At 32.6% G+C, this 144,179-nt stretch overlaps 1 long non-coding RNA gene and 1 pseudogene across 1 annotated transcript; both read left to right on the top strand.

Moving 5' to 3' along the window:
• Positions 1-79,224: 79,224 nt before the first annotated feature.
• On the top strand, positions 79,225-136,440 carry LOC139840693 (chaperone protein dnaJ 13-like; annotated as a pseudogene).
• A 2,600-nt stretch (positions 136,441-139,040) lies between these two features.
• On the top strand, positions 139,041-142,852 carry LOC139844902 (uncharacterized). Its single transcript, XR_011758120.1, has 5 exons — positions 139,041-139,315; positions 140,183-140,231; positions 140,389-140,476; positions 141,789-141,903; positions 142,507-142,852. It is a non-coding gene; the product is annotated as an uncharacterized lncRNA (long non-coding RNA).
• The last annotated feature ends 1,327 nt before the right edge of the window (positions 142,853-144,179 follow it).

Here is a 144,179-nt window from a genome sequence, read left to right as displayed (position 1 = left end):
ATAATACTTATGTTAATAATAATAATATTAATAATACTCCTAATACTTAATGATAATACTTAGTAATAATAATAATGATAATAATTTTTAGTTGTTAATGATGGTTACAATAATAACTAACTTATTCCTAATAACAATGATTAATAATAATAATAATATTAAGAGTAATAATGATAACTACCTCTCAAGAAAAAGTTCCAAAAATAAATGCTTATGCCCGGGCTTGAACCCGAGACCTCTCGCTTAACCAACTCCCTTCCAAACCCCTGAGCTATCCTTGATTCTCTGATTTGAATGCAATCTAATTATTTATAGCCCGTTTCTGTTTCCCGCCCGAATAGTTTAATCAAACTTGGCCCAACAGCGTTATACACGGCCCAATAACAAAGGCAATTTTCGGTCCACCCACAATTAAAAGCCCTCGGCCCAACAGCAGTTTTATAAGCCCAATTTTTCGTTGTAAATAAATAAAAAAAAAACCGACTAGGCCTAGTATCGAACCCGGATCCTCTGGGTTATCCTCACACCCTTAAACCATTCGTCCGTTCCATTTAATCTGATAATATCTCAGACTCAAATTCTTTTAACCCGTTTCTTCTGTTATCATGATCATTTTAAAATCACGAATCCTCTTCATCATTCATTATCAGAATTATTATTCATCGTCATCATCCTATTCTAATCTTAACGAAACATCATCATCATTTACGTTTTCCTTCCTCATCAAATCATCTCGTGATCATCGTCATATCATCGTGTAATCATCATCATCTTAATTAACATCTATACGTTTATCATTATCATCCTAGCATCATAATATCGTCGTCATCATATCAAAATCACTACCATTATCTCAATCATCTTCTGCGTACTTCATCGACTCATCACCTTCTATCAACTATTCACCATCTTCCTCCTCACCCATTACTGTAGCACCATCTGGGTTTTGAAACCGCAAGTAGTAGCAAAAAAAAAAACAATTCGTAGCAGGAGGTTTTTGTTCTTGGGTTATTAACAGAAAGAACGAGTACAATATGGTGGCTCTTCACCGTCGCTATTCATCATCATCTTCATAATTGTTTCACTGTTTCAGGTGATGAGAGAATGGTGGTTTCGAAAAAAAAAAACAAGAGAGAAGGAGAATAAAGAGAGATAGTTAGAGAGAGGGAGTTATCAATGGTGGTTTACAAGGAAAAGATGGAGGTTTGAGAGAGTATTGATCGTCAATTATAAACACGAAACAAAAAAAAAAAATTGGTGATGGTGGTGGTCTTTGGTAACAGGTGATGGTGGCGCGTGGTTGGTTTACGAAGATGGGAGGTGAAGAAGGTGGTTCATGGGTGGCGGTTATGGTGTTGAAAGGGTGGCGATTGGTGAGGCTAGGGTGACGACGATCATAGTTAGTGGTGGATGCGGCAATGAGGTGGTGAAGGGTGATTGAATTTAGGTGACCGGTGATGGACACGAAATAAAATAGGTGATGGTTTTCTTTCCATGAAGATGTCTTGTGTGGTTTTATGCAAAGAGCGAGATATATGAGAATATGTACAACTGTAAAGAAATTTCATTTCCTAAATATAATATTAATATAATAGTAATGGTGATGTCTTGAAATGAATTGAAATGTAACGGAGCAAGTACAATAATTATAAAGTTTTCAATATTTAAACAGTGGTTCACTTTAATAATATATTAGCGGCCAGTTTTAAACGGAATCAAATGGTACACAAGTGGGTGTTGTGGTCATAAAATAAAGAAATCAATTAATATATAATAATAATCATAATAATATAATAATAAATAAGAACGTGTAATGAGAATTTAAAACAGTTAAACAGCCTTTCATTTGGTTTATCCTACTGACACTATTACTAGCACTGGGTTTCGTGCTCCGTTGATATTTAGTAGCGGATAAAAGTCTTCGGAAATTTTTTTTTCATATATTTAAATTAACTATAAATATTTATTTTGGTCATTATGGTATAAAATTCGAGCATAAATTATTAAATAAATATTACATTAATTATTTACTCCCAACTCTTAAGTAAAATATAAAAATTTTTAAAATTAAACAAATAGTTCCTAATTATATTTTTAATAAGCCTATAGTTTATATAACTCATTTTCGGATCACCGTTTATTTTAAAATCATATAAGTTTGAATTCATCTTGTTTAATATCAATCGGAACATCAAACGAGTATTACAATCATTAAATATTTATTTTTAATATACTTTATATGTATTTATTTTAGTAATAATATTATAATTTATTTTTATTTTTCATAGTTAACTAAAGCATATAGTATTTTAAATTTAGACTTCAGATATATACATATCTATATATATTGAAATATATATTTATCTATTTACAATTAGTTGTTCGTGAATCATCGAGAACAGTCAAAGGTCAATTAAATATATGAAAACAGTTCAAAAATTTTGAAACTCAACATTACAGACTTTGTTTATCGTGTCGAAATCATATAAAGATTAAGTTTAAATTTGGTCGGAAATTCCCGGGCCGTCACAACGGACACTTTCCCATAAACGCTAAAGACAACGATGTCTACAACGGTGCTTAACACATGTGTCGTTTTCCCTTCTGTAAATACATAAAGCTACGTTAAATGTGAATACGCAGGCCGAAAGCCCCCGCCGCATCGCGCGGGCCGGATCCGGACTAGTTTGTATTTAATATTCATCAATCTAATTTTTTTTTTTTTTTCATTTTTATGCATGTATTAATTGCGAATTATGATATTTATAGAATTTACGAGTTAATTTAATACACGTTAATGTATGTCATGAGATATACGTTAGCAAAACCAAATTTTAATGTTACAACTCTTTTACTCTTCATGACTATGAGTGATTGAGTGTGATCCAAGTTCACATTATGTATTGATTTTTAGTGGGTACCCATTAGTTTATACATAACTTCACCCATGTTTATAGGACAATGAGGGCTGTTTATTTATTTATTTATTAATTTTTTTATATTAAATCATGTTTCTATTTGTTTCTGTTTCATAAGTGTTGTTTGATTTTATATCTCTTAGAAACATATCAGTTTTCAAATTAAATGACAGATTAAGTAACAAGGAATAATATTTTTACTTATTGAATTAAAAATTGTACAAAAGTTGATAATTAAGTGGAGAGTAAATAGACCTCGAGTATTGTTGGAAACTAGAAAAAAATTCGACCGCGCGTTGCTGCGGTTGTATTCAACGCGCGGTCGAATTTGGATATACGTTGTTTGGTACCTAATATATATATTAGGTTGGGTTGTTTGTTGAACGTGTATGTATATGTATGAAATATAGCCCGAAATATTTAGTGTTTTTCTAACGATTTTCGTTTCGCGTAAAGTTAGTCGCGTTGTGTCCGTAAAATAATTTCGAGTTGAACGGTGGTCTCGAAAAAAATTTAACTCGAACCGAGCGAGAATATAGGGCCCGTTATTTAGTGTTTTTTTAACGATGTCCGTTTCGCGTATAGTTAGTCCCGTTGGATCCGTCTGATATTTTCGAGTTGAACGGTGGTCTCGGAAAAATTTAACTCAGACCGAGCGAGAAGATAGGGCCCGTTAAAAATACGGGTGGAATTATTTTCTTTTATTTTAATAAAATTATATATTTACGCTTTCTACCCCTGAAAAAGTGAAAACTTGAGGGGTCGTTATGTAAATTAAGCCGAATTTGAGGGACCGTTTGTAGTGTGAACGCAAACTCAAAACGACAATCAAATAGAACTGAAACGACGATTTTGGCCGTGAGTTTTAGTATATAGACTAGAAAAGTGGTCCGCGCGATGCCGCGGTGCCTTTCGAGTTACATATTATGTATTTACGAAAATAAAAACGCTTTGCTACGGGTGTTTTTGGATACATGTCGTTACTACCTAATATACCTAATGGCATATGCATTTTTAACGTCAGGAAGATTGTGTAAAAAATGGAAACATCACCATCAATATGATGTAGGTAGTTTGGGTTGTTTATTATAAGTGTATGTATATGTATTGAAGATAGCCCGAGGTGTTTAGAGTTTTTTGAGAAGATCCGTTTCGCGTATAGTTAGTCCCGTTGGGTTCGTTAGATTTTTTCGAGTTGAACGGTGGTCTCGAAAAAATTTAACTCACACCGAGCGAGAAGATAGGGCCCGTTATAAATTCGGTGGATTTAATTTCTTTTATTTTAATAAAATTATATATTTACACTTTCTACCCTTGAAAAAGTGTAAACTTGAGGGACCGTTGTGTAATTGAGCGAAAGTTGAGGGGCCTATTGCAGTGTGAACGCAAACTCAAAACGACAATCCAAAACAACTGAAACGACAAAAATCCGGGTGCATTTTAGTATATAGGTATAACAAAAATCCGGGTGTGTTTTAGTATGTAGGTATAATAAATCAGCTATAATAAATCAGCTAGAATTGTTAACATGTCCCAAGTGTTGTTAACAGACTATGGGTATGTTTGGCAAAACTAGCTGCAAGCTGGTAGCTGGAAACTGTTAGCTGATAGCTGAAAGCTGATAGTTGAAAGCTGGAGTTTTTTAGAGATATTTAGGTGTTTGGCGAACTAGCTGGAACTGTATAAAAAGCAGTAAAATGACAAAAATGGACACGAGAAAAAATACTTAATGCTAAATACCGTCATTTGAATTTAATAAAACATTGTCATTAACAAACACTTGAACTCGATAGTTAAAAGTTGTGAGCACATGTTAGTCTCTAATAATAACAAATTAGAAAATATATAAATTTAACAAACAAATTCAAATGGACGCACATGTACTAAAATTATAATTATATTTAATTAATATAATAATATTTAATATTAATATTATACATAAAATAATATATAATAATTAATATATTAATATGACATGTAAAAAAGGAGTCGGTTGGATATCCATTAATCAGTTACGTAGTATTATATTGGATTGGATAAAATGTTAAAATGTGGGACGTACAAAATATGTTAATATTAATATATGAATATTATAGTAATATCAACAACAAAAAGCTCTAGTGAATCTTAAACGCTACATTCTTTAGCGTTTCAAAAATTAGCTTTTTCATCCTCCAAAAAGCTACAAGCTTATGTAGCCAAACAAAGCTATTTTTTTAGTTGAAGCTTTTTCTTAAAAACTAAAAGCTAGAAGCTCCTAAAAGCTCTTAAAAACTTCTTGCCAAACATAGCCTATATTAGACTGACTATATTATATTTAGCGTTAGGCCCATTTATTTTATATGTTTATGATTAAGCCCGTGTATTTGTCTGTGTTTTGGTCTATGTACTCTTCATTACATATATGGAAATATAAACCTATTCAACAAATGTAAGTAGAAAACTATTCATTCGATGGTTTTTCAAACAACCAAGATCAAGCATATTAATTATGAATTAACTTTATAATAATATGGAATAGTTCTGAGATTAAGTAATCATTCATTTTACAAATGATAAATATTTCATTCAAATCGATTTATTAAATCAACATAATATATACTCCATCCGTCCCATAAGTGTTCACTGTTGACTTTTCAAAGTCTTTCTTTGTCAACTTTGACTGTAAATATTTTTATTTGTGCTGTATAATATTTGATGGAACTTATATGAATGAATTGAGTTTTAAATGTGTTTTCATTCCATATAATTTTCATCAATGTTTATATACCACAAACAACAATATTTACGGTTAAAGTTGAAAAAGAAAGACTTTGAAAAGTCAACAGTGGACATTTAAGATGAGACAGAGAGATTACTACAAACACGTAACATGGTAGGCGTGCAAAACTACAACGACGAATACTATTATCCGATTGTTACTTGATCACTTCTCTAATGCTTCTAATATGTGGCCGATATCAGTGATGTAAGAGACGAATGTAAGGTGATGTGGCGCATTCGAAATTTCGAATCTCCTAAAATGGTAAAATATAAGAATGTAAAATATAAGAATGAACAAAACTTTTACAAAGTTGTTTACATGTTGCATTAGGTAATTAATTAACCTATGAAAGTTTTTCAATGCTTTTATTTATCACATGTTAAAAGTTAAGAATTTCTTCACGAAAATACTATACTAATTATATGTAAATGTACATTGTACAAGCTAGATATTAAATGTACTGATCTAGTTTACATAAATATATAGCCATTATTAACACTTAGCTCTAACAAACAACTTTTGACAACTTAATGGACTACCCTTTAGGAACTACTTAAAATTACCTTTTCAAGACTAAAACTTGTAACAAAACATACCTTAAATAGTTAAAGGGCCACCATTGAGAGAGTATGCAAGCTCTCTTCATCGTTAACCAAAACTATCGATCGTCCAACATCAGCCAGACTATTATGAACTAGTCGATGAAGGCGACCCCATATTCTTGCTCTTTCGCCATTTTCCCCAAACGAGATGATTCTGTTTAACTGAAAGAGGAACAATCTCAAATCATGAATCTTATTTTTGAGAGTGTCATGGATTGGTCTCAAACTCAATATAAATTTGAAAAAGAAAGGCCAGATCAAAGTGGTTAGAATTGGAGTAGTAGTAAATTTATGGCCCTTAGATAACAATAAAAGTTTTACGTTCGCTAAAACAAGAAAATGCATTTTATCAGTTTGGAAATGCAAAGAAATTTAAGATTCATCAAATTCTTTTTAAAAAAATGGTGTGTAGGTAAGATATAACAGAGAACACTACTATGAATACGATTAAATGGTGAATGGCCCACGCATGTAAGAACGTGAAATAACTCCATAGTTTTCAAAAGGGCAATTTCATAATTTCATACAGAAAAATGATATTTTAGCTCGACTAATGATTTATTAATTTATCATTTCAACTTAATAATAATCTTATCCAATAATTATGATTTAAAGAGAAACTTTATAAATAACAGATATCATAATTGTAAAATAATAAGTGAATTACTATCGTAAAATAGTAAGTGGATTATTATTATTCATGCATATATTTTCCGAGGGAAAACATATCCACAAACAACAATATAAGAGGAATTTTTTTAAGTGACAACGTCGTTAACCTCCGGTCAGGTTATCGTGATAACGCGTACCCGAGACAATGATCTCGGGAGGGTGGTCAAAGAATTGCCCGACGGTCGATAGTCAGAATCTATCGACGACAAGAGGAAGAAAACCATACAATATCTATAGGTAAAAACCTTAGTGTTGATGGAGATAACAAGAGCAAGAGCCGTATGCAAAGAAGAAGATGGAGTGAGTGTGAACTTGATGTAGGTTTTATCTCCATATTTATAGATGGAAATTATGGTTGATTGACTTGTCGCCTAAGTCAATTGTGTAGGCCCTAATTGGGTAAACACTACGTCATCAAGTCCCCCAAGTTCGGTATGATATTTTTGTCAAGTATCATATCGTAATTCTCATTATACTGTGGAAAACAAGTTCACAGGAAACTGCGCAAACAACTGTGCGTAAACTCGCGGACAATGTAGCGACCCCGACAAATCGTCAAGTGACGGCGTCGGCTACGTGGGTCCCATTACCTGATTATAAGTCTTTAAGATAACGTTTGACCAAAATATGTCGCCTTCATTTCAAAATAAAGATTGTTTCAAAGTTTACAAGAATTGTTCAACCAAAAGTTAAGTTACAACGTTATAGATACGATTGAAATCTAGGCGACATGGTTTAAAGTAAAGTCAAAAGACGCTCCATGAAATGCATGTATACTCGACATCGGATGCAAGTATCAAATAGTAAGCGGAAGCATGTTTCACATATCGTGCAAGACCTGAGAAAAACATAGAAATCTGTCAACGAAAACGTTGGTGAAATCATAGGTTTAAGTAAGTAAGTACAAGTGAACCACAAGATTTGCATCAATGAAATAATAGTAATACATTCCAAAAGTTTGTTTCACGAGCACCCAATTATCAAAGCTTAACATTCCTTCCATTGTATACCCCATCACTTAGTGCTAGAACAAACACTGATTCTCGAAAATATATTTCATCCGTAGACGGTAGCGAACCGTCAAGGATGAGGGTTGTCAACCCATATGGCCATATAACATAAGTTCTCGCTTACACCCGGCAAGTGTAACTAATGATAATCGAATTGAGGATTTTGTTCTAAACTCGTATGTAGAATGTTTGTTTTCCCGTTCTTGTGTTCACTTAGTTCAAAAGAATCGTTTATGTTTTCTCATCCCAAATATAAGTTCAAAAAGAGTAAAAGTGGGACTATGATCTCACCTTTGATTGCAAGTGTAAATAGGTACTTCAACAAGTAATGTGCGCAAAGGACAACGCTAGTCTCGACCTAAACAAAGGTTGTATCAATAACGATAGTCACGAAGGGTCAAAGTTGTTCAATTAGTCATATGGCTCGACACGACTCGATTATGTAGCATGTGAAGCAAATTGTCAAGTTTCATGCAAGATACAAGTATAAAAGCATGTTAGGAAGATTGCATAAAAGTTTGGTTAAGTTTGACTAAAAGTCAAACTTGGTCAAAGTCAACGAAAAAGTCAACACGTTCGGGTCGGGTCTCGGACAAATTTTCTATGCTAGTTATTCATATATAAGCATGTTAAAACAAGTTGCATGTGAATTGGAGGTCTAGAACATGGCAAACATTTTTGATAAAATGGAAAAGTTGGACAGAATCTGGACAAGGCAAATGTCGCGCCGCGGCAAGGGGTGTCGCGCCGCGACATAACACATGGTCTGGTGTCAGGTCGTTTTCAAGGTTCAAGTCTTGGTCAAAACTTCAAACAAACGCAAAACGCAAACCGCAAACCGCAAACAATTAGAAGACGTATCTTATACCGTTGGAAAGCTTTTTTGACAAGGATCACAACTAAACACAAATCCTCAAACAAAAACATCATTTACAACAATCGAATTCTCGTCATGTGATCAATAAACGTTCATTTCAAAGCCTCAAGTTCATCAATATGCATTTTAAGTTCCGGGAATCCAATTTACACATATGATATGCCGTTTTGAAGGTAATGAAGCATACATTACAACTAATCACTAACAATTAACATTCCATGACATTCAAGCATCCAAAAATTCATTTCAAGAACTAGCAAACCCTAGTCAAGCAACACCAAAATCAATAATCACGTTTTTGAAGTTTCTTTGATCAATCTATATATCAACATGAAGCTAATGATGCTAGTAACACTTTTAAAACATGAACTTTAACAATCTAACAACCTTTAATCATCCAAATCAAAGATTAAGCATACAATTTTCATTTTCAAGCTAGTTACACTAAAATCAACAAATCAAGCAAACAAATCATATATTCATGTTATACACGAGCCATAGTCACTAACTAACAACATTTCAAGTAATTAAAACGAATTTAGAGAAATTTAGTGTTTTAGAAATGTTACCCAAAATCAATGAGGTTGGTATCAAATCGAAGAGGATGAAACGAGGATTCCAAAAGTACAATTTGTTTTGATGTTTGATTCCTTGCTTGAATTTGGATGATGATTGAAGATGATGAAGAATTTAAGGTTTGAGTTTTTGGTTGAGAGAAAAGAAGAAAGAAAAGAAATTAAAAATGTGGGGAATGGTGGAGAAGTAGTTGACTTAGTCAACTACTAGTGATTAGTTTGGCCATATGGCAAAAATGGTCCCTCGAGTTTGTAGTCGGGTGCGGGAATTAACCAAACGAATATTTTAAAAACGCTCGAGTAAACGGGTGACGTTATATTTAAATAACGAGGATATTATGAACGTTAGTTAATGAAGATACAAATTTAAATCGCGAAAGATATTATTTAAAAAAAAAAGACGGTGTTAAAATAAATTTAACGGAAAAACGCGGGATGTTACATTATCCACACCTCAAAAGAAATTTCGTCCCGAAATTTAGTTGGAAGTAGTATTTGTTGAATCTTCCTCCAGATCTCGTGTTGCCAATTCTACGAATAAGTGAAGGTACGTCCTTGGACATTTCAGCGAACTTGACGGTCGGGATCATATGTTGTTTTAAGATTTGGTTTCACGATCCCTGGTTTTAACTGGTTTTCCCATGAAGAGAAGTTTGTCATCAATAGTTGGTGTATCTGGCAGGATTGCACGTTCCTGTTCCGCAGGACACGTTTCCAAATTTGTTACACGAAATGTAGGGTAAACGGAAACTTAATTGGGTCGAAAGTTCTAAGCGGTAGGAAGCGGTCCCAATACGCCCCAAGGTTTCAAAAGGTTCGATATTGCGGCTAGCCTTTCTCGATTTCCCCAAAATGAATTACACCTTTCCAAGGTGCGGTTTCTCAACATTATGCGGCTACACACTGGGATTTGTGAGGTTTTCATCTAAGTTTGGTATAACTCTTCTGGCGACCATGGGTTGTCTCGAGCCCTTCTCGGACTTGAAAGATCTCAATTGTTGTTTCTTGATGGAGTTCAGATTCGGTGATTTGCTTTGATTGAATGAACAGGGGTATGACGTTAGCAGTCATATGGGGTTTCGGAAAGTGCGTGCGAACACACGAGTGGTAACTACTGTTGTAAGAGTGATCTACTAAAGGTGACAATACGAGTTCGTGACATGTCTTTTCAAGACGTAAATCGTTCGTTTGCTTGGTTCATCGGTTTGTGGGTGGTACGCGGTACTCATGTCTAAGCGGGTCTCCAAGGTTTCTTGTAAAACTAGAAGTGAAACGAGTATTTCGATACGGGATAATTGACAAGGATACACCGTGTTGGAATAGAATCTCTTAAGATATGTTTGAACAAGTCAGTTAGGGTTCGAAAAATGTTCGTTAGGACTATTCACCCTCGTGGCGAATACTAATGTAATATGAGGAGTTTCTCTATCCATGGAGAAATGTTACAAGGAGTTTCCTTAAACAGAAATGTGAGCGATAAAGATAGGAGTGAAATGAGGACTTAGAATAGGATGAGCTTACATCTCGAGGTTGCCATATCGTGCCTCTAGTTGTCAAAAGTTGAAGTCTGAAAGAGAAACGAGATCGTACACGTAGTTGTATAGTTCGGGGTTGAATAATAGTTGGCCGATTATCAGGAACACAATGACATTAAGTCAAAGAAGAGTGAAGTATCGTTGGATTGTGTGTTATCTTAATTTCCAGTAATATCAGACGGTAACGGTGAAATAACAGAGGTATGTAGTGTGGTACGTGATGACAAGAATATTGATCGGATCCACAATTTAGTATTCGAATTCTTCGTGCAAAATAACGAATTTCCGTCCCGTTGATTTCGAGTCGAGGGAGTATGCCTTTCGGCGTCCAAGTAGAAATATTTCCATATTTGAGTCCCATCTGGTGTTGTACGAATTTAGCTAGAAATGTTGGTGTGAAGAATCACGCTCAAGGTTCGATCGCGGAGAGATTAAAGTCGTGTAATACGAGAAAAGTCAGAAATGAATCTTTGGTAACAACCGGTGAGATCTAAGATTTTTACGAATACAAGTCTGAGTTGGGAGAGTTTCCTGATTACATGTGGCTTGATTTCGAGATTGATTGTAACGCTTTGACCATTAACTTCATGGTCTAGAAAATTGGACTTCGTTCAACGGAAATTCTCACTCGGAGAATTTGGTATAAAGTTGCTCTTTTCTCAAAAGTTCGAGCGTAAGATGGTGATGTTGTTCGTTTTCCTTCTTTACTTGAATAAGTTAAGATGTCATCTATAAATGTGATAACATATTTGTCTAGATAGGTTGCATACGTGGTTTAGGAGGTTCATGAATACGGACGAGCCTTGGATAAATCGAATGGTACTAAGAGGGATTTACAACTAACGTTGTGAGTTCGGAAAAGACTCAGGAGACATCGTCTCACTTAACCCCCCAATTGATGATAACCGGAACGGAGGTCGATTTGGAACATACGGGATTCGTGCAAATAATCATGAGGTCATGGATGCGAGGGAGAGGGTATCGGTTTCCAACCGAAAATTACTCAGTTCACGATAATCTATACAAGATGATGGGGAAACTTTTTTTTTTTTTTTTTTTTTTTTTTTTTTTAACGAAAAGGTTCCGAGCTCCCTAGTTCTATAGGTGTCAAGTCAAAAGTCTTAACGTATATCCTCCAATAAAATTTATCGATACGCAATGGTTTTCCGTTGGTCACTTGAATGGCGTAAGTAATATCTAGGGGGAGGGGTGGAGTGCAAAGAGTAGGCTCCAAAGCCTTGGATACAAAACATTTATCGATACCCGAATCGGATAAACATGAAACATAAGAGTCGTTGAGAAGAAACGTACCCGTAACTAATTGTCGTTCCGGGAATCCTATGTGTTAAGGTTGAAAGCTCATTCGCGTACATTAGGGTGGGCGTTCTTCTTGGGACATGCATTCTTAAAATGACCCAGTTGTCCACATTCAAAACAAGCACCCCTTCTGCGTGCACTGGGCACCTTTTTAGCGACGGGGGCGACACCCTTACAACTATGGGCCACATGGCCACTTCTTTGACACTTGATGCAAAATGGTCCGCCACATTTTCCATAATGATGTTTGTGGCACGTGTTGCAAAAAGGTCGTGTTCCAGCATAATTTTTCCTGCCGCCGGGGGTGAAAGGCTTCTTGGTGGAGTCGTTGTGGTTGTGGTTGCTTGATGGAGAGGCTTCCTGTTTTCTTTTGTTGTTAACTGGTTGGGCCTCGGCCGTTGGTGCCAGCGCTTCAATTTCATCCACCGTTTTTATAAATCGGCGGGCTATCATCACAGCCTCTTGTAGGTCGGCGGGTCTTAATGGCATTACCCCGTGTGGAATGCTCTTAGGGAGGCCATCCATGTAAAACTCAACTCCTTGGGGCCCGGGAGCCCGGAGGTTTGGACAAATTGAGGTTAGTTCGGCAAACCGTTGATTATAAGCTTCGAGGTCATCTCGGGCTATTTTTAAATTTCTTGGCCCCTGTTCGAGCCTTCGAGTCTCTTCGCGCGGGAAGTATTCGGTGGTCATTCTTTCTCTTAATTCGGTCCAAGAGAGTGTAAGGGCTTCATCGATACCCACCGATTGTACATACGTGTTCCACCATGAGAGAGCAATACCGGTGAGAGTGGGGGTGGAAAACTTGACCTTATCTTGGTTCCGACAACCGCTTATGCTAAAAACGGCTTCTGTTTGTTCGAACCATCGGGTGAGAGCAACCGGTCCTTCGGTTCCATTGAAAGTGGGAGGATTGTACTTCATGAAGTTCTTGTAGGAGCAACCTTCGCTTGAATTACCGGCTCCATGATTGTTGTTGTTAGAAAAGTGATCGGCCACGGCCGTACCCACGGCGGTGGTTATCATTCGTTGAAGAGCTTGTTCAAGAGTTTCGAGAGGAGTGTTGTGTTGACCTTGGTGAGCCATTGTTCCTTCATGACACAAGAATATCGTTGGTTAGTATTTTCAACAATACTAACCACAGTATGGAATAAGGATAGAGAGAAAATTTTTCCTTGACTCGCCTTAAATTCTTTACGTCATAATGTCGGAACGTCCATGTGAATCACCGTAATATAATCCCGGAAATTATATTACCCTGATTCTCATGTGCATCTAACATTACTTCATAAAGTCAAGGTGGCGCATCAACAAAATTTATCAACGTAAGATCAAGATCGAATACGAGTTAGATATGATAGAAGAGTTCGAGTATAAATGCACAATTTGTCAAATAATTCCTACTTCAGTCTATATGCCGGTTGTAGTCTAGATTCACCTATGTACCCTATGACTCGGGGTGGACACAAATGAACTCTAAATCCCTACAACCAAGGCTCTGATACCAACTGTAGCGACCCCGACAAATCGTCAAGTGACGGCGTCGGCTACGTGGGTCCCATTACCTGATTATAAGTCTTTAAGATAACGTTTGACCAAAATATGTCGCCTTCATTTCAAAATAAAGATTGTTTCAAAGTTTACAAGAATTGTTCAACCAAAAGTTAAGTTACAACGTTATAGATACGATTGAAATCTAGGCGACATGGTTTAAAGTAAAGTCAAAAGACGCTCCATGAAATGCATGTATACTCGACATCGGATGCAAGTATCAAATAGTAAGCGGAAGCATGTTTCACATATCGTGAAAGACCTGAGAAAAACATAGAAATCTGTCAACGAAAACGTTGGTGAAATCATAGGTTTAAGTAAGTAAGTACAAGTGAACCACAAGATTTGCATCAATGAAATAATAGTAATACATTCCAAAAGTTTGTTTCACGAGCACCCAATTATCAAAGCTTAACATTCCTTCCATTGTATACCCCATCACTTAGTGCTAGAACAAACACTGATTCTCGAAAATATATTTCATCCGTAGACGGTAGCGAACCGTCAAGGATGAGGGTTGTCAACCCATATGGCCATATAACATAAGTTCTCGCTTACACCCGGCAAGTGTAACTAATGATAATCGAATTGAGGATTTTGTTCTAAACTCGTATGTAGAATGTTTGTTTTCCCGTTCTTGTGTTCACTTAGTTCAAAAGAATCGTTTATGTTTTCTCATCCCAAATATAAGTTCAAAAAGAGTAAAAGTGGGACTATGATCTCACCTTTGATTGCAAGTGTAAATAGGTACTTCAACAAGTAATGTGCGCAAAGGACAACGCTAGTCTCGACCTAAACAAAGGTTGTATCAATAACGATAGTCACGAAGGGTCAAAGTTGTTCAATTAGTCATATGGCTCGACACGACTCGATTATGTAGCATGTGAAGCAAATTGTCAAGTTTCATGCAAGATACAAGTATAAAAGCATGTTAGGAAGATTGCATAAAAGTTTGGTTAAGTTTGACTAAAAGTCAAACTTGGTCAAAGTCAACGAAAAAGTCAACACGTTCGGGTCGGGTCTCGGACAAATTTTCTATGCTAGTTATTCATATATAAGCATGTTAAAACAAGTTGCATGTGAATTGGAGGTCTAGAACATGGCAAACATTTTTGATAAAATGGAAAAGTTGGACAGAATCTGGACAAGGCAAATGTCGCGCCGCGGCAAGGGGTGTCGCGCCGCGACATAACACATGGTCTGGTGTCAGGTCGTTTTCAAGGTTCAAGTCTTGGTCAAAACTTCAAACAAACGCAAAACGCAAACCGCAAACAATTAGAAGACGTATCTTATACCGTTGGAAAGCTCTTTTGACAAGGATCACAACTAAACACAAATCCTCAAACAAAAACATCATTTACAACAATCGAATTCTCGTCATGTGATCAATAAACGTTCATTTCAAAGCCTCAAGTTCATCAATATGCATTTTAAGTTCCGGGAATCCAATTTACACATATGATATGCCGTTTTGAAGGTAATGAAGCATACATTACAACTAATCACTAACAATTAACATTCCATGGCATTCAAGCATCCAAAAATTCATTTCAAGAACTAGCAAACCCTAGTCAAGCAACACCAAAATCAATAATCACGTTTTTGAAGTTTCTTTGATCAATCTATATATCAACATGAAGCTAATGATGCTAGTAACACTTTTAAAACATGAACTTTAACAATCTAACAACCTTTAATCATCCAAATCAAAGATTAAGCATACAATTTTCATTTTCAAGCTAGTTACACTAAAATCAACAAATCAAGCAAACAAATCATATATTCATGTTATACACGAGCCATAGTCACTAACTAACAACATTTCAAGTAATTAAAACGAATTTAGAGAAATTTAGTGTTTTAGAAATGTTACCCAAAATCAATGAGGTTGGTATCAAATCGAAGAGGATGAAACGAGGATTCCAAAAGTACAATTTGTTTTGATGTTTGATTCCTTGCTTGAATTTGGATGATGATTGAAGATGATGAAGAATTTAAGGTTTGAGTTTTTGGTTGAGAGAAAAGAAGAAAGAAAAGAAATTAAAAATGTGGGGAATGGTGGAGAAGTAGTTGACTTAGTCAACTACTAGTGATTAGTTTGGCCATATGGCAAAAATGGTCCCTCGAGTTTGTAGTCGGGTGCGGGAATTAACCAAACGAATATTTTAAAAACGCTCGAGTAAACGGGTGACGTTATATTTAAATAACGAGGATATTATGAACGTTAGTTAATGAAGATACAAATTTAAATCGCGAAAGATATTATTTAAAAAAAAAGACGGTGTTAAAATAAATTTAACGGAAAAACGCGGGATGTTACAGACAAGTGCGCACAAACCGCATGCAAAGTGCGTGTAGAAACCGCGTGAAACTACGCCTAAAACTGCCGACAACTGTGAGAAAAGCGCGCGTGCGAATAGTTGCACAAGCGCGTATGAACATTTATGCGAAAAATATCCTGCACTTAAACCACCACATATAACGAATTAAAAGTTCAATAGGAAAAAACAAACCTTCTCAAACCGAACGTGTGATGGTAGGAACACGAGACATTATCTTCGTGTCTCACGGATGGCGGCAATTGTTCATGCATATATTTTCCGAGGGAAAACATATCCACAAACAACAATATGAGAGGGGATTTTTTTTAGGCGTCAACGTCGTTAACCTCCGGTTCGTTTACCGTGATAACCTGTACCTGAGATGATGATCTCAGGATTGTGGTCAACGAATTGCCCGCCGGTCGATAGTTGGATTCTATCGACGACAATAGGGAGAAAACCCTACAATATCTGTAGGTAAAAACCCTAATGTTGATAGAGATAGCAAGAGCAAGAGCCGTATGCAAAGAAGGAGATGGAGGGAGTGTGAACTTGGTGTAAGTTTTTAACCCCATAATTATAGATGAAAATTCGGGTTAATTGACTTGCCGCTCAAATCAATTCTGTAGGCCCTAATTGAGTAAACTCTAGGTCATCAATTATGATGAAATGATAAGAGATAAAATCACTCTTCTTTCACCACACTTTTTATAGACTATTACAAATAGGGTTAAAGAAAACAAATCAAGTGCATACTTTCAATTTTTACCGATGTAAACTATATATCTTAAAAATTCCCTACTTAAGATTAAAGTTGATATACAATATTAATATGTTTGAGATCACATTCACAAAATCTTGATATAATCAACTACGAGAGTGATACGTCATTATTATACTAATATATAAAATAAAAAAGTAAAAGTTATACCACACACACACATATATATATATATATATATATATATATATATATATATATATATATATATATATATATATATATATATATATATATATATATATATATATATATATAGGGGCACGATCCATGGATAAGCTTAAAAGGATTACAAACCGGATAAGTAAAATAAAATTTTTTTTTTGAATTTTTTTTACATTCATAAATCTGCATTAAAATGCACCTCTAATCAATTTTTTTCATAAAAAAAAAGTTCAAAATCTTTCAAAAATCGATGATGAATGGTAAAATTAACCATTCATCGGGTTAATTTATCATTAATCTTGTTTACGATTAATGATAAAATTAATCAATGCTAAAAAAACCAGATGAATGGTTAAATTAACCATTCATCTGTTTTTTTATCATTCATCATAAACAGATGAATGGTTAAATTAACCATTCATCTGTTTTTTTATCATTCATCATAAACAGATGAATGGTTAAATTAACCATTCATCTGCTTTTTTTAGCATTGATTAATTTTATCATTCATCGCGAACAAAAATGAATGATAAATTAACCAGATAAATGGTTAATTTTACCATTCATCATCAATTTTTACCATTCATCATCGATGTTTACCATTCATCATCGATTTTCGAACGATTTTGTTCAAAAACTTTTTTAAAATTTTTTCGTTTTCTTCTATTTGCATATTAAAGGATCGTTTTTTTTAAAAAAAAAAATTTGAAATTTTACTTATCCAGTTTGTGCCCCATTTAGTGCTTATCCATGGATTGGTCCACTATATATATATATATATATATATATATATATATATATATATATATATATATATATATATATATATATATATATATATATATATATATATATATATATATATATCGGGTGTGGTTATTCTACATAGATTGTTAAAGTAAAAAGTGTACGAAACATTTGTGATCGTCAGATCATTCACGTAATCAGATAGCATAAAATATGGAGCAGCAGTTATGCGATGGTATTTTTGTAGTATTTATGAACTTGAGTGGTATCCTTATTGTTTAATGGGAATTGAATGTATTACGTTTAAATAGCCGATAAAAATGCTTCATACTCTTTCATGTGTTTCTTTTTCTTCATTGCTGTGTACTGAGTTTACACACACCGATCAGGGCCGGCCCGATGATTTTAGTGGCCCTGTGCCAAATTAAACTATGGGCCCCAAACACAATATTTTTTTTTTTAAAAGCAACATACTAAATACAACATTTTTGCCATTAGATATCCGATATTCCAATATCAATAGAGTCCGGGATAAATAAATATTAACACTTTTTAAAGAAATTGGGCCCATACTCCTTTATAAGGATCCATTCGGCAACCTTTGCCTTAAATCACAAATGCTGTGTATATTGATTTCATATAAGAAACTTGGATATTTTGGGCCCCCTAAAAAGTTGGGCCCTGTGCTGTTGCACAGGTTGCACACCCAATGGGCCGGCCATGACACCGATACACACTTTAATCTCCCTGTTAATACTATCAAGGTCTATTATGGTTTAAATTTATAAACAACAAATCATTTGATGATACAAAAGCCATGGCTCAATTGATGTACAATGAATTATTTGATGATACACAACCATCGATGCAACGAATCATTTGATGATACAAAAGCCATGGCTCGATTTATGTACAGTGAATTATTTGATGAACACAACCATCGATGCAACGAATCATTTGATGATAATTCATAAACAACTATCGCTTGATTGATGCACCGGTAGCTTTTCAAGTTATTTATTCCAAGTTATTGATACATAAGTATTGATCCAAGATATTCTAGTTATTTTCTTCCAAGTTATTGGTACATAAGAGTGATGCACGCAGATTTCAGTGATACATGATGGTGTTTCATTCGCATTTATTATATGATAAACAATATTACAAACTTTTAAATTGATACACTAATATGCTTTTGATGTATACGAGTATTTTTGATACACATCTTCAAAGAATTGATTATTGGTTATATAGAGTAAAAGAAATAGTTCAGAGAAAAATTGGAAAACACTTATATAAACATGAACTGAAAATTAGAAAACTTGTTGGGGAAGACGCAAAATATCAATCGGAAACGAAGAGTGTTGGAAAGTTTTAGTTCGGGAAGATAAATGTAGGTACGTGTTTATGGATTAGTTTCGTAGAAAATAAAATTTTAAACTTGAAGAAAATTCATGAAATATAATACGACGTAGTAGATTTCAGAATTTCTAGGGGTTTATTGGATAAAACAAAATTACCAGTTACCCTTATGTCTTAAAGGACACATGTACCCTATGTATTTTAAGAGTGTTTGTAGATGAACCAATCCCAAGAAAGTCAAATTTTGCTAATCAACATTCAAAAATTTGAGATGGGAAAAAATAGACCATTGGATTAACTATCATCAATTAATAACAACCATTGATTCACTTGATCACTCAACATTTGTCTCTCTCCTCACTTTCATTTGTTTATTGACAAGATTACCCTCCACTACTTTACTCAAAAAATATACGGGGTCTTCCAGTATTCAATTAGGGTTCACACACTAAATACAATTGCATATGAAAATATCAGGTTCTGATTATCAGTTACAACTAGCGATGTTGCAGTACGTAAGATAACACAGATACTTCATCGATCAATTTGTATATGATTTGTAACTTTGTGTTTTGCAAATATCTTCTATGAGTTTTGATGTGATACGTAAAAGTTTAGGGTTCTTTCAAATTCATGTTATACGTTATCTATTCTATTCCCATTAACAACTAATTAGGGTTCTTGGTGTATTTGATAAACACAATATAGCTTTCTGATCATCGGATTGTATAAAAAACATTAACGAATCGTTCAAATATCAAATTAGGGTTGATAGATGTGTTAATCTTATTTCATTCGATTTGAAATTTACATGTTCGATCTATTGTGAAATTTACATCATTTATCAATCGCAAGGTTTGATTTTAATTTATTATTCCTTTTTTTAGTACCTATTCGATTGCAAATTTTAAGAATTTGTTTGTGTTCATTTTTTAATTAGGATGTTGTTTTAATTTACACAAGAACCATTAACAAGTTTTGATAAAATCAGGATTCTTGGTAGAAGCTATGTTGATAAACACAACATAGCTTTTATTTATAATTTATCATTCAATCTGATATGTGTTCCTTACCTAATTCATTTTGATGTTGAAACAGTAACCTGAACCCTCAAGGTGATTTGGCTTCTTCGTAGTCTGATATGTATTTGATTCAATTTGCATAATATAGATGTCAACAGTTCAATTCATGAACACGCACAAATGTTAGATTTCTTTAATTTTTGATTTAATGATTATTTGTTATTTACGTTGATTAACAATGTTCATATGGACTGAGTATCATCATCAACTCTTTTTTTTTTTCTTATCTAAGCAGGTAATGTATTCTTATCAGTCACACATAAATTAGAGTAGGAGGATTTCTTAGCACATGTACGAGCACTTAAAAAAACGTATGAAGGACTAATAAGAAGAGCAATATCGAGTAAGTAAATGATACCCAATATGTATTTTATATGTATTTGTTTTGGATTTGATGGAGTTTATATGTCAGAACTGCAATCAGCGGGTTCAAAATACATTTAGTTGCTCTTCTGCTGTTCGAAATACCATTTGTTATGAACTACAATCAGTGGGTATTTCAAAACTGATAATGTGAGTCATTCGCTTGTAATATATATATATATATATATATATATATATATATATATATATATATATATATATATATATATATATATATATATATATATATATATATGTATATATATAATGTTTGAACTATGGTTGATGTGGAAACCATACAAATTTGTTTTGATGGATAAGGGTACTGATGCTGTTGAAGGTTGAATATAATCTGCTAGAACTATGTTAGAATTAGTTGTAGTGTTTTGATTAATTAGAAGTGTTGATTAGTTTTAGCTTGAATGTTTTAATGTTTGTATGAGGGGTGTTTTAGAAAGTAGAATTGATGGAGAAGAGTTTTTAGAAACTTGATTTTATTACTCAAATGTGTTTATGGTTTTTTTGGTTACATCAAATGCATTACATGTTAGCCTATTTATAGGCTCAAATATAGGATAAATATCTAGATATTTTGTTAGAAATATCTAGATTTTTTGTTAATAATATCTAGATATTTTTATTAGAAATATCTAGATTTTTTTGTAAAAAATATCTATTACTTAAATATCTAACCATAATTAATTCTAGATTATTCTAGAAATACATTAATGTTTAACACTCCTCCTTAATGTATTTCGATGTTACTCCGAGCATGTTGCGTAAGAACTCGAACTTTGATCTTGGTAGTGCTTTGGTGAATATGTCTGCAATCTGCTCTTCGGTCTTGCAGTATTTTAATTCAATATCTTTCTTGGCGGAGACTTCTCGCAAAAAGTGATATTTGATGTCAATATGTTTTGTTCTGCCGTGAAACACAGGATTCTTCGCCATTGCAATTGCAGACTTGTTGTCGCAGAATATTTTTGTAGCTTCATCTTGTTTTTCGCCCATGTCTTCTAGAATTCTCTTTAGCCATATAGCTTGATTAGTTGAGTTTGCAGCTGCTACGTACTCGGCTTCGGCTGATGATTGTGCCACCATTTCTTGTTTCTTTGATGTCCATGAGAATACACCAGATCCAAGTGTGAATGCGTATCCGGAAGTACTTCTCATGTCATCTACCGATCCGGCCCAATCACTGTCTGTGTATCCATGAAGCTTCGAGTCTATAGTGGGCTTGTACCATATTCCATAGTCCATGGTACCTTGCAAGTATCTTAGTACTCTTTTAGAAGCTCCGTAATGTATTTGAGTAGGGTTTTGCATGTACCTGGATAGTAGACTTGTTGCGTACATGATGTCTGGTCTTGTTGCTGTTAGATATAGTAGACTTCTAATGAGACTTCTGAATCTTGAAGCGTCCGCTTTCTCTGATCCATCTTCTTGTCTCATCTTATCATTGGCAACTAGTGGCGTCGCGACGGTTTTACAACCGTATAGTTTAAACTTTTTCAGGAGATTTTATGTGTATTTCCTTTGGCATATGAAGATGCCTTCCTTTTCTTAACTGATGATGCCAAGAAAATAACGCATCAAACCAAGGTCGCTCATCTCGAACGTTTTCATCATGTCTTCTTTAAACTCTTGTATCATTCTCTCATTGTTTCCCGTATATATAAGATCATCAACATACAAGGAAATAATGAGAGTGTCGGAGTTACCTTGGGTTTTGATGTAGAGTGTAGGCTCACTTTGAGTCCTCCTGAATCCTGAACTTGTGAAATAGCTATCAATGCGGCTATACCAAGCACGTGGTGCTTGTTTAAGTCCATATAAGGCTTTCTTGAGCTTTAGGACTTTTTCTTCTTTTCCTTCCTGGATGAACCCTTGTGGTTGCTCTACATATATTTCTTCTTCGAGAAACCCATTTAGAAAGGCAGATTTCACATCTAGTTGATGAATCTTCCACCTTCGTTGAGCTGCTAATGCCACAAGAGCTCTTATAGTATCCAGTCGTGCTACGGGTGCGAAAGTTTCGTTGTAGTCGACTCCAAGCTGTTGTGAATAGCCTTTAGCTACTAGCCTTGCTTTATGTTTTTGTATAGAACTATCAGGATTGAGCTTTGTTTTGTAAACCCACTTTAGTCCAATGATTTCTTTATTTTCTGGAGGATCAACTAACTCCCATGTATTGTTTTTCTCGATCATTCTTATTTCTTCGTTCATAGCAGTCACCCATTTTTCATCTTTGGCTGCAACTTCACAGCTTTCAGGTTCTATGGTTGTAAAGTTACATGCCTCGTATACCTCTGCTAACGCTTTGACTCTTCCAGGTGTGGACTCTGGGCTTGACTCGTCTTGCGCCAAAGGTAATCTTGTCGACGGAGAAGTTGGTGTAGTAGGACTTGTTTCTCCGGTACTTTCCTGTTGTTGAGAATGCTCCATTTGTAGTGGTTGTTGAGCTGGAGTTTCCATAGATATCTGCGGCAGATATGTTTGTCTTTCAACTTTGTCTTTCTCCCAGTTCCAAGAAGTGTCTTCGTCAAACTCCACGTCTCGGCTGATCACAATGTTATTAGTCTTCAGGTTATAGACCAGGTAGCCTTTTGATTGTGTGCTATAGCCCAAGAATATTCCCTTCTCTGATTTTTCTTGGAGTTTGTGATGTTTCTCCTTAGAAACATGGATGTAGCAGATAGATCCAAATACTCGCAGATGTTTCGCCGACGGTTTCCTTCCACTCCATGCCTCTATCGGAGTCTTGTTTTCTACGGCTTTAGTGGGACATCGATTTAGTATATATACAGCCGTGTATACGGCTTCAGCCCAGAAACTGTTTGGAAGGCCTTTTTCATGTATCATTGTTTTGGCCATTTCCATTACAGTTCTATTCTTACGTTCAGAGACGCCATTTTGTTCAGAAGCGTAACCAACTGTGAGTTGGCGTTTTACTCCTTCATCTTCACAAAACTTATTGAATTGTGTAGAGTTTATTCTTTTCCTCTATCACTCCTTAGTGTTTTTATATAATGGCCACTACTTTTTTTCTACGAAATTCTTGAACTTATTGAATATCGCAAATACTTCAGATTTTTCACGCATGAAATAAACCCACGTCATTCTAGAATAATCATCGATGAAGAGAATAAAGTACCTGTTTTGGTTAAGAAACGGGGTCCTCATTGGTCCACAACGTCAGTGTGCACCAGCTCCAGTATACCTTTCGCTCTCCAGGCTTTGTCACGAGGGAAAGATTTTCGATGTTGCTTGCCCATCATACAACTTTCACACGTGTCAGTGATTTCTTCTATGCTTGGCAAGTCTCTCATCATATTTTTCTGTTGTAGGATTTTTAGTGCGTGAAAGTTAAAGTGGCCAAATCTTCGATGCCATAGCCATGATTCTTCAACTTGAACTTTCATGGCTGTGTCTTGGATATACTGCTAACGAAGCGGAAAATTGCGATTCTCCATTGGAACTTCGGCTATTAATTTATAGTTGTTTTTCTTGTCACGAATAACACATGATTTGTCTTCGAAGAGTAAAGAGTATCCGTGCTCCATAATTTGGCCAACACTTAGCAAGTTACTTGCTAAGCTTGGTACTAGAAGAACGTCACTAACAGATCGAGTGCAATTGTTAGTTTGAACAGTTATTGTACCTTTGCCTTTTGTGTCAACAAGCGCTCCATTCCCAAGTTTGACGCGAGACTTTACGGACGTGTTGATACTATCAAATAACTTTTCATCTCCTGTCATGTGATTGCTGCACCCACTGTCGATCAACCAAGTATCGTCCCTCTGTTTATTTGCGACATGGCAGGCATATAATAGCTGATTTTTGTTCTCCGGTATATCTTCACTTTTTTCTATGAAGTTAGCTCGATGATTTTGTTTTAAACGGCAATCTTTTTCTAGATGCCCAAATCTTTTGCAGTTATTGCATCGTGGTTTCCCTTTGTGGAAACAATCTTTCTCCAAGTGGTTTGTCCTTTTGCAAATACCACATGAAGGGTAGCTTTTTCTTTTTTGATCAAACCCGGTTCTGGATTTTGCTCCTCCTCTCGAATTTTCTTCAAGATTTCTTTTCCCTCCATTTTTAGATTTTTGAGACCTTAATTTGAGTTTAGACTGAAAGGCACTTTCGAGTGAGTTTTCACTGCGCCGACTCAGTTTAGCCTCGTATGCTTCAAGAGAACCAATTAATTCTGGTACCGACAGAGTCTCGATGTCTTTTGACTCTTCGATAGCAGTAATGACATGATCATATTTTTCTGTCATACTGATAAGTATTTTTTCTACGATCCTCTTATCAGTTATGTTATCTCCATAGGCTCTCATTTGATTTAATATTTCTTTAATTCTAGAATAGTAATCTTTTACGGTCTCAGTCTCTTTCATATTTAAATTTTCAAAATCTCTTCTGAGAGTTAGAAGTTTGACGGATCTCACCTTGACATTTCCTTGAAATTCTTCCTGAAGGATCTTCCACGCCCCCTTGGCTGTCGTAGCTCCCATGATTCGTGGAAAGATAGACGGTGTAAAGGCTTGTTGAATGTAGCCTAGAGCAGCAGCATTTCTGACTACATTTTTGTTGTGTTTTTCTTGATCTTCTGCGGACAGAGTTTCGTCGTCTTTTGGAGTTGTAAACCCGACTTCGACAATATCCCACAAGCTTTGTGCTTGAAAATATGTCTTCATTCGGATACTCCAAAAATCATAGTTGTCGCCATCCAAGATGGGGACGAGAATATTGTATGCACCAACGGTAGTCATGGTGTCTTCGAATAACGCCCAATATGGCTCTTGATACCACTTGTTAGATTTAGTTTAATTAAAATGTGATGTTTAGTTTTAGTTAGTGGTATTAGAAATCAATTAATTATATGTGATAGTGGAGGGACTAGTTTAAAATATAGAATGAATTAGTAGTTACTGAAAATGAATATGAGGAAGACTTTTATTGTTAATAGAAATGGACTTTTTTATTGGATTCTTATGTTGTGTTTTTTACATCATTTGCATGCTATGCCTATTTATAGACAAATAATGTCGGTGATCTTCATGTAGATATTTTTAATACATAACTCTAGTAAAGTCTAGTTTTGATATTTTTGTCTAATGCTACCTCCATACTCTTCTAGCTACTACTTCACAAATATCTATTCTACAAATTAAATCTAGATCACTCTAGAAAAAAACATTAATATTTTAACAAACTATATGTAAGGCATTCTTGAATTCTTTATTTCCTCTTGAGTTCTTAAGAAAACAAATTGGATGCAAGTTTTTCAAAGTTCTGCAGAACATCTTCTAGAACTATATGTAAGGTATTCTTGAATGATAACATATTATTGGTTATAAATGTCTAAAATTCCTAAAAACAAGTGATGAGTTAACAGGGATGTTGTTCATATTATTATTTGTATATATATTTGCTTTCTAAGATCTTTGAAGGAATGTCCTACCGTCTAAACTCTAAAATTCCTATAGTCTGAGGTTGTTAATCGTTTGCAACAAGATATCAACATCGGTGCCGATGACTGATGTAAAAAAGGGAATACTTTTATGACCTTCAAAAATGCAATCACTTGGCTGCAAGAATGGCTTTGAGTATCTTGCAAGGATGCTATCAAAGCCCTTTTCTATATCGAAGTCATATTTAAATGAACACTTTTGCTATTTTGTTTTATGTAATGAGTCTTGACACATTACCTGACATACTTTTAGCATTTAGAAGGCGTGATTAAATCCTGAATCCTGGAAATTAGTCCTATGTTATAAAACAGTAGTTGAACTTGAAGCTGAACCGAGTCGTGCCGGAAAGCCTATGTCTAGGATGTTGAAACTAAGCTATAATCTCTAAAGAATTGTAGATGTTGACGGATTTATTTTAAATCACTGCACTTTAAAGAATTACATACTTCAACTTTATATATTTGCACTTTAGTTTTCTTATTTGATCTTAGTTAAACCTAAGGTGTATTTTTTTTATCTAGCATACGTTAGTTCTTTTTTCCTGATCGTTACTAATTATGGTTTATTATATTTGCTTAATATGTAATTTTTACATATGATAGTATGGAAATCATGATGGCTTTCCAAACACTAAACTTGAAGATCTTAGGCTTCACTAAGAGTAACTGTGTATGTTCCTACCAAAGATGCCACTCGAAATGCATTGCTAATGGTACTCACTTTTTTCATAGGTGCTATTATTATTTATAATTGATCGATAATGATAAAAACTAACTTGTATACATTAATTAATAAAAATTAAGTTTAGTGCCAGAAATTTGATGCCATTTAGTCATTTACGGTTTACCAGGTCTTTCAGATAAACCCAAACTTGAAATTTATATGAAATAAACCAAGGCAATTTTGACTCTTCAATACCGTAGTTGTATTGAAGAGTTGGCCAAGTAATATTATAGATATTTGACCGGGTTGGCGAGAAACTTAATCAACCAAAAATTTGGATGATAAAACATCTACTTTTCTAATTTGGAGTGAGGTAGATTCATGTAGCTCAATCCATCTGTGTTAATATACGAAGTAGAAAAGAAATTATGAGGGATTGGTCAATTCATATTGTCAAAGGAATAATGGGAAAGATAAATTATGAGTCGAGTTAAATGGGTAGTAAACTTCATTGTTAATATTCTATGACAAATGTGTTGATGAAAACTATTATATACCAATATTATTTAAAATTACAAGTGAGAGATAGATAGTAATGGAAATTTTTATGAGCTGAAAAGATATGTAGGATAGAAATGTAAGTTTGATACACTTTTTTTTTAACGACAAACTTGTATCAGTGTATCATTTATTTCAACGACACTCATCAAGTTTGATACACTTTAATACACTTCACCTATATAAAACTCATGGAACTGATTACATATTGTTTCTTTTAGCATATTTTGTGGTTTACCGTGTACCAGTTCTACACGTCCGAGTTAGAGAAAATAAAAAAGTAATTAGAAAAATGTAAGATGTTCATAGCTTAACTTAGGCATTAGGAATACCACGGTATCCTACAATATTTAACATGATGTTGTCATGTAATATTTTTGGTTATATCATGACCAAAATTATATTTGTTGTTTTGAGGCTGATGCATGGGAAGATGCAAATCAATGAAGGTGTAGCCTAAACTTAGTGATGTAATCAGATCTATATTTTCATACTTGCTACCGATTCATTGAAACATTGTATTATACATCATGTTACATAAGTGTTTGATGTAATGTACAAGTGATTCTATACCTAAAAAAAAGTATAGTCCACCATGTATATCATTTTTTTCGTTTGCCGATGGTTATTATCCATTCCAGTACATAATAGGTTTTATGATCTTTTATTTTAAAAACCCACGAAATCGCGAGTTATAAACTAGTTAGATTACAATTTACAATCATAAATATAAGTCGGTACTTAGTGGCTTTCGAGGTACCAGAAGAGGAACATCGTTTGCTATTCAAAACATAGCGGCAGAATAAAACAAAATTACAATCTATTATTAATTTATCTGTTTCAGTTAAACTGGCAAGTAACTATTTATATTCACTCATATTTATTTAATTAGTTAAGTAATAAAGTAAACAATCATAATGAGACTTAGTTAATACTAGTTGTGGAGCCCTCGCTTTGCGCCAGGGGCTCCGTTTTGAATGCGAGTTAAAAAAAAAGTTTTGATCTATTTTATAAAATAATTTTTTTTTCCGACATCTAATATTGAAGGGTTGTTTCTTTTGTGAAAGTTGTTTCTTTTAGCGTTAAAGTTAGTTGATCTATTTTGTAAAAAAGAATGTTTTTCAACATCTTTTGGTAGCATTGAAGGGTTGTTCCTTTTAAGAAAGTTGCTTCTTTTATCGTTGGAGACAAAAAAAAAATGTAGCACAGTAGTGGCGTATGTGGGTCCTACTGTTTGAGCGCAGTGTACAAGTCGGTAAAACGTGGTGGGTGTTATTATTCAGTATTTTTGGTGTTAGTGATGGGGTAAATAATAATATAGAATATAGGTATAAAGTGGAGGGTTCGATTTGTATTTTAATGGAAGTTAGAGGGTTAGGTTTGTGAAAAGTAAAAAATTAAATAGTACTATTCATAACAAATAAGACAAATTTTGTCTATTAGTTATATTGGTAATATGAAGATAAACTATTTAAATGTAGAAAATATAAATATTATATTATATATAATCATTTAGAAGAAACTAGTCCGGACTGGCTCGCGCGTTGCGGCGGGGGGCTTTCGGCTGCGTATTCATATTTAACGTAGCGTTGTGTATTTACAGAGGGGAACACGGCCATGTGTTAAGCGCCGTTTTAGATGTCCTTGTGTTAAGCGTTTTTTAAAAAGTATCAGTTTCGAACGTAGTTAGTTTTGTTTTGTTAAATAAATTTTTTCGAGTGTAACGGTGCTGTCGAAAAAATTTAACTCGCGGCGAGCAGAAAGATACGGGCTGTCGCTGTGTTTAGCGTTTTTTTAAAAGTGTCCGTTTCGAAGGTGGTTAGTTTCGTTTTGTTCATAAAATTATTTTGAGTCTGACGCTGCCGTCGAAAAAATTTACCTCGTGGCGAGCGGGAAGATACGAGTTGTCGTTGTGTTTAGCGTTTTTTTAAAATTGTACGTTTCGCGTATAGTTAGTCCCGTTGGGTTCGTAAGATTTTTCCGAATTGAACGGTGGTCTCGGAAAAATTTAACTCGCACCGAGCGAGAAGATATGGTCCGTTATAAATTCGGGTGGAATTAGTTTATTTAGTTTAATAAAATTATATATTTACACTTTTAACCCATGAAAAAGTGTAAACTTGAGGGGCCGTTATGTAAGTATAGCCGAAGTTGATGGACCATTTGTAATGTGAACGCAAACTCAAAACGACAATACGATATAACTAAAACTACATAAGTCTCCATATAAAGTATTAAATATAAAGTATTAATATGTTAACGAAACTTGATGTATAGTTTGTCTAAATTAATCATTTCACAATTTTGGTTATTTTATATTTTAATCCCATTTTTGGATTTAATTAATAATAAATTTAACAAATAAGTAATGAAATACTCCGACCACTTTCTATCGTGGCTAAACTATTCATCCTCTTAAACAGCCACATCAGAGCCACATCAACACTCAAATCTTATAACTAACACATAACTAAACACTGCCTATCATGGCTAAAACAACTTCCTCTTAATTAATACGTCATTAATTAATTTCTTTTTATATTTACTCTCACCCTTATAAAATATACTCCGTAATTCTTTAAATATTACTTTCTTTTTTTAAACAATACATATAAATATAAATATAATTAGCCACCAAATACTATACTCCAATATATAATACTCTGTAATATTTCTTTTTATTTACGATTCCTTCCAAAACAATTTTTTTTTTCAATCAAACAGATCTACAACCAATCTCTTTAGTATTTGTTGATTGTACGCATTAAGGGGTTTGTACAACATGGAATAAAGCTTGTACTTGATGCATTAAAGGGTGTTGTACAACATGGTTTAAATTTTGTACAATAGGCTCAAGGGGTTTTTTCTGAAAAAGTATTAATATGGGACCAAAAGAAATGAAAGAAGCATTAGTTAAATGTAAAAGTATTAACATGGGACCCATAAAATGTAAGAATGCATTCGTTAAATCCTTGGTGAAGCTTGGATAATGAATCCTATAATTAAAGGGTGCCTATAGTGTAGTATGGATAATGAGTGCCACGTTGGACTATAACGAACGATAATGAAGCTATAGGGAGTGCTCTCCTAATGTTCCTCTCAACAGCAGTGTAGCCAAACACTATGGAGAGGCGTGCTCCCGAGAATTTTTTTTTCCTTACTTTTTATTTACACCCCCTTTACTTTTATATTTTGCAATTCCTTAATTATTCAAAGTTAAAGTTGCACTTCTAGACCTTCCAATTCTTAAAACTTCAATGTAAACCCTCAACTTTATTTCCCATTTAAGAAAAAAAACTCGCACCAAAACTTTGCAATCAGAATAACAACTACACACTATTCATCTGATGTTTGCAGCAATCGTTACTCTATCTAGAAATATATTGTTAAACATAACAACATCAACTCATCATGATCATTATCAATTGTCTAATTCATGATTAGCTATCTGTTTATTGCTTTTTACTTTTTAATAAGTTAATGTTAGTGGAACAAATCATGGATCCACTAATCATGATATTGGTGTTGGTGTGGTTCATTTATTTTTCAATAAGTTAATAGTAGTGGAGTAAAGTAGGTGTGGTTTTCTTTTACAATGTAACTCTATCTATATGTCATTTTCCAGCATGTTAATATATCCCAGAAAAAGCACATCTCTTAGTGAAAATCGTGTCTTCTTCTTAAAGCATTATATTTAAGTATTTTGCAGTGTTTGTTTAACTTGATTCAACATTTGGTATCAAGAGCCAGACCACAAACAACATGTCTGATCTACAAGTTGTTGGTGGTATTAAGAAGTTAAACAATCAAAACTACAATTCATGGTCAACTTGCATTATGTCATATATGCAGGGACAAGACTTGTGGGAGGTTGTCAATGGAAATGACATTCAACAACCTGCTGAAGAAGACAACAACGGAGTGCTAAGAAAATGGAGGGTGAAAGCTGGAAAGGCCATGTTTGTTTTAAAGACAACGGTCGAAGAAGATGTGTTAGAACACATAAGAGATGCAGCAACACCAAAGGAAGCATGGGATACATTCACTAAGTTATTCTCAAAGAAGAACGACACCAGGCTTCAATTTTTGGAGAGTGAACTGTTATCAGTAACACAAAAAGAGATGACCATTGCGCAATATTTCTACAAGGTGAAATTAGTGTGTCGAGAAATCTCAGAATTGGATCCAGAGGCCCGAATAGGAGAAGCTAGGATGAAACGTATAATCATCCATGGCTTGAAGTGTAGTGACCCGAACTTTTCCATGTTTATATATAGTAATTGAGATTGATATTTACATGATTAAATGTTTCCAACATGTTAAGCAATCAAACTTGTTAAGACTTGATTAATTGAAATATGTTTCATATAGACAATTGACCACCGAAGTTGACCGGCGATTCACGAACGTTAAAACTTGTAAAAATGACATGACGATATATATATGGATATACATATGGTTAACATGAGATTATGATAAGTAAGTATCTCCATAAGTATATTAACAATGAGTTATATACATATAAACAAGACTACTAACTTAAGGATTTCGAAACGAGACATATATGTAACGATTATCGTTGTAACGACATTTAAATGTATATATATCATATTAAGATATATTAATATATCATAATATCATGATAATATAATAATTTAACATCTCATTAGATATAATAAACAATGGGTTAACAACATTAATTGAGATCGTTAACTTAAAGGTTTCAAAACAACACTTACATGTAACGACTAACGATGACTTAACGACTCAGTTAAAATGTATATACATGTAGTGTATTTAGATGTATTAAAATACTTTTGGAAGACTTCAAGACATATATCAAAACACTCATACTTAACGAAAATGGTTACAGTTACATTTCCATTCTTTTCTTTCATCAAGAATTCTAGTCGTATTCTTACCCGTATTATACACAGCTTCAAAACGTACTTACTATGAGTATATACCAATAGGAACTAGCATGGGATTCCACTCTTGATTATGTCATGTATGATTAATCAATTTTAACTTCTACCATGATCTAGTCAACTAACTAGAACTCCTTTTAACCCCACTCACCACTCACCAATTACCACTCATCATTCACTCCATTTCACTTCCACTTCTCTTTCTAATTCTCTCTCAACACACACACACTATTATGAACGTATTTTTCCAGTAGTTAATCATCATCTTCATCAAAAATCACTTCAAGAATCAAGCAATAATCATCATAGGAAGAACACTTCAAGAACACTTCAAAAATCCCTTCAAGTTTACTAATTTACTTCCAAGCTTTCTAATCCATTCCAAGTAATCATCTAAGATCAAGAAACCTTTGTTATATACAGTAGGTTATCTTTCTTATTCAAGGTAATATTCATATTCAAACTTTGATTCAATTTCTATAACTATAAACTATCTTAATTCGAGTAAAAATCTTACTTGAACTTGTTTTCGTGTCATGATCCTACTTCAAGAACTTTCAAGCCATCCAAGATCCTTTGAAGCTAGATCATTTCTTGTCACTTCCAGTAGGTTTACCTACTAAACTTGAGGTAGTAATGATGTTCATAACATCATTCGATTCATATATATAAAACTATCTTATTCGAAGGTTTAAACTCGTAATCACTAGAACATAGTTTAGTTAATTCTAAACTTGTTCACAAACAAAAGTTAATCCTTCTAACTTGACTTTTAAAATTAACTACACACATGTTCTATATCTATATGATATGCTAACTTAATGATTTAAAACCTGGAAACACGAAAAACACCGTAAAACCGGATTTACGCCGTCGTAGTAACACCGCGGGCTGTTTTGGGTTAGTTAATTAAAAACTATGATAAACTTTGATTTAAAAGTTGTTATTCTGAGAAAATGATTTTTATTATGAACATGAAACTATATCCAAAAATTATGGTTAAACTCAAAATGGAAGTATGTTTTCTAAAATGGTCATCTAGACGTCGTTCTTTCGACTGAAATGACTACCTTTACAAAAATGACTTGTAACTTATTTTTCCGACTATAAACCTATACTTTTATGTTTAGATTCATAAAATAGAGTTCAATATGAAACCATAGCAATTTGATTCACTCAAAACGGATTTAAAATGAAGAAGTTATGGGTAAAACAAGATTGGATAATTTTTCTCATTTTAGCTACGTGAAAATTGGTAACAAATCTATTCCAACCATAACTTAATCAACTTGTATTGTATATTATGTAATCTTGAGATACCATAGACACGTATACAATGTTTCGACCTATCATGTTGACACATCTATATATATTTCGGAACAACCATAGACACTCTATATGTGAATGTTGGAGTTAGCTATACAGGGTTGAGGTTGATTCCAAAATATATATAGTTTGAGTTGTGATCAATACTGAGATACGTATACACTGGGTCGTGGATTGATTCAAGATAATATTTATCGATTTATTTCTGTACATCTAACTGTGGACAACTAGTTGTAGGTTACCAACGAGGACAGCTGACTTAATAAACTTAAAACATCAAAATATATTAAAAGTGTTGTAAATATATTTTAAACATACTTTGATATATATGTATATATTGTTATAGGTTCGTGAATCAACCAGTGGCCAAGTCTTACTTCCCGACGAAGTAAAAATCTGTGAAAGTGAGTTATAGTCCCACTTTTAAAATCTAATATTTTTGGGATGAGAATACATGCAGATTTTATAATTGATTTACAAAATAGACACAAGTACGTGAAACTACATTCTATGGTTGAATTATCGAAATCGAATATGCCCCTTTTTATTAAGTCTGGTAATCTAAGAATTAGGGAACAGACACCCTAATTGACGCGAATCCTAAAGATAGATCTATTGGGCCTAACAAACCCCATCCAAAGTACCGGATGCTTTAGTACTTCGAAATTTATATCATATCCGAAGGGTGTCCCAGAATGATGGGGATATTCTTATATATATGCATCTTGTTAATGTCGGTTACCAGGTGTTCACCATATGAATGATTTTTATCTCTATGTATGGGATGTGTATTGAAATATGAAATCTTGTGGTCTATTGTTACGATTTGATATATATAGGTTAAACCTATAACTCACCAACATTTTTGTTGACGTTTAAAGCATGTTTATTCTCAGGTGAATACTAAGAGCTTCCGCTGTTGCATACTAAAATAAGGACATGATTTGGAGTCCATGTTTGTATGATATTGTGTAAAAACTGCATTCAAGAAATTGATTTCGATGTAACATATTTGTATTGTAAACCATTATGTAATGGTCGTGTGTAAACAGGATATTTTAGATTATCATTATTTGATAATCTACGTAAAGCTTTTTAAACCTTTATTTATGAAATAAAGGTTATGGTTTGTTTTAAAAATGAATGCAGTCTTTGAAAAACGTCTCATATAGAGGTCAAAACCTCGCAACGAAATCAATTAATATGGAACGTTTTTAATCAATAAGAACGGGACATTTCAGTTGGTATCCGAGCGTTGGTCTTAGAGAACCAGAATTTTGCATTAGTGTGTCTTATTGAGTTTGTTAGGATGCATTAGTGAATCTGGACTTCGACCGTGTTTACTTAAAAAATGATTGCTTAACAAATTTTGTTGGAAACTATATATTTTTAACATGTGAATATTATGTGATATATTAATCTCTTAACGTGTTTGATATTATGTGATAGATGTCTACCTCTAGAACAAGTCCCATTGACTCACCTAATAATAATGAAGAGTTAAATGTAAATTGGAATGATTCGTGGACTGATTCACAAGTTCCCGAAGAGGAACCGGAAGTAGAGTCGGAACTGGAAAAAGAATCGGAACCGGAAGAAGAATCGGAACCGGAAGAAGAGATAGAACCAGTGGGGGAAATAATAAAACGGTTAAGTAGAAGAAAATCCTCAGCCAACCGACCAAAGTTAATTATGGTCAATGGTGTTTCCGCCAAGGAAGCAAAGTATTGGGAGGATTACCAATTCTCCGATGAATCGGATCCCGACAAGGATTCCGATGATGTTATAGAAATTACCCCAACACAATTTAATAAGGCAAAAGAGAACAATAAGAGAAAGGGCATAAAAATAGAGAAATTTGATTCCAAACCCGATGAACTTTATATGTATCGTCAACACCCGTATTTCTTAAGTTGTGACAAAAACCCGGGAACCTCTAAACCACCAGGTTTTTCTAAACCAATGTGGAAAATGACGGCTCGTATTAGGGGAACATCATATATCCCTAGAAACTTGGCAAAACGAACCAAAACCGAAGAAGAAGAAACGAGCGAGTCAGAATAAGATAGTTGTATTCGTGTGGTGTAATATATGTAATATAGTGTGCTTATGCTTTACGATATATGTAAAAATTGCTTGTATTAATAAGTATTTTTTTTATGAATCTAACTCTTGTCTATTTTACAGTATAAAAACACAAAATGGATAGACAACCCAATATTTTAAGAGACCTACCCGGAGACATGATTGATGAAATCTTGTCTAGAGTCGGTCAGAATTCCTCGGCACAACTATTTAAGGCGAGATCAGTTTGTAAGACATTCGAAGAACGTTCCAAGAATGCCTTGGTTTATAAAAGGCTTTCGTTCGAAAGATGGGGGATATCACATTGGGAAATCCATAAGTTACGATGTGTTTACTTTGACGCATATATTGCGGGGAACCCAAATGCTATTTTACGCAACGGGTTAAGAAATTATTTTGACTCAGTATATCCGAATATAGGACTTCGTGATTTAGAAAAAGCGGCTAACATGCAACATAAAGAGGCATGTTATGCTTACGGGTTAGTAATGTTCGCTTCTCACCAAAGTGAGAACAAGAACATCGGGCTACAACTATTAAACAAAACGTTCCCACAAGTGACGGAGTCGGTAATTGGGGTAAGAAATGAGGTTTTTAGGTTATTACGAGACTGTTGGTCATTACGTAACCCTCGTCCCTTTGACGACGTTACAACACGCTGTCTTATCAACGGCCATAACGGTTATGTTCCACAAGACCAAGGATGGGAAGTAGTCCTAGTAAAACCAGAATGCATGACTTGTTTCTGGACGTATGAATTACGTGTCTTTATTGCCTTTGCTGAACGACTTGTGTACTAGCTAGAATTATCTTCACAACTATCTTGTATCAAAGTTATTGTGTGCTATATTTCATGCTTTATGTAAAATAAGCGGTATTGTAAGTTTGTAAAATATTGTATAAAAGTTTGAACACGAAATATTATTACAATCAGTTTTTCATATAGAATTGTAGTAGTTGAATTGTATATTAGCTACTAAGTATGAACTTAACGGGTAGGTACTACCCGAATTTAAACTTATAAAACGCTAATATGAAGAAAAAGCTTTTATAAATGAGTTCATATTATGCTACGAAATACTATTAACTACTCTTAATATTCTGTATGATTAACTTGTTCCATTTGACTATTTTGAAGGAAATGGCACCGACTACTCGACACACCGTGAATATGAATGAAGAGGAATTCCGTACTTTTCTAGCTTCAAACATAGCCGCAGTACAGGCTGCGCTACATACCAACAATAACCTTGGATCTGGCAGTACAGGAAATCGTGTAGGATGCATGATGATGTAGCGTGAGGGTACGAAATAGTATTATTTTTAATACAAAATACTACAAAATATGACACAAGTTTTATTAATTTACGGATGGGATATACCTAAACCTTGCTACAACACTATAGGCAGTGTACCTAATCGTAGAGTAGTGTAGTTTTTAGTAAGTCCGGTTCGTTCCACAGGGAGCTGGTGATACTTACTATATTTTTAACTATATTTATACAAAATATATATAATTATATAAGTAGTAATATTATTATAAAAGGGGGGTTTTACCGTTTAATGACCGGTTTGTCGATTCTATATTTTAAGCGTAAAGATAAATGACGATAATTAAAGTGCGTAAAATAATGACAATAAATAAAATGACAGTAAATAAAATTGCGAGTAATAAAATGACAGTAAATAAAGATACGATGAGAAATATAATAAAAGAATTATGCTTATTTAAACTTCCGTAATCATGATGTTTGACGTGTTGATTTTAATTTATTACCATGGGTTAATTGTCCTTTGTCCTGGTTTATTTGATACGTTTATCTGGTTTTTGTCCATAATAGTCCATCGGTCATAAATATAAAGTGCGAGTATCCTCGTCAAATTACCCTTATACCCGAAGTCAAATATTCCAACTGATTAAGGATTTAAACTGTGACGCAGTTATCACTTCTGTCAACAATTACACCAGTTATCACTGTATGTAATCCACCCCTGTTTTAATTAGTTTATGAATATTAATTCATTCACTTGATCAGAATGAATAATCAATTACCCAACCCAATTGATTAATTAAATGATTATAACAGATTCCATATGAACATCACTAAATAGGACAACCATAATCATTATTAATTATTAGGTTAATTAATTTGAAGATAGGTTCGACAGACTCCAATGAGTTGTCACTCAATTAGACAATACCCCCCACCTATTAATAGTCAATAGTTCAATTTCCACAAATGTCGGTCTTTTGCCCAAACCTTAATTATGGTCCAAAGTTCAATAACCCCTTCTTAATATTTTAGCCCAACATCACGATTACTTCGGCTCAAATAAGCATAATAATAACTTAGCTACGAGACATTAATATAAAAAGGTTGAACATAACTTACAATGATTAAAAATAGCGTAGCGTTACACGGACATAATTTCGACTTACACACTCAAACGATCTCTATCATAAATCTTATTATTATCATAATTTAAAATTAAAATTAAGATTATTGTTATATCTTATTACATTAACATTATGATAGAGATTTTTAGATATTGATATTGATAATAGATTTTTAGGATAGAAAAAGGGATGCTTTTAAATTGATCGATAATCATCGCCTTTTATAGGCAAAATATGAAATTGAATTTTCATTTACGACCCCTGAACTATGCTAAATTAACAACTTTTTATTATTTAATATTATTCTTATTATGAATTATTTAAATATTATATTTTATTCTTGTGCATAGTTGACTCGTAATTTTTACACCGTTGCGTCGAGCGTTGAGAGTTGACTCATGTCCCGGTTCCGGATTTTCGAACGTCCTTTCGTATAATTTAATATCTTGTACTTTGCGTTTTGTAACTTGTACTCTTGTCATTTTTAGACGTTTCTCATCAATAAATTGAACCTTTTGAATTGTATCTTGTACATTTGAGCTTTTTGGACGTTTTTGTCTTCAATTTGTCGAATCTGCCTTTTGTCTTCGCACTTATTTAATATAAACGAATATCACTTGAAAATGGAACAATTGCAACTAAAATCTTGTCTTTCTTGGGGGATAATGCTATGAAATATATGTTCCTTTTTAGCCTTATCAATATCCCCACACTTGAGCATTGCTTGTCCTCAAGCAATACAGTCTTGAAATAAAATACATCACACGAATCACTTCTTTATTCTTCACACTTTATACATCAGTGATTTTGATAGAGCGGTATAAACAATGATATTAACAATAGAACCATGGTTAAAGGTGGGTGTGTCATCCACAGTTACCTTGGGTTTAGGTCAACGACACTTGCAATCAAATAGCCGATTTACTTTCGGTTTCCAAAGCAAAGTGCACATTTGAAAGGCGGTTTACAGTCCCACATGACTATGAAAATGTAGATCCTTTAGGAAATTGGATCTTTATGAAAACATTTGATCTTTTAAAAATTCAAGCTAGATTTTACCCTAGACAAGTTTTCTGATTTGACCCACCATCGTTGTTGCAAAATATATTTGTGGATCAATATTTTGGCTAAAAACATTTAGGTTCGTGTAATCCACTGCTATCCCGGTATCGAAAAGCACACATCCAGTTTACTTGTTCCGTATATTACCTTTCGGTAAACTACCGTCCGGTTTTAAAGGAAAGCGATGAACAAGAAACTGTTAAGGCAATGTCCCGTGACATGCATTTGATTATGGTCTTTTAACGTGTCGGATGCTAGAACTATCCTTGGTAGGAGCGATAGTAAAGATCATCCTATGATTTTTCGGTCTGGCACAAGGTCCTGTCTCCGACCATGCTATGCAACCACCGTTCTTACGGTTGACACCCGATTTGGTTCAGGTGACCTAATGAATTCCAGGTGAATTCCTAGGATTTTACGTTCAATGGTAATGAACGCATTGAAAATAGGTTTTCAGAAAACAAATCGGTTTGTATTTTTGATCAAAATATTTTCTCGTTCAAGCTCGAGTTTAGATATCATTGAATTCCATGAGTTTGAATTCTCAATCTTTAAGGTCAATCTCAAGGATTGAGTAATATCAGTCTTAAAAGCTGATTTTTAATCTTTAAGGAGATTATCCTTTCTGGGGATCTGATTCATTAGTCTTATCAAGCTAATTTGCACGGTGCCCCCCCATTATGCGAGATAAATCCTTCTCATGGTTAGGATAAATCTGACCACATGGCGACCCTGTTTGATGCTGAGGTCCGTGGATTTCCTGCTGATTTTAGTGATGACTTTTCTAGATTTTTCGTCAACCTACAGCTGGTCTGGACGACAACTTCATGACCTAAATCAAGAAGCGCGTGTCTTTTTCGGAAGACTTTACTTCCTTTTAATGATGAAATTGATTCATCGTGTAGATCCATCTTTCTTTCAAATGTATTACAGTAAAACCGGGTAAAACTGATTAGTATCGTCCAAAGCAAAAGTACCTGCAATAATCTTGTACAAAAATATGTGATATATGTTTTAAATTGAATAACTTGGTACATTCTTCCCACACTTAGTTTCTTTCTTTGCCTTTTTATTTTCTTCTATTTCATTTTAAATGAATTCAAGCGTTTTAGGGTGTTTCTCAATTTATGTCCTTTTCGAGGTAACGATAATTTCGGTATTATCACCTAGTTTTCATCGTTCATAAATATGTATAAACATGATTTTGAGTTCATTTAATTGAAAATTTTTCAAATTTTCACAAAATTTGGCAAATAAACTAAGTGTAAACCCGAGAGAATTTATAACCCTTCCCCACACTTGAGATCATGCAATGCCCTCATTTGCATGAAATCAGACTATAATTATAAATTCATGAGGGTGATTAGTGTAGAAAAGTGATTAAAATACCCAGTTTGTAAGCATATTATTTTACATCACATTTGATATTTTGCGCCTTGTCATCAAAATTAGTAGCTTTTTGTTGAACTTAATGACAGTCTTTGAAAGTGTGCTGTTTTACCCTGTTGTGTACATAACATAAAATACAAACATATATACATATTTTTAAAGTTGGGTATATTACCCCACGTTCAAAAATTTATAAAATCAAATATATTTTTTTTTTGGCATACTTTAAATCAATAAAATTAAAAATAATGATGAAAAAATTTTTCGCCCCGCCCTCGGGTAAAGTAATTTCGGCTCAACGGCCTAGTCTTCAACTCACGACGAATTTTAGAAATCATTTTTTTTCAACTTAATGAAATAAAGTAAATTTTTGTTTTTAAATTCACACAAAACTTAAAAAGAAAACATATTAATTTCATATAAAACCTAAAAAACAAAAAAAATTCAGAATGGGGGGAGAAAACTAGTTCTTTAGTGTCTGCTAGCAGAAAAGACCAATCGAATTCCATTCTCGGAACTACACGAGAACAGAACAACTAACTCCAAACAGCATTTTCTTTTTAGAATATTTGAATCTCCTCACACTTAGGTAGATGTGGTGTCGAAATTGTGATTAACTTCATCGTCAATTTCTCTTGGACCATAATCAACTTGCATATCTGTGACTTTTGCTTTAAGCCAGTGACCAGCTTTTTCCGTAATATCCACAAATTCAACTAGCTTCGCCTTTTCTTTAGGCGACAGATTGGATACTAACCGGTTATATAACCTAAAGTTTCCCTTACTTTTAGCATCAATAACCCGTTTAAAAAGTTTCTTCATTGAACTGTTAATAACGGGGTTATTTAATTTCGTATCAACTATGGGATTCTTTATTATCAAGTCATCATTAGGTGTTACTTCATTTTCCCCACACTTAGGCGTTCTATTATTGTTAAGCATTACCGTTGGAGTTGGTAAAACAACATGGTTCTTACCAATCGTTTTTGTCGGTTCAACGGTTTTGGTTTGTGGATATTTAGACTTTCGAATCATAAAGGTGATCGATTTCTCATCATTACTAAGTGTCATTCTACCCTTTCTTACATCAAATAACGCCCCGGTGGACGCTAAGAATGGTCGACCTAAAATTAGAGGAACGTTTGAGTCCTCTTCTATGTCAATGACAATGAATTCGACTAGAAAGGTTAAATTACCTACTTGAACGGGTAGGTTGTCAGCAATTCCAACTGGGTGCTTAATGGTTTGATCAAGGAGTCGAACACTCATATCCGTTGGAGTTAACTCACCTACACCTAATCTCTTATATAATGAAAGAGGCATAACACTCACACTTGCACCTAAATCTGCTAGTGCATCATACATGACACAATCACTAAGTAGACAAGGAACAATAAATTCACCCGGATCACCTACCCTAGGTGGAGGTTTTGGTGGAACTGTCTTCACCGGGTTTATATTTACGGCTTTTGTTTCTTGCACTTTCTTATTCTTTTTCTTCTTCTTCTTTCCAGAAGTATCACAATCTTTATTACTTATTACTTGCTCATACTCAACTCCTTTTCTTGGAAACGGGATGGGTGGTTTGTATGGTGTCACCACTGGCTTTACATACTCGGGTGGTGGTGGTGTAACTTCTTCATTGTTACTCTCATCTAAAACCTTCCCATCTTCTGGTGCTGGTTTTTCAGAATTTGTTGACACCATATTAACATTCTCATTCCGAGGATTTACTTCAGTATTACTCGGTAGCTTTCCTTGTTCCCTCTCACTCATCATTCTAACAAGAGTACCTACTTGTTTTTCTAGATTCAAAATGGAAGCTTGTTGAGTTCTAAATGACTGATCAAACCTCTCATTCGTTTGGGTTTGAGTTTCAATAAATTGTGTTTGAGATTCAACTAGCTTAAATACCACTTCTTCTAGATTTGACTTCTTCTCGTCGGTTTGTTGTGGTGGTTTATATAAGCCAGGTCTTTGTTGATTGAAAGTGTTGTTTTGAGTTGGTTGGTTATTCGGACCTTGTTGGTTATACCAGTTATTTTCGGGTCCTTTTGGATTGTAAAGAATGTTTTGATTTCGATTGAAGTTTAGCTTTGGCGGTTGATAATTATTTTGATAATTATTTCCAGGCCTTTGGTTCATATAGGAAACATTCTCTCGTTGTTCCAATGTTGGTTCAATGTGACAATCTTTCAATAAGTGTGGTCCACCGCATTGCTCACAACTGATTCGTATTGCGTGAATATCTTTATTCATCTTTTCCATTCGTCTTTCGAAAGCATCTATTTTTGCGGAAACGGAATCAAAGTCATGGCTAGAATCGGCTCTAGCCGCTTTAGATGAACGAAAAATATCTTTTTCTTGATGCCACTCATGAGAGTGGGAGGCTGTGTTATCAATAATTTTGTAAGCTTCAGTTGCGGTTTTCTTCATAATGGAACCACCAGTTGTTATGTCGATGTCTTTTCGTGTAGCAACGTTGACACCTTGGTAGAATATTTGTACTATTTGGTAAGTGTCTAAACCGTGTTGAGGACATCCTCTCAACAACTTTCCAAATCTTGTCCACGCCTCATATAGAGTTTCATTTGACTTTTGTGTGAACGTAACAATTTCTCCTTGAAGTCTCACGGCTTTAGATGCCGGAAAGAATCTTTTAAGAAATTTCTCAACTAAAACATCCCATGTGTCAATCGCCCCTTCAGGTAACGATTCTAACCAATCTTTGGCTTCTCCCTTTAAAGTCCAGGGAAACAACATGAGATAGATCTGTTCATCCTCAACTTCTCGGATTTTAAATAGTGTACAGATCCTATTAAACGTACGAAGATGTTCGTTTGGATCTTCCTTCGGCGCACCACTATATTGGCACTGATTAGTTACCATGTGTAGGATTTGTCCTTTGATTTCATAATCTGGCGCATTAATGTCTGGCTTAATAATGGCGTGACCTTGGCCCGTGCGTGTGGCTCTCATTCGGTCTTCCATACTTAGAGGTTTCAGATTTTTCATAATTGAATTTGTTGAATACGAATCACTAGAAGATTCTGATTTAATGGTTTGTGGTTCAGGAGGAATGATTAGTGGTTCTGGATCTTGGAATTGTCCTTGAATATGCTCCGGGTTCTTAATTGTGAAGTCGGGTTCAAAAGATGGATTATCGGAAATTTGAGTTGGAGTTCTTGTTCGACTAGATGACGATTCTAAAGAAAAATCAACGGCGACAATATTTGCTAGATGTCTTGATCGAGTTACAGGTGGTGAACGTATGAAAGGTGGTGAACGTTTTGCTCGGTGCATTCACAGAATATCCTATTAGTTTTTAAAAGGAAAGAAAAATTATATAAGTTATCCAATTAATAGACTTTTCTGATTTTGCCCACGTTTCGAATAGCCAAAAGATGCAGCAGAGGGGCAAGATTCGTTTGGTCTCAATATAATTGAGTACTGTTTGGCTCCAATAACCCGGTCCACGTACAAATCCAACTATTACTACGAACCAGAAAATTTTGATGTCTATCAATTTAACCACTTAAAATAAATTTTCGTAATTTTAAGAAATTTAGATAAGAAGTAGAATAAAAATCTTATCCTAAAACTAGAATAGCGAGAAATAAGAAAGAAAAAGATTGCGCGTCGAAAAAGGTCGAAAAATAAAAGATCGAAAAATAGGCGTCGAAAAATAAAAATAAGAAAGTAGTGCGAAATACGGCGTCGTAAAATTCTAAAGCACCTAAAACTTAATCTAAGGAATAAGCACTTAAGGGATTTTACGGCAAAGCCTAAAAATTCTAGAAGTAAAAATAACTATGGCAAAACTAAACTTAATACTAAAAGTTGCGACTATAGTCTAAAAATCTAAAGGTAATAAAACTAAAAAAAAAACAATTTTTTTTTATAGACAAAATCTTAAAAAATATATATATTTTTTTAATAATTTTTTTTTTTTTTTTTACGTTTTTTTTTTTTACGTTTTTGTTTTTTTTTTACGTTTTTTTTTTTTTTTTAAGTTTTTTTTTTTTTACGTTTTTTTTTTTAAAAACGAATTTTTTTTTCTAAAAAAAAACGTTTTTTTTTTACAATTTTTTTTTTTTTAAAAATGATTTTTTTTACAAATTAATACTTTTTTTTTATAATTATTATTTTTTTTTCAAAACTTTTTTTTTAATTCATTTACTATTCATGAATAGTAAATGAAAAGAAATTAATTAATTTACTATTCACATGAAAGCGACATGATAGAAATTATTAATTACAATTTACATAATTTACCCCTAAAGTATTTAATAAATACGACTTTTTAAAACTTTTACGATTCAAAATATATTCTAAAATATTATTATATTATTATATTCTATTTCAATATTATTATATTATTATATTCTATTTCAATATTATTATATTATTATATTTTATTTCAATATTATTATAATTAAAAATATAGCGTTTTAGCGCTCCCCGGCAGCGGCGCCAAAAACTTGATGATGTAGCGTGAGGGTACGAAATAGTATTATTTTTAATACAAAATACTACAAAATATGACACAAGTTTTATTAATTTACGGATGGGATATACCTAAACCTTGCTACAACACTATAGGCAGTGTACCTAATCGTAGAGTAGTGTAGTTTTTAGTAAGTTCGGTTCGTTCCACAGGGAGCTGGTGATACTTACTATATTTTTAACTATATTTATACAAAATATATATAATTATATAAGTAGTAATATTATTATAAAAGGGGGGTTTTACCGTTTAATGACCGGTTTGTCGATTCTATATTTTAAGCGTAAAGATAAATGACGATAATTAAAGTGCGTAAAATAATGACAATAAATAAAATGACAGTAAATAAAATTGCGAGTAATAAAATGACAGTAAATAAAGATACGATGAGAAATATAATAAAAGAATTATGCTTATTTAAACTTCCGTAATCATGATGTTTGACGTGTTGATTTTAATTTATTACCATGGGTTAATTGTCCTTTGTCCTGGTTTATTTGATACGTTTATCTGGTTTTTGTCCATAATAGTCCATCGGTCATAAATATAAAGTGCGAGTATCCTCGTCAAATTACCCTTATACCCGAAGTCAAATATTCCAACTGATTAAGGATTTAAACTGTGACGCAGTTATCACTTCTGTCAACAATTACACCAGTTATCACTGTATGTAATCCACCCCTGTTTTAATTAGTTTATGAATATTAATTCATTCACTTGATCAGAATGAATAATCAATTACCCAACCCAATTGATTAATTAAATGATTATAACAGATTCCATATGAACATCACTAAATAGGACAACCATAATCATTATTAATTATTAGGTTAATTAATTTGAAGATAGGTTCGACAGACTCCAATGAGTTGTCACTCAATTAGACAATACCCCCCACCTATTAATAGTCAATAGTTCAATTTCCACAAATGTCGGTCTTTTGCCCAAACCTTAATTATGGTCCAAAGTTCAATAACCCCTTCTTAATATTTTAGCCCAACATCACGATTACTTCGGCTCAAATAAGCATAATAATAACTTAGCTACGAGACATTAATATAAAAAGTTTGAACATAACTTACAATGATTAAAAATAGCGTAGCGTTACACGGACAGAATTTCGACTTACACACTCAAACGATCTCTATCATAAATCTTATTATTATCATAATTTAAAATTAAAATTAAGATTATTGTTATATCTTATTACATTAACATTATGATAGAGATTTTTAGATATTGATATTGATAATAGATTTTTAGGATAGAAAAAGGGATGCTTTTAAATTGATCGATAATCATCGCCTTTTATAGGCAAAATATGAAATTGAATTTTCATTTACGACCCCTGAACTATGCTAAATTAACAACTTTTTATTATTTAATATTATTCTTATTATGAATTATTTAAATATTATATTTTATTCTTGTGCATAGTTGACTCGTAATTTTTACACCGTTGCGTCGAGCGTTGAGAGTTGACTCATGTCCCGGTTCCGGATTTTCGAACGTCCTTTCGTATAATTTAATATCTTGTACTTTGCGTTTTGTAACTTGTACTCTTGTCATTTTTAGACGTTTCTCATCAATAAATTGAACCTTTTGAATTGTATCTTGTACATTTGAGCTTTTTGGACGTTTTTGTCTTCAATTTGTCGAATCTGCCTTTTGTCTTCGCACTTATTTAATATAAACGAATATCACTTGAAAATGGAACAGTTGCAACTAAAATCTTGTCTTTCTTGGGGGATAATGCTATGAAATATATGTTCCTTTTTAGCCTTATCAATGCACCTACAAAGAATTCACTGCCTGCAAACCTTTAGAATTTGATGGAACCGAAGGACCGATCGGATTGAAACGGTGGACCGAGAAGGTCGAATCGGTGTTTGCCATAAGTAAGTGTACTGAAGAGGACAAAGTGAAGTACGCTACGCATACCTTCACAGGTTCTGCGTTAACATGGTGGAATACCTATCTAGAGCAAGTGGGACAAGATGATGCGTACGCACTACCGTGGTCAGCATTCAAGCACTTGATGAACGAGAAGTACCGTCCCAGAACCGAGGTCAATAAGCTCAAGACAGAACTTAGAGGGTTACGAACCCAAGGATTTGATATTACCACGTACGAAAGACAATTCACAGAATTGTGCCTATTGTGTCCGGGAGCATTCGAAGATGAGGAAGAGAAGATCGACGCGTTTGTGAAAGGATTACCGGAAAGAAACCAAGAAGATATAAGTTCACACGAGCCCGCCTCCATACAACAGGCATGTAGAATGGCTCACAAACTAGTGAACCAGATTGAAGAAAGAATTAAAGAACAGACTGCTGAAGAGGCAAATGTGAAGCAAGTCAAAAGAAAGTGGGAGGAAAACGGTGATAAGAATCACCAATACAACAACAACAGCAATTACAACAATAATCGCAACAATTATCCCAACAATCGCAACATCAATCGCAACTACAACAAACGGCCCAACAACAACAACAACAATAACAGCAACTACAACAATTATCCCAACAACAATAATAACCACAACAACAACAACAATCAGAAGCAGCTATGCCAAAGGTGTGAAAAGTATCACTCGGGGTTCTGCACCAAATTTTGCAACAAGTGTAAGAGAAATGGTCATAGCGCGGCGAAGTGTGAGGTCTACGGACCAGGGGTTAATAGAATGAAAGGAATAAATGGTGTCGGAACGAGTAATGGCGGAGCAAGTAGTGTCGGAGCAAGTTATGCCAATGTAGTTTGTTATAAATGTGGAAAACCGGGCCACATTATTAGAAATTGCCCGAACCAGGAGAACACGAATGGACAAGGCCGCGGAAGAGTTTTCAATATTAATGCGGCAGAGGCACAGGAAGACCCGGAGCTTGTTACGGGTACGTTTCTTATTGACAATAAATCTGCTTACGTTTTATTTGATTCGGGTGCGGATAGAAGATATATGAGTAGAGATTTTTGTGCTAAATTAAGTTGTCCATTGACGCCTTTGGATAGTAAATTTTTACTCGAATTAGCAAATGGTAAATTAATTTCAGCAGATAATATATGTCGGAATCGAGAAATTAAACTGGTTAGCGAAACATTTAAGATTGATTTGATACCAGTAGAGTTAGGGAGTTTTGATGTGATAATCGGTATGGACTGGTTGAAAGAAGTGAAAGCAGAGATCGTTTGTTACAAAAATGCAATTCGCATTATACGAGAAAAAGGAAAACCCTTAATGGTGTACGGAGAAAAGGGCAACACGAAGCTACATATTATTAGTAATTTGAAGGCACAAAAACTAATAAGAAAAGGTTGCTATGCTGTTCTAGCACACGTCGAGAAAGTACAAACTGAAGAAAAGAGCATCAATGATGTTCCCATTGCAAAAGAATTTCCCGATGTATTTCCGAAAGAATTACCGGGATTACCCCCACAGCGATCCGTTGAATTTCAAATAGATCTTGTACCAGGAGCTGCACCAATAGCTCGTGCTCCTTACAGACTCGCACCCAGCGAGATGAAAGAACTGCAAAGCCAATTACAAGAACTTTTAGAGCGTGGTTTCATTCGACCAAGCACATCACCGTGGGGAGCTCCTGTTTTGTTTGTCAAGAAGAAAGATGGTACATTCAGGTTGTGTATCGACTACCGAGAGTTGAACAAACTTACCATCAAGAACCGCTACCCACTATCGAGAATTGACGACTTATTTGATCAACTACAAGGCTCGTCTGTTTATTCCAAGATTGACTTACGTTCCGGGTATCATCAAATGCGGGTGAAAGAAGATGATATTCCAAAGACTGCTTTCAGAACACGTTACGGTCATTACGAGTTTATGGTCATGCCGTTTGGTTTAACTAATGCACCAGCTGTGTTCATGGACCTTATGAACCGAGTGTGTGGACCATACCTTGACAAGTTTGTCATTGTTTTCATTGATGACATACTTATTTACTCAAAGAATGACCAAGAACACGGTGAACATTTGAGAAAGGTGTTAGAAGTATTGAGGAAGGAAGAATTGTACGCTAAGTTTTCAAAGTGTGCATTCTGGTTGGAAGAAGTTCAATTCCTCGGTCACATAGTGAACAAAGAAGGTATTAAGGTGGATCCGGCAAAGATAGAGACTGTTGAAAAGTGGGAAACCCCGAAAACTCCGAAACACATACGCCAGTTTTTAGGACTAGCTGGTTACTACAGAAGGTTCATCCAAGACTTTTCCAGAATAGCGAAACCCTTGACTGCATTAACGCATAAAGGGAAGAAATTTGAATGGAATGATGAACAAGAGAAAGCGTTTCAGTTATTGAAGAAAAAGCTAACTACGGCACCTATATTGTCATTGCCTGAAGGGAATGATGATTTTGTGATTTATTGTGACGCATCAAAGCAAGGTCTCGGTTGTGTATTAATGCAATGAACGAAGGTGATTGCTTATGCGTCTAGACAATTGAAGATTCACGAACAAAATTATAAGACGCATGATTTGGAATTAGGCGCGGTTGTTTTTGCATTAAAGACTTGGAGGCACTACATATATGGGGTCAAAAGTATTATATATACCGACCACAAAAGTCTTCAACACATATTTAATCAGAAACAACTGAATATGAGGCAGCGTAGGTGGATTGAATTATTGAATGATTACGACTTTGAGATTCGTTACCACCCGGGGAAGGCAAATGTGGTAGCCGATGCCTTGAGCAGAAAGGACAGAGAACCCATTCGAGTAAAATCTATGAATATAATGATTCATAATAACCTTACTACTCAAATAAAGGAGGCGCAACAAGGAGTTTTAAAAGAGGGAAATTTAAAGGATGAAATACCCAAAGGATCGGAGAAACATCTTAATATTCGGGAAGACGGAACCCGGTATAGGGCTGAAAGGATTTGGGTACCAAAATTTGGAGATATGAGAGAAATGGTACTTAGAGAAGCTCATAAAACCAGATACTCAATACATCCTGGAACGGGGAAGATGTATAAGGATCTTAGGAAATATTTTTGGTGGCCAGGTATGAAAGCCGATGTTGCTAAATACGTAGGAGAATGTTTGACGTGTTCTAAGGTCAAAGCTGAGCATCAGAAACCATCAGGTCTACTTCAACAACCCGAAATCCCGGAATGGAAATGGGAAAACATTACCATGGATTTCATCACTAAATTGCCAAGGACTGCAAGTGGTTTTGATACTATTTGGGTAATAGTTGATCGTCTCACCAAATCAGCACATTTCCTGCCAATAAGAGAAGATGACAAGATGGAGAAGTTAGCACGACTGTATTTGAAGGAAGTCGTCTCCAGACATGGAATACCAATCTCTATTATCTCTGATAGGGATGGCAGATTTATTTCAAGATTCTGGCAGACATTACAGCAAGCATTAGGAACTCGTCTAGACATGAGTACTGCCTATCATCCACAAACTGATGGGCAGAGCAAAAGGACGATACAAACGCTTGAAGACATGCTACGAGCATGTGTTATTGATTTCGGAAACAGTTGGGATCGACATCTACCATTAGCAGAATTTTCCTACAACAACAGCTACCATTCAAGCATTGAGATGGCGCCGTTTGAAGCACTTTATGGTAGAAAGTGCAGGTCTCTGATTTGTTGGAGTGAAGTGGAGGATAGACAGATTACGGGTCCGGAGATTATACAAGAAACTACTGAGAAGATCATCCAAATTCAACAACGGTTGAAAACCGCCCAAAGTCGACAAAAGAGCTACGCTGACATTAAAAGAAAAGATATAGAATTTGAAATTGGAGAGATGGTCATGCTTAAAGTTGCACCTTGGAAAGGCGTTGTTCGATTTGGTAAATGAGGGAAATTAAATCCAAGGTATATTGGACCATTCAAGATTATTGATCGTGTCGGACCAGTAGCTTACCGACTTGAGTTACCTCAACAACTCGCGGCTGTACATAACACTTTCCACGTCTTGAATTTGAAGAAATGTTTTGCGAAAGAAGATCTCACTATTCCGTTAGATGAAATCCAAATCAACGAAAAACTCCAATTCATCGAAGAACCCGTCGAAATAATGGATCGTGAGGTTAAAAGACTTAAGCAAAACAAGATACCAATTGTTAAGGTTCGATGGAATGCTCGTAGAGGACCCGAGTTCACCTGGGAGTGTGAAGATCAGATGAAGAAGAAATACCCGCATCTATTTCCAGAAGATTCGTCAACACCTTCAACAGCTTAAAATTTCGGGACGAAATTTATTTAACGGGTAGGTACTGTAGTGACCTGAACTTTTCCATGTTTATATATAGTAATTGAGATTGATATTTACATGATTAAATGTTTCCAACATGTTAAGCAATCAAACTTGTTAAGACTTGATTAATTGAAATATGTTTCATATAGACAATTGACCACCCAAGTTGACCGGCGATTCACGAACGTTAAAACTTGTAAAAACGACATGACGATATATATATGGATATACATATGGTTAACATGAGATTATGATAAGTAAGTGTCTCCATAAGTATATTAACAATGAGTTATATACATATAAACAAGACTACTAACTTAAGGATTTCGAAACGAGACATATATGTAACGATTATCGTTGTAACGACATTTAAATGTATATATATCATATTAAGATATATTAATATATCATAATATCATGATAATATAATAATTTAACATCTCATTAGATATAATAAACAATGGGTTAACAACATTAATTGAGATCGTTAACTTAAAGGTTTCAAAACAACACTTACATGTAACGACTAACGATGACTTAACGACTCAGTTAAAATGTATATACATGTAGTGTATTTAGATGTATTAAAATACTTTTGGAAGACTTCAAGACATATATCAAAACACTCATACTTAACGAAAATGGTTACAGTTAGTTTTCCATTCTTTTCTTTCATCAAGAATTCTAGTCGTATTCTTACCCGTATTATACACAGCTTCAAAACGTACTTACTATGAGTATATACCAATAGGAACTAGCATGGGATTCCACTCTTGATTATGTCATGTATGACTAATCAATTTTAACTTCTACCATGAGCGAGTCAACTAACTAGAACTCCTTTTAACCCCACTCACCACTCACCAATTACCACTCATCATTCACTCCATTTCACTTCCAATTCTCTTTCTAATTCTCTCTCAACACACACACACACACACTATTATGAACGTATTTTTCCAGTAGTTAATCATCATCTTCATCAAAAATCACTTCAAGAATCAAGCTATAATCATCATAGGAAGAACACTTCAAGAACACTTCAAAAATCCTTTCAAGTTTACTAATTTACTTCCAAGCTTTCTAATCCATTCCAAGTAATCATCTAAGATCAAGAAACCTTTGTTATATACAGTAGGTTATCTTTCTTATTCAAGATAATATTCATATTCAAACTTTGATTCAATTTCTATAACTATAAACTATCTTAATTCGAGTAAAAATCTTACTTGAACTTGTTTTTGTGTCATGATCCTACTTCAAGAACTTTCAAGCCATCCAAGATCCTTTGAAGCTAGATCATTTCTTGTCACTTCCAGTAGGTTTACCTACTAAACTTGAGGTAGTAATGATGTTCATAACATCATTCGATTCAAATATATAAAACTATCTTATTCGAAGGTTTAAACTCGTAATCACTAGAACATAGTTTAGTTAATTCTAAACTTGTTCGCAAACAAAAGTTAATCCTTCTAACTTGACTTTTAAAATTAACTACACACATGTTCTATATCTATATGATATGCTAACTTAATGATTTAAAACCTGGAAACACGAAAAACACTGTAAAACCGGATTTACGCCGTCGTAGTAACACCGCGGGCTGTTTTGGGTTAGTTAATTAAAAACTATGATAAACTTTGATTTAAAAGTTGTTATTATGAGAAAATGATTTTTATTATGAACATGAAACTATATCCAAAAATTATGGTTAAACTCAAAGTGGAAGTATGTTTTCTAAAATGGTCATCTAGACGTCGTTCTTTCGACTGAAATGACTACCTTTACAAAAACGACTTGTAACTTATTTTTCTGACTATAAACCTATACTTTTCTGTTTAGATTCATAAAATAGAGTTCAATATGAAACCATAGCAATTTGATTCACTCAAAACGGATTTAAAATGAAGAAGTTATGGGTAAAACAAGATTGGATAATTTTTCTCATTTTAGCTACGTGAAAATTGGTAACAAATCTATTCCAACCATAACTTAATCAACTTGTATTGTATATTATGTAATCTTGAGATACCATAGACACGTATACAATGTTTCGACCTATCATGTCGACACATCTATATATATTTCGGAACAACCATAGACACTCTATATGTGAATGTTGGAGTTAGCTATACAGGGTTGAGGTTGATTCCAAAATATATATAGTTTGAGTTGTGATCAATACTGAGATACGTATACACTGGGTCGTGGATTGATTCAAGATAATATTTATCGATTTATTTCTGTACATCTAACTGTGGACAACTAGTTGTAGGTTACTAACGAGGACAGCTGACTTAATAAACTTAAAACATCAAAATATATTAAAAGTGTTGTAAATATATTTTAAACATACTTTGATATATATGTATATATTGTTATAGGTTCGTGAATCAACCAGTGGCCAAGTCTTACTTCCCGACGAACTAAAAATCTGTGAAAGTGAGTTATAGTCCCACTTTTAAAATCTAATATTTTTGGGATGAGAATACATGCAGATTTTATAAATGATTTATAAAATAGACACAAGTACGTGAAACTACATTCTATGGTTGAATTATCGAAATCGAATATGCCCCTTTTTATTAAGTCTGGTAATCTAAGAATTAGGGAACAGACACCCTAATTGACGCGAATCCTAAAGATAGATCTATTGGGCCTAACAAACCCCATCCAAAGTACCGGATGCTTTAGTACTTCGAAATTTATATCATATCCGAAGGGTGTCCCGGAATGATGGGGATATTCTTATATATATGCATCTTGTTAATGTCAGTTATCAGGTGTTCACCATATGAATGATTTTTATCTCTATGTATGGGATGTGTATTGAAATATGAAATCTTGTGGTCTATTGTTACGATTTGATATATATAGGTTAAACCTATAACTCACCAACATTTTTGTTAACGTTTAAAGCATGTTTATTCTCAGGTGAATACTAAGAGCTTCCGCTGTTGCATACTAAAATAAGGACAAGATTTGGAGTCCATGTTTGTATGATATTGTGTAAAAACTGCATTCAAGAAACTGATTTCGATGTAACATATTTGTATTGTAAACCATTATGTAATGGTCGTGTGTAAACAGGATATTTTAGATTATCATTATTTGATAATCTACGTAAAACTTTTTAAACCTTTATTTATGAAATAAAGGTTATGGTTTGTTTTAAAAATGAATGCAGTCTTTGAAAAACGTCTCATATAGAGGTCAAAACCTCGCAACGAAATCAATTAATATGGAACGTTTTTAATCAATAAGAACGGGACATTTCATGAAGTCTGAATTTCGAAGCTTCGTGGCTGATGTACAAGGATGGCAGACACAACCATCACTAGTAGAGTTTGAAAACATATTAGCTGCCCAGGAAGCATTGACAAAGCATATGGGAGGCGTCTCATTAAAGAATGAAGAAGAATCCCTCTATGTCAATAAAGGCAAGTGGAATTCGAAGCAGCAAAATAGTGGTGGATCTAAGAAGACTGATGAAAAAGTGAAGCATCATGATGGGAGTAAAATTACTCGCTCAGAAGAGGGATCAAAGAATCGTTTCAATGGTAAAAAGTATAAACCAACTTGCTATAATTGTGGTAAGAAGGGTCATTTTGTGTGACGATCGCTCCAAATCCATATGGACGAACACGTCATTCATCGATTTCATTGCGAGGTATTTGACCTCTATATGATACGTTTTGTAAACATTGCATTCGTTTGAAAAGGCACACCATAAATGAATATTTAAATCAAAGGTTTTCGACATCTAATGATTTCTACATATAGCCAATCACCGTAAATAATAGTTTACAATAGTACTTCCGTTGACAATGCAGTCAAAATAAGATACATGGTGATGATTTGGTGAATGCAACGTTTCCTTGAAAAATATGCCATGTAAGACTCCATGCACATAGCTTGTCTAACATATAAGCAAACAGCGGAAGACTTCTAGGGAACCTGAGAATAAACATGCTAACAAGTGTCAACACAAAGTTTGGTGAGTTCATAGTTTTAATGTTTTGCATAATCTGTACATAAAGGTGGACCACAAGATTTCAGTTGTTTCATCCAGAAACGTTTATCAAAATATTCTACGAAATTGAGCACCCTGGTAACTAAACTTAACGTATATATAATTTGTACCCTTTGTATAATCATCTTAATAATACACGCAAACCAACGTGTACACTTCTCAAATAGCATACGTCCGTTAAAAGGCTAGTGCTCTAGCTCGGACGGGGATATCAAGCCCTATGGATCCATATACTACTACTCGCGCCCACCAGTTCTTATAACCGGCAGTTACTAGTTACCAAAGCTAAGGGATTTTCGGTTCAAACTCAGTGTAGAATTTAGTATGTACTTGTATCCATTGCGTTTAAAATAAAGTGCATGTATTCTCAACCCAAAAATATAGATTGCAAAAGCAATTAAAAAGGGAGCAAATGAAACTCACCTTAGCAGCATATAAAGTCGTTCACCAAAATGTGACTGAAACTCGGATTACCAAATAACCGTAGATCTCAACCTAGAGAATATATGTTGGTCAATAAATGTCTATCAAGCTAGGTCTGGTCATAGTGTATCACAATCCTAATGCTCGAGATTGACATACAAAAGTTATCCAAAGTAGTTTCAAAAAGTCAATTTTGACAATAGTTCAACAAAACGAGACATACCTTATATAAGGAGTTATTTACTCGGTTGGTAATATTCAAAAATTCATTTTATCAATCTCGTAAACAAGTTGTTTAAATCTTAATTGCAGATTCAAAAGCAATTTCAATTAACGTCAATCATAATTCAGTTGATCATATCTTTTAATCCATTCATCGAAACTATTAGATATCTAAATGAAAAGTCATTGATTTTTCGCCAACTTTCCAAAAACATGCATATCATATACCTTTTACCAGTAATATATGTATTTAATTCGTGATTCATCATAAACTGTTTAACGACGAAATTTAGCATACAAGCATGTATAAATATATATACTCGAGCACTAGACATGGATACACAATTAATATATAAAAGATAAAATATGAGTGCTTACGTATCAATATTGAGATTCAATATTGTAGGAAAGTACATAGACGCAACGGAGATGATAAATACTAGGTTTGATTTACAAATATACCCCTGAACATTACCCATAACCTCCTTGGCAATAACCCATAATTTCCTTAGCTCTATCCCGCTTGAAAACCATTTTGAAAGTGACACGCTAATAACCTCGTCGTAGTATTTTATGTATATTACTAATTAATAATTAATAATACTAATAATTAATAAGATTAATAATAATAATAATAATAATAATAATAATAATAATAATTATAATAATAATAATAATAATAATAATAATAATAATAATAATAATAATAATTAAATAAGATAAATACGGAGTAATATATGATATGTGTGTGTAAATGAAACAGAACTCGACTGCAATTTATAGATGTGGCCTGATTTCAGACCCCATGCGATCGCATGAGTTTTCAGTGTTTTTGCCATGCGATCGCATGGCCGCCTTTTCCGTTTTTGTTTGCTAGTTCGTCGACATCAAATAGTGTTTTACTGTAGCAAAGTACGGTTTCACTGTAGCAAATAGTGTTTTACTGTAGCAAATAGTGTTTTACTGTAGCAAAGTCATTTTTACTGTAGCAAATAATGTTTTACTGTAGAAAAGTCATTTTTACTTGTACATATATGTATATACATACATATAATTGTTCATGAATCGTCGAGAGTAGTCAAAGGTAATTGTATATATGAAACAGTTCTAAAATTTTGAGAATCAATCTAACAGACTTTGCTTATCGTGTCGAAAACAGTAAATCATTTAAAGATAAAGTTTAAATTTGGTCAGAAATTTTCGGGTCATCACATTTTGCAAGGGATTGTCGTTCAAAGAAGGTAGAAGAAAGCAACACTGCTCAATCTAAAAGTGAAGATGAGTGGGATGTCGAGGCATTGATGGTAACTGATGAAGAAGAGTTATCACTTGCAGCTGTAAAACCAACACAGCTTGATCACAATCGTGATTGGATAGTCGATTCTGGTTGCTTAAACCATATGACGGGTGTCATACCCCCAAATAGGGCCGGGGGACTATGACTTCACAATATCACAACACAAGTATGGAAAAATGAGAACGACTCTATATGAGACATTTTATTTGATAACCAATGTACTAAAGCAGCGGAATGTACTAAGTCATTACAATTGTATACTTTAATGTTCTAATGCAATAATATGAATGTATATATGCGGACTCCAAAAGCGGTAAAGTCCAAATAGCAAATAAGCTTTAGCAATCTTCACATGAGATAAAACATGCTTAAAGTGTCAACCAAAATGGTTGAGTGAACAACATAGGTTTACCAAGTTTTTAGACAACAAGATTTAATTATAAAGTTTAATCAGTTCGGTAGTAGTGCTGGTGTATATGATATCGATACTAACCATAATTTACCCTAAACACATCATGTTCGTGTCGTGCATCATTATTATGTATCCATTGACCAACGGTCATCCGGATAGAGACGTCACTCTCCATAGCGCTATTCACAATAACTAAGCTTGCCTTTATACGTAGCAATTAACGATATCATGGTAGGGATTTAGCATGAATCAAAGCATGTTAGCAACAGTTTGAACTAATCAAAATAAAGTTTGAGTACTCGTGTCTAAGCGTAAAACAGTTTAAAAACAAGCATGTGTCTCACCCCAAAGTTGTAAAATAGTTAAGAAATAGTAAAAAGAGGGGCTATGAAGTTCACCTTAATAGCAGATAGATATTCCAGGCAAGTTATATGATCGGAGTGTTGAACACGAAGATCTCAACCTAGAGATATTATGTTCGATTAGTTAATGTCTAATAGACATAAAGTTTGTTTATTAATATAGCAAACTATATTAACAGTGACCGTTTTCGAGAAAGTTATATTTATATAAGTGATAATATACTTAGTGTTATTAATTGTTACTATATAATTAAGTGTATAAGTTATACTAATAATAGTATTATTATTTACTTTAATCAATTACTATGTATATCTATCAATATATGTTACGTATATAATTATATCTATGTGATACATACATATATATTCTTTATTATTATTATACATGTATGTCTTCAATACTACATGATATATATATATATATATATATATATATATATATATATATATATATATATATATATATATATATATATATATATATATATATATATATATAGTAGGTGTATGTGTTTATAACGACCCGTCCTTATCCACCTGGACGAAGTCATCAACATTTGGTCCCATTTCGATGATCAACTCCAAGTAATGTCCTTAAAATGAGCAAATGCACAGCGGAAGACTTAATTCGTACCTGAGAATAAACATGCTTAAAAGTGTCAACCAAAAGGTTGGTGAGTTCATAGGTTTATTATAACAATCATTTCAATATATTAATAGACCACAAGATTTCATAATCATAAACATAATACACTCGCAAGTGTATGTAAAGCATTCTAAGTGGTTGAGCACTTGGTAACCATACTTAACATTTAATCAACGTCGCATATTCCCTTTATTATGAAATCTCACTACACCGTACCAAGTGTAGTAACAAAACGAAGTACTGTGCAACCGTTGAATACTGGTCGTCCAGTCCGGTTGGGGTTGTCAGGCCCGATAGATCTATCAACAGGATTCGCGTTTACAATACCACATGTAAATAGTAGTTACCAAGCTACAGGGAAGTATGCCAGTGGTACAACTCAACGTAGAATATATTTTTAAGTACTTGTGTCTATTTCGTAAACATTTATAAAAGCAGCACATGTATTCTCAGCCCAAAAATATATATTGCAAAAGCAATTAAAAAGGGAGCAAATGAAACTCACCATACTGTATTTTGTAGTAAAAATACATATGACGGCATTTAACAAGTGCAGGGTTGACCTCGGATTCACGAACCTATATTTATATATATATATATATATATATATATATATATATATATATTAACACATATAATGGTAATCGAACAAATTTATGTATTATTAGTGAACTAATTGCTATTTTAATTATGTATTTCATTAATAACCTAATTAACTATATTTATTTTATATACTTTAGATAAATAATTAGTATTTATTATAAAAATATAATATAGTTTTGTTATATGTAATAAATATGGTTTTTATATAATTGATAGTTATTTGATAAAATAATAATGATAATCTTAATAAAAAAATATTGTTTTATTTTACAATAATAATAATAATGGTTATTAGGATAATAATATTGATACTAGTATTAATAATAGTAATAATAATATTAATGTCAAAATAATAATAATGATAGTGATAATATTAATTTTGATAAAAATGATAATTTTAATAATGATAAGAAAAATAATAAAAAAATACTTTTAATACTAATGATAATAAGTTTCAGTAATAACAACACTAATAATGATGATATTAATAAAAAAATTATATTAATGATACTAGTGGTCATATTAATAATGTTAACATAATAATAATAATATTACTTTTATTAATATTAGTAATATAATAATACTAAGTGATAATAATAACTAGTTATGATAGTGATATTATTAATAACAATGTTAATAATAATTATAATTACTATAATCATAATAACAATAATAAGTGATAAATAATAATAATAATAATGATTTTTGGTAATCAAATATACCTTCCAGAGATTTCTAAAAAAAATGCCCCATACCGGGCTTGAACCCACAACCTCTCGCCTAACCCACAACTCTCCAAACCACTGGTCTGTCTAATACTTTCTGTTTTATTTCACGGCATAAACATATATAATCAGTATTTATCTGTGCCTTCTTCTTCTTCATTTAAATCAATCACAGAATCATTCTCGGCCTAACACAAATAAACACTTCGGCCCAACATATAATTCGTTGGCCCAACAGTCTGTTCAATCCAATCAGTATTTGTTTGGCCCAACATGATTAGAGATTCGGTGTCCAAATATGTCACGATACATCAGAGATCGAATAAAACAAATAGAGTTTCGGTTTCAACTAATATTTGTACCATTTGTCTGCCACTAATTGCAGTTTCTCAAGAATTGATAAAACAATACATTTAAATATCCAACACGTCTTCTTCTTACTTCCTTGTTATTGTTTTAGTTGAACATTAATTGCAATAGCAGTTGGTTTAACGCGAGCAAATAGCAGGTAGTTGGTTCGATGATGGTGGTTTTAGACGGTTTACAAAGTGATGGAGTGTTCGATCCTAGTTGCAACCGAAAGAGAATAGTGAACCATGGTGGCCGATGGTTTAAGAGAGAGAAAAGAAAGGAGAGAGAGAGTGATGATTGTGAGGGTGATGATTGTTGTGGGTTTGGTGATGGTGGTCATAAGTGGTGATTGATGATGGCGTTTGGTGGTGATAGAAGGTGTTCGGTGGTGGTCTGTGGTGCTCGGTGAGGGTGGCCATGATGATGATTTGCCTTGGTTGTTCATATTGGGTTTTTGGTGGTCACTTGCGATGATTGAAACAAAAAACGGTTAGTAGCATTTAAGTGGTTAAATACATAGTTTAATGATGATAAGGTGATGGCGATTGTTTCGAAGATGGAAGATAATAGGATTACAATGGTTAATAACCGAAAAAGAAAGTGGGGTTTGTTGTGGTGTTGATGAACAAAATTATGTCGTGAAGGTGGTTGGGAGGTGGCGGTTCATAGCTGCACCAGGCTGCAGTTTGGGGTGATTGTTGGTTCGGTTATGATCAAACTGAAATGAAAATATGCAGCAGTAGCTAGTAGGGATGGTCATGGTTTTCGAAAATAATGGTTTAGGGTTTCGGTTTAATTCACTAATACAGAAGCAGCACGTTATACGGTGGTTTACGGATAAGAGGGAAAAAGTTACAATGGTGGTGATGCTTAGGTATCGATGGCAGATGGGATGGTGGTTTGGTTAAGGTGATCAAATAATGGATATATCTCTCTCTATTGTATTCATGTTGATGTGTGTATATATATTTATAATATAAAGATAGGGATCGTGATATAGCAAAACCAAAAATAGTATCAATCATATACAGTGATACATATTAATATCTATCAATCAATAATAGATTAGTATCCACAGTAACATGTTTAACACATTATGGATAAATTCAATATAAAACAATGATGCCACAGTGAAGCCATCGGCTTCTTGTCATAATTTAAAATCTATAGATATTTCAATTTACGGGCTGTTATAACGTGGTTCATTGCTAAACAGTATATCTAATAATCAAATACATTCATGAGTGCAAATGGTTCGTTGTAGTTGTGCAGAGAATAAAGAATCAAGTAGGATTTTGTCAATTGATAAATAGAACAAGTGGTGATATGATGAGAAATAGAAAGGGATACTTGTAGAAAGGAAATATATATATATTTTCAAATAATAATAATATCATATTTTATTTTACATAATAAATTCTAATAATTAAATCATGTAATATTTCAAATTATATTTCAAATTGTTATTATTATTCATATATTTAAATATATATGTATCTATTTACAATTAGTGGTTCGTGAATCGTCGAGAACAGTCAAAATTTTCCGGGTCATGACAGTACCTACCCGTTAAAGAAATATCGTCCCGAAATTTGAGTGAGGTAGTCATGGCTAACAATAAAAATATTTTCATGACGAATAAGAGTTGACAAAATAGGGTTTTATCAACCTTGAGTAATATTGATAAAATAATTGAGTTACTCGAAGCGTATGAGTGAAGCTATCACTAAATAGTGAAATGAGAAAGGTAAGTTTCGTCATAACTTTTGACGTTATCTCGATTGAATTCCGGAATTCAAGGGATTTAAAAGAAAATCTTGGAAATCTATAGGATTTGATTCTTCTGGATTTATGGAAAATTCGGATCCTCTTTAATTTAATGCGATTATCTGTCTCGATTGCTTTGTCTGGTATCTTCTCTATAAATGAACTTCTTTCGTTCCATTATTTTCACCACTTCCATACTTTCTTTCTTAGTTCATACATTCAAAAGATTGCGAAAATGCTTAATCCCATTCTAATCCTTGATATTTTTCTAATTATTAATTCTGCCATCCTTCTCTTCCACCAGAAAAATCTATTTACTTCTACTATTCCTTGGGTGATACTATTCTTAATTATATAGTATCTTTATATTGCTATTCGTATTAATATTTACGGTTTGTAACCTCCGTGTTGTTATTGGGCTTTATATTTTCTCTTATATTTTGGAGCTCTTTGCCTTTTTATTCTCCTCTCGACTCCTAGTAAAGCGAGTAATGGTCGAAAATTCGTAAGTATGGAGTTTCGAATGATTATAATGTTCTAAGTAGGAAGGAACGTGATAGCACAATTTGATTTTCAAATTTATCAAAATCACTGAGGATAGAACTATCAAGAATATACTTTCTTAATATGTTCAGAAGTTAAGTAGAATGACAGAGTTATGTAACATGGTACATGATGAGGTTATGATCTATGAATCATCATCACGCTTCATTAGAAATTTAGCATGACTTACTGTAATATAATCACGTTGGCCAAGCACATTATATTATACTAACTCATGCTTCAGTTCCGAACACTTCTCCACAATTCACTCATAATTTATACTTAGACTTTACAGAAGTTTCCAATATAATGGAATACAGATAGCACGAAGAGGTATATAATTTTGGACGAGAATATTTATGAAAATATCTTCAGAAATATCGGAGATATTTATAATGAAAGATACGATAGTATCTTTGAATATCTAAGATCAAAGGATGATGAAGACTATTGTTCGCAAGGGTTTAGAGTAAGGAGCAAGATATTCTCTAAAGATTTCATTGGACCCAGAATTACCTGGATTCTTTGAATATAGGGTTTGGTCCTTGCATTTATCCTTGGTCTCCTTCATGGTGTGCTCAATCCGATTTTCAGTACCAAATTTTCTATTGAACGTTCCTAACACTTCCTTCTTTATCATCAACTTTTGGCCATTAATACCATCTACAACATGCTGCTTCGTCAGCATTTTCAAAGTTAACGGATCTGGGTCATCGGTTATCAAATCGAGGTAGTTTCAGAAAAATTGTGTTTTAAAAGGTTCCCCAGTAACAATAAAAGAGCACACATATATATCAAAGTTATAATAAGGTTGTTTCGAACGAAAAGTAGAAGTTGACTTGTTGGAGTTGTGACAAAATTGGCTACTTTGGAAAGGGATTGCAAAGTGATTTTCGGTAGTAACATCGCCAAAGGAGCTAGCGCAGATACGTGTTAAACCTTTACTCAGGTTCCAAGAGTTTTTCAGGTGCATAACTATATGCATAGATCTTTTCTTCCGTAGATGAAGTGCGGTTGGTTCATCTTCTCGATTGAGGTATTTTCAAGAATCATGAAAGGTTTGAACGCAAATTGTAATCGTCAAGATACGAATGAGGTTTAAGATGAAAATCAAGTGGCAAACTTGAAGAATTGTTTAGTTTCATATGTTATAATCAATATTTTAATTCATTTTAATTGTCCAAAGTTAGCAGTCCAATAGTCCAATTGTCCAATAGTCCAATAAATTCATATATAATTTAATATATAATATTCGAATTAATTAATACGTATCGTGACCCGTGTACCGGTCTCAGTATTGATCACAACTCAAATCATATATATATTTTGGAATCAACCTCAACCCTGTATAGCCAACTCTAACATTCACATATAGAGTGTCTATGGTTGTTCCGAAATATATATATAGATGGGTCGATATGATAGGTCGAAACCTTGTATACGTGTCCCGTTATTTAAAGTACGTAAAATAAATACAGAAATTAAATGACGATAAATAAAATTGCGAGAATGTAAATTGCGAGAATGTAAATTGCGATAATTAAAATGTAACCAGTTAGCTAGGAACAGTTAGCTAGGAACAGTTAGCGTGGATTCTTAACAATATTTCAATTAGTTAGTTCGTTTGTTTCTAACAAATTTTACTTTGTCCGATGTTTTCTTCATTATGCCACTTGTTGGATTCTGATAGGTCAAAATCCAAATATGAAATTGAACGAAAATGGATTCTTCTGCGGTGATCGGATTCGTATCTTTGTGGATGTATGTAGGATAGTAAATGACTGTTGAATCAGATTTGAAGAATGCACAGTGTAACTTATTAATGTGAAATCTAAATATTTCTCGGGTTTTACCTACCCGTTAAAATATTTTCACGATTAACAGTTTGTACAAAAGAATTTTTAGTTACAATCCTTATGAAGATATACTTGCATATATATTTTTTTCAGATGTAATCATGGATTTAATGAGTCAATAAGATATTAAACTCATTTGATTTATCGTTAATACTAGATTACATAATCTCTAAAACTTTAGAAATTACATAATCGCCATGTCGAGAGAAGATAAATGAGGTAGAACGATACGTAAAGCGAAGATAATCGATGTAGAACGATATGTAGAACAAAGATAAAGTAGATAGAATGATACGTAGAACGATGATTATGCTCGAGTTACAGAATGAGATGTTGAGGCATGTGATGTTGAAACTTGGGTTGTTGGTGGTACTGGTGTCGATGTTGGTGGTATTGTTGGTGTCGGTGATGTTGCTGAAGCTTGTAAGCTTTGCACCATATTCTCCAAAGCCACTACTCGAACGCGAGGTTCGTTGACTTCTTCTATTACTCCGGGATGATTGGCGGTCGAAACGAGAGGTTGAGTAAGGTTTAGAATTTTATATAGGAGATAATCGTGACGAGTTACCCTGGAGATGAGGCTAAAAATGGTGTTTCCGATAGATTCACCGGTAAGTGCTTCAGGTTCTTTGCCGAGGGTGCAGGTTGGTGGGTGAAAAGGATCGCCTCTTTCTTGTCTCCATTGGTTAAGTCGACTACGAACTCATCAGATGAATTGGGGATGACTGATTGGTTGATTCATTCTGGTGACACTGCTTTCGGAACTTAGGTGAAACTCCATATCGGAATCCGAGGGACTTGAACTAGTGGTGAGTTCCATTTCGTACGATTAGATAAAGGGTTTTCGATATGAAATGAATTTCGGATGTCGGATGATATTCTATCTACATAGAATACCTGACCGTAGTACAGAAGATCCCGTAGATTACAGAGAGAATTAAGGAAACGTGTCAGATAAAGTCTACAGTAACAGATACGCTAAGCTATGAATTAACAGATACGCTATGATATGAATTTATCTGTACACTATCTATCAAATAAGTGCAGGAAGTCGTGTCTAGACTTAAGAATGATAAGCAGGAAATTTTCCACTAGGAATGATAAACAATACGTATAATATGCAGCTAAGGTCGATGTCCAGACTTGTTAATGCATCCTAACAACTATCAGTTAGACACACTAATGTAAGACCTGGTTCGCTACGACCACCGCTCTGATTCCACCTATAAACAGTGGGGACCCATCCCACCCAGTGCCTTCCCAGCTAACCGCCTGGTGACCACTGAGCGTACCTCAGACACTGATTTTACGGCCCGCCTCTCGGCACTACAGCCAACCCTAATAGGGACCGCGAGGAGTAAGAGCCAATGCTTCGTCACAGGTAACACTGTGAGAACCCCCTCTACGATTAACCCGCTAATAAACGGCATTAAACCAGCTCTGATACCACCTATAACAACCCGTCCTTATCCACCTGGACGAAGTCATCAACATTTGGTCCCATTGCGATGATCGACTCCAAGTAATGTCCTTAAAATGAGCAAATGCACAGCGGAAGACTTAATTCGTACCTGAGAATAAACATGCTTAAAAGTGTCAACCAAAAGGTTGGTGAGTTCATAGGTTTATTATAACAATCATTTCAATATATTAATAGACTACAAGATTTCATAATCATAAACATAATACACTCGCAAGTGTATGTAAAGCATTCTAAGTGGTTGAGCACTTGGTAACCATACTTAACATTTAATCAACGTCGCATATTCCCTTTATTATGAAATCTCAATACACCGTACCAAGTGTAGTAACAAAACGAAGTACTGTGCAACCGTTGAATACTGGTCGTCCAGTCCGGTTGGGGTTGTCAGGCCCGATAGATCTATCAACAGGATTCGCGTTTACAATACCACATGTAAATAGTAGTTACCAAGCTACAGGGAAGTATGCCAGTGGTACAACTCAACGTAGAATATATTTTTAAGTACTTGTGTCTATTTCGTAAACATTTATAAAAGCAGCGCATGTATTCTCAGCCCAAAAATATATATTGCAAAAGCAATTAAAAAGGAAGCAAATGAAACTCACCATACTGTATTTTGTAGTAAAAATACATATGACGGCATTTAACAAGTGTAGGGTTGACCTCGGATTCACGAACCTATATTTATATATATATATATATATATATATATATATATATATATATATATATATATATATATATATATATATATATATATATATATATATATTAACACATATAATGGTACATTTACATATACTTATTACTTTTTATTATTATGTTTATTAACTTACTATAATACTTACATAACACACATTCATACATACATATACACGTACATATACATACATATATACACATACATATACACGTATGTATATATATCTAAATATATACACAAGTATATACCTACCTATACATATGTACATACATATGCATGCATGCACGCATGCACGTATATCATATTCGTTATTACTTATTAGTTTAACTCATGCGCATGAAGTCATAATCTAATTATCATAACCTTAATAGCTTTAACATAAAATCATAAGTTTTTAACTTAATAACTAGTAATCTTTTTAACCATAATCAATTTATAATCTCTATCTATTTTAATTAACTAGTTTATTAACTTTTCACATAAAATCATAACTTTCTATCATTCTATCCATTCATGTTCATTAACTCTAAACATATTAATCAAATCAATCCATGTTATTCATTGCTAGTTTACTCATAGTCTACCTTTTATTACATCTATGTCATATTCATAACCTTATCATCTTTTAATCACATAAAATAATAACTTTTTAACATATCAACTAATAATCTTATTAGCCATAATCTATTCGTATCCATAATCTTAATCTATCTTTACTAACTAGTTAATACCTTCTTAATCTCTTAGTTCATCCTAATAACTAATCAAGTTCATACTTTATATCCAATAATACTTATATTTATTCATACATGATATTTATAACCCATTAGTACATAATACTCATAATCTTTTTCATGTTCATAATCTTAGTTCTTTTAATCACAAAATTATTAATAATCTTGAAATCCTTATTCATATTCACCGTACTCATAACAACTAATTAATCTCATTATCATAATATCTTTAACCATATTCCTACATAAAATCATAAACTACTTATTAATAACTAATTATAATACTTGATCAAATTCTTTATCATTATCTAGCTTACTTACATAAAATCACAATCTTTAACCTTATTAATACTTCATGATCAATTCATACTTCATAATTCTTTAATACATAATACTTATTAATATACTGTATGTAATTAAATAAAGAACAAGATCACTAGAGTTTTAGGACTACCTTAACAAGAGATTGAGACCAAGATTGGATGATGATACTCGAAGTAGAAAGACAGAAAACAAAAGCAGCAGCAACAGCAAGTAATCATGACCCAAAAGAGCTGTTTTGGGTCAGAATAACTCGATAGAAAATTAGCAGCAGATCACGACCAACAGGAGGTTCTTCTTGGCTTCTTTGATCGACAGAAAGACAGAAAACAAACAACAAATAATCAAACTTCTATGGGCTGTTGTGGGTCGAATATTACAGCAGGAAACAGAGGCAGACTTACTTGTTTTCGTTGCACAGGAACAGCAGCAATTATGCAGCAACAAACAGAAGGTTTAGCAGGCGAATGAAGGGCTGTTTTGGGTCTCCTGGCCACGAAAGAACACCACAGAAAACAACAGGTTGACGACGAATTGAGCCTGAATGGGTGATGATGTTTGGCGACTGAACAACAAGAACAGAAACTGGGCAGAAAAATGAATGCAGGAGGGTGTTTTAGTCAACTAGATTTGGAGGGAATGCAGGTGTATTTAGTCGACAATTCCATGATTTTTGTGGTGAATATCTCGTGAATCACATGAGGGTTTTTATAGTTGTTGTAAGTTTCCTAATTTCACTATGATTCAAGGACTAATTAGAGTTTAACTAGGCTTAACTTACTTAGGAATCAAGTTAAAAAAAAACCCTACAGCCTCTAAACAAAACAGCCGAATTATACTTGATACTTATGTCTTATTTATTTTATTTTTTTACGGTTTCCATTATTTATTATTATGTATTTTATATTTTATTATTATTATTATTATTATTATTATTATTATTATTATTATTATTATTATTATTATTATTATTATTATTATTATTATTATTATTATTATTATTAAGGTTATAATTATTTTAATTACATTTTATTTATTTACTAGCCCATGTCTTTTATTAATATTTACTTTAGTTTTTGTTTAACTCATATAAAAGTCACATTTAATTTATTACATATAGTTTATATTATAAATTATATATTAGGGTTAAGGTTTCAGGTTATCAAATACGTGCATTAATTATTGAGCATTTAATATCTAGATAACAACCCTAATGACAATACACAGGATCAGGAAATGAAAACCTAAGAGAACATTTGGTACATTCAGAATGGAAAAGTGAGGGTTGTTATAGTACCTCCCCATTAATTTAAACTTCGTCCCGAAGTTTCAGTTGAGAAAAGATGGGGATATTTCCGCTTCATTTGGTCTTCACGTTCCCAGGTATACTCGGGGCCTCTACGAGATTTCCAACGGATTTTGACAATAGGAACTGTTGTCGTGTTTCAAGCATTTGATCTCATGATCCATAACTTCTACAGGTTCTTCTATGAAGTGCATTTTATTATCAATGCGGAGGTAATTTCAAAGGAATAATATGAGTGTCATCTGACTAGGTTTCCTTATAAGGGATTGTGATATTTTAGTCGTACAAACATTTCAGTAAGTTGGATACCTGAAATGTACAACAACATTACTAAGTTTATTTTAAACCTTGAGCGTTTATGTCGCCATTAGGGTAGACAATCAGAGAGAAGTACTTGGAGATCACAGCCATGTAGTTTGATGCATGACTTGTGTTTGTTAGAGATGATACCAACTTCAAATTTCGAAAGATAACCATAGACATGATACCTTTGGTTTTCAAGAAATATCTAATGTGAATAGACGAAACGACATTCCAGCTGAGGAGTCACCAATCAGGCTTATATGCAAAGCATGCCATAATTACTAAAATTCCCTCAGAATGGTATGAAAGATTAACGAAAGATCATAATACATGCGAACTTACCCTTGGAAAGAGTTTTTGAAAGCACCTCTGCTATATGTTGAAACAGAGGTCGAAACTTGACTAGGATAACATCTAGTTGTAACTATTGAGGAAGAAATATTTAGTGTAAACACATAAACACCATAATTGTTTAAGGTAACTCCTTTAGAGAGGATAGCTAGGATCATAAATTATATTTCTGATAGGAAACCGCACGAAAATGTGTGATCTCTTAATGAGAAAGACGTTCTCGCTCAGATGGCGAGTCGATCTGTCATTTACCTATGAGTTTAAGTGCGGATGAAAAGAAATATAAATCATTGGCTACAAAGAATAGTTTACACCGGGTGAGGAATTATCTGAGAAATGCTTTCTTGTGCCAAAAAGATATTAAATCATAGAATTGACGTTTTACGAGGTTGCTGTGGTTTAGCCGTGAGACATCAGAAGTAAAATCTTCTCAACGTTCAACCTTACAAAGGGAAAAGTTACTGAGAACATAGAGTTTTGAATGATGAACTCAATGGTAAGTTTCGAAGAGCAAGAGAAATTGTGATTACTACGTGGTGTAGAATAATACAAAAAAATTTTATATAAACAACCAATGAATTTTTTTTTTACAGAAGTTCGAGTCATTTAAGGTAACAATTTAAAAAGGAAACGAAGTTCTTAGGCAAACTAGAGTTATGTACAACATGTACTATTTTAAGTAAAATATCTTTTGAATCGATTTGAAAAAGTGAGAGTATAATTTTATATGTACTAGTCAAAATAAATAAAGGTAAATTTTTGCTTGCTTTATTATATAAATATATACAATTTATAAAATTTGCACGAATGGTGGTAAATAAATTTATAAAATTTCGAGAGGATCGCACAGTAAAATAGTATATGTAAAATTTTGGCAAACAGAATTTTTATATTTGGAGAAAGACTAAGGAAAATTGAGTGAAAGACCCTGAAAATTCTGGGTGATATTTGAGCAACAATATTGCGGGGTAATGATAACTATTGAATTTAAGTGTGGTTGATGACTAATATAAGTTCTTGGAATTCAAATGTTCATGTGTGAAGCTATTGCTGTCAAGTGAGATATGAATGGTAGAGTAGGAGAAATTGAAGTTAATCCACTGTTGACTCTGAAATGTTAAGAGGTCAAACTAGTTATTGGAGTTGGAAGGCTGCGAGTAAGTGCCCTTATTATATACTCATGGATTGCTTGATTCCGTCATTCACAAAGGGTTCATAATAACTTGAGCATGAATAATCCGATGTTTACATAGACACGTATGAAGACATGCTAATGCAGTGACTTTCGAGTATGTGATGATCATTAAAAATCAATTTATCAACTTCTCGCTAAATATGTGATTATTGCCGGGATAGTATGAATTTCCCCAATGAGTAAGGGCGATGTAAGGACATGGTGTCACTTGGCTATTGTTATATGATCATTTAATGATACATCTAACACGCTTTTAACACCGAGGCAAAATCATAAGATTTTGCAGAAAAATGGTTAACGATTCAAAGGTCGCGACTTATTGTTTAGGTACAACAAATCACACGATGTTTGACCATAAGTAACGTAATGATAATCATATCAATGCTACCTTTGATCATATGGAGCACGTGCTTTACAATATGGTGATGGAAATATATATGTATTTATATATACTGCTGCCTTAACTGGCCCGGAGTATGATGGGGCTCTTTTAGTTGCTATGGTATTTTTTCCTGATGTGATTAGGGTGAGTTTAGCTCAAACCACGACCCGCGAGAGAATGGAAAAGCTTCAGGTGGTGTATCTAACCCTAAATTTTGAATTGACAGTGATCGATTATTGTTTGGGTATGACATCATTACTCGCATGGTGCCAAGTAATGAATGAATGAGCGCGAAAAGTTTTCCTTGGCTATGGTAATCAAATGATACTTGTTGGAAGGTCACTTAAGAATATGCATCCTTCCTTCCATTGAGGAGCTTGAATATTAAGCGTCAAAGATAAAGAGATAGGTTGTTTAAGAAAGAAATATTGCAAAGTTTCACAACCTTTATGGTATAGAAGAGATTGTTAATCTACTCATGGGTATGAGATAGATAATTTGGTCATAACGATCTCTTCATATATCAGATGATAATTTCCCTTCATGTAATAACATTGAGATTTTTGAATGAATGGCTTGGAAATTTTTCTTTGATTCACTTTCTATTCCATATGTCATGATATTGGAATTTCTATATGAATTACCGTAATATAATCACGTCAGCCAAGCGTCATTATATTTCACTAATTCATATTTCCATTCCAAGGTCACTCCATAAGGTCAGGACACGTGATCAAACTTAGATAGTTGATGTGGGAATGTTGAGTCATGAGTGACATCCCTTCGTGTGAGTCAAAGAATACTTTAAATCACAATGGCGAAGTCAGGTCATAAGATATGTATGGATATGATAACAATCACATACTAACCGATCCTTTAGAGTCGGGATTAGGCAAGATGATAGGGTTTTGGCTTGACATCTTTAGGATAGGATACAAAATATCAGAAGAGATAAAGGCAGGAAGTAAGATGAAATGGCAGTATAAAGAAAGCTCTTAAAACTAAGGCAGGAAAGGTTATAGCCCTAAAGATTGCTAAAGCACCTAACTAACACATAAGGCACACATAAAATGCAATCCTGGTTCTCTATAACAACTTGGCTCTGATACCACTCTGTCATACCCCCAAATAGGGCCGGGGGACTATGACTTCACAATATCACAACACAAGTATGGAAAAATGAGAACGACTCTATATGAGATGTTTTATTTGATAACCAATGTACTAAAGCAGCGGAATGTACTAAGTCATTACAATTGTATAATTTAATGTTCTAATGCAATAATATGAATGTATATATGCGGACTCCAAAAGCAGCAAAGTCCAAATAGCAAATAATCTTTAGCAATCTTCACCTGAGACATAACATGCTTAAAGTGTCAACCAAATTGGTTGAGTGAACAACATAGGTTTACTAAGTTTTTAGACCACAAGATTTAATTATAAAGTTTAATCAGTTCGGTAGTAGTGCTGGTGTATATGATATCGATACTAACCATAAGTTACCCTAAACACATCACGTTCGTGTCATGCATCATTATTATGTATCCATTGACCAACGGTCATCCGGATAGAGACGTCACTCTCCATAGCGCTATTCACAATAACTAAGCTTGCCTTTATACGTAGCAATTAACGATATCATGGTAGGAATTTAGCATGAATCAAAGCATGTTAGCAACAGTTTGAACTAATCAAAATAAAGTTTGAGTACTCGTGTCTAAGCGTAAAACAGTTTAAAAGCAAGCATGTGTCTCACCCCAAAGTTGTAAAATAGTTAAGAAATAGTAAAAAGAGGGGCTATGAAGTTCACCTTAATAGCAGATAGATATTCCAGGCAAGTTATATGACCGGAGTGTTGAACACGGATATCTCAACCTAGAGATATTATGTTCGATTAGTTAATGTCTAATAGACATAAAGTTTGTTTATTAATATAGCAAACTATATTAACAGTGACCGTTTTCGAGAACATTATATTTATATAAGTGATAATATACTTAGTGTTATTAATTGTTACTATATAATTAAGTGTATAAGTTATACTAATAATAGTATTATTATTTACTTTAATCAATTACTATGTATATCTATCACTATATGTTACGTATATAATTATATCTATGTGGTACATACATATATATTCTTTATTATTATTATACATGTATGTGTTCAATACTACATGACATATATATATAGTAGGTGTATGTGTTACATATACAATAGTGTAAGATGGTACATTTACATATACTTATTACTTTTTATTATTATGTTTATTAACTTACTATAATACTTACATAACACACATTCATACATACATATACACGTACATATACATACATATACACGTACATATACATACATATATACACATACATATACACGTATGTATATATATCTAAATATATACACAAGTATATACCTACCTATACATATGTACATACATACGCATGCATGCACGCATGCACGTATATCATCTTCGTTATTACTTATTAATTTAAGTCATGCGCATGAAGTCATAATCTAATTATCATAACCTTAATAGCCTTAACATAAAATCATAAGTTTTTAACTTAATAACTAGTAATCTTTTTAACCATAATCAATTTATAATCTCTATCTATTTTAATTAACTAGTTTATTAACTTTTCACATAAAATCATAACTTTCTATCATTCTATCCATTCATGTTCGTTAACCCTAAACATATTAATCAAATCAATCCATGTTATTCATTGCTAGTTTACTCATAGTCAACCTTTTATTACACCTATGTCATATTCATAACCTTATCATCTTTTAATCACATAAAATAATAACTTTTTAACATATCAACTAATAATCTTATTAGCCATAATCTATTCGTATCCATAATCTTAATCAATCTTTACTAACTAGTTAATAACTTCTTAATCTCTTAGTTCATCCTAATAACTAATAAAGTTCATACTTTATATCCAATAATACTTATATTTATTCATACATGATATTTATAATCCATTAGTACATAATACTCATAATCTTTTTCATGTTCATAATCTTAGTTCTTTTAATCACAAACTTATTAATAATCTTGAAATCCTTATTCATATTCACCATACTCATAACAACTAATTAATCTCATTATCATAATATCTTTAACCATATTCCTACATAAAATCATAAACTACTTATTAATAACTAATTATAATACTTGATCAAATTCTTTATCATTATCTAGCTTACTTACATAAAATCACAATCTTTAACCTTATTAATACTTCATGATCAATTCATACTTCATAATTCATTAATAAATAATACTTATTAATATACTGTATGTAATTAAATAAAGAACAAGATCACTAGAGTTGTAGGACTACCTTAACAAGAGATTGAGACCAAGATTGGATGATGATACTCGAAGTAGAAAGACAGAAAACAAAAGCAGCAGCAACAACAAGTAATCATGACCCAAAAGAGCTGTTTTGGGTCAGAATAACTCGACAGAAAATTGGCAGTAGATCACGACCAACAGGAGGTTCTTCTTGGCTTCTTTGATCGACAGAAAGACAGAAAACAAACAACAAATAATCAAACTTCTATGGGCTGTTGTGGGTCGAATATTACAGCAGGAAACAGAAGCAGACTTACTTGTTTTCGTTGCACAGGAACACCAGCAATTATGCAGCAACAAACAGAAGGTTTAGCAGGCGAATGAAGGGCTGTTTTGGGTCTCCTGGCCACGACAGAACACCACCGAAAATAGCAGGTTGACGACGAATTGAGCCTGAATGGGTGATGATGTTTGGGGACTGAACAACAAGAACAGAAACTGGGCAGAAAAACGAATGCAGGAGGGTGTTTTAGTCAACTAGATTTGGAGGGAATGCAGGTGTATTTAGTCGACAATTGCAGGATTTTTGTGGTGAATATCTCGTGAATCACATGAGGGTTTTTATAGTTGTTGTAAGTTTCCTAATTTCACTATGATTCAAGGACTAATTAGAGTTTAACTAGGCTTAACTTACTTAGGGATCAAGTTAAAAAAAAAACCCTACAGCCGAATTATACTTGATACTTATGTCTTATTTATTTTATTTTTTTACGGTTTCCATTATTTATTATTATGTATTTTATATTTTATTATTATTATTATTATTATTATTATTATTATTATTATTATTATTATTATTATTATTATTATTATTATTAAGGTTATAATTATTTTAATTACATTTTATTTATTTACTAGCCCATGTCTTTTATTAATATTTACTTTAGTTTTTGTTTAACTCATATAAAAGTCACATATAATTTATTACATATAGTTTATATTATAAATTATATATTAGGGTTAAGGTTTCAGGTTATCAAATACGTGCATTAATTATTGAGCATTTAATATCTGGATAACAACCCTAATGACAATACACATGATCAGGAAATGAAACCCTAATGGGAAAATTTGGTACATTCAGAATGGAAAAGTGAGGGTTGTTATAACGGGAGATAGAGAAAAGCTCCAAAATATGGTGAAATACAAGGGCAGTAGAGTTGTGGTGACAGCAAACAATTCCAAGCTTCCAATAGCTCATATTGGCAACACTATTGTTTCATCTCCACAAGGTGAAACCGAAATAACTTTGAATAATGTCTATTATGTATCTGGAGTTAAGAAGAACCTCTTTTCTGTACCACAAGTCACCTCATCAGGTCAGTTTGTTTTGTTTGGTCCTGAAGATGTAAAGGTTTATGAGAAAATACAAGTTATAGGTGAACCAGTCATGATAGGAAAAAGAAAGGATTCTGTTTATGTTATATCAACTGAAGTAACATACGTGGACAAGACAAAGAAGAGTGAAACTGTTGACTTATGGCACATGCATCTTAGCCACGTTGGCTATGATAAGTTAGATATGATGATGAAGAAGTCGATGGTAAAGGGACTTCCTAAGCTTGAAGTCAGAAAATATGTTGTATGTGCAGGTTGCCAATTTGGAAAGGCACATCAACTTCCATATGATGATGCCAAATTCAAGGCAAAGAAAGCACTCGAGTTAGTACACTCTGATCTGTTCGGCCCAGTTAAACATGCATCTATAAGTGGTACGAAATATATGCTGACATTTATAGATGACTTCTCAAGGTGTGTATGGGTTTATTTTATGAAAAATAAGTCTGAGACACTAATGAATTTTAAGCTATTTAAGGAAGAGGTTGAAGCAGAATTGGGTGAGAGCATTCTATGTCTTCGCACAGATAATGGTGGAGAATATGTCTCAACCGAGTTTTCATGCTATCTTAGAGAATGTAAGATACGTCACCATCTTACATGTTCAAATACTCCACAACAGAACGGGGTATCTGAAAGGAAGAATAGGCACTTAGCTGAAGTGTGTCATAGCATGATGCATGCAAAAAATGTACCCGGTCGCTTCTGGGCAGAAGCTATGCAAACTGCAGCCTATGTTGTTAATCGAATACCTCAACAAAGGTTAGGGTATCTATCACCCTTTGAGAAACTATGGAAAACAAAGCCTTCTGTTGGCTATTTTCATGTTTTCAGATGTGTCTGTTATGTATTTGTTCCTGACCATTTACGCAACAAAATGGAGAAGAAAGCAATTCGATGTATTTTTGTAGGATATGAAGACAATCGAAAAGGGTGGAGACGTTGTGATCTAACTACTGGAAAGTGTCATACATCACGAAATGTGGTGTTTGATGAAGCTTCATCTTGGTGGTTATCTAATAATGAAGAGATACCACATACTGATGTAACTAATGAAGAACGAGCTGGTTCAAATATTCAACTTATTTTAGAAGATTCACAGATTACTGATGATGGTCAAGAGACTGAAGTAAATGATTCATAGAGAACTGGTGTACATCAATAATTTGAAGAACAAACAACACTAAGAAGATCAATAAGGAATCAAAAGCCAAACCCCAAATATGCAAACGCTGCAATTGTTACCGATGAAGTAATTGAACCAGAATCATTTGAAGAAGCATCTCAAAATTCCGAATGGGTTAAAGCCATGGGAGAGGAAATCGATGCTTTGAAGCAAAATCAAACTTGGAATCTCGTACCTAAGCCAAGTGACGTGAAACCCATTTCATGTAAATGGGTATACAAGGTTAAAAGACGTACTGATGGTTCAATAGAAAGGTACAAGGCACGGTTGGTAGCTCGTGGTTTCTCACAACAATACGGGCTAGATTATGATGAGACGTTCAGCCCTGTTCTAAAGTTAACCACTGTACATGTTCTACTCGCACTAGCAGCAAACAAAGAGTGGATCTTGTGGCAAATGGATGTGAAGAATGCATTTTTGCATGGCGAGTTAGATCGGGAAATTTACATGAATCAACCAACGGGATTTCAAGATCCACAACATCCAGAGTATGTGTGTAAGCTTCGAAAGGCACTCTATGGGCTTAAACCAGCACCGAGAGCGTGGTATAGAAAAATCTCTGAATTTCTTACACATAATGGTTATATTACAACAGCGGCCGACTCTAGTTTATTTATTAAAGCAATTGAAAATAAACTGGCCATAGTACTTGTATATGTAGATGATTTTATTATCACAGGTGACTGTAAGGAAGAAATCCTCCGTATTAAGGAAAATTTGAGCATTCATTTTCAAATGAAGGATCTTGGACAGTTAAAGCATTTTCTCGGATTGGAGCTTGATTATACTAGTGATGGAATAACTCTCCATCAAACTAAATACTCCACTGATATGTTAAAGAAGTTTGGAATGGTTGACTGCAAGCCCATCTCAACACCTTTGGAATCAAATTTCAAGATTTGTGTTCATCAAGGAAAGGATCTTGAAGATGCTACAATGTATCGACAGTTAGTAGGTAGCTTAATTTACCTAACTCTAACTCTAACCCGACCCGACATTTCTTTTGTTGTTAGTGTGATGAGTCGCTATATGCAAAATCCCAAGAAGCCTTACTTAGAAGCGGTTCGTCGCATTCTAAGGTATGTAAAAGGTACACTTGGTCAAGGTGTTACTTTCAAGAAAGGCGAAGAGTACAATATGGTTGGGTATTGTGATGCGGATTATGCTGGAGATCATGATACACGAAGGTCTACTACTGGATATGTATTTATGCTTGGGTCAGGGGCAGTTTTATGGTGTAGCAAACGACAACCAACAGTGTCTTTATCAACAACAGAGGCGGAATATAGAGCAGCTTCAATGGCAGCCCAGGAGTGCACATGGTTGTCACAGTTGCTTTCTGAATTACATCAAGAAATGTCAGAGGGAGTTATGCTATACTATGATAACATGTCCTCAATTCGCCTTGCTGAAAATCCTATATTTCATGCAAGGACGAAAAATATTGAAGTCCATTATCACTTCATAGGTGAAAAGGTTTTGAACGAGGAGATTCGATTGGAACATATTGGTACGAATGATCAGATAGCTGATATGTTCACAAAAAGTTTAGCCGGGAATAAATTTGAATACTTTCGTGGTGAACTAGGAATGAAGAGCATTGATGTTGAAGGGGAGTGTTAAACATAACAACATCAACTCATCATGATCATTATCAATTGTCTAAGTCATGATTAGCTATCTGTTTATTGCTTTTACTTTTTAATAAGTTAATGTTAGTGGAACAAATCATGGATCCACTAATCATGATATTGGTGTTGGTGTGGTTCATTTGCTTTTCAATAAGTTAATAGTAGTGGAGTAAAGTAGGTGTGGTTTTCTTTTACAATGTAACTCTATTTATATGTCATTTTCCAGCATGTTAATATATCCCAGAAAAAGCACATCTCTTAGTGCAAATCGTGTCTTCTTCTTAAAGCATTGTATCTAAGTATTTTGCTGTGTTTGTTTAACTTGATTCAACATATATACTCTTTTCAATTATCTATTAATTGAACCCTAAAAAGTGAATCTTGTCCCACTTCAATTTTGAAGTAATGAAAGAAGCTGAAGATATTGCTGCATCCAATAACAGATAGTTATATGCTTTACTTCATGTATCACCTGAAGCTTCTGATGAAGAAATCCTTAAAGCTTATTTTATTTACATTTCCATTTCAGTTAATAATTAATTAATTATTAATAATGCATCATTTGTGTTTAATGCATTCGTGTTTTTTATTATTCACAAAACTTTGATACTCTGCTCTAGAAATTGTTGTAATTTGATTTATAGATGGTTATTGAGATATTAACTGCTAGTGCTTTGGTTAGGATTTGTGTTAGGATTTGTGTGTGTTTGGTGATTATTGATTAAAATTCTCATTTATTTTTGTGGCCTGATATATTTTATGAAGCTAATCAAATGGCGACGACTAATAATTCAGTTTGCGTAAGAGTGCAGAGTAAATGAGTAATAAAAATAATAACTTCCTTTATTTTACGGATATTTTGCTTATTATTTTTCAGATGATGGATGGATGTAGCTACGGAGAACTTTCAGAGGATATGTGAAGCGTATGAGATATTATGTGATGAGAATAAAAGACAGATATACGATATATACGGTATGGAAGGGTTAACATCTGATTTAGAACTTGGTCCAAAGCTAAATAAAGTGGAATAAATTAAAGGAAAAATTTGAAAGACTAAAACGCAGAAGGGAAGAAGAAGAAAAGTCTGCCCATTCTCAACCTTCTGGTGTAATTCTAGCCCAATTATCAGTTCCAAGCTTTCTAGCCGGGCATGGTTTAATGAGGGCGTATGAGTTTAGTTCTTGACTAACTTTATCTTTTAGAATAGATAGGTCAAGTTGTATATTGACATTGATATTAAAATCCTGAATAATTATGGTAGGTTCGAACCCACATTAGGATTTACAGATAATATAGAAATAATGTTAAAATGTCATAGGTCGGAAAATTGGCGGGTCTGGTTGGAATCTGGAAACACTTTTTTTTTTTTAATATCAACTATTATATCCATAATGTGCTAATATCTGTATAGTAAACAAATTTTTACCAAAATAATCTCCCTTCCCAGCGTCTTGCCATGTTTTTGGTATATTCTTCATCAGAAGCCATTTGACCCGCGAGAGATAAAACATATTATGGAAAATTATGTGTACTTTTACTAAAACAGATTAACGCAGCGGATAGTTAAAATAATAATCTTTTATTATTTTATGAACAAAATTTAACAAGATTAAATTTTCACTTATTTAATGAAACATGCACACGATTAATCTTTCCCAATGATCCAGTTACATCATAATAATTGTCATGAATATAAAACTAAAGAGGAGTTAACGATATACCTTTCTTGAAGAATTGATGAGACGGAGAGAAACTTACGATCAAAAGTATGACCGTCTCTTTGGATAGTCCACACTACACTTCAAATAACCATCAATGGATGCTAGTCCAAACCCAAGTAATATTAATCAACCTTCGGTTAATATTATGAAATCAAAATTTTAGTTCATCGAAAGAAGAATGAGATATGAATTAATTTGGTGCGATATATAAAGATATTTTTTCAAATATTTCACCCGTGAACCTTTTTAAATGAACCCGTGAATTCAAATTACTATCATAAAGTCGTATTTCTCAAATACTTCAGGGGTATGTTATGTAACATATAATTAATAATTTCTATCATGTCGCTTTAATGTGAATAGTAAATTAATTAATTTCGATTCATTTACTATTCATATGAATAGTAAATGAATTAATTTCGATTTACTATTTTGTTACTTGAGTAATATATATACATCATATATATATATATATATATATATATATATATATATATATATATATATATATTTTATTTGACGTCTCGGTGTATATGTGTGTGACCCCGAAGGCTCAAATGATGTTGGCCATATAGTTATATGTTGTACCTTGCACATTAATCCTACAGACTCCCACTTGTGCATGACACAACACCAAGTAACTATACAAACAATGGTAAGCATCTAGCAACACGTCATTGTCCCCAAATTCATGTGAGGGTAGTTTCTCGAAACTGTTTATGGTAAGTTTTAAATGTCATTCGTCCTTTTGTTTCAGATACTTTAGTTAAACTTGAGATATGGATCATCGGTCATTCTCATTTGTTTAACAATTTTGTTTCTCGATCTTAGAACTGAAGTAGATCACCAAACTAATTAAGTATCATCTTAATTACATTTGGGTGTGGTCACACAATTATCTTATTCATTCATCGAGGAGCTCAAAAAGTATCTAACTCCAAACATTTTAGAGGAACAAATCCTATATTGCATACACGTGTCTATCACGAGCTTTATATTATACCCAATAATGGCCTTTATAACAGCCTTATTCAGGACAGCGTTTAACCATATTAAAGTACAATGTTCCACACATCAAAACTGACGTGCATCTCAAGTCTAAGGACATAAAGACATAATCACTAAAAGATTCACTATTGACAATGATCCATGTAGTGACATCTCGAATGGGTCATTCCAACATTCATCATCAATGAATACATATGAATTTTGGTCTCAACAAGTTAACTATTTATCATCAATAAATATAACCAAAACTTCATATTAATCTTAATTCATGTTATTCCCATAACATAACCGATTATGGAGATTTTGAATAATCAAAAATTATTCATGGATTAAACATGCTAATATAGAACACAGTGATATAAATGAAAATGATCATACCAACTATATATCAATTCATTAAGATAAAACTGCTTAATGTTCCAAAAATATCCAAATACTAGATTACAAATTAAAAATATCAGCAGCATAACGAAGTCCAATACTACTAGCATGATCATCATGCTTGTTGTGTGTCATGGGCTTCGTGAACGGGTCAGCCACATTATCATCTGTATGAATCTTAAGAATACTAATATCATTCTTCTCAACGACTTCTTGAATGTAGTCAAACTTTTGAAGAATGTGTCTGCTACCTTTACGTACACGTGATTCTTTTACAAGTATAATAGCACTTGAATTATCACAGTACATTTCCATAGGGGATTCAATGCTGGGAACTACTCCGAGTTCAGCAATAAACTTCCTAATCTAGATAGCTTCTTGAGCAGCTTCTGAGGCAGCAATGTGTGATGACCCGGGAATTTCCGACCAAATTTAAACTTGAATCTTATATGATTTCGACACGATAAGCAAAGTCTGTAATGTTGAAGTCTCAAAACCTTTGAACTGTGTTCATGTATACATCTGACCTTCGACTGCTCTCGACGATTCACGAACAATTAATTGTAAATATATATGTGTGTATGTATATATAAATAATAATTCAAAATATAATTTGAAGTATTATATGTTGTTGTTATTAAAAAAAATTAATAAAATAAAAATAGGATATTATAATAATTATTATTTAAAATATATCTTTATATATAAATAAAGTATATTAAAAATAAATATTAAGTAATTGTAATACTCGTTTGATATTTCGATTGATATTAAGCAGGTTAAATTCAAACTTATATTATTTTTAAATAAACGGTGATCTGAAAATTTGCTCTATAAATTTTTAGACTTATTTATAACATATTTATTAGTTATTTAATAAACTTTAACACTGACTATATTTCATTTGGGGTTGAGAGTATCCTCATTTCACACTAAAATGAAATAAGATTTTAACTCTTAATGATGGGATACAGCATATACTAGCCTCATTTATCATTTAGCGAAATAATTTGGATTCTATTTAATTGAGCCTACTAGTAACATTCACACTAAGTGTTTTTTTTTACAATAACTTAAACTTTAAACTTTAATATTATTCCTTTGCCTTTCTATAATCATAATCGATGTGTGATTGGTATTTGTTCTCATATTATGCTATATATATACCATACATACATGCACCATCACAAACACATCATCTAATTGTATCCCGTAAATGAGAACCCCACATACAATTTACCACACCTTTTCCTTTTTCCCACTCTTGTCTATATCGATTATTAATGTAGGTTTCATTTTATATTATATACTCATACATGCATCCAAGATTCACACAATCAGTTGTTATTACTGTGTTTAATTAGTTGTCACTGTGTTTAATTGATACTAATCTACTACAATAATATTTTGTCCTTTAAGTGCATGCATCAATATGTAAAATGTACTAGTGATACTCGTTTGTTTCTATTATTTTTCTTTCTCTTCCAAATACAAGCACCCATATCTATATCTTCCATCTACTATCAATCTTTCTACTCTTGAACACCATCAAAATCAATCCAAAACAAACTTACCACCATCAATAAAAGAAACCCACCATCTTTGTTGTTGCCTTCTGCTTGAACCGAACAAGAGACCCAGAACCCACTATTCGAATCACAACACAAACCCATTTGATTGTTGGTATTAACCGTTTTCTTGTCCAAGACCATCAAAACTCACCTCCCCATCACCTTTTACCATATCATTGATTAACCACTACTACAATCGTTTAGACTACTGCTAGTTTCCACTTCGATTTACTCGACAATCATCCAACCATATTGACACCCATCAACCACAACCCGCTGCCATGATCGAGCTTTATCTGTTTCTGTTTCTTCTCTATCACCTTAAACCGCCTCCACCATGAAACCTCATTAAAAATGATGCTACTGCTATATTTATTTCTGTTTCTTCCAATCCAAAATCGAGCACCACTTGAACCTTTGTGAACCACCACAACAAATCAAACCAACACATATATAATTTTATATATATATATATATATATATATATATATATATATATATATATATATATATATATATATATATATATATATATATATATAATAAATTGAAAACACTAGTTATATAATTGATCAATCAAACAATTATCAAACCTGCAAGCTTCTTAGCCGTATACTATCTGCTGCAACTGTCTCTGTGTCGAACCCCATCAATTAACCAATTACAGTTACAAGTGCTGCTGATGTATTTGCATTCTGTTTCAGGCTCAATTCAACCGATCAACAATCCACCAAGAACATCATGAACACTTCTTAATTTTTTTTTACTACTCGACAAACCCTAAAATCATCACCAAATTACCACTATATCTCACATATTGCTTGAAGTAGAACAACATCCCAAAACCAAATCCATGACAGCTATTACCATTGATTTCTAATTTGGAACAAAACCCAGGAAGATGAACAAATTTGCGTTTGTGTTCCTGTTCGTAAACCACCGATAACCCTCATCAAATATTTTCTTTTGATTAAAATTATCAAACCCATCAAGAACAATCATTAGTTAATGTTCTTACTCACCCAAATAATTATACAGAAATTATAAAGGGATTAAAGAAATTAAGTGATTTTTTTTTGAATCAAATACATACTTGATGAATTAATTAACCGATTACCTGGAATCAATCGATGAACTGGTTACTTGATTAATTGACGATGAAGGCCAATAATGACGGTTGTAATCTTCATGGGTCGTGTTTTGGTGGCTAGGTTTTTCTCCTGATATGACAAATGAATCGATGCCCTAATAAACATTCATGATTTTTGCCTGATCGATCTGTTGATGAATTGAAGAAGAGCTTGAACTTTGATTAATTGTTTTTTTTCGCCTGTGTGTGTGTGTGTGTGTTCTGCTACCTCGATCGGGTTTGAGCCGATAATCCAGATCCAATCCCACTCTTTATTTAGGTATATTACTAATTATTATTTATTATATCTTTATCAATTATTATTATTATTATTATTATTATTATTATTATTATTATTATTATTATTATTATTATTATTAGATATTGATATTATTATTATGTGGATTACTATTATGAATTTCATGATTTTTATTATTATCACTAAGATAGTTACACTATTATCATTTATATAAGTATTATAAGTATTATCATTATTATTATAGTATAGTTATTATTATTATTAATATTTATTTTATTATTGACATTATTATTTTTTTATTGTTAAAAGTAATTTTTATTTAAATGAGTAAAATAGTCATCTTTATTAAAATTATCATTTAAAAGTATCATTTTTAATGTTATCATCATTATTATTACTATTATTATTATTATTATTTCCCAATTTAAATATTATTATTATCATTATATTATTTTTAATTATAATTATTTTTTTTCAAACAAAAGATATTATATAAAGATATATATCTACTACGTTTATCATAAGTATACTAATATTAGATTTTTAATATATTAACTAATATAATATTATTTATATCACAAATAACAATTGATAATAATACCTAAACTTGTTCGATTACAAGTATATGCTTTAATAAATATATGAATGATATAGGTTAGTGAATCCAAGGTCATCCCTACTTTTGTTCAATGTCGTCGTATGTATTTTTACTACAAAATACAATAGGTGAGTTTCATTTGCTCCCTTTTTAAATGCTTTTGCAATATATATTTTTTGGGACTGAGAATACATACGATGCTTTTATAAATGTTTTACAAGATAGACACAAATATATAAAACTACATTATATGGTTGAATTATTAACCGAATATCGCCCTTCAAGTCTGGTAACATAAGAATTTAGGAAAATGGCCCCTGATTGACGCGAATCCTAAAGATAGATCTATGGACCTTGACAAGTCCCATTCGGGGTACGAATGCTTTAGTACTTCGCGATTATTATACAGACGAGAGGTTCTGTTTTGGGGATATTCTATGCATTAAGTTAACGTCGGTTACCAGGTGTTCAATCCATATGAATGATTATTTTGTCTCTATGCATGGGAAGTATATTTATGAGAAATGAAAATCTTGTGGTCTATTAAAATGATGGAAATGAATGATTATGATAAACTAATGAACTCACCAACCTTTTGGTTGACACTTTAAAGCATGTTTATTCTCAGGTACGAAAGAAATCTTCCGCTGTGCAATTGCTCATTTTAGAGACATTACTTGGAGTCATTCATGACATATTTCAAAAGACGTTGCATTCGAGTCGTCGAGTTCATCAAGCTCATTATTAAGTCAATTATAGATGAATATATTATGAAAGGATATGCATGCCATCAACTTTCGATGTAAATGAAAGTTTGTCTTTTAAAAACGAATGCAATGTTTGTAAAATGTATCATATAGAGGTCAAGTACCTCACGATGTAACCAAATGTTGAAGACTTCATCCAGATGGATTAGGACGGGTCCCTTTAGTTGGTATCAGAGCGGTGGTCTTAGCGAACCGGGTCTTGCATTAGTGTGTCTAACTGATAGTCGTTAGGATGCATTAGTGAGTCTGGACTTCGATCGTGTTTGCATGTCAAAAGTTTTGCTTATCATTTTTGTCGAAAATCATCTGCTTATCATCCTTAGGAAATTACCTGCTCATTATTCTTAGTCTAGACACGTTTTACTGCATTGATTGCATGAATAGTGTATAGACAAATCCAATCTTAGTGTATCTGTTACTGTAGACTTTATCTGACACGTTTCCTTAATTTTCTCCGTAATTCACGGGATCTTTGGAAGTATGTATAGATATTCTATATATAGTTAGAATATCATTCGATATTCGAAAAATCATTTCATATCAAAACCCTTTAACTGATTGTGAGAGATGGATCCTACACCTAGCTTGGATTCCATTAGTTCCGGAAGCGATTTCGAGATGTATATTGAAGCAGACTCCGAAGTCAATGAACCAGAAGTGCCTCAACCATTTAGTTATTTTTCTTTCTGGAAGAGATGGGGGTGGGTCCGAGACTTACTCACTCGATGGAGAAATGAAGAAGGCGAGCCCTACTGCGAACCAAACTTACCTCCTAACATCGGAGAAAACGATGTACTCATCGGTGAACCTATGCGCAACACTGTATTCACCCTTCTTGCTAAAGTTTTCCACCTCGAAGGTCGTGTTACTGCAATCTCAGAAAATATTCAACCTCTACTTCCGAATACCAATCAAAGGGGAATATTAGAAGAAGTTAGGGAACTTCGAATTGATAATCAAGATCTATCGAATCAGATGAGTGGATGGATAGAAATGATAGAGGGTAGGATAGAAAACCTGACAAGAATGGTGCGTGATCTATAAGCTATACTTACTACACCAACATCATCACCAACCTCAGCACCAACAACACTTGTAACACTGACAGCAACATTACCACCATCAGCAGCACCAGCAGCATAACCAGTACCAACAACAACAACATCATCACACGTCTCAACCTCGTAATCTATACCACAAGCATAATCATCGTTCTACATAAACTATCTTCGTCCTTCATGGTGATTATGTAATCTCTAATGTTTTAGAGATTATGTACTCTAGTTCTAACCATAAATCTAATGAGTTTAATATCACATTGACTCATTAAATCCATGATTACGTCTGAAGAAAATATAAATGTATATATATTGTTTCATAAAGATTGTAATTAAAAATTCTTTCGTACAAACTGTTAATGGTGAAAAATATTTTAACGGGTAGGTAATACCCGAGGAATACTTAGATTTCACATTAATAAGTACACTGTACATTCTTTCAAATCTAATTCAACAGTCATTTATTATCCTATTTACAACCACCGATATAGGTATCCGTTCACCGTAGAATAACCCTTTTCATTCAATTTCATATTTGAATTTTGATCTATCAGAATCCAACAAGTGGCATAATGAAGAAAACATTGGACAAAAATAAAATTTTGTTAGAAACAAACAAATTAACCATGAGAAAATTTTGTTAAGAATCCACGCTAACAAAATCCTAGCTAACTGTTCCTAGCTAACTGATTAAATTTTATTTATCGCAGTTTATTTATCGCAATTTAATTATCGCAATTTTATTTATCATCATTTAATTTCTGTTTTTTATTTTACGCACTTTAAATATCGGGACACGTATACAAGGTTTTGACATATCATATCGACGCATATATATATATATATATATATTATTTGGAATAACCATAGACACTCTATATGCAGTAATGATCGAGTTCCCTATACAGGGTTGAGGTTGATTCTCAAATAATATATATACTTTGAGGTGTGATCGAGTCTGAGACATGTACACGGTTCACAATACTTATTAATTAATTCGAATATTATATATGAATTATTGAATTGTTAACTGTGGACTATCAACTGTGGACTACCAACATTGGACAATTAAAATGAATTAAAATATTGATTATAACATATGAAACTAAACGATTCTTCAAGTTTGCCACTTGATTTCATCTTAAACCTCATTTGTATTTTGACGATTACAATCTGCGTTCAAACCCTGCATGATTCTTGAAAACACCTTAACCAAGAGGATTATTCAACCGCATGTTATCTACGAGAAAAAAAAATTGATGCATATAGTTATGCACCTGAAAACACTCGAAACCTGAGTAAACATTTAACGCGTAGCTGTGCTAACTCCTTTAGCGTTATTATTACCGAAAATAACTTTACAATTCTTTTTCAAATTAGTAAATTTTGTCACAGCTCCAGCAAATCAACTTCGACTTTCATTCGGATTGGACTTATTATAACTTTGATATATAAGTTGCCTTTCGTCATCGTTATCGGGGAACCGTTTATGTTCCACCACATTAGCAGTAAACTTACCAGCAACTTCATTACTCATTGGCCTAAGTCTCTCCGAAGAACCATTATAATTGTTCGTTAAACTCTATCATGTACTTATTCGCATCTGATAACAAGAACTGCCATACCAATTACCAGATATCAGCAATCAGTATTTTGAAATCTCGCAGCATTTCTACATCAACAGTTATATGTATACATATAACATTTATCACTTAGAACTATGATCTTTCATTCTGAAATTCTGAAAAGCACCCAGTCTGCGAATTAATGCTCTGAATTTTGAAAAGTTGAATGAAGCAACAAAACTGTATACGACCTCAACAGCCAAAAGTTGATTATAAAGAATTGTATGTTGGCAAAGCCCAGAAAAAGTTTGAAACTGAAAAACTGATTGAGCAAACTACGAAAGAGTCTCTGAACAAATCACAAGGACTAAACTTGTACATTAAGAATCTAGATGATTATGTTTCTGATGAAACCTTTAGCGAATACATTGCTTCTGACTCCAAACTCTTGCGGACAAATTTTCTTCACCATCCGTCGATATTAGAAATTCCAAGATATCATCGTATCTTTCATTATAAATATCCTCCATATTTCTGAAGATATTTTCATAACTATTCTTATCTGAAATCATTAATCTCTTCGTGATATCAGTGTTACATCATATAGAAACTGTTAGTTTCTATATTCTATAAACTCTCGAACTTAAAATATGAATGTTATTGAAGTGATGTTGGGAACTGATGCATGAGTTAGTATAATATAATGACACTTGATCAACATGATTATATTACAGTAAATCATGCTGAGTTTCTAAATGGAACATGATGATTCACAGACTATAACGTCATCATGTGCCATGTTACATAACTCTTTCATTCTACTTAACTCCTGAACAAATCAAGAAAATGTATTCTTGATGGTTCTATCTTCCGTGATGTTGATAAATTTGAAAATCAAATCGTGCTATCACGTTCCTTCCTGCTTAGAACATTATAATTATTCGAAACTCTATATCTATAATTTCTGGACCATTATTCGCTGGATTTAAAGTCGGGAAGATAAAACAAAAGCATGAAGCTTCAAAATATCAATGGGGGTATAAATCACAGTAAATTGGAGAGAGTATTAACTGTGGATGTCAATGATTATGGAAAGACAGAAGCAGAGACTTCGAAGTATAAGGGAAAATATAAAACCCAACAACAACGCCGAAATTACAAACCGTGTATATTAATACGAATAGCAATATAAAGACACGGTAGAATTAAGAATAGTATCACCCCAATGTAATAGTAAAACTAAATAGATTTTTCAGGTGGAAGATTGAAAAGAAGAATGACATAGATGATAATTAGGAAAATATCAAGTATTAGAACTGGATTAAGCATTTTCACAACCTTTTGAATGTGTGAACTAAGAAAGAAAGTATATGAAGGTTGAGAATAATGGGACGGAAGAGTTTAACTTATAATGGAAATATCAGACAGAGTAATCGAGGCAGATCACCGTATTTAATTATAGAGATCTTAATTTTTTTATTCGCCGAAGAATCAAATCTTTTAGATTTCGAAGATTTTCTTTATATCCCTTGAATTCCGGAATTCAACCAAGGCAACGTCATAAGATAAAACGAAACTTCATTTATTCATTTCACTCTTTTGTGATAGCTTCATTCGTGCTCTTCGAATAATCGAATTATTTTATTTGTATTATTCAATAATGATAAAACTCTATTTATTAGCTCATATTAGTCAGGAAAACATATTTATTGTTAGCCATGAAGACCTCACTCAAATTTCGGGAAGAGATTTCTTTAACGGGTAGGTACTGTGATGACCCGGGAATTTCCGACCAAATATAAACTTGAATCTTATATGATTTCGACACGATAAGCAAAGTCTGTAATGTTGAAGTCTCAAAACCTTTAAACTATGTTCATGTATACATTTGACCTTCGACTGCTCTCGACGATTCACAAACAATTAATTGTAAATATATATGTGTGTATGTATATATAAATAATAATTCAAAATATAATTTGAAGTATTATATGTTGTTGTTATTAAAAAAAATTTAATAAAATAAAAATAGGATATTATAATAATTATTATTTAAAATATATCTTTATATATAAATAAAGTATATTAAAAATAAATATTAAGTAATTGCAATACTCGTTTGATATTCCGATTGATAAAAAGCAGGTTAAATTCAAACTTATATTATTTTTAAATAAACGGTGATCTGAAAATTTGCTCTATAAATTTTTAGACTTATTTATAAAATATTTATTAGTTATTTAATAAACTTTAACACTGACTATATTTCATTTGGGGTTGAGAGTATCCTCATTTCACACTAAAATGAAATAAGATTTTAACTCTTAATGATGGGAGACAGCATATACTAGCCTCATTTATCATTTAGCGAAATAATTTGGATTCTATTTAATTGAGCCTACTAGTAACATTCACACTAAGTGTTTTTTTTTTACAATAACTTAAACTTTAAACTTTAATATTATTCCTTTGCCTTTCTATAATCATAATCGATGTGTGATTGGTATTTGTTCTCATATTATGCTATATATATACCATACATACATGCACCATCACAAACACATCATCTAATTATATCCCGTAAATGAGAACCCCACATACAATTTACCACACCTTTTCCTTTTTCCCACTCTTGTCTATATCGATTATAAATGTAGGTTTCATTTTATATTATATACTCATACATGCATCCAAGATTCACACAATCAGTTGTTATTACTGTGTTTAATTAGTTGTCAATGTGTTTAATTGATACTAATCTACTACAATAACATTTTGTCATTTAAGTGCATGCATCAATTTGTAAAATGTACTAGTGATACTCGTTTGTTTCTATTATTTTTCTTTCTCTTCCAAATACAAGCACCCATATCTATATCTTCCATCTACTATCAATCTTTCTACTCTTGAACACCATCAAAATCAATCCAAAACAAACTTACCACCATCAATAAAAGAAACCCACCATCTTTGTTGTTGCCTTCTGCTTGAACCGAACAAGAGACCCAGAACCCACTATTCGAATCACAACACAAACACATTTGATTGTTGGTATTAACCGTTTTCTTGTCCGAAACCATCAAAACTCACCTCCCCATCACCTTTTACCATATCATTGATTAACCACTACTACAATCGTTTAGACTACTGCTAGTTTCCACTTCGATTTACTCGACAATCATCCAACCATATTGACACCCATCAACCACAACCCGCTGCCATGATCGAGCTTTATCTGTTTTTGTTTCTTCTCTATCACCTTAAACCGCCTCCACCATGAAACCTCATTAAAAACGATGCTACCGCTATCTTTATTTCTGTTTCTTCCAATCCAAAATCGAGCACCACTTGAACCTTTGTGAACCACCACAACAAATCAAACCAACACATATACGATTATATATATATATATATATATATATATATATATATATATATATATATATATATATATATATATATATATATATCATAAATTGAAAACACTAGTTATATAATTGATCAATCAAACAATTATCAAACCTGCAAGCTTCTTAGCCGTATACTATCTGCTGCAACTGTCTCTGTGTCGAACCCCATCATTTAACCAATTACAGTTACAAGTGCTGCTGCTGTATTTGCATTCTATTTCAGGCTCAATTCAACCGATCAACAATCCACCAAGAACATCATGAACACTTCTTAATTTTTTTTTACTGCTCGACAATCCCTAAAATCATCACCAAATTACCACTATATCTCACCTATTGCTCGAAGTAGAACAACATCCCAAAACCAAATCCATGACAGCTATTACCATTGATTTCTAATTTGGAACAAAACCCAGGAAGATGAACAAATTTGCGTTTGTGTTCCTGTCCGTAAACCACCGATAACCCTCATCAAATATTTTCTTTCGATTACAATTATCAAACCCATCAAGAACAATCATTAGTTAATGTTCTTACTCACCCAAATAATTATACGAAAATTATAAAGGGATTACAAAAATTAAGTGATTTTTTTTTAATCAAATACATACTTGATGAATTAATTAACCGATTACCTGGAATCAATCGATGAACCGGTTACTTGATTAATTGATGATGAAGGTCAATAATGACGGTTGTGATCTACATGGGTCGTGTTTTGGTGGCTAGGTTTTTCTCCTGATCAGACAAACGAATCGATGCCCTAATAAACATTCATGATTTTTGCCTGATCGATCTGTTGATGAATTGAAGAAGAGCTTGAACTTTGAGTAATTGTTTTTTTTCGTCTGTGTGTGTGTGTGTTCTGCTACCTCGATCGGGTTTGAGCCGATAATCCAAATCCAATCCCACTCTTTATTTAGGTATATTACTAATTATTATTTATTATATCTTTATCAATTATTATTATTATTATTATTATTATTAGTATTATTATTATTATTATTATTATTATTATTATTATTATTATTAGATATTGATATTATTATTATTATTATGTGGATTACTATTATGAATATCATGATTTTTATTATTATCACTAAGATAGTTACACTATTATCATTTATATAAGTATTATAAGTATTATCATTATTATTATAGTATAGTTATTATTATTAATATTTATTTTATTATTGACATTATTATTATTTTTATTGTTAAAAGTAATTTTTATTAAAATGAGTAAAATAGTCATCTTTATTAAAATTATCATTTAAAAGTATCATTTTTAATGTTATCATTATTATTATTAGTTTTATCATTATTAATGTTACTATCATTTATTATTATTATTATTATTATTATTATTATTATTATTATTATTATTATTATTATTATTATTATTATTATTATTATTTCCCAATTTAAATATTATTATTATCATTATATTATTTTTAATTATAATTATTTTTTTTCAAACAAAAGATATTATATAAAGATATATATCTACTACGTATATCATAAGTATACTAATATTAGATTTTTAATATATTAACTAATATAATATTATTTATATCACAAATAACAATTGATAATAATACCTAAACTTGTTCGATCACAAGTATATGCTTTAATTAATATATGAATGATATAGGTTCGTGAATCCAAGGCCATCCCTACTTTTGTTCAATGTCGTCGTATGTATTTTTACTACAAAATACAATAGGTGAGTTTCATTTGCTCCCTTTTTAAATGCTTTTGCAATATATATTTTTGGGACTGAGAATACATGCGCTGCTTTTATAAATGTTTTACAAGATAGACACAAGTACATAAAACTACATTATATGGTTGGATTATTAACCGAATATCGCCCTTCAAGTCTGGTAACCTAAGAATTTAGAGAAATGGCCCCTGATTGACGCGAATCCTAAAGATAGATCTATGGACCTTGACAAGTCCCATTCGGGGTACGAATGCTTTAGTACTTCGAGATTATTATACAGACGAGAGGTTCTGTTTTGGGGATATTCTATGCATTTAGTTAACGTCGGTTACCAGGTGTTCAATCCATATGAATGATTACTTTGTCTCTATGCATGGGACATATATTTATGAGAAATGAAAATCTTGTGGTCTATTAAAATGATGGAAATGAATGATTATGATAAACTAATGAACTCACCAACCTTTTGGTTGACACTTTAAAGCATGTTTATTCTCAGGTACGAAAGAAATCTTCCGCTGTGCAATTGCTCATTTTAGAGACATTACTTGGAGTCATTCATGACATATTTCAAAAGACGTTGCATTCGAGTCGTCGAGTTCATCAAGCTCACTATTAAGTCAATTATAGATGAATATATTATGAAAGGATATGCATGCCGTCAACTTTCGATGTAAATGAAAGTTTGTCTTTTAAAAACGAATGCAATGTTTGTAAAATGTATCATATAGAGGTCAAGTACCTCGCGATGTAACCAAATGTTGAAGACTTCGTCCAGATGGATTAGGACGGGTCCCTTCAGTTGATATCAGAGCGGTGGTCTTAGCGAACCGGGTCTTGCATTAGTGTGTCTAATTGATAGTCGTTAGGATGCATTAGTGAGTCTAGACTTCGATCGTGTCTGCATGTCAAAAGTTTTGCTTATCATTTTTGTCAAAAATCATCTGCTTATCATCCTTAGGAAATTACCTGCTCATTATTCTTAGTCTAGACACGTTTTACTGCATTGATTGCATGAATAGTGTATAGACAAATCCAATCTTAGTGTATCTATTACTGTAGACTTTATCTGACACGTTTCCTTAATTTTCTCCGTAATTCACGGGATCTTTGGAAGTATGTATAGATATTCTATATATAGTTAGAATATCATTCGATATTCAAAAAATCATTTCATATCAAAACCCTTTAACTGATCGTGAGAGATGGATCCTACACCTAGCTTGGATTCCATTAGTTCCGGAAGCGATTTCGAGATGTATATTGAAGCAGACTCCGAAGTCAATGAACCAGAAATGCCTCAACCATTTAGTTATTTTTCTTTCTGGAAGAGATGGGGGTGGGTCCGAGACTTACTCACTCGATGGAGAAATGAAGAAGGCGAGCCCTACTGCGAACCAAACTTACCTCCTAACATTGGAGAAAACGATGTACTCATCGGTGAACCTATGCGCAACACTGTATTCACCCTTCTTGCTAAAGTTTTCCACCTCGAAGGTCGTGTTACTGCAATCTCAGAAAATATTCAACCTCTACTTCCGAATACCAATCAAAGGGGAATATTAGAAGAAGTTAGGGAACTTCGAATTGATAATCAAGATCTATCGAATCAGATGAGTGGATGGATAGAAATGATAGAGGGTAGGATAGAAAACCTGACAAGAATGGTGCGTGATCTATAAGCTATACTTACTACACCAACATCATCACCAACCTCAGCACCAACAACACTTGTAACACTGACAGCAACATTACCACCATCAGCAGCACCAGCAGCATAACCAGTACCAACAACAACAACATCATCACACGTCTCAACCTCGTAATCTATACCACAAGCATAATCATCGTTCTACGAATCGTTCTACATAAACTATCTTCGTCCTTCATGGTGATTATGTAATCTCTAATGTTTTAGAGATTATGTACTCTAGTTCTAACCATAAATCTAATGAGTTTAATATCACATTGACTCATTAAATCCATGATTACGTCTGAAGAAAATATATATGTATATATATTGTTTCATAAAGATTGTAATTAAAAATTCTTTCGTACAAACTGTTAATGGTGAAAAATATTTTAACGGGTAGGTAATACCCGAGGAATACTTAGATTTCACATTAATAAATACACTGTACATTCTTTCAAATCTAATTCAACAGTCATTTATTATCCTATTTACAACCACCGATATAGGTATCCGTTCACCGTAGAATAACCCTTTTCATTCAATTTCATATTTGAATTTTGATCTATCAGAATCCAACAAGTGGCATAATGAAGAAAACATTGGACAAAAATAAAATTTTGTTAGAAACAAACAAATTAACCATGAGAAAATTTTGTTAAGAATCCACGCTAACAAAATCCTAGCTAACTGTTCCTAGCTAACTGATTATATATTATTTATCGCAGTTTATTTATCGCAATTTAATTATCGCAATTTTATTTATCATCATTTAATTTCTGTTTTTTATTTTACGCACTTTAAATATCGGGACACGTATACAAGGTTTTGACATATCATATCGACGCATATATATATATTATTTGGAATAACCATAGACACTCTATATGCAGTAATGATCGAGTTCCCTATACAGGGTTGAGGTTGATTCTCAAATAATATATATACTTTGAGTTGTGATCGAGTCTGAGACATGTACACGGGTCACGATACTTATTAATTAATTCGAATATTATATATGAATTAATGAATTGCTAACTGTGGACTATCAACTGTGGACTACCAACATTGGACAATTAAAATGAATTAAAATATTGATTATAACATATGAAACTAAACGATTCTTCAAGTTTTCCACTTGATTTCATCTTAAACCTCATTTGTATTTTGACGATTACAATCTGCGTTCAAACCCTGCATGATTCTTGAAAACACCTTAACCAAGAGGATGATTCAACCGCACGTTATCTACGAGAAAAAAAAAATTGATGCATATAGTTATGCACCTGAAAACACTCGGAACCTGAGTAAACATTTAACGCGTAGCTGTGCTAACTCCTTTAGCGTTATTATTACCGAAAATAACTTTACAATTATTTTTCAAATTAGTAAATTTTGTCACAGCTCCAGCAAATCAACTTCGACTTTCATTCGGATTGACCTTATTATAACTTTGATATATAAGTTGCCTTTCGTCATCGTTATCGGGGAACCGTTTATGTTCCACCACATTAGCAGTAAACTTACCAGCAACTTCATTACTCATTGGCCTAAGTCTCTCCGAAGAACCATTATAATTGTTCGTTAAACTCTATCATGTACTTATTCGCATCTGATAACAAGAACGGCCATACCAATTACCAGATATCAGCAATCAGTATTTTGAAATCTCGCAGCATTTCTACATCAACAGTTATATGTATACATATAACATTTATCACTTAGAACTATGATCTTTCATTCTGAAATTCTGAAAAGCACCAGTCTGCGAATTAATGCTCTGAATTTTGAAAAGTTGAATGAAGCAACAAAACTGTATACGACCTCAACAGCCAAAAGTTGATGATAAAGAATTGTATGTTGGCAAAGCCCAGAAAAAGTTTGAAACTGAAAAACTGATTGAGCAAACTACGAAGGAGTCTCTGAACAAATCACAAGGACTAAACTTGTACATTAAGAATCTAGATGATTCTATTTCTGATGAAACCTTTAGCGAATACATTGCTTCTGACTCCAAACTCTTGCGGACAAATTTTCTTCACCATCCGTCGATATTAGAAATTCCAAGATATCATCGTATCTTTCATTATAAATATCATCCATATTTCTGAAGATATTTTCATAACTATTCTTATTTGAAATCATTAATCTCTTCGTGATATCAGTGTTACATCATATAGAAACTGTTAGTTTCTATATTCTGTAAACTCTCAAACTTAAAATATGAATGTTATTGAAGTGATGTTGGGAACTGATGCATGAGTTAGTATAATATAATGACACTTGATCAACATGATTATATTACAGTAAGTCATGCTGAGTTTCTAAATGGAACATGAAGATTCACAGACTATAACGTCATCATGTGCCATGTTACATAACTCTTTCATTCTACTTAACTCCTGAACAAATCAAGAAAATGTATTCTTGATGGTTCTATCTTCCGTGATGTTGATAAATTTGAAAATCAAATCGTGCTATCACGTTCCTTCCTGCTTAGAACATTATAATTATTCGAAACTCTATATCTATAATTTCTGGACCATTATTCGCTGGATTTAAAGTCGGGAAGATAAAACAAAAGCATGAAGCTTCAAAATATCAATGGGGGTATAAATCACAGTAAATTGGAGAGAGTATTAACTGTGGATGTCAATGATTATGGAAAGACAGAAGCAGAGACTTCGAAGTATAAGGGAAAATATAAAACCCAACAACAACGCCGAAATTACAAACCGTGTATATTAATACGAATAGCAATATAAAGACACGGTAGAATTAAGAATAGTATCACCCTAAGGTAATAGTAAAACTAAATAGATTTTTCAGGTGGAAGATTGAAAAGAAGAATGACATAGATGATAATTAGGAAAATATCAAGTACTAGAACTGGATTAAGCATTTTCACAACCTTTTGAATGTGTGAACTAAGAAAGAAAGTATATGAAGGTTGAGAATAATGGGACGGAAGAGTTTAACTTATAATGGAAATATCAGACAGAGTAATCGAGGCAGATCACCGTATTTAATTATAGAGATCTTAATTTTTTTATTCGCCGAAGAATCAAATCTTTTAGATTTCGAAGATTTTCTTTATATCCCTTGAATTCCGGAATTCAACCAAGGCAACGTCATAAGATAAAACGAAACTTCATTTATTCATTTTACTCTTTTGTGATAGCTTCATTCGTGCTCTTCGAATAATCGAATTATTTTATCTGTATTATTCAATAATGATAAAACTCTATTTATCAGCTCATATTAGTCAGGAAAACATATTTATTGTTAGCCATGACGACCTCACTCAAATTTCGGGAAGAAATTTATTTAACGGGTAGGTACTGTGATGACCCGGGAATTTCCGACCAAATTTAAACTTGAATCTTATATGATTTCGACACGATAAGCAAAGTCTGTAATGTTGAAGTCTCAAAACCTTTGAACTGTGTTCATGTATACATTTAACCTTCGACTGCTCTCGACGATTCACGAACAATTAATTGTAAATATATATGTGTGTATGTATATATAAATAATAATTCAAAATATAATTTGAAGTATTATATGTTGTTGTTATTAAAAAATTTTTAATAAAATAAAAATAGGATATTATAATAATTATTATTTAAAATATATCTTTATATATAAATAAAGTATATTAAAAATAAATATTAAGTAATTGTAATACTCGTTTGATATTCCGATTGATATTAAGCAGGTTAAATTCAAACTTATATTATTTTTAAATAAACGGTGATCTGAAAATTTGCTCTATAAATTTTTAGACTTATTTATAACATATTTATTAGTTATTTAATAAACTTTAACACTGACTATATTTCATTTGGGGTTGAGAGTATCCTCATTTCACACTAAAATGAAATAAGATTTTAACTCTTAATGATGGGAGACAGCATATATTAGCCTCATTTATCATTTAGCGAAATAATTTGGATTCCATTTAATTGAGCCTACTAGTAACATTCACACTAAGTGTTTTTTTTTTTACAATAACTTAAACTTTAAACTTTAATATTATTCCTTTGCTTTTCTATAATCATAATCGATGTGTGATTGGTATTTGTTCTCATATTATGCTATATATATACCATACATACATGCACCATCACAAACACATCATCTAATTGTATCCCGTAAATGAGAACCCCACATACAATTTACCACACCTTTTCCTTTTTCCCACTCTTGTCTAAATCGATTATAAATGTAGGTTTCATTTTATATTATATACTCATACATGCATCCAAGATTCACACAATCAGTTGTTATTACTGTGTTTAATTAGTTGTCAATGTGTTTAATTGATACTAATCTACTACAATAATATTTTGTCATTTAAGTGCATGCATCAATTTGTAAAATGTACTAGTGATACTCGTTTGTTTCTATTATTTTTCTTTCTCTTCCAAATACAAGCACCCATATCTATATCGTCCATCTACTATTAATCTTTCTACTCTTGAACACCATCAAAATCAATCCAAAACAAAATAACCACCATTAATAAAAGAAACCCACCATCTTTGTTGTTGCCTTCTGCTTGAACCGAACAAGAGACCCAGAACCCACTATTCGAATCACAACACAAACACATTTGATTGTTGGTATTAACCGTTTTCTTATCCGAGACCATCAAAACTCACCTCCCCGTCACCTTTTACCATATCATTGATTAACCACTACTACAATCGTTTAGACTACTGCTAGTTTCCACTTCGATTTACTCGACAATCATCCAACCATATTGACACCCATCAACCACAACCCGCTGCCATGATCGAGCTTTATCTGTTTCTGTTTCTTCTCTATCACCTTAAACCGCCTCCACCATGCTAGTGCTATCTTTATTTCTGTTTCTTCCAATCCAAAATCGAGCACCACTTGAACCTTTGTGAACCACCACAACAAATCAAACCAACACATATACGATTATATATATATATATATATATATATATATATATATATATATATATATATATATATCATAAATTGAAAACACTAGTTATATAATTGATCAATCAAACAATTATCAAACCTGCAAGCTTCTTAGCCGTATACTATCTGCTGTAACTGTCTCTGTGTCGAACCCCATCATTTAACCAATTACAGTTACAAGTGCTGCTGCTGTATTTGCATTCTGTTTCAGGCTCAATTCAACCGATCAACAATCCACCAAGAACATCATGAACACTTCTTAATTTTTTTTTTACTGCTCGACAAACCCTAAAATCATCACCAAATTACCACTATATCTCACCTATTGCTCGAAGTAGAACAACATCCCAAAACCAAATCCATGACAGCTATTACCATTGATTTCTAATTTGGAACAAAACCCAGGAAGATGAACAAATTTGCGTTTGTGTTCCTGTCCGTAAACCACCGATAACCCTCATCAAATATTTTATTTCGATTACAATTATCAAACCCATCAAGAACAATCATTAGTTAATGTTCTTACTCACCCAAATAATTATACAAAAATTATAAAGGGATTAAAGAAATTAAGTGATTTTTTTAATCAAATACATACTTGATGAATTAATTAACCGATTACCTTGAATCAATCAATGAACTGGTTACTTGATTAATTGATGATGAAGGTCAATAATGACGGTTGTGATCTGCATGGGTTGTGTTTTGGTGGCTAGGTTTTTCTCCTGATCAGACAAACGAATCGATGCACTAATAAACATTCATGATTTTTGCCTGATCGATCTGTTGATGAATTGAAGAAGAGCTTGAACTTTGAGTAATTGTTTTTTTTCGTCTGTGTGTGTGTGTGTGTTCTGCTACCTCGATCGGGTTTGAGCCGATAATCCAAATCCAATCCCACTCTTTATTTAGGTATATTACTAATTATTATTTATTATATCTTTATCAATTATTATTATTATTATTATTATTATTATTATTATTATTATTATTATTATTATTATTATTATTATTATTATTATTATTATTATTATTATTATTATTAGATATTGATATTATTATTATGTGGATTACTATTATGAATATCATGATTTTTATTATTATCACTAAGATAGTTACACTATTATCATTTATATAAGTATTATAAGTATTATCATTATTATTATAGTATAGTTATTATTATTAATATTTATTTTATTATTGACATTATTATTATTTTTATTGTTAAAAGTAATTTTTATTAAAATGAGTAAAATAGTCATCTTTATTAAAATTATCATTTAAAAGTATCATTTTTAATGTTATCATTATTATTATTAGTTTTACCATTATTAATGTTACTATCATTTATTATTATTATTATTATTATTATTATTATTATTATTATTACTATTATTATTATTATTATTATTTCCCAATTTAAATATTATTATTATCATTATATTATTTTTAATTATAATTATTATTTTTTTCAAACAAAAGATATTATATAAAGATATATATCTACTACGTATATCATAAGTATACTAATATTAGATTTTTAATATGTTAACTAATATAATATTATTTATATCACAAATAACAATTGATAATAATACCTAAACTTGTTCGATCACAAGTATATGCTTTAATAAATATATGAATGATATAGGTTCGTAAATCCAAGGTCATCCCTACTTTTGTTCAATGTCGTCGTATGTATTTTTACTACAAAATACAATAGGTGAGTTTCATTTGCTCCCTTTTTAAATGCTTTTGCAATATATATTTTTGGGACTGAGAATACATGCGCTGCTTTTATAAATGTTTTACAAGATAGACACAAGTACATAAAACTACATTATATGGTTGGATTATTAACCGAATATCGCCCTTCAAGTCTGGTAACCTAAAAATTTAGAGAAATGGCCCCTGATTGACGCGAATCCTAAAGATAGATCTATGGACCTTGACAAGTCCCATTCGGGGTACGAATGCTTTAGTACTTCGAGATTATTATACAGATGAGAGGTTCTGTTTTGGGGATATTCTATGCATTTAGTTAACGTCGATTACCAGGTGTTCAATCCATATGAATGATTATTTTGTCTCTATGCATGGGACGTATATTTATGAGAAATGGAAATCTTGTGGTCTATTAAAATGATGGAAATGAATGATTATGATAAACTAATGAACTCACCAACCTTTTGGTTGACACTTTAAAACATGTTTATTCTCATGTACGAAAGAAATCTTCCGCTGTGCAATTGCTCATTTTAGAGACATTACTTGGAGTCATTCATGACATATTTCAAAAGACGTTGTATTCGAGTCGTCGAGTTCATCAAGCTCATTATTAAGTCAATTATAGATGAATATATTATGAAAGGATATACATGCCTTCAACTTTCGATGTAAATGAAAGTTTGTCTTTTAAAAACGAATGCAGTGTTTGTAAAATGTATCATATAGAGGTCAAGTACCTCGCGATGTAACCAAATGTTGAAGACTTCATCCAGATGGATTAGGACGGGTCCCTTCACAATGTATTCTGCTTTCGTTGAAGACTGTGCAACTGTGCTCTGCTTTGAGCTTCTCCAATCAACTGCCCCGCCATTTATGACAAAGACATACCCTGACTGGGATCGAGAATCATCTCGACCAGTTTAGAAACTAGCATCTGTATAACATCTAATACTCAACTCTTCTTCCAAACCACCGTAAACCAAGAACATATCTTTAGTTCTCCGCAAATACTTAAGAATGCTCTTAACAGCAATCCAATGTTCTTCACCTGGATTCTGTTGATAACGACTAGTCAAACTCAAAGCTAACGAGACATCAGGTCTAGTACATAACATGGCATACATAATGGATCCTATAGCCGAAGCATACGGAACACATTTCATTCGTCTTATCTCATCATGTGTGATAGGACTTTGAGACTTGCTCAAGGATATGCCCCTTTGCATGGGCAATGCTTCGCTCTTGGAGTTTTGCATGTTAAATCTTCGCAAGATTTTGTCAATGTATGTACTTTGACTCAAACCAATAAGCCTTTTGGATCTATTTCTATAGATCCTGATTCCAAGAATATACTTAGCTTCTCCAAAATCTTTCATGGCAAAACATTTTCCAAGCCAAGATTTGACATCTTGCAAAGTTGGAATGTCATTTTCAATAAGTAGTATGTCATCAACATACAAGATCAAGAAGACAACTTTGCTCCCACTAGCTCTAATGTAAACACAGGGCTCATCTTGGTTTTAAGAAAAAACCAAACTCTTTGATTTTCTGATCAAAGTTAAGATTCCAGCTCTTGGATGCTTGCTTTAATCCATAAATGAATTTTAGAAGCTTGCATACTTTAGTAGGATGCTTAGGATTCACAAACCCTTCCGGCTGAACCATATATACGTCCTCGCTTAGGTCGCCATTTAGGAAAGCGGTTTTGACATCCATTTGCCATATTTCATAATCATGAAAAGCAACTATGGCAATAAGTATCCTAATTGATTTAATGCTCGCGACTGGTGAAAAAGTTTCCTCATAATCAATTCCTTGAGTTTGAGTATAACCTTTTGCCACCAACCGAGCCTATAATTGACTTATTAATTGACTTAATAATAATCTTGATGAACTCAATGACTCGAATGCAACGTCTTTTGAAATATGCCATTAATGACTCCAAGTAATATCTTTAAAATGAGCTAATGCACAGCGGAAGATTTCTTTAATACCTGAGAATAAACATGCTTTAAAGTGTCAACCAAAAGGTTGGTGAGTTCATGAGTTTATCATAAATAATAAAAATTTCATCATTTTGATAGACCACAAGATTTAAATCCTGCATGGTACAAATGAGCCCGAATCCTATACCCACCTGTAATGTACATGCGATATCTTTTAAATACAATACACCTTTCTCATGTACGAAATCATCTTTCATAAATCTTAGTAACCGTACACATATCTCGTGAACAAAAATAACATACACATAACCTGTGTATAAAATCATTCTCTCGATACATAACATTCACTTTTCATTGCTTTCATAGCTTGGCTTGGTAACCGACCTTAACATATAATGCGCATAATAATATCCCCAAAACAGAACATCTCGTCTGTATAATAATCATATAAACTTCGAAGTACTAAACACCACGCCCACTAGCCCTTCCATCTAGTGAACATTATGGGTGGGGGTGTTAAACCTGGTAGCTACCTTTAGGATTCGTGTCAATTAGGCGTGCACTAATTCTCAAAATTAGTGATGTTCCCTAATTCTTAGGTTACCAAGCAATAATAATCAGGGGAAAAATATTCATATCAATTGGGGCAATTATCACGTCCACATAATTCAATGGTGGCAATTATCATGTCCACATAATTCATTCGAGGAATATTTCGCTTGTGTCTATCTCGACAAACATTTATAAAAGCATTTCATGTATTCGCAGTTCAAAATGTATTTCAAAAGCATTTAATAAAGCAATTGTAAAAGTAGCGCATGTATTCTCAGTCCCAAAAATGTAAAGAGTAAAAGGGAATCAAATGAACTCACATAATGTATTTTGTAGTAAAAATACATATGACGACATTGAACAATGCAAGGTTGGCCAAGGATTCACGAACCTATAACGTTTGTATATTTATTAATACACATAATCGTAATCGAACTTATATATTATTCTTAGTGATGTGTTTTATATATATAGTAGATTAATAAGTTTCATTATGTGTATTTTCATTTTATATATAGATATATCAATATAGTTAAGTTATGTATATTAAATATATATCTTTTATACGCAGATCATTTGTTTATGAAATTATTATTAATTCTGATAATACTAAAGTTAATAAAAAATAGTGGTATTTTATAATAATATTGATAAAAGTGATAATAATAATAATGTTATTGGAAATAATGATATTAGCAAATATAATACTAAGTTGTGCTATGATAATAATAGTTATAATAATTTTAGTAATTCCTATAAATCATAAATTAATTAAAATTCTAATTCAATAATTTTCCTACTAATCTTTATATCCAAGATTTCTATTTTCATAATTGTAATAATATTTTTAAAATCTGTATATTCCTATTCATGAAAATCATAACCTTCGTGTCAAGTTTCTATGATAACAACTATGGTTTCTTATAACATTGATTTGTATCTATAATCATAACTTTTACATGTATTCGTATAATTATATCTAATTTCTATAATCTTTATCTTATTAGGTTTTATTATATATTTATGTTATTAATATGTTTAATATCCTTAAATTTATAATAATAATACTAATATTAATAATACAATAATATTACTAACAATATAAATGGTTATATATTACTAATAACAAAAATCTTAATCATAATAATAATAATAATAATAACAATAATAATAATAATAATAATAATAATAATAATAATAATAATAATAATAATAATAATAATAATAATAATAATAATAATAATACTTATTATATTTATAGCTATAATAGTTTTAATCTTAATAATAACTAGGTTAATAATAATAATTAGAATAATGATAATAATAACAATGGATAATATTACTAATAAAATTAATAATAACAACAATAATAATAATAAATGATAATAATAATAATAATAATAATAGATAATAATAATAATAATAAAAATAATTAGATTTCTACCTTTAAGAAAACAGCAAAATAAGGAATGCCCTTACCCGGGCTCGAACCCAAGACCACTCGCTACCCCATTAACACCCTCATCATCGAGCTGCCTTGCTGTTTCTGTTTTAATTCCATAACTGATTCATATAACCCGTTTTAACTTATACATCTTCTTCATCATCATCGACTAACAGGCTAATTCTATAATCGAGTGTAATTTTAATTAAAACTTGATTTGTATTCAGAATTGAAACTAAACTAACCTTAAGTGAAGGATTTGTGGTGGAACAATCAAAAATTTTTTTATTTTTTTTTTAAAAAAAGACACTGTTTTGTAACGTGAAGAACTCCAAATCAAATCTCAATTTTTAACGTGTTTCAAACCAAAATTCCTACATAAAATAGGTTGCAAATTGTTCATATAAACTTTATAAATCATCAATTTTACCAGAATCATTAAAACAAATACGAATTTGGTGATAAACAATTCATTTAACTTTTTAAACAACAACTTTGACTCACGAATTCGTGATCAATATAAAAAATTAGAGATTGAAACTTTCCAGTTACTTTGAATAGAAGATTACTAACAACTTTGCATTTAAACATTTTGAAATTCGATTCGAATTTGAGGTTTTGATAAAAATACACAATAACAGGGAACCGACGGTTTTTCTTTATATTATTTTGTTTGGTTTCTTTTCTTACCCCTCTTGAATTGTAGTCTAGGTTCTTACAGAATATAAATGAGATTAAAATAGCCATAATATTCGATTGAATTTGTTGTGTAGCTCGTAATGGTCTACAGATAGTACACTTGAAACATAAGAGAAAGAAAAATAAGAACAGATATAATTCTTTAATTAAATTTGAACAATTCAAAGACTTAATAACAGATAAACAATTTAAACTTGATTGTGATATATATAACAGAGTACGTAATTATCTGTGTATATATATGTATATAACAGTATATATTTATAGCTGTATATTTATTTATATTATATATATATATATATATATATATATATATATATATATATTTTATATATTAACTGATTTTATATATCTGTATATATTTATATATATAATTCATAAATTTTGATAATTAACAAATATGTTTATACAATTTATAATACCGTTAATAATATTACTAATAATAATAATATTGTTGATAAAGAGCCTATTATTAATAAATGATAAATAATTGCATGATAATGATAAATTTAATTAATAATAATTATAATAAAAATGATAATAATAATCTTGTTAACGATACTAATAATAATACTAGTTATAAAAATATTACTATATATTACTATTATTAATGATAATAATAGGAATATTAATAATAATAATAATAATAATATAATACCTTGTATATATCAAATTTTATATATATATATATATATATATATATATATATATATATATATATATATATATATATATATATATATATATATCTATAATATTACTAACACTAGTAATTGATTTTAATATTAATGAGAGTAGTCATACTACTATTATTAGTATAATAACTATATCATTAACTTGTAATTATATATATTATTATTACAATTTATTAATACTGTAATATTTAATAATTATATGCTATATATATAACAGCATATTTTTAATATCTAGTATCTATACATTTTATATATATTATAACATACATAATCAATAGTTATGTATATCGATCATGTATATATATATTTCCACTGTTACATATTTAATTATGTTTTAAATATCAAGTAATAAAATATATTAATTATATATATTGAAGTAATAACCTTAGAGTATAATATCTAATACTTTGTTAATATTGATAAATTATTTTCGAACTCATTTATGTTCAATATACTCTATATATTTAAAATAACAGATTTTAGTTATTTTAAGTTGTCTTAACTCACATAATAGTTCGTTGATATATAATTATTCACATATATAATCATTTATGTATACAACCTTACAATTTAAAGGTTCGTGGATCGTCAAAAATAGTCACAGGATTAAATGAATTTATGATAACTGTTCAAGAATTTTTGGAGACTCAACTTTACAGACTTTGCTTATCATGTCGAAACCACATAAAGATTAAGTTTAAATTTGGTCAGAAATTTCCGGGTCATCACAGTACCTATCCGTTAAAAAATTTCGTCCCGAAATTTGAGTGAGGTGGTCATGGCTAACAATAAAAATATTTTCATGACTAATATGAGCATGGAGTAATATGGATAAAACAATTCGATTGTTCGAAGAGTACTAGTGAAGCTATCACAAAAGAGTGAAATGAATAAATAAAGTTTCGTCTTCACTTTTGACATTGTCTTGGTTGAATTCCGGAATTCAAGGGATTTAAAGAAAATCTTCGAAATCTAAATAAGATCTAATTCTTCAGGAATTAAGGAAATTAAGATCTTCTTTGATTAAATGCAATAATCTGTTTCGATTGCTCTGTCTGATATTTCCACTATAAATTCACTCCCTTCGTTTCCTTTATATTTTGGAGTTCCATACTTTTGTTTTCTCTTCCCGACTTTAAGTCAAACGAATAGTGGTCCAGAATTCATAGATATGAAGTTTCGAATGAACATGTCTAATGTTCTAAGAGAGAGATTGTATTAGCACGATCTTGATTGGTTAAATTACCATAATTCAAAAGAAAGATAGAACTATCAGGAAGATATATTCTTGATATGTTTGGAGATTAGATAGAATGTAAGAGTCGTGTAACATGGCTCATGATGACGGTAGGGTCTGTGAATCGTCACGTTCCATTAGAAACTCAGCATGACTTGCTGTAATATAATCACGTTGATCAAGTGTCATTATATTATACAAACTCATGCATGAGTTCCCAACACTACTTCAAAATCATTCATAATTCAAACTCAAATTTTAAAGAAATTTAGAAACTAAAATAGTTTCCTTTATGATGTAATATAGATAGCACGAAGAGATAATTAATTTCGGACGAAATATTTATGAAAATATCTTCAAAAATATCGAAGATATTTATGACGATATTTTGGAATTTCTAAGTTCGATGGTTGATGAAGAAAGATTTTCCGCAAGATTTTAACATGAGTACGGAGCAAGATATTCGTTGAAGGTTTCATCGGATCCAGAATTACCTAGTTTCTTTGAATATATGGTATGGTCCTTGTATTTGGCCTTGGTCTCCTTCATGGTTTGCTCAAACTGTTTTTCAGTACCAAATTTTCTATCGAACGTTCCTATCACCCCTTTCTTTATTATCAAACTTTTGGCCGTTTAGACCATCTACAATATTTCTGTTTCCTCTGCATTTAATGCTACGATATCTGAATCATCGATTATCAATCCGAGGTGGTTTCAGGAGAATTGTGTTTTTAGATGATTAAACGCTGATGGTAATATGGTGAAATATAAAAGGTTCTCAGGTAACAATAAAAGAGCATGCATACATATCAAGGTTATAATAAGGTTGTTTTGAATGAAAAGTTGAAGTTGACTTGCTGGAGCTGTGACAAAATTTACTAATTTGGAAAGAGATTGCAAAGTTATTTTTAGTAATAATAACGCTAAAGGAATTAGCACAGCTACGCGTTAAACGTTTACTCAGTTTCTGAGATTTTTCCGGTGCATAAATATACGCATCAATCTTTCTTTTTGTAGATGAAGTATGGTTGGTTCATCCTCTCGATTGAGGTGTTTTCAAGAATCATGAAAGGTTTGAACGCAGATTGTAATCGTCGAGATACAAATGAGGTTTAAGATGAAATCAAGTGGCAAACTTGAAGAAATGTTTAGTTTCATATGTTATAATCAATATTTTAATTCATTTTAATTGTCCAATGTCATTAGTCCACAGTCATTAGTCCACAGTTAACAGTCCAATAATTCATATATAATTTAATATATAATATTCGAATTAATTAATACGTATCGTGACCCGTGTACATGTCTCAGACTCGATCACAACTCAAACTATATATATTATTGTAGAATCAACCTCAACCCTGTATAGCTAACTCCAGCATTACTTCATATAGAGTGTCTATGGTTATTCCAAATAATATATATAGATACGTCGATATGATATGTCAAAATCTTGTATACGTGTCCCGATATTTAAGTGAGTAAAATAAATAACAGAAATTAAATGACGATAAATAAAATTGCGAGAATTAAAATTGCGATAAATAAAATGCGATAAATAAATTGCGATAAATAAATTGCGATAATAAAATGTAATAAGGAATTAACAGTTAGCTAGGAACAGTTAGTTAGGATTTTGTTAGCGTGGATTCTTAACCAAATTTTTCATAGTTAATTTGTTTGTTTCTAACAAATTTTATTTTGTCCAATGTTTTCTTCATTATGCCACTTGTTGGATTCTGATAAATCAAAATCCAAATATGAAATTGAATGAAAATGGTTATTCTGTGGTGAACGAATTCGTATATCTGTGAATGTAAGTAGAATAGTAAATGACCGTTGAATCAGATTCGAAGAATGTACAGTGTAACTTATTAATGTGAAATCTAAATATTTCTCGGGTATTACCTACCCGTTAAAATATTTTCACCATTAACAGTTTGTACAAAAGAATTTTTAATTACAATCTTTATGAAAACATAAATACATATATATTTTCTTCAGATGTAATTATGGATTTAATGAGTTAATATGATATTAATTTCATTTGCTTTTCGGTTTGAGCTAGAATAAATAATCTCTAAGACTTTAGAGATTACATAACCGCCATGAAGAACGAAGATAATTGATGTAGAACGATACGTAGAATGGTGATTATACTCCAGGTACATAATGAGATGTTGAGGCATGGATTGTTGATGGTACTGGTGCTGTTATTGATGGTACTGTTGGTGTTGGTGATGTTGCTGAAGCTGGTATGTTTTGCACCATATTTTCCAAGGCTACAACTCGGGCGCGAAGCTCGTTGACTTATTACTCCAGGATGATTGTCGGTAGGAACGAGTGAATGAATAAGGTTTAGAATCTGAGTTGTGGTATATTCATGGCAAGATACTCTGTAAATGAGAGAGAAAATGGTGTTTCGGACAGGTTCGTCGGTAAGTGCTTCAGGTTCTTCGCCAAGAGGGCAATGTGGTGGATGGAAAGGATCACCTTCTTCTCGTCTCCATCGGTTAAGTTGACTACAAACCCATCATATGAATTGGGGATGGCTGATTGATTGATTCATTCTGGTGACACCGCTTTCGGAGCTTAGGTTAATATCCATGTCGGAATAGCTGTTGGAATAACTATCGGAATAGCTATCGAAATCTGAGGGACTCGAACTGGTTGAGGGATTCATCTCGTACGATCAGATGAAGGATTTTCGATAAGAAATAGATTATAGGATGTAGATTAGTACCCTGCAATACATAATTTACATATGCTTATATAATACTAAAATCCCATAAGTTACGGAGGAATCTACGGAAGTTGTCAGGCAAAGGTAACAATAACAGATACGCTAAGATATGAATCTTGTCTATACACTATTCATGCAATCAATGCAGTAAGATGTGTCTAGACTATGAATGATAAGCAGGTAATTTTCTAAGGATAATAAGCAGATGATTTCCGACTAGAAATGATAAGCAAAACTTTTGACATGCAGACACGGTCGAAGTCCAGACTCACTAATGCAACTAAACAACTATCAGTTAGACACACTAATGCAAGACCTGGTTCGCTAAGACCACCGCTCTGATACCAACTCTAACAACCCGTCCTAATCCATCTGGACGAATACATTACATTTGGTACTTAACCTCTATATGATACATTTTACAAACATTGCATTCGTTTTTAAAAGACAAACTTTCATTACATCGAAAGTTGACGGAATGCATACCATTTCATAATACTTCCAACTATAATTGACTTAATAATAATCTTGATGAACTCAATGACTCGAATGCAACATCTTTCGAAATATGCCATGAATGACTCCAAGTAATATCTTTAAAATGAGCTAATGCACAGCGGAAGATTTCTTTAATACCTGAGAATAAACATGCTTTAAAGTGTCAACCAAAAGGTTGGTGAGTTCATAAGTTTATCATAAACAATAAAAATTTCATCATTTTGATAGACCACAAGATTTAAATCCTGCATGGTACAAATGGGCTCAAATCCTATACCTACCTGTAATGTACATGCGATATCTTTTAAATACAGTACACCTTTCTCGTGTACGAAATCATCTTTCATAAATCTTAGTAACCGTACACATATCTCGTGCACAAAAATAACATACACATAACCTATGTATAAAATCATTCTCTCGATACATAACATTCACTTTTCATTGCTTTCATAGCTTGGCTTGGTAACCGACCTTAACATATAATGCGCATAATAATATCCCCAAAACAGAACATCTCGTCTGTATAATAATCATATAAACTTCGAAGTACTAAACACCACGCCCACTAGCCCTTCCGTCTAGTAAACATTCTGGGTGGGGGTGTTAAACCCGGTAGCTACCTTTAGGATTCGCATCAATTAGGCGTGCACTAATTCTCAAAATTAGTGATGTTTCCTAATTCTTAGGTTACCAAGCAATAATAATCAGGGGAAAACTGTGACGATCGCTCCAAATCCATATGGACGAACACGTCATTCATTGATTTCATTGCGAGGTATTTGACCTCTATATGATACGTTTTGTAAACATTGCATTCTTTTGAAAAGGCACACCATAAATGAATATTTAAATCAAAGGTTATCGACATCTGATGATTTCTACATATAGACAATCACCATAAATAATAGTTTACAACAGTACTTCCGTTGACAATGCAGTCAAAATAAGATACATGGTGATGATTTGGTGAATGCAACGTTTCCTTGAAAAATATGTCATGTAAGACTCCATGCACATAGCTTGTCTAACATCTAAGCAAACAGCGGAAGACTTCTAGGAAACCTGAGAATAAACATGCTAACAAGTGTCAACACAAAGGTTGGTGAGTTCATAGTTTTAATGTTTCGTATAATCTGTATATAAAAGTGGATCACAAGATTTCAGTTGTTTCATCCGAAACGTTTATCAAAATATTCTACAAAATTGAGCACCCTGATAACTAAACTTAACGTATATATAATTTGTACCCTTTGTATAATCATCTTAATAATACACGCAAACCAACGTGTACGCTTATCAAATAGCATACGTCCGTTAAAAGGCTAGCGCTCTAGCTCGGACGGGGATATCAAGCCCTATGGATCCATATACTACTACTCGCGCCCACCCGTTCTTATAACCGGCAGTTACTAGTTACCAAAGCTAAGGGATTTTCGGTTCAAACTCAGTATAGAATTTAGTATGTACTTGTGTCCATTGTTTAAAATAAAGTGCATGTATTCTCAGCCCAAAAATATATATTGCAAAAGCATTTAAAAAGGGAGCAAATGAAACTCACGCATATAAATCTAGTATTTTCAGTATGTATAAACAGTTGCATGTATTCTCAGCCCAAAAATATATTGAGTAAAAGGGATCATATGAAACTCACCTTAGCAGCATATAAAGTCGTTCACCAAAATGTGATCGAAACACGGATTACCAAATAACCGTAGATTTCAACGTATCAATATTGAGATTCAATATTGTAGGAAAGTACGTAGACGCAACGGAGATGATAAACACTAGGTTTGATTCACAAATATACCCCCGAACATTACCCATAATCTCCTTGACAATAACCCATAATTTCCTTAGCTCTATCCCGCTTGAAAACCATTTTGAAAGTGACACGCTCATGACCTCGTCGTAGTATTTTATGTATAATACTAATTAATAATAATACTACTAATAATATTAAGATTAATAATAATATTAATCATAATAATAATAATAATAATAATAATAATAATAATAATAATAATAATAATAATAATAATAATAATAATAATAATAATAATAATAATTAAATGTTTACGGAGGATGTGAAATAATGAAATCAAAGTGCAGAAATCGATCAATTTATAGATGTAATCTGGAATCCATTGTCATGCGATCGCATGAGTTTCATTTGATATGGCCATGCGATCGCATGGCCAACTGTACCTGGTCACAATGTTTTAACTTTTTGTTTGTCGACATAATTTAATAATAATATATATAATATATATAATTTAAATTAATTAATTATATATTATATTTTATTCTCGTGCTTAGTGGACTTGTAACTTTTGCTCCGATAAGTTGTACGTCATCACTAGACTTATGTCTCGGTTCCGATTTTTCGAATGTCCTTTCGTACGCTGAGAAAACTTGTACATTACATTTTGGGACACGTACCTTAGTCAAAATATAGCCTTAAATTATCCCTAAATTATATCACTCAAAATATAAATTATACATTTGGTTGTTTTGGTCATTTACTTCTATAAATCATCGTCTCGCTATTTGTTAAAATACATTTTAAAATAGTTTTTACTGTAGCAATTCACTGTAGCAAAGTCAATTTTACTGTAGCAAATAGTGATTTTCGAAAACACTGTAGCATTTTGGGTACTGTAGCAATTTGAAAATACTGTAGCAAATTAGTGTTTTACTGGTTCATCTTAAACGCTTTAGTTAACTTATCTAAATATCAATCAAATCAATAAACGAATGTTACTATCGTTTACTAAATAACTTGAAATTATATATATGCATATATCCCTTTAATATACATAAATCAGTTTTTAAATACACATTGGAAGTTATTTATAAATAAATTTTAATAATAAATATTTCAACTTATCATATATATTCAAATAGATATTTAAACCAATAAGTTTAATGTACGGTATCAAACAATTAATACATTGTTACCTTTTCAAGTTATAGTATATATGTATCTATTTGCATATAATTGTTCGCGAATCTTCGAAAACAACCGAAGGGTATTTAAATATATAAAAGTAGTTCAAAAATTTTGAGATTCAGTTTTACAGACTTTGCTTTTCGTGTCGGAAATGTTAATCATACAAAGATTAAGTTTAAATTTGGTCAGAAATTTCCGGGTCATCACAGTACCTACCCGTTAAAGAAATTTCGTCCTGAAATTTGAGTGAGGTCTTCATGGCTAACAATAAAAATGTTTTAATGACGAATATGAGTTGATAATAGAGTTTTATCTATGTTTGAATAATATGGATAAAATAATCCAATTACTCGAAGCGTATGAGAGAAGTTATCGTAATCAAGTGAAATGGAGAATAGAGATGCGTCTTATCTCTTGATGTAGTAACGATTGATTTCCGGATTTTAAGGAATAGAAAATCTTCATAATTTAAATAAGATTTGATTTTTCAGAATTTAAGAAAATTAGGATTTCCTTTGATTAAATGCGTAATTTGCCTCGATTGCTATGTCTGATATTTTGCTATAAATTAACCTCTTTCGTTTCATTTATTTTCACCACTCCTATAATCTTCTTTCTTATTTCATACTTACAAAAGATTTGTGAAAATGCTTCATCCAGTTCTGATTCTTGATATTTTCTTGGCTATCATATCATTCATTCTTCTTTTTCATCTGCCACCAGAGGAGGTTATTTTCTTCTACTATTACCTTGGGGTTATATTGTTTTTCATTCTCCCGTGTCTTTATATTGCTATACGCATTGATATACACGGTTTGTAATTTCGGGGTTGTTTTCGGGCTTTATATTTTCCATTATATTTCGGAGCTTCATGCTTTCGTTTTCTCTTCCCGACTTTAAGTCAAGCGAATAATGGTCCAAAATTCGTAGGTATGGATTTTGAAATGAACATAATTAATGTTCTAAGAAAGAAACGATAATGGCACAATCTGACTTGTCAAATTACCAGAATACCTCGAAAAAGACCGAACCATCAAGAAAAAAATATTTTCTTGATATGTTTAGAGGTTAAATAGAATGAAAGAGTTATGTAACATGGTTCATGATGAGGGTATGATCTGTGAACCTTTATCACGTTCCATTAGAAACTCAGCATGACTTACTGTAATATAATCACGTTAATCAAGTGTCATTATATTATACTAACTCATGCTTCAATTCCCAACACAACTTCAAAAACATCCATTTTTCGAAATTTTCAGAAATTAGAAACTAAAATAGTTTCTTTTATGATGTAACACAGATAGCGTGAAGAGATAAATGATTTCAGATAAAAATAGTTATGAAAATATCTTGGGCAATATGGAGGATATTTATAATGGAAGATACGATGATATCTTAGAATTTCTAATATCAGAGGATGATGAAGAATATTGTCCGTAAGGGTTTAGATTCGGAAGCAAGGTATTCGTTAATGGCTTCAGCAGATACTGAATAATTTGGATTCTTTGAAGGCAGGTTTAGTCTTTGTGATTTATCCACAGCCTCCTTCATACTTTGCTCAATCCGTTTTCCAGTTCCAAACCTTCTCTTTTTCTGAGCTTTGCCAACACACTATTCTTTATCATCAAACTTTTGGCTGTTAAGGTCATTTTTTTTTGCTGCTTCATCAGCATTCAAAGTTATCATAACTGAATCGTTGGTTATCAATCCGAGGTGTTTTAAAAAGTTTGAAGGGTTTGCATGAAGATTGTAGTTGTCAAGATACATATGATGTTCTAGAATTTTGAACGATACAATTTTTTTTCTTTTTTTTTCCTGGGTTTATGAATAGAAGTGATGTTCTAGCACAGTTTTGAAGTCAAAGTATAGCATTTGAAAGATGTAAGAATCTAAGAGTGATGTTTTCTGTTAAATCTTGGCTTGGATTCTGATTTTTCAAAATCAGAATATGTAATTGAATTTGTATGGAAACGATTGTATATCGCTCTGAGCTTAGTTAATAATTTTTGAATCAAAGTTGAAGAATGTACAGTGTAACATATTAATTGCGAACTTATATATTTCCCGGGTATTACCTACCCGTTAAAGATTTCACAATTAATACTTTGTACAAAATAAATTTTTTTTTATTACCGTCTTTTTGAAAATATATGTATGTATATCTTCTTCAGATGTAATACAGATTCGATGAGTTAATATCATATTAAGCTCATTTGATTTTTGAATTGAATGAATAATCTCTAAAACATTAAGGATTACATAATCTTCGCGGAGTATTTCACTAATGAAATAAATACTTCATTATTTATTCTTATTCCTCGGTGAAGGATGTTGATGTTCGTGGAATTCTTATGAACTTCATAAGATATAAATGATGTTTTATAGAAAGTTTCGAGTACATCGAAGATAAAAGTGTAAAATCAAACATGTAATTGATTAATACACTAAGTTCATTATGAAATGGAATTCATTGAGTTGAACAGATATTTGTAGTTAACGATGGTTAAGTTGTTAACGAAGGATGTACATCATAGCATATTAGTAATATGAATTAACCGAGTAGTATCTACCCCTTAAAATTCACACGTAATAGCTTAGTACGAAACGATTCATGATGGTTTTAAAATTTATATATATAAGATATACATATAAATTCTTTAGATGAATAGAGTTATTACTTCATAACTCATTGATACAATATATTCGTTTTTGACTCGTAATGATGTCCACGGTGCTTTCTTGAACTGACGGAGCTTGTGATGTTAGAGGTGCTGCTGATTCTGACGATGTTGACAGCACTGACTGTGCTGGTGAGGCTAAGGGTACTGTTGATGCTGTTGGTAAAACAAGTCTAGCTTGTATCTTACACCATTCGGATAAGGGTTTCTACTCTATCTGATTTAGGGCTAAGGCTAGAATAGATAATCTCTAAACTTTAGAAATTACATAATCGCCGTAGAATGTTTCTCCGATGAAGTTATGAATCCATACTTCATCGTTTGTCGTTGCTGGTACTTCTTGGTACCTATGGTGCGTATGATGGTGATATCCGAGGTACAGATTGTGATGTTGAGGCGTGTGATGTGGATGTGGTTGTTGGTGGTGATAATGATCCTGTTGGTGTGGATGATGGTGGTACCGATTATGCTGCGGGTGCTGCTGCTGGTGTTCGTAACCCTTGCACCATATTCTACAAAGCCACTACCCGAGCACGAAGCTCGTTGACTTCTTCTATTATACCAGGATGATCGGTGGTTCGGACGAGCAGATGAATAAGATCCATGATTTGAGAGAGTATATGATCATGACGAGATATTCTGGAGATGAGAGAGAAAATGGTGTCTCGAATAGGTTCGCCGGTAAGTGCTTCAGGTTCTTCGCCAAGAGGGCAATGTGGTGGATGAAAGGGATCGCCTTCTTCTTGTCTCCAATAATTAAGTAGGCTACGAACCCATCCCCAATTCATCCAGAATAGATGATGGCTAATTGGTTGATCCATTCCGGTTACACTGTCTTCGGAATTCAGGTGAATATCCATATCGGAATAGCTGTCAGAGTTTGAACTAGATACGGGATCCATCTTGTATAATTAGGGAGATGATTTTTGATATAAATTAGATTATAGAATTTAGTTTGGTATTATTCAATACATAATTTACATATGTATATATAATACCAAATTTCATAAATCACGGAGAAATTTTCGGAAGATATCAGGAAAAGTTTACAGTAACAGATACGCTAAGATATGAATTTTTGTCTATACACTATTTATGCAATAAATGCAGGAAAACGTGTCTAGACTTAAGAATGATAAGCATGTAATTTTCGACAAGAAATGATAAGCAAAACTTTTAACATGCAGACACGGTCGAAGTCCAGACTTACTAATGCATCCTAACAACTATCAGTTAGACGCACTTATGCAAGACCTGGTTCACTAGGACCAACGCTCTGATACCAACTGTGACGATCGCTCCAAATCCATATGGACGAACACGTCATTCATTGATTTCATTGCGAGGTATTTGACCTCTATATGATACGTTTTGTAAACATTGCATTCTTTTGAAAAGGCACACCATAAATGAATATTTAAATCAAAGGTTATCGACATCTGATGATTTCTACATATAGACAATCACCATAAATAATAGTTTACAACAGTACTTCCGTTGACAATGCAGTCAAAATAAGATACATGGTGATGATTTGGTGAATGCAACGTTTCCTTGAAAAATATGTCATGTAAGACTCCATGCACATAGCTTGTCTAACATCTAAGCAAACAGCGGAAGACTTCTAGGAAACCTGAGAATAAACATGCTAACAAGTGTCAACACAAAGGTTGGTGAGTTCATAGTTTTAATGTTTCGTATAATCTGTATATAAAGGTGGATCACAAGATTTCAGTTGTTTCATCCGAAACGTTTATCAAAATATTCTACAAAATTGAGCACCCTGATAACTAAACTTAACGTATATATAATTTGTACCCTTTGTATAATCATCTTAATAATACACGCAAACCAACGTGTACGCTTATCAAATAGCATACGTCCGTTAAAAGGCTAGCGCTCTAGCTCGGACGGGGATATCAAGCCCTATGGATCCATATACTACTACTCGCGCCCACCAGTTCTTATAACCGGCAGTTACTAGTTACCAAAGCTAAGGGATTTTCGGTTCAAACTCAGTATAGAATTTAGTATGTACTTGTGTCCATTGTTTAAAATAAAGTGCATGTATTCTCAGCCCAAAAATATATATTGCAAAAGCATTTAAAAAGGGAGCAAATGAAACTCACGCAAATAAATCTAGTATTTTCAGTATGTATAAACAGTTGCATGTATTCTCAGCCCAAAAATATATTGAGTAAAAGGGATCATATGAAACTCACCTTAGCAGCATATAAAGTCGTTCACCAAAATGTGATCGAAACACGGATTACCAAATAACCGTAGATTTCAACGTATCAATATTGAGATTCAATATTGTAGGAAAGTACGTAGACGCAACGGAGATGATAAACACTAGGTTTGATTCACAAATATACCCCCGAACATTACCCATAATCTCCTTGACAATAACCCATAATTTCCTTAGCTCTATCCCGCTTGAAAACCATTTTGAAAGTGATACGCTCATGACCTCGTCGTAGTATTTTATGTATAATACTAATTAATAATAATACTACTAATAATATTATGATTAATAATAATATTAAGCATAATAATATTAATAATAATAATAATAATAATAATAATAATAATAATATAATAATAATAATAATAATAATAATAATAATAATAATAATAATAATAATAATAATAATAATAATTAAATGTTTACGGAGGATGTGAAATAATGAAATCAAAGTGCAGAAATCGATCAATTTATAGATGTAATCTGGAATCCATTGTCATGCGATCGTATGAGTTTCATTTGATATGGCCATGCGATCGCATGGCCAGCTGTACCTGGTCACAATGTTTTAACTTTTTGTTTGTCGACATAATTTAATAATAATATATATAATATATATAATTTAAATTAATTAATTATATATTATATTTTATTCTCGTGCTTAGTGGACTTGTAACTTTTGCTCCGATAAGTTGTACGTCATCACTAGACTTATGTCTCGGTTCCGGTTTTTCGAATGTCCTTTCGTACGCTGAGAAAACTTGTACATTACATTTTGGGACACGTACCTTAGTCAAAATATAGCCTTAAATTATCCCTAAATTATATCACTCGAAATATAACTTATACATTTGAGTGTTTTGGTCATTTACTTCTATAAATCATCGTCTCGCTATTTGTTAAAATACATTTTAAAATAGTTTTCACTGTAGCAAAGTCAATTTCACTGTAGCAAATAGTGATTTTCGAAAACACTGTAGCATTTTGGGTACTGTAGCAATTTGAAAATACTGTAGCAAATTAGTGTTTTACTGGTTCATCTTAAACGCTTTAGTTAACTTATCTAAATATCAATCGAATCAATAAACGAATGTTACTATCGTTTACTAAATAACTTGAAATTATATATATGCATATATCCCTTTAATATACATAAATCAGTTTTTAAATACACATTGGAAGTTATTTATAAATAAATTTTAAAAATAAATATTTCAACTTATCATATATATTCAAATAGATATTTAAACCAATAAGTTTAATGTACGGTATCAAACAATTAATACATTGTTACCTTTTCAAGTTATAGTATATATGTATCTATTTGCATATAATTGTTCGCGAATCGTCGAAAACAACTGAAGGGTATTTAAATATATAAAAGTAGTTCAAAAATTTTGAGATTCAGTTTTACAGACTTTGCTTTTCGTGTCGGAAATGTTAATCATACAAAGATTAAGTTTAAATTTGGTCAGAAATTTCCGGGTCATCACAAAAAATATTCATATCAATTGTGGCAATTATCACGTCCACATAATTCAATGGTGGTAATTATCACGTCCACATAATTCATTCGAGGAATGTTTTGCTTGTGTCTATCTCGTCAAACATTTATAAAAGCATTTCATGTATTCGCAGTTCAAAATGTATTTCAAAAGCATTTAATAAAGCAGTTGTAAAAGTAGCGCATGTATTCTCAGTCCCAAAAATGTAAAGAGTAAAAGGGAATCAAATGAACTCACATAATGTATTTTGTAGTAAAAATACATATGACGACATTGAACAATGCAAGGTTGGCCTCGGATTCACGAACCTATAACGTTTGTATATTTATTAATACACATAATCGTAATCGAACTTATATATTATTCTTAGTGATGTGTTTTATATATATAGTAGATTAATAAGTTTCATTATGTGTATTTTCGTTTTATATATAGATATATCAATATAGTTAAGTTATGTATATTAAATATATATCTTTTATACGCAGATCATTTGTTTATGAAATTATTATTAATTCTGATAATACTAAAGTTAATAAAAATAGTGGTATTTTATAATAATATTGATAAAAGTGATAATAATAATAATGTTATTGGAAATAATGATATTAGCAAATATAATACTAAGTTGTGCTATGATAATAATAGTTATAATAATTTTAGTAATTCCTATGAATCATAAATTAATTAAAATTCTAATTTAAAAATTTTCCTACTAATATTTATATCTAAGATTTCTATTTTCATAATTGTAATAATATTTTTAAAATCTGTATATTCCTATTCATGAAAATCATAACCTTCGTGTCAAGTTTCTATGATAACAACTATGGTTTCTTATAACATTGATTTGTATCTATAATCATAACTTTTACATGTATTCGTATAATTATATCTAATTTCTATAATCTTTATCCTATTAGGTTTTATTATATATTTATGTTATTAATATGTTTAATATCCTTAAAATTATAATAATAATACTAATATTAATAATACAATAATATTACTAACAATATAAATGGTTATATATTACTAATAATAAAAATCATAATAATAATAATAATAATAATAATAATAATAATAATAATAATAATAATAATAATAATAATAATAATAATAATAATAATAATAATAATACTTATTATATTTATAGTTATAATAGTTTTAATCTTAATAATATCTAGGTTAATAATAATAATTAGAATAATGATAATAATAACATTGGATAATATTACTAATAAAAATAATAATAACAACAATAATAATAATAAATGATAATAATAATAATAGATAATAATAATAATAAAAATAATTAGATTTCTACCTTTAAGAAAACAGCAAAATAAGGAATGCCCTTGCCCGGGCTCGAACCCAAGACCACTCGCTACCCCATTAACACCCTCACCATCGAGCTATCTTGCTGTTTCCGTTTTAATTCCATAACTGATTCATATAACCCGTTTTAACTTATACATCTTCTTCATCATCATCGACTAACAGGCTAATTCTATAATCGAGTGTAATTTTTAATTAAAACTTGATTTGTATTCAGAATTGAAACTGAACTAACCTTAAGTGAAGGATTTGTGGTGGAACAATCACAAATTTTTTTTTTTAAAAAAAGACACTGTTTTGTAACGTGAAGAACTCCAAATAAAATCTCAATTTTTAACGTGTTTCAGACCAAAATTCCTACATAAAATAGGTTGCAAATTGTTCATATAAACTTTATAAATCATCAATTTTACCAGAATCATAAAAACAAATACGAATTTGGTGATAAACAATTCGTTTGACTTTTTAAACAACAACTTTGACTCACGAATTCGTGATCAATATAAAAAATTAGAGATTGAAACTTTCCAGTTACTTTGAATAGAAGATTACTAACAACTTTGCATTTAAACATTTTGAAATTCGATTCGAATTTGAGGTTTTGATAAAAATACACAATAACAGGGAACCGACGGTTTTTCTTTATATTATTTTGTTTGGTTTCTTTTCTTACCCCTCTTGAATTGTAGTCTAGGTTCTTACAGAATATAAATGAGATTAAAATAGCCATAATATTCGATTGAATTTGTTATGCAGCTCGTAATGGTCGACAGATAGTACACTTGAAACAGAAGGGGAAGAAAAATAAGAACAGATATAATTCTTTAATTAAATTCGTACAATTCAAAGACTTAATAACAGATAAACAATTTAAACTTGATTGTGATATATATAACAGAGTACGTAAATATCTGTGTATATATATGTATATAACAGTATATATTTATAGTTGTATATTTATTTATATTATATATATATATATATATCTATATTTTATATATTAACTGATTTTATATATCTGTATATATTTATATATATAATTCATAAATTTTGATAATTAACAAATATGTTTATACAATTTATAATACCGTTAATAATATTACTAATAATAATAATATTGTTGATAAAGAGCCTATTATTAATAAATGATTAATAATTGTATGATAATGATAAATTTAATTAATAATAATTATAATAAAAATGCTAATAATAATCTTGTTAACGATACTAATAATAATACTAGTTATAAAAATATTACTATTATTAATGATAATAATAGGAATATTAATAATAATATAATACCTTGTATATATCAAATTATATATATATATATATATATATATATATATATATATATATATATATATATATATATATATAATATTACTAACACTTGTAATTATATATATTATTACTACAATTTATTAATCCTGTAATATTTAATAATTATATGCTATATATATAAAAGCATATTTTTAATATCTAGTAACTATACATTTTATATATATTATAACGTACATAATCAATAGTTATGTATATCGATCATGTATATATATATTTCCACTGTTACATATTTAATTATGTTTTAAATATCAAGTAATAAAATATATTAATTATATATATTGAAGTAATAACCTTAGAGTATAATATCTAATACTTTGTTAATATTGATAAATTATTTTCGAACTCATTTGTGTTCAATATATTCTATATATTTAAAATAACAGATTTTAGTTATTTTAAGTTGTCTTAACTTACATAATAGTTCGTTGATATATAATTATTCACATATATAATCATTTATGTATACAACCTAACAATTTAAAGGTTCGTGGATCGTCAGAAATAGTTACAGGGTTAAATGAATTTATGATAACAGTTCAAGAATTTTTGGGGACTCAACTTTATAGACTTTGCTTATCATGTCGAAACCACATAAAGATTAAGTTTAAATTTGGTCGGAAATTTTCGGGTCGTCACACTTTGGGTATCCCACAAAGTGACATTTGATACCTCTAGGTTTTAACTTGTTTGAAGTGTCACGTATCACATACGCTTCACAACCCCAGACTTTCAAATAAGACAACTTAGGACTCTTTCCATACCATAATTCATATGGTATCTTTTCTACCTTCTTGGTTGGAACCATATTGAGTATGCGTGCAGTAGACTCTAATGCATAACTCCAAAAAGACATCGGCAGAGTAGTTAGACTCATCATAGATCGAACCATATCAAGTAAAGTTCAATTCCTTCGCTCCGACACACCATTGTGTTGTGGTGTGTAAGGTGGAGTGAACTGTGAGACAATCCCACGATTCTTTAGGTGGTCCAAAAACTCTTGACTCATATATTCCCCTCCCCGATCAGAGCGAAGAGCTTTAATGGTCTTTCCAAGTTGATTCTCTACTTCATTTTGGAAGATTTTGAATGTTTCAAAAACTTCATGTTTATGTTTCAGCAAGTAAACATAACCATATCTACTATAATCATCAGTAAATGTAACGAAGTATGATTCACCATTTCTAGACATAGTTCTAAAAGGGCCACATACATCAGTATGTATTAGTCTTAAAAGATCTTTAGCTCTTTTCCCTAAACCGGAGAAAGGAGCCTTTGTCATCTTTCCACATAAACATGACTCGCATACTTCAAATGACTCAGAGCCAGTTGATTCCAGAAGCCCATCAGATTGGAGTTTTGAAATGTGTTATTTGTTTATATGACCAAGACGACAATGCCATAGATAGGTATTATTCAAGTCTTTTTTGACTCATTTGGCAGTACAGGTATATACAGAATTATTATTTGAAATCACACCATGCATATCAATTTCAAAAATACCATCACATGGAATAACATTAAAATAAAATATATTATTCTTAGAAACTGAAATACCAAGGTGCGTAAAAGTAAGTTCAAAACCAACATCTTTCAAAAGAGAAACTGAAATTACATTGCTCGTAATACTAGGAGCATAATGACATTGTTCCAACAAAACAATAAGAACACTAGGTAGAGTAAGCTCATAGGTGCCAATAGCTTCGACAGCAGCTCGAGCCCCATTCCCCACTCTTAAGTCTAGTGTGTTGTTCTTCAGTCTCTTACTTCTTCTCATTCCCTGCATATTGTTACAGATGTGAGTACCACAATCAGTATCAAAAATCCAGGAATCACTAGAAAAAGTATATAACTGTATATGAAATATACCTGATTTGCTGGTCTGGCCAGCTTTGCCTTTTCTCAACTCAGATAGGTAAGAAGGACAGTTCCTCCTCCAGTGGCCAACTTTTCCACAGTGGAAACATTAGGCGTCTTTCACTGGGTTTTCTTTCTTGGGAGGTGGTGGAATCTTTTTCTTAGCAATTGACTTGCCTTTTCCTTTTCCCCAAGTTTTTGGCTTATTCTTTCTCACCTTACCATCCCTAATCATCAGGACACTTGGATTGGAAACCTTATATGGAATATCATGTTCAGCAGTTTTGAGCATCGAGTGCACCTCTGCCAGAGATTTCTCCCAACCTTGTATATTGTAATTCATTACAAATTGGTGATACGATTTTGGTAGTGAAATCAAAACCGTGTTCACAGCCAAGTTAGGCGGCAAGGTAGTTCCAAGTTTTTCCAATCGGTCAATGTAGCTTTTCATTTTCAAGACATGAGAGCTCACTGATTGACCCTCCTCTATTTTGCATGTTTGAAGAAGCTTATAAGTTTCATATAACTCTTGACTAGCCTGTTTTTGAAACATATTTTTTAGCTCAGTCATCATATCATATGCTGTACGATCTTCCATTTCCTTTTGGAGGTCAGAAGTCATACTAGCAAGCATGATTAAAGCTATCTTCTCTTGCTCATCAAACAACTTCTGATAAGCATTCTTTTGAGCAGCAGTAGCTGTCTCAGGAGGAGCTTCGGGTAAGGGTTCTTCAATTTTGTTCAACTTTCCTTCATATTTGAGAACAATTCTCAGGTTACGGTACCAATCGAGGAAGTTTGAACCATTGAGTTTCTCCTTCTCCAACAAAGAACGGAGGGTGTTTTGGTTTACGTTTTGATTGTTTGACATCTACAAAAGAACAAGGTTCAATTTTAGTATTTTCGATATAATACTTTAATAAATTAATTACCCAAGTTTTAATATATTTAAAAATAATTAATTTAGGAAAGCCTAAGATCCACATAGAGGTTCCATAACTACATCTGTTGATCAGCTAGCAGTTATAGAGTCTACTGGTAGGTAGCGAGTACCAATTGCATCACATGTGCAACTCTTAGATCTTTTTGGGACCTTGAGATATGTGTAGTCTAACAAACCACTATTATCTATTGGCATGTTTGTCCCATCCTTGCCTCGAACTCAGGTCTCACCGTGAATACGATTAAGTCGTCCAATTTGGAAACAGTGGAAATTCAGCCTAGTCTCACTCGTAACTGAAAATCCACCTCGTGGTTATAATTCGATTAGGTCTCACCGTAATCAAAAAATAACGAGGAGTGTTTGCAAGCTCATTGGATGGCATGACTTAAATTTGACGGGTATTTTGAAAATGTTTGTGCTAACGAATAATGCATGCACACAAGATTCGCTACACTATCTGTTAAAAATCATTTTAACCAATTTTATATATGTCGATCGTGTTTATGCGTCTAGTTTGTTATTTTATTTTATATAAAAAATAACAAATACACATTGTGTATCATTTTAAAACATTTTTAAAAGATGTCGCTCATATATATTATTTGAGTTTCAAAAAAATATTTAACTTTAAACTTGTTAGAGTTTAACTTTTTAAAATCATCAATTTTAACCTTTGAAACTCGTTACTAGTTTTATTTGATGTTTTCATCAAAAACATTTAGCATATATTATAATCAACAATTAAATATAAATGCGGAAAAATAAAACACAACCATACCATGCATCACACACACATAGCCTAGCCCAAAAATCCTATGCTTGATCTCATGAGCCGACATGGGATCAAGAGGTCAAACTAAGGGTAATATCGTAGCTCCCACTTGATTCAAGAATCAAGTGAAAACTTGACAAACGCCATCGTTGTCTACTTGACCTGTTCGCCATCTTCTAAGCCAAAAGCATGTTATATTTTATCTTCAATCTTCATCTTGTTACATTTATTTAAAATTGAAAAATACAACTAATCTAATACTTTTACAATTTAGAATAAACTTAAATACAATACTATGAAAATGAAAAATAAATATAATACAACTTTGACTTCAAAATGGCCTTTCTAATAAATAATCAACATGACATAATATTGCCGTAATCAACAATCACAACAATCATACATAGGTCGGGGCGTTATGGGTTATGTGTGCAATCACAATTTTAATAACTACATTATTAAAACTTAAATATGGCTTGTCTATGGTTACAATGCATGGGTATAACCATGGAATAAAGCAATCAACAATTATAATAAATATTCAAGCCATAACAATTAAATCTACAATTTAAAATAGTGATATTCTTTCAATCATATTTGTGCGTCATGAGGTTAAGTATAAATCAACCGAGTTGACTTTAAAAACCAAAAAGGTTTCGACTTTCACCAATATACCACAAAGCTAAATCTAAAGAATAGTCACACGACAATTAAGATGGTGTAAAAGCGGCTCGGATACCACTGATGGAAAATCGTGTGTACTTTTACTAAAACAGATTAACGCAGCGGATAGTTAAAATAATAATCTTTTATTATTTTATGAACAAAATTTAACAAGATTAAATTTTCACTTATTTAATGAAACATGCACACGATTAATCTTTCCCAATGATCCAGTTACATCATAATAATTGTCATGAATTTAAAACAAAAGAGGAGTTAACGATATACCTTTCTTGAAGAATTGATGAGACGGAGAGAAACTTACGATCAAAAGTATGACCATCTCTTTGGATAGTCCACACTATACTTCAAACAACCGTCAATGGATGATAGTCCAAACCCAAGTAATATTAATCAACCTTTGGTTAATATTATGAAATCAAAATTTTAGTTCATCGAAAGAAGAATGAGATATGAATTAATTTGGTGCGATATATAAAGATATTTTTTCAAATATTTCACCCGTGAACCTTTTTAAATGAACCAGTGAATTCAAATTACTATCATAAAGTCGTATTTCTCAAATACTTCAGGGGTATGTTATGTAACTTATAATTAATAATTTCTATTATGTCGCTTTCATGTGAATAGTAAATTAATTAATTTTGATTCATTTACTATTCATATAAATAGTAAATGAATTAATTTCGATTTACTATTTTGTTACTTGAGTAATATATATATATATATATATATATATATATATATATATATATATATATATATATATATATATATATATATATATATATATATATATATATTATTTGACGTCTCGGTGTATATGTGTGACCCCGAAGGCTCAAATGATGTTGACCATATAGTTATATGTTGTACCTTACACATTAATACTACAAGATAACCCAAAACTAACCATTTGTAAGTAAATGCACTGCCACTTTTATCTGAAGTGTACTATCATTCTATTATTAATTATATATCTACCAGTTCCCCACTTAGACTATGAATACTAAATAAGCTACTTGGCGTTTGACTCCGTACAAAAAACATACATAATTATGTTAAAAGGTACAATATTATCTTTGTCGTAAGGCAGTAAAATGCGATTTTCACATTTGAAGTCAAAATTGTAGAACGGATGCTGAATATTATGTCCCGTGTTTATTTCTCCTCACAAGACCTGTAACAATCCGTCTCTCTTGATGCTGTATTAATCATGACCCACAAACTGATAATGTTAGACAACAGTTATTATCTGTTAGAAATAGGAGGAGGTTATGTATATTATTTGTGGAAGAGAGGATTGATGATTTAGAAGTTTGATTGATCTTGAAGGCTTTGTTTATTACTTGATTTGCTTATTGAATTGCTTTGTTGCTTGATTACAAATGAGATTTGAATCCATCTATTTATACTACACCATGGACTAGTCTAGAATACTTCATCATCTAATATCTAGATATTTCCTAGGTATTCTCATGATAATTCTAGACTTAGATATTTTACAAGATTATTCTACATACATTCTACACACTTTCACTACTACATATTACAAGAAGTTTCTACATAATGGGCTATAATCTTGATCCAAAATATTTGTATACTTGCAAGCCCAAATCCAAAACAAATAGCCCACAATCAAGTTTAGTTTCCAACAGCCCCCCTTAAACTTGATTTCGTCACTCCGAACATATTCCGTAATCTCTGAAAAGTCTCGTGTTTTAGAGGCTTTGTGAAAATATCAGCAACTTGGTCGAATGACTTCGTGTACTTTATCTGCACCTCTTTATTTGTAACACACTCCCTGATGAAATGGTATTTTGTATCGATGTGCTTGCTTCGATCATGGAAGACTGGATTCTTTGCTAGAGCAATCGCAGACTTGTTATCCACATATATCTCCGTAGCTTCCTTTTGAAAAAACTTAAGCTCATTTAGTAACTTCCTGAGCCATATTGCATGACAGGTGCACGATGTTGCTGCTACAAACTCGGCTTCACACGTTGAGAGAGTCACAATGGGTTGCTTCTTCGAGCTCCATGTGAACGCTGTATCTCCCATATAGAACACGAAACCACTCGTACTCTTACGATCATCTTTGTCTCCAGCCCAATCACTATCACTGTATCCAACTAGCTTGAAGTGATCAGAAGGCGAATAAAACATGCCATAGTCAATCGTACCTTTGATGTAGCGAAGTATCCTCTTGGCCGCCTTCAAGTGATTTATTGTAGGTGCTTCCATGTATCGACTTACTAGTCCAACTCCGTAGAGAATATCTGGCCTCGTGCAGGTTAGGTACCTCAGACTTCCAACCAAACTCTTGTATTTTGTTGGGTCCACCAAGTATCCTTCATCATCTTTTGACAATTTGAGATTGCAATCCACCGGTGTGTTCATTGACTTGCAGTCATTCATCTTAAACTTCTTGAGCACCTCATTCGCATAACCTTCTTGGGATATGAATATTCCTTCTTTCTTTTGTTTTACCTCGATCCCAAGATAGTAAGCCATAATTCTAATGTCAGTCATCTCGAACTCCCGAACCATTGCTTTCTTGAACTCCTTGAACATTTTGGGATTACTACCGGTGAATATCAAGTCATCCACATATAGGCACACAATCATAACATCTCCTTCCTTGCTTACTTTGGTATAGAGAGCATGCTCATGGGGGCATTTCGTAAAGTCATTCTGCTGGAAATACTTGTCTATTCTGCTATTTCATGCCCGAGGCGCTTGCTTCAACCTGTATAAGGCCTTTTTCAATTTTAGCACCTTATTCTCTTGGCCTTTCACGATGTATCCCAAAGGTTGTTCTATATAGACTTCTTCTTCTAAGTGGCCATTAAGGAACGCGGATTTGACATCCATTTGATAAATCTTCCAATTATGTTGAGCCGCAAGTGAGATTATCAATCTTATAGTTTCTAGACGAGCGACGGGAGCAAATACCTCGTCATAGTCTATGCCGGCTCGTTGACTATATCCCTTCGCCACCAACCTTGCCTTATATCTTTCAACTTCACCTTTGGAATTCTTCTTGGCTTGTACACCCATTTTACACCAATAGCCTTATGTCCTTTTGGTAGTGTGGCAAGATCCCACGTATTATTCTTCTCGATTGCTTGAATATCTTCGTCCATAGCACATTTCCACTTTTGGCTTTTTGTTGCGTCTTCTTAGCTTATTGGCTCACAATCGGCAAGAAGGCAGAACAATGATAGATCCTCCATAGGCTGTGTTACCTCGTACAACTCCTCAATGCTCCTTGTGTGATGTTGTAGCCTACTTAATTCTCCTCCTGATGTTGGTGTCACTTCATTAGGTGTAGTGGTTGGAGTATGTGGAGAGTGCGGAGATGGTGTACTAGAAGGTTCTTGAACTTCTAGATATTCTTCGTTCTTTGTAGTACTCTCGAATGGATAAGGGAGAAAGTCGTAGTTCTCCTCTTCGGGAACATTCCAATCCCATGTTGCTTCTTCATCGAACACCACGTCTCGACTTGAGATTACTTTACCATTCTTGGGATTGTATAGCTTGTAACCCTTCGAACTTGAGTCATAACCCACGAATATGAGTTTCTCGCTTTTATCATCGAGCTTCGTCCTTTTCTGATCTGGCACATGAGCATATGCCACACTTCCGAACACTCGAAGGTGTGAGATGTCGGGCTTCCTTCCACTCCAAGCTTCAATGGGCGTTTTGTTCTTGACACTTCTAGTGGGCGAGCGATTTGATAGATAGATCGCACAGTCCACTGCCTCAGCCCAAAACTACTTAGGCATCCTTTTGCTCTTTAACATACTCCGGGCCATATCAAGAATGGTCCTATTTTTTCTTTCCGCAACACCATTTTGTTGAGGTGAATACGGAAGAGTTAGAGGATGTCGTAACCCACGAATATGAGTTTCTCGCTTTTATCATCGAGCTTCGTCCTTTTCTGATCTGGCACATGAGCATATGCCACACTTCCGAACACTCGAAGGTGTGAGATGCCGGGCTTCCTTCCACTCTAAGCTTCAATGGGCGTTTTGTTCTTGACACTTCTAGTGGGCGAGCGATTTGATAGATAGATCGCACAGTCCACTGCCTCAGCCCAAAACTCCTTAGGCATCCTTTTGCTCTTTAACATACTCCGGGCCATATCAAGAATGGTCCTATTTTTTCTTTCCGCAACACCATTTTGTTGAGGTGAATACGGAAGAGTTAGAGGACGTCGTAACCCGTTGTTGTCGCAAAATTTCTTGAATTCCTTGGATGTGAACTCTCCTTCACGATCGGATCTCAACGTCTTTATGGTAAGACCACTTTGATTCTCCACAAATGCTTTAAACTTCTTGAACATTCCAAAAGCTTCCGACTTCTCTTTTAGAAAATAGACCCATGTCTTTCGACTAAAATCATCAATGAATAGAATAAAATATCTATTTTTACCAAAAGACGGTGGGCTGATGGGTCCACACACATCCGTGTGAATAAGTTCTAGAGGTTTCTTCGCTCTACTAGAAGCTTCTGTTGGAAAACTGTTTCGGAAGTGCTTTCCTAGAAGGCATCCCTCACATATTTGATCCGGATGATTAATTGGAGGCAAACCCTTCACCATTCCTTTACTTGATAATAATTTTAACCCTCTAAAATTTAAGTGCCCGTATCTCATGTGCCAAAGCCAAGAATTATCTTTGAAACATGCTTTTAAACATCTTGGAATGTCATGTTGAATATTTAGCATGAACATCCTATTCGTTGACATTGGCACCTTAGAAATCAAACCTCCTTTTTGGTCTCTTAAAGAAAGAGTACGATTTATCATGTGAATATCATAGCCTTTCTCTAAGAGTTGTCCAATACTCAGTATATTCGTCTTCATATTAGGCACATAATACACGTTAGAGATAAATTGATGCCTTCCATTTTTCAAGCGGATGAGAATCTTACCTTTGCCTTTAACCGGGACTTTAGAGGAATCTTCGAAGGTGATATTTCCACTAATTACCTCGTCTAACTCCACAAACATGTTTTTTGTCACCGTACATATGGTTGCTTGCACCCGTGTCGAGATACCATAAATTTGATTCTCCGTTATCTTCACCTTTGCATGCTAGTAACAAAGTGTTTTTCACGGCTTCGGTATCTTCTTGCACTAAATTTGCTCTTTCTTGCACGTAATTGTTTGAGTTCTCGCATTCCGAAGCATAGTGGCCAAATTTATGACAATTATAGCATTTGGTTTGAGAATTGGCATACCTTGGCCTTCTACTTGTGTAGCCTCTCCCGCGACCTCTTGTCGGGTGAAAATTTTGACTTCTTTTTTCATTTCTGTAAGAACTATAACCTCCACGTTTGATATATCCTTGTCCTCGTCCTCGGCCACGTACTTGACCACGACCTCGTTGACTCGTTTGATGAGTCTTTTCACTGCTCTCTTCCTTGAAAGACAGTTTTGCTTGTAAAGCTTGCTCCAATGGCTCCTTATTATTCTTATTGAACCTCTCTTCATGGGCTTGTAGTGAACCCATGAGTTCATCGATAGTCATTGATTCTAGATCTTTAGATTCTTCGATGGCTACGACTATATAGTCGAATTTTGAATCTAATGATCTAAGAATCTTCTCAATGACTCTTACAGCACTTAGAGTTTCACCATTCCTCTTTAATTGATTGACAATCGCCAAGACTCTTGTAAAATAATCGGAAATTGATTCTGAGTCTTTCTTATTTAAGGATTCGAACTCACCTCGTAGTGTTTGTAGTCGAACCTTTTTCACCTTTTCAACTCCCTTGTGAGAATTCTCCAAGATCTCCCATGCTTTCTTGGCGGTGGTTGCACTTGCAATTTTCTCAAAAGCTCCATCATCTACACTTTGTTGGATGATGGAAAGAGCCTTTTGATCGTTCGTCTTCATTAATTTTTTTCTCCTTGCCGAGAGGACCTTTTTCTGCAGGTTCCTCATAGCCTTCCTCCACAATCTCCCATAAGTCTTGTCCACCTAGGAAGGTCTTCATTTGGATGCTCCATCGATCATAATTATCCTTTGTGAGGCGAGGAAATGTGATGACATTGTTGGCCATCATCTTGTCGAACCAAGCTCTTGATACCAATTTGTTAGAAATAGGAGGTTATGTATATTATTTGTGGAAGAGAGGATTGATGATTTAGAAGTTTGATTGATCTTGAAGGCTTTGTTTATTACTTGATTTGCTTATTGAATTGCTTTGTTGCTTGATTACAAATGAGATTTGAATCCATCTATTTATACTACACCATGGACTAGTCTAGAATACTTCATCATCTAATATCTAGATATTTCCTAAGTATTCTCATGATAATTCTAGACTTAAATATTTTACAAGATTATTCTACATACATTCTACACACTTTCACTACTACATATTACAAGAAGTTTCTACATAATGACTATAATCTTGATCCAAAATATTTGTATACTTGCAAGCCCAAATCCAAAACAAATGGCCCACAATCAAGTTTAGTTTCCAACATTATCAACGGTTCCTAACATGATGGTTTTGAATCTTTATAAACTTGCAGAATGTCGATTAACAGTGAAATCCGATCTCAGATATCAAAAAACAACGTTATTGCTGTAAAAGGAAGTGACGGTGATGCAGCTGCTAATGCCGTCTTTAGGCATCAGTTGTCTTCTGTATCATCTGAAGAAATCATGGCTTCTGCTGGTTTGTGTGGATTGATTGAGGTACAGACATCTCGGTAAAAAGTTTTTGTTTTTTTTTTTACTTTTTTATTTTGTAGAATTAAATTTAAATTGTTATATACTTGGATGTTTTCTTGATTCCTTGAGTTATTGGTTCAGCCAGTCGTCTCATCATGCAAGTGCAACTATGGGACTTGTCATGTCACTAAAAGACAGTTCAATAAATCTTTCTAATGCATGGAACCGTCAGTTCTCTACAACATCAAATGCAAGTGTAAGATGCTCTTCCGTTGATTACCCTTTTGAAAAATGGATTCTAGTGATTCAAATCGTTAATATTATATGTTATATATATAGTGGTTTATGTATCTTATGTGGAATTGAAAGTACGTGGACCCTTTTGTTTAATGTGATTTGCTTGGAGGCTTGAAGCACAGTATTACGTATAGAAAAAGGTGAGGAATGCAAGAAAAGTTTGAGCCTTCAAGGCTTACAACACATTTTTGTCTACGTTATATGGTTATATCCTTATAATTTCGCTTTAAAAATTGATTGTCATATAGAATTTTTGTTTAATGCTGTATCTGTTTATTTATTATCTTAGACTATTATGTTTTACATCATGTTTTCACTGTTTTTTAGATAGAGTTAAATATAGGCTCAGAATCCTCAGTTGCTGTTGGATGGCGAAAGAAAGAACAAAAGATGGCTGCAGCTTGAGAAATTAGGGTAATTTTTTGTTTAGTTACTTGTTTTTACTAAAAAGATGATAAAAAGATCATTGATTTTATAATTGATTGCACTAAAATGATAGATAATACACGTCTTCTCGATTTTTTTTTCGTTATCCTAAATGATCTCATTTTTATTGTTATTGTAACTATGCTCATAATTTCTCTTAAAAGTGCAGACTTTGCGCTTTCTAATGATCATAAGTTCATGACTTCTGCTTTTACTGTTCATGATTTTAAAACAATCCTTTTGGGAGTGTTTCACTCGGGGCGGAGAAATGACTTCTCTCTATTCAAGGATAGAGGAAGGATTGTCTACGTCTCACCTCCCCATACCCCACACATATGGGATTGATTTTTGTTGTTTTCGTTGCTGTTGATTTTACAACAATCGCAGATTCGCACAAGCGCAATTGGTGCAGTTGCTTGTTATACTCACCGTTTCTCCGAAAAGTCCCATGGCCGTATTACTGGAAAAATAGGAACGTACTTATGGACTATGTTATAGTATTTTTTTTGTTTTTTCTTTTGTGATTGTATTTATATTTATACTGTTATATTTAGTGATCATGCGTACATTTTCCGAGGGAAAATCATATCCATAATTTACATGATTTACAATATGAGAAGAGTTTATTATGCGCCAACGTCATTAACCTCCGATCCATAAACCGTGGATAACATGTGGCTGAGATAATGATCTTGGGAGGTGGTTAACGATTTGCCCGCCGGCCAATGAACAAGATTGATCGACGCCAAGGGAAAAACTCTACGAGGATCCGTAGGTAAAAATTCTAGATTGTGAGGGATTGTGGTTGCTGTAGAGAGGCATTTAGCATGAGATGAGGAGAGCCGTATGCGATGAGGGTTGTGGGAGTGAGTCTTGAATGTGGTTTTTACCCTATATTTATACATGAGAATTAGGGTTTAGGTAACTTGTGGGCAAGTCAACGTACAAGCCATAATTTGAAAAATCCTACATTATCATTTAGTTTACTACTTTCTTTGTTACTGGTAGTGTTGTAAATCTCTTTATTTCTCTCCGAGATCTACAATTTACAAGTTAGCCATAACATTGATAAAAAAGGCTCTGTTGCTTACAGAAGATCTCATCATTTAATAAGTAACCGTAGAAACGATGGATTTCACTATATACTCCTTCCGTCTCGTATTAATAGTCCACGTACAAAAAATACACAATTTAAGAAAATGTCATAAAAGTACTATACTTTTTGTTTACTTTCAAGTTTTACTCTTACGTTTTCTTTCTCTTTTTATCCTATCCACATACATTAAGGGAATAATAGAACTTAAGCTTCTTTTTCTTTTCTGTTTATGGAAGTAGACTATTAATTTTGGACATCTCAAAATAAAATATTGGACTATTAATATGGAACGGAGGGATTATTTATCATGTAGTAATACCTAGTATATTGTATTTTGAGGTGAATTGCCTAGAAAAATTGTGATTGGGAAGGTTATTGTAGCCAAGTAATTGGACTTCCAAACAAATTATAAAATTTACAGTAATAAATTTATATTATAATGAGAAATTTAAAACTTAAAATAATATTATAAATAAATTACCATTATATACTAATAACCACCAAGTTTTTGATCGTTTTCCCCACATAATACCCCAAAACGACATTCATTAATCTATATAAAAAAAACCCTCTTCTCAGCGGCATAAATCCTTCCCCACCTACTCCTCGCCCTACCTTCTGTTAATCGCTGTGTTCAGATTCAAGGTAAAATTTCGGGGTTTCCAGCTATCACAATCGCCATTATTTGTTTCCTGGATGAACAAACTTAATGCCAACCCTAATTTCATGATGTGCTTGAACAAAAAATAATTATGGTTTACGAGAAAAATCAGGGTTTAGCCTCTCAACCGACTGGGAAGACGAATTGATTTTATTTCACCCCTTCTCTTCTTTCTCAATGGCGTAAGGTTTGTTCTATTACCATGAAAAGTTAGGTTTTTTTTTTCTTCCGATTGTTATGATTAACATAAATGATTGGGAATAACCACCAAGTTTTTGGTCGTTTTCCCCACATAATACCCCAAAACGACATTCATTAATCTATATAAAAAAAATATCCCTCTACTCAGTGGCATAAATCCTTCCCCGCCTACTCCTCGCCCTACCTTCTGTTAATCACTGTGTTTAGATTCAAGATAAAATTTTGGGGTTTCCAGCTATCACAATCGCCATTATTTGTTTTCTGGATGAACAAACTTAATGCCAACCCTAAATCGCCATTATTTGTTTCCTGGATGAACAAACTTAATGCCAACCTAAATTTCATGCCGTGCTTGAACAAAAAATAATTAGAGTTTACGAGAAAAATCAGGGTTTAGCCTCTCAACCGACTGGTAAGACGAATTTGTTTTATTTCACCCTCTCTCTTCTTTCTCAATGGCGTAAGGTTTGTTCTATTACCATGAAAAGTTAGGTTTTTTTTTCCGATTGTTATGATTAACATAAATGATTGGGAATAACCACCAAGTTTTTGGTCGTTTTCCCCACATAATACCCCAAAACGACATTCATTAATCTATATAAAAAAAATATCCCTCTACTCAGCGGCATAAATCCTTCCCCACCTACTCCTCGCCCTACCTTCTGTTAATCAATGTGTTCAGATTCAAGATAAAATTTTGGGGTTTCCAGCTATCACAATCGCCATTATTTGTTTCCTGGATGAACAAACTTAATGCCAACCCTAAATCGCCATTATTTGTTTCCTGGATGAACAAACTTAATGCCAACCCTAATTTCATGATGTGCTTGAACAAAAAATAATTAGGGTTTACGAGAAAAATTAGGGTTAGCCTCTCAACCGACTGGGAAGACGAATTGGTTTTATTTCACCCTCTCTCTTCTTTCTCAATGGCTTAAGGTTTGTTCTATTTCCATGCAAAGTTAGGTTTTTTTTCTAATTGTTATGATTAACATAAATGATTGGGAATAACCACCAAGTTTTTGGTCGTTTTCCTCACATAATACCCCAAAACTACATTCATTTAATCTATATAAAAAAAAATATCCCTCTACTCGGCGGCATAAATCTTTCCCCACCTACTCCTCGCCCTACCTTTGGTTAATCATTGTGTTCAGATTCAAGATAAAATTTTGGGGTTTCTAGCTATCACAATCGCCATTATTTGTTTACTGGATGAACAAACTTAATGTCAACCCTAAATTGCCATTATTTGCTTCCTGGATGAACAAACTTAATGCCAACCCTAATTTCATGCTGTGCTTGAACAAAAAATAATTAGGGTTTACGAGAAAAATCAGGGTTTAGCCTCTCAACCGACTGGGAAGACGAATTGGTTTTATTTCACCCTCTCTCTTCTTTCTCAATGGCGTAAGGTTTGTTCCATTACCATGAAAAGTTAGGTTTTTTTCCGATTGTTATGATTAACATAAATGATTGGGGTTTTAAGCTAAACAAGCCTTTGAGGTTAATTGACGTAAATGTAAAAACTGGAAATCTTGGGATTACTATTTATTTGCAGATACCGTCATCGTCATTTCTTCATACACACGTGACACCATCATAAAGTTTATTATATATGTACATATTTTGGTGGTGTTGGTGGTGACTTGGTGATTGTATCAATGGTAGTTTTGATAATTTTGCCATTGTTCATTGCCTGCTACCTGTCTTAATTGTGATGCATCTGATCAATATTTCGTGTATTCCCTATATTGTTGGTCCTGTAGTCTATGTATCTATATATAATATGGAGTGTGTATTTATTTTATTGTTCGTGTGCGCTAAAATTTTACGAGAGTTTGTTTTTCCTGCTGCTGCATCCAAATTCATTCTTATATATGTTGCTAATTGTGAACAAAAGTATCTTGACAATAGTTAATTACATGTAGATATGTTTTGGTAGTAAGTACAAATCACTTTATTATATCCACCAACCTAATATAATATCTGGAAACCAGAAGTCAATGGGAGTACAAAACTTATAACAACAAACTGAAGTAATTGCAAGTGTGGAAGAGATGGCAAATTGGGTGGGTCCTGCAAGTCGGGTAAAGGGTTCAAATGTGTAGTTTTTCAAGTGTTGGTCTATAAGGGTCAAATAAATTGATGCGTGTTGAATTTTGTGTCATATCTACATTTACTATCGTGTTATTTTTGATATTAGGTAATTAGGTAATTATTATTGCCATTTATAGGTAATATATAAAATATAATATAACGGTGACCTCTGTGCTTTGTAGGCTGATTTAAGATCGTTTGATCTGAAAATTCTCCTGAATTACTCTGAAGGTAAGAAATATCACGGGTTGTTTGGAATATATGCGTGTGTGGTTGTGTGTTCACATATAGTAGATTAATGTATTTAATTTATGGTAACAAAAGTTACAATGAAACTGTTATTTCAGCCATAACATATAGATTTGATATGTTGCTCAATTGGGTGTAGACATGGTTTCCAGTTGTGATTGCTCCACAAGGCACCATGATGGAGCAAAAGAAAGACTTCGTCCTTTCAGTAGTCGGTGGTATCACAGGTAACATCCACTTTTCTGACGTTGTTAGTAGATATGCTATTATTCCTCTAATAGGAAAATATCATACACCTTTATTTCTTTTTCACTACATTAATCGCCACCACATTCTTCTTCCAAATTAATCCCCTGTCCTATACCCTTCACTGTCATTTTTCTGTGTTGATGCTCCTTTATACATGTATTGTATGACCTTTGATATACTGTCGTTCCCCACAACAATGTTGCAAACATGGTTGTGATAGCTTTAGCCTTCACTGTGTAAATGTTTTGTAGGCTGAAGTTATTTTTAAAGTTTTACGTAGCAATTAGTTATTGTATAGTCATTTTACCCGGTGGATAACAAGTTATGCAGTTCAGTACTTCTAAAAAGCTATGTGTTTTCTTGATCTCCATATTTATTTGTGCATAAGAGTTGGCTCCTTTATTCACCCTTTTTGTTAATGAAGTGGCTATGGCTATGTTCAAAAGAAAATAGAAGGCCACTGTGCTCATATTTGGCATTCATGTTTCATTTGCTACTTATGTCTTATGTGATTAATTGCAATTCATTTCTTATTATATGTAGTAGATTTTGTTGTGATTATTTTGTATCATTTACTTGAGCATATATCATTGAGCAATTTGACTTATGAAGGCTTTAGTCGTCTCAGCAAAAAGGATCAGAGTCCATTATCAAATTTTGCAAGTATAATAATTTGTAAAACAGCCATAACACTCTACCTAGCAACTAAAAATTTGTTACAGTATATTTTTATATTTTAATCGTTGCGATCTGCCATTCAGCGCCTTATTTGATGCTACCGTTTACACAAATAATTTACGCGAACTGTAAGAATTCAGTGTTTTTTATTCATTTTGTTATTCAGTTTGATCGTATTCGTTCTTTTTTCTTTACTTTTTGGTCTCATTGGTTTATGTCTATGGTGTATTAAGATGATTTTTGAGTTGTGTTCAGGTTAGCGGCATTTGTTTCAGGTATTAGATTTAAATTGAGTTTTTTTTTTTTTTTTTTTTGGCCATTTTTTTATGTCTGATACATGTTGGTTTTTTGGGTTTTTTTTTTCTTTTTTCTATTGCATTGTTTTGTTTGAGATTTATGGTTGTATGATGGTGTTTATATATGTGGTTATTTTGTTTGTTAATATAAAATATATTAAAGGCTGCAAGGATATGGGATGTGAAATAGATAAATAAGAAGATGCAGTTCAAGAATTATTGTTTGCCTGTTTTGTTTTGATGTGAATGTAGTGGGTTAATTTTTTTTTTAATGGGCAGGTCATTGTAGCTGATGCATTTGTTTGTATGAATATAGGTGAGCTTTTGCTCTTCAATATTAATGGGCAGGTCATTATTAGCAGTTTGTAGTTCTGCATCTATCAAGTTAGTTTCAGCTCAAGTTAACAGCAGATACTCATAACAGCCTGAAGGTATTTAGTTGAAGATTAACCTATTTACTTATGTGTTTTTCTTTACACTTTGTATATGAGCTATCCCATATGCTTATATATGAATATAACATATTGCACATTTATATGATAATTCATATGTTGCTTATGTATTTATTGACTTTATTTTATGTATGCGAGATAATAAGCAGCTTATACATTTTTGTTCAATGAAGTTCTTACAATATGTTGATATGAGAATTTGCATTAGCATATTCATATGTATGTCCATTGTTTTCTATTTCTATATATGAATAGTTTTTGGCCTCCGCTTATAATTGATTGTTATTTTATATAAGGTCTACTTGATGCTTTTATTTTACATGAACACATTAATCAGTATATGGATGTGCAATACTAATATATGATATATGAACATTAACCTCGATGATCTTATTATAGTTTTAAGTTTTATTACAAGTCGCACGGATATTAACTATCAAAATTCAAAATTTGATATCTGCAGATTACATTGGATGTGTATTGGGTGACTTCTTGTCTTGATTTGGCTTGGGTATGTCCAGCCTTGGTTTGTATGTTTTGGTTTATAATATATCTTTTTTTCCCAAAAAAAAAAAAAAAAAGATTACATTGGATGTACGGCTCGCGTGGTTTACCAGTTCCTCCGAAAACTCTCATTTGTTAAAGTGGAGCACAATGCGCTTTTAGGCGTCGAGCGAGAAAGCTCTTTCTCTTCTTTCGTTTCCGTTTATTCACTAATCTGAAACTTAGTACTTACAAAAAAATGAGATTATCACAACCTTTCGCGCTAGACACTCATTTTTTTTTCTAAATGTAAGATGGGCGACGGGGCGTGCTTAATCGGATACACATAATGGTCTCTGTATCAAGCCGCAGCAACGCGCGGCCAAACCCAACTCTAGTTTTATATATTTCATGTGACATTGTTACTCCTATGCTAGACTTAATTACGCCCTTGGTCTCTAAAGTTTTATCTTTTTTCATCCTTGCCCCTAAAGTATTTTTGTTTCATCCTAACATTTAAAGTTATGATATGGTTTCATTTAGGTCCCCAGTTAACTGATTGAGTTAACGACAGTTAACTATGGGGACCTAAATGAAACCATATCATTACTTCAAGGGTTAGGATGAAACAAATATCTTAGGGACAAGGATTATACAAAAGTACTTTAGGGACAAGGATGAAACAAAAATACTTTAGAGACAATGCTGAAAAAAATGGTAATACTTTAGAGACCAAGGGCGTAATTAAGTCAAGCGGGAACGACATTTTAGGGAAATGAATAACAATTACTCCGTACTTACTTATATACGGGGATGTCAACCGTAAAGGTGCATGAGTAGTGTTTGGTCTGTTATGGGTGGATAGCTATTTGCTTGCGCAACAACTCCCACCTGGCATGCCTTTTGAGTTCTTTTTGTCAATGTCTTTCGACTTTATTATTTGAGGCAGCAACAAGCGTCGATTTATTGGCGACTTGACTGCCGCTTAGAACCTAGATTGAATATCTGGCATGCTTAAAAACACATGGAAATTTGATTCTATCATTTTTCATGACGTCATGTTTTTATTTTTATTTCCTAAAAAAATCGTGATTGGGAAGGTTATTGTAGCCAAAGTAATTGGACTTCCAAGAAGCCATAGTACTTGAGTATAAAACTTATGGTAATAATAACATCAACAAATTATAAAATTTACAGTAATAAATTTATATTATAATGAGAAATTTAAAACATAAAATAATATTATAAATAAATTTTATATATTTCATGTGACATTGTTACTCCTATGCTAGACTTAATTACACCCTTGGTCCCTAAAGTTTTATCTTTTTTTTTTCATCCTTGTTCCTAAAGTATTTTTGTTTCATCCTAACTCTTAAAGTTATGATATGGTTTCATTTAGGTCCTCAGTTAACGGATTGAGTTAACGATAGTTAACCATGGGGACCTAAATGAAACCATATCATTACTTTAAGGGTTAGGATGAAACAAATATATAAGGGACAAGGATTATACAAAAATACTTTAGGGACAAGTATGAAGCAAAAATACTTTAGAGACGATGAAAAAAATGGTAAGACTTTAGAGACCAAGGGCGTAATTAAGTCAAGCGAAAACGACATTTTAGGAAAATAAATAACAATTACTCCGTACTTACTTATATACGGGGATGTCAATCGTAAAGGTGCATGAGTGGTGTTTGGTCTGTTATAGGTGGTTGGCTATTTGCTAGCGCAACAACTCCCACCTGACATGCCTTTTGAGTTCTTTTT

This window comes from Rutidosis leptorrhynchoides, chromosome 4, assembly GCF_046630445.1.
Source record: "Rutidosis leptorrhynchoides isolate AG116_Rl617_1_P2 chromosome 4, CSIRO_AGI_Rlap_v1, whole genome shotgun sequence".
Taxonomy (NCBI): domain Eukaryota; kingdom Viridiplantae; phylum Streptophyta; class Magnoliopsida; order Asterales; family Asteraceae; genus Rutidosis; species Rutidosis leptorrhynchoides.
This window is presented reverse-complemented; position numbering and strand designations above follow the sequence as displayed.